Consider the following 104,369-nt stretch of genomic DNA (forward strand, 5'->3'; position numbering starts at 1 on the left):
GCAATACCTCAAATCTCTCGTCATTCAGAAAAACAAAAGTCAGCAGTCTATAGCGTATTATGATAAAGATGGGTGTCTGTAAACATCGAATCGAAACTGAATTGTTACCCACTTTACGCGTCTTTGAAAACGATTTTTTATCCTCTGATCCAGCAGCACAAGTGTTTCGACATATGGAACAAACACAATTAAGTGATGAGAAAGGGTGAAACTGCTGACTACTGCTCGGAACGGGGTAGCGTGGCCGAGCGGTCTAAGGCGCTGGTTTTAGGCACCAGTCTCTTCGGAGGCGTGGGTTCGAATCCCACCGCTGCCATTTGTTTTAACTTCTAAGTGATTTACCTTGAAAGCAGCAGTTTCAATCTAGCTATCCTTTTAAATCTCTCGTCATTTCAATGTTTCGTTTGAAAGGATCAACACTCAGGCGAGATCTCAATCAGAATGTGCTGAAAATTAGAAATGATGAGAATAAAAATCAAACTCATGTATAGCTTTTCAAATCCTACATTGCCACACAGATCTTGATTCCTTCACCATTGCTACACCAGTTGTCAATATTTTTTTCTTAAAGCAAGATGGTTAGTTTTAAAAAGCAACCTCATGTCTTTCTAGGCAAAATACGATCTTGCCTGTATGGCCCTCATGTCTCGTATCTGGGGTCGCATCAGTCGATTATGATAGAGCAGTTTTTAATTGGGCTAAATATCAGCAAAAGGAGTATCGGCCAAAACGAATAAATTTTTCGTTTTTACACCTCTTCTTACGTAACGGTAGCGTGGCCGAGCGGTCTAAGGCGCTGGTTTAAGGCACCAGTCTCCTCGTAGGCGTGGGTTCGAATCCAACCGCTGCCATTTTTTACACCTGTTTTTAAAACTAGTTTTTTTTTAAACATACGCATACATTTCACGACTTGTCATTTCAACTCATGTAAAAGTATACACAATTGTAAATTATCCATAAACTTTGTGAATAGTAGCAGTTAGTCGTGAGCGGGTTGCAGGTGTGGTTGGTAGATTATCGATGACTAAATTTTTTGCAATTGCATTTTATGTTTTGTGATCAAGGATAAAAAAGTCTTTTGTTTCAAAAACATACGAACCAAGTTGAAAAACAAAATGAAAAAGAAATAGAAAAACTAAAGTTTGCCGAAACCCGGGATCGAACCAGGGACCTTTAGATCTTCAGTCTAACGCTCTCCCAACTGAGCTATTTCGGCACATGTGTAAAGAGGAGGCGTCTATGTCGCAACTGTAGGTCCGAAAGCAATACCTCAAATCTCTCGTCATCAGAAAACAAAAGTCAGCAGTCTATAGCGTATTATGATAAAGATGGGTGTCTGTAAACATCGAATCGAAACTGCATTGTTACCCACTTTACGCGTCTTTGAAAACGGATTTTTTATCCTCTGATCCAGCAGCACAAGTGTTTCGACATATGAAACAAACACAATTAAGTGATGAGAAAGGGTCAAACTGCTGACTACTTGCTTGGAACGGGGTAGCGTGGCCGAGCGGTCTAAGGCGCTGGTTTTAGGCACCAGTCTCTTCGGAGGCGTGGGTTTCGAATCCCACCGCTGCCATTTGTTTTAACTTCTAAGTGATTTACCTTGAAAGCAGCATTTCAATCTAGCTATTCTTTTAAATCTCTCGTCATTTCAATGTTTCGTTTGAAAGGATCAACACTCAGGCGAGATCTCAATCAGAATGTGCTGAAAATTAGAAATGATGAAAATAAAAATCAAACTCATGTATAGCTTTTCAAATCCTACATTGCCACACAGATCTTGATTCCTTCACCATTGCTACACCAGTTGTCAATATTTTTTTCTTAAAGCAAGATGGTTAGTTTTAAAAAGCAACCTCATGTCTTTCTAGCAAATACGATCTTGCCTGTATGGCCCTCATGTCTCGTATCTGGGGTCGCATCAGTCGATTATGATAGAGCAGTTTTTAATTGGGCTAAATATCGGCAAAAGGAGTATCGGCCCAAAACGAATAAATTTTTCGTTTTTACACCTCTTCTTACGTAAGGGTAGCGTGGCCGAGCGGTCTAAGGCGCTGGTTTAATGTTTGCCATTTTTTACACCTGTTTTTAAACTAGTTTTTTATTAAACATACGCATACATTTCACGACTTGTCATTTCAACTCATGTAAAAGTATACACAATTGTAAATTATCCATAAACTTTGTGAATCGTAGCAGTTAGTCGTGAGCGGGTTGCAGGTGTGGTTGGTAGATTATCGATGACTAAATTTTTTTGCAATTGCATTTTATGTTTTGTGATCAAGGATAAAAAAGTCTTTTGTTTCAAAAACATACGAACCAAGTTGAAAAAACAAAATGAAAAAGAAATAGAAAAACTAAAGTTTGCCGAAACCCGGGATCGAACCAGGGACCTTTAGATCTTCAGTCTAACGCTCTCCCAACTGAGCTATTTCGGCACATGTGTAAAGAGGAGTCGTCTATGTCGCAACTGTAGGTCCGAAAGCAATACCTCAAATCTCTCGTCATTCAGAAAACAAAAGTCAGCAGTCTATAGCGTATTATGATAAAGATGGGTGTCTGTAAACATCGAATCGAAACTGCATTGTTACCCACTTCACGCGTCTTTGAAAACGGATTTTTTATCCTCTGATCCAGCAGCACAAGTGTTTCGACATATGAAACAAACACAATTAAGTGATGAGAAAGGGTCAAACTGCTGACTACTGCTTGGAACGGGGTAGCGTTGCCGAGCGGTCTAAGGTGCTGGTTTTAGGCACCAGTCTCTTCGGAGGCGTGGGTTCGAATCCCACCGCTGCCATTTGTTTTAACTTCTAAGTGATTTACCTTGAAAGCAGCAGTTCAATCTAGCTATCCTTTTAAATCTCTCGTCATTTCAATGTTTCGTTTGAAAGGATCAACACTCAGGCGAGATCTCAATCAGAATGTGCTGAAAATTAGAAATGATGAAAATAAAAAAATCAAACTCATGTATAGCTTTTCAAATCCTACATTGCCACACAGATCTTGATTCCTTCACCATTGCTACACCAGTTGTCAATATTTTTTTCTTAAAGCAAGATGGTTAGTTTTAAAAAGCAACCTCATGTCTTTCTAGCAAATACGATCTTGCCTGTATGGCCCTCATGTCTCGTATCTGGGGGTCGCATCAGTCGATTATTGATAGAGCAGTTTTTAAATGGGCTAAATATCGGCAAAAGGAGTATCGGCCCAAAACGAATAAATTTTTCGTTTTTACACCTCTTCTTACGTAACGGTAGCGTGGCCGAGCGGTCTAAGGCGCTGGTTTAAAGGCACCAGTCTCCTCGGAGGCGTGGGTTCGAATCCCACCGCTGCCATTTTTTACACCTGTTTTTAAACTAGTTTTTTTTTAAACATACGCATACATTTCACGACTTGTCATTTCAACTCATGTAAAAGTATACACAATTGTAAATTATCCATAAACTTTGTGAATCGTAGCAGTTAGTCGTGAGCGGGTTGCAGGTGTGGTTGGTAGATTATCGATGACTAAATTTTTTGCAATTGCATTTTATGTTTTGTGATCAAGGATAAAAAAGTCTTTTGTTTCAAAAACATACGAACCAAGTTGAAAAACAAAATGAAAAAGAAATAGAAAAAACTAAAGTTTGCCGAAACCCGGGATCGAACCAGGGACCTTTAGATCTTCAGTCTAACGCTCTCCCAACTGAGCTATTTCGGCACATGTGTAAAGAGGAGGCGTGCATGTCGCAACTGTAGGTCCGAAAGCAATACCTCAAATCTCTCGTCATTCAGAAAACAAAAGTCAGCAGTCTATAGCGTATTATGATAAAGATGGGTGTCTGTAAACATCGAATCGAAACTGAATTGTTACCCACTTTACGCGTCTTTGAAAACGGATTTTTTATCCTCTGATCCAGCAGCACAAGTGTTTCGACATATGGAACAAACACAATTAAGTGATGAGAAAGGGTGAAACTGCTGACTACTGCTCGGAACGGGGTAGCGTGGCCGAGCGGTCTAAGGCGCTGGTTTTAGGCACCAGTCTCTTCGGAGGCGTGGGTTCGAATCCCACCGCTGCCATTTGTTTTAACTTCTAAGTGATTTACCTTGAAAGCAGCAGTTCAATCTAGCTATCCTTTTAAATCTCTCGTCATTTCAATGTTTCGTTTGAAAGGATCAACACTCAGGCGAGATCTCAATCAGAATGTGCTGAAAATTAGAAATGATGAGAATAAAAATCAAACTCATGTATAGCTTTTCAAATCCTACATTGCCACACAGATCTTGATTCCTTCACCATTGCTACACCAGTTGTCAATATTTTTTTCTTAAAGCAAGATGGTTAGTTTTAAAAAGCAACCTCATGTCTTTCTAGCAAAATACGATCTTGCCTGTATGGCCCTCATGTCTCGTATCTGGGGTCGCATCAGTCGATTATGATAGAGCAGTTTTTAATTGGGCTAAATATCAGCAAAAGGAGTATCGGCCAAAACGAATAAATTTTTCGTTTTTACACCTCTTCTTACGTAACGGTAGCGTGGCCGAGCGGTCTAAGGCGCTGGTTTAAGGCACCAGTCTCCTCGTAGGCGTGGGTTCGAATCCAACCGCTGCCATTTTTTACACCTGTTTTTAAACTAGTTTTTTTTTAAACATACGCATACATTTCACGACTTGTCATTTCAACTCATGTAAAAGTATACACAATTGTAAATTATCCATAAACTTTGTGAATAGTAGCAGTTAGTCGTGAGCGGGTTGCAGGTGTGGTTGGTAGATTATCGATGACTAAATTTTTTGCAATTGCATTTTATGTTTTGTGATCAAGGATAAAAAAGTCTTTTGTTTCAAAAACATACGAACCAAGTTGAAAAACAAAATGAAAAAGAAATAGAAAAACTAAAGTTTGCCGAAACCCGGGTATCGAACCAGGGACCTTTAGATCTTCAGTCTAACGCTCTCCCAACTGAGCTATTTCGGCACATGTGTAAAGAGGAGGCGTGTATGTCGCAACTGTAGGTCCGAAAGCAATACCTCAAATCTCTCGTCATTCAGAAAACAAAAGTCAGCAGTCTATAGCGTATTATGATCAAGATGGGTGTCTGTAAACATCGAATCGAAACTGCATTGTTACCCACTTTACGCGTCTTTGAAAACGGATTTTTTATCCTCTGATCCAGCAGCACAAGTGTTTCGACATATGAAACAAACACAATTAAGTGATGAGAAACGGTCAAACTGCTGACTTCTGCTTGGAACGGGGGTAGCGTGGCCGAGCGGTCTAAGGCGCTGGTTTTAGGCACCAGTCTCTTCGGAGGCGTGGGTTCGAATCCCACCGCTGCCATTTGTTTTAACTTCTAAGTGATTTACCTTGAAAGCAGCATTTCAATCTAGCTATTCTTTTAAATCTCTCGTCATTTCAATGTTTCGTTTGAAAGGATCAACACTCAGGCGAGATCTCAATCAGAATGTGCTGAAAATTAGAAATGATGAAAATAAAAATCAAACTCATGTATAGCTTTTCAAATCCTACATTGCCACACAGATCTTGATTCCTTCACCATTGCTACACCAGTTGTCAATATTTTTTTCTTAAAGCAAGATGGTTAGTTTTAAAAAGCAACCTCATGTCTTTCTAGCAAAATACGATCTTGCCTGTATGGCCCTCATGTCTCGTATCTGGGGTCGCATCAGTCGATTATGATAGAGCAGTTTTTAAATGGGCTAAATATCAGCAAAAGGAGTATCGGCCAAAACGAATAAATTTTTCGTTTTTACACCTCTTCTTACGTAACGGTAGCGTGGCCGAGCGGTCTAAGGCGCTGGTTTAAGGCACCAGTCTCCTCGGAGGCGTGGGTTCGAATCCCACCGCTGCCATTTTTTACACCTGTTTTTAAACTAGTTTTTTTTTAAACATACGCATACATTTCACGACTTGTCATTTCAACTCATGTAAAAGTATACACAATTGTAAATTATCCATAAACTTTGTGAATAGTAGCAGTTAGTCGTGAGCGGGTTGCAGGTGTGGTTGGTAGATTATCGATGACTAAATTTTTTGCAATTGCATTTTATGTTTTGTGATCAAGGATAAAAAAGTCTTTTGTTTCAAAAACATACGAACCAAGTTGAAAAACAAAATGAAAAAGAAATAGAAAAACTAAAGTTTGCCGAAACCCGGGATCGAACCAGGGACCTTTAGATCTTCAGTCTAACGCTCTCCCAACTGAGCTATTTCGGCACATGTGTAAAGAGGAGGCGTGCATGTCGCAACTGTAGGTCCGAAAGCAATACCTCAAATCTCTCGTCATTCAGAAAACAAAAGTCAGCAGTCTATAGCGTATTATGATAAAGATGGGTGTCTGTAAACATCGAATCGAAACTGAATTGTTACCCACTTTACGCGTCTTTGAAAACGGATTTTTTATCCTCTGATCCAGCAGCACAAGTGTTTCGACATATGAAACAAACACAATTAAGTGATGAGAAAGGGTCAAACTGCTGACTTCTGCTTGGAACGGGGTAGCGTGGCCGAGCGGTCTAAGGCGCTGGTTTTAGGCACCAGTCTCTTCGGAGGCGTGGGTTCGAATCCCACCGCTGCCATTTGTTTTAACTTCTAAGTGATTTACCTTGAAAGCAGCATTTCAATCTAGCTATTCTTTTAAATCTCTCGTCATTTCAATGTTTCGTTTGAAAGGATCAACACTCAGGCGAGATCTCAATCAGAATGTGCTGAAAATTAGAAATGATGAAAATAAAAATCAAACTCATGTATAGCTTTTCAAATCCTACATTGCCACACAGATCTTGATTCCTTCACCATTGCTACACCAGTTGTCAATATTTTTTTCTTAAAGCAAGATGGTTAGTTTTAAAAAGCAACCTCATGTCTTTCTAGCAAATACGATCTTGCCTGTATGGCCCTCATGTCTCGTATCTGGGGTCGCATCAGTCGATTATGATAGAGCAGTTTTTAATTGGGCTAAATATCGGCAAAAGGAGTATCGGCCAAAACGAATAAATTTTTCGTTTTTACACCTCTTCTTACGTAACGGTAGCGTGGCCGAGCGGTCTAAGGCGCTGGTTTAATTTTTGCCATTTTTTACACCTGTTTTTAAACTAGTTTTTTATTAAACATACGCATACATTTCACGACTTGTCATTTCAACTCATGTGAAAGTATACACAATTGTAAATTATCCATAAACTTTGTGAATCGTAGCAGTTAGTCGTGAGCGGGTTGCAGGTGTGGTTGGTAGATTATCGATGACTAAATTTTTTGCAATTGCATTTTATGTTTTGTGATCAAGGATAAAAAAGTCTTTTGTTTCAAAAACATACGAACCAAGTTGAAAAACAAAATGAAAAAGAAATAGAAAAACTAAAGTTTGCCGAAACCCGGGATCGAACCAGGGACCTTTAGATCTTCAGTCTAACGCTCTCCCAACTGAGCTATTTCGGCACATGTGTAAAGAGGAGGCGTCTATGTCGCAACTGTAGGTCCGAAAGCAATACCTCAAATCTCTCGTCATTCAGAAAACAAAAGTCAGCAGTCTATAGCGTATTATGATAAAGATGGGTGTCTGTAAACATCGAATCGAAACTGCATTGTTACCCACTTTACGCGTCTTTGAAAACGGATTTTTTTATCCTCTGATCCAGCAGCACAAGTGTTTCGACATATGAAACAAACACAATTAAGTGATGAGAAAGGGTCAAACTGCTGACTACTGCTTGGAACGGGGTAGCGTGGCCGAGCGGTCTAAGGCGCTGGTTTTAGGCACCAGTCTCTTCGGAGGCGTGGGTTCGAATCCCACCGCTGCCATTTGTTTTAACTTCTAAGTGATTTACCTTGAAAGCAGCATTTCAATCTAGCTATTCTTTTAAATCTCTCGTCATTTCAATGTTTCGTTTGAAAGGATCAACACTCAGGCGAGATCTCAATCAGAATGTGCTGAAAATTAGAAATGATGAAAATAAAAATCAAACTCATGTATAGCTTTTCAAATCCTACATTGCCACACAGATCTTGATTCCTTCACCATTGCTACACCAGTTGTCAATATTTTTTTCTTAAAGCAAGATGGTTAGTTTTAAAAAGCAACCTCATGTCTTTCTAGCAAATACGATCTTGCCTGTATGGCCCTCATGTCTCGTATCTGGGGTCGCATCAGTCGATTATGATAGAGCAGTTTTTAATTGGGCTAAATATCGGCAAAAGGAGTATCGGCCAAAACGAATAAATTTTTCGTTTTTACACCTCTTCTTACGTAAGGGTAGCGTGGCCGAGCGGTCTAAGGCGCTGGTTTAATGTTTGCCATTTTTTACACCTGTTTTTAAACTAGTTTTTTATTAAACATACGCATACATTTCACGACTTGTCATTTCAACTCATGTAAAAGTATACACAATTGTAAATTATCCATAAACTTTGTGAATCGTAGCAGTTAGTCGTGAGCGGGTTGCAGGTGTGGTTGGTAGATTATCGATGACTAAATTTTTTGCAATTGCATTTTATGTTTTGTGATCAAGGATAAAAAAGTCTTTTGTTTCAAAAACATACGAACCAAGTTGAAAAACAAAATGAAAAAGAAATAGAAAAACTAAAGTTTGCCGAAACCCGGGATCGAACCAGGGACCTTTAGATCTTCAGTCTAACGCTCTCCCAACTGAGCTATTTCGGCACATGTGTAAAGAGGAGTCGTCTATGTCGCAACTGTAGGTCCGAAAGCAATACCTCAAATCTCTCGTCATTCAGAAAACAAAAGTCAGCAGTCTATAGCGTATTATGATAAAGATGGGTGTCTGTAAACATCGAATCGAAACTGCATTGTTACCCACTTCACGCGTCTTTGAAAACGGATTTTTTATCCTCTGATCCAGCAGCACAAGTGTTTCGACATATGAAACAAACACAATTAAGTGATGAGAAAGGGTCAAACTGCTGACTACTGCTTGGAACGGGGTAGCGTTGCCGAGCGGTCTAAGGCGCTGGTTTTAGGCACCAGTCTCTTCGGAGGCGTGGGTTCGAATCCCACCGCTGCCATTTGTTTTAACTTCTAAGTGATTTACCTTGAAAGCAGCAGTTCAATCTAGCTATCCTTTTAAATCTCTCGTCATTTCAATGTTTCGTTTGAAAGGATCAACACTCAGGCGAGATCTCAATCAGAATGTGCTGAAAATTAGAAATGATGAAAATAAAAATCAAACTCATGTATAGCTTTTCAAATCCTACATTGCCACACAGATCTTGATTCCTTCACCATTGCTACACCAGTTGTCAATATTTTTTTCTTAAAGCAAGATGGTTAGTTTTAAAAAGCAACCTCATGTCTTTCTAGCAAAATACGATCTTGCCTGTATGGCCCTCATGTCTCGTATCTGGGGTCGCATCAGTCGATTATGATAGAGCAGTTTTTAAATGGGCTAAATATCGGCAAAAGGAGTATCGGCCAAAACGAATAAATTTTTCGTTTTTACACCTCTTCTTACGTAACGGTAGCGTGGCCGAGCGGTCTAAGGCGCTGGTTTAAGGCACCAGTCTCCTCGGAGGCGTGGGTTCGAATCCCACCGCTGCCATTTTTTACACCTGTTTTTAAACTAGTTTTTTTTTAAACATACGCATACATTTCACGACTTGTCATTTCAACTCATGTAAAAGTATACACAATTGTAAATTATCCATAAACTTTGTGAATCGTAGCAGTTAGTCGTGAGCGGGTTGCAGGTGTGGTTGGTAGATTATCGATGACTAAATTTTTTGCAATTGCATTTTATGTTTTGTGATCAAGGATAAAAAAGTCTTTTGTTTCAAAAACATACGAACCAAGTTGAAAAACAAAATGAAAAAGAAATAGAAAAACTAAAGTTTGCCGAAACCCGGGATCGAACCAGGGACCTTTAGATCTTCAGTCTAACGCTCTCCCAACTGAGCTATTTCGGCACATGTGTAAAGAGGAGTCGTCTATGTCGCAACTGTAGGTCCGAAAGCAATACCTCAAATCTCTCGTCATTCAGAAAACAAAAGTCAGCAGTCTATAGCGTATTATGATAAAGATGGGTGTCTGTAAACATCGAATCGAAACTGCATTGTTACCCACTTCACGCGTCTTTGAAAACGGATTTTTTATCCTCTGATCCAGCAGCACAAGTGTTTCGACATATGAAACAAACACAATTAAGTGATGAGAAAGGGTCAAACTGCTGACTACTGCTTGGAACGGGGTAGCGTTGCCGAGCGGTCTAAGGTGCTGGTTTTAGGCACCAGTCTCTTCGGAGGCGTGGGTTCGAATCCCACCGCTGCCATTTGTTTTAACTTCTAAGTGATTTACCTTGAAAGCAGCAGTTCAATCTAGCTATCCTTTTAAATCTCTCGTCATTTCAATGTTTCGTTTGAAAGGATCAACACTCAGGCGAGATCTCAATCAGAATGTGCTGAAAATTAGAAATGATGAAAATAAAAATCAAACTCATGTATAGCTTTTCAAATCCTACATTGCCACACAGATCTTGATTCCTTCACCATTGCTACACCAGTTGTCAATATTTTTTTCTTAAAGCAAGATGGTTAGTTTTAAAAAGCAACCTCATGTCTTTCTAGCAAATACGATCTTGCCTGTATGGCCCTCATGTCTCGTATCTGGGGTCGCATCAGTCGATTATGATAGAGCAGTTTTTAAATGGGCTAAATATCGGCAAAAGGAGTATCGGCCAAAACGAATAAATTTTTCGTTTTTACACCTCTTCTTACGTAACGGTAGCGTGGCCGAGCGGTCTAAGGCGCTGGTTTAAGGCACCAGTCTCCTCGGAGGCGTGGGTTCGAATCCCACCGCTGCCATTTTTTACACCTGTTTTTAAACTAGTTTTTTTTTAAACATACGCATACATTTCACGACTTGTCATTTCAACTCATGTAAAAGTATACACAATTGTAAATTATCCATAAACTTTGTGAATCGTAGCAGTTAGTCGTGAGCGGGTTGCAGGTGTGGTTGGTAGATTATCGATGACTAAATTTTTTGCAATTGCATTTTATGTTTTGTGATCAAGGATAAAAAAGTCTTTTGTTTCAAAAACATACGAACCAAGTTGAAAAACAAAATGAAAAAGAAATAGAAAAACTAAAGTTTGCCGAAACCCGGGATCGAACCAGGGACCTTTAGATCTTCAGTCTAACGCTCTCCCAACTGAGCTATTTCGGCACATGTGTAAAGAGGAGGCGTGCATGTCGCAACTGTAGGTCCGAAAGCAATACCTCAAATCTCTCGTCATTCAGAAAACAAAAGTCAGCAGTCTATAGCGTATTATGATAAAGATGGGTGTCTGTAAACATCGAATCGAAACTGAATTGTTACCCACTTTACGCGTCTTTGAAAACGGATTTTTTATCCTCTGATCCAGCAGCACAAGTGTTTCGACATATGGAACAAACACAATTAAGTGATGAGAAAGGGTGAAACTGCTGACTACTGCTCGGAACGGGGTAGCGTGGCCGAGCGGTCTAAGGCGCTGGTTTTAGGCACCAGTCTCTTCGGAGGCGTGGGTTCGAATCCCACCGCTGCCATTTGTTTTAACTTCTAAGTGATTTACCTTGAAAGCAGCAGTTCAATCTAGCTATCCTTTTAAATCTCTCGTCATTTCAATGTTTCGTTTGAAAGGATCAACACTCAGGCGAGATCTCAATCAGAATGTGCTGAAAATTAGAAATGATGAGAATAAAAATCAAACTCATGTATAGCTTTTCAAATCCTACATTGCCACACAGATCTTGATTCCTTCACCATTGCTACACCAGTTGTCAATATTTTTTTCTTAAAGCAAGATGGTTAGTTTTAAAAAGCAACCTCATGTCTTTCTAGCAAAATACGATCTTGCCTGTATGGCCCTCATGTCTCGTATCTGGGGTCGCATCAGTCGATTATGATAGAGCAGTTTTTAATTGGGCTAAATATCAGCAAAAGGAGTATCGGCCAAAACGAATAAATTTTCCGTTTTTACACCTCTTCTTACGTAACGGTAGCGTGGCCGAGCGGTCTAAGGCGCTGGTTTAAGGCACCAGTCTCCTCGTAGGCGTGGGTTCGAATCCAACCGCTGCCATTTTTTACACCTGTTTTTAAACTAGTTTTTTTTTAAACATACGCATACATTTCACGACTTGTCATTTCAACTCATGTAAAAGTATACACAATTGTAAATTATCCATAAACTTTGTGAATAGTAGCAGTTAGTCGTGAGCGGGTTGCAGGTGTGGTTGGTAGATTATCGATGACTAAATTTTTTGCAATTGCATTTTATGTTTTGTGATCAAGGATAAAAAAGTCTTTTGTTTCAAAAACATACGAACCAAGTTGAAAAACAAAATGAAAAAGAAATAGAAAAACTAAAGTTTGCCGAAACCCGGGATCGAACCAGGGACCTTTAGATCTTCAGTCTAACGCTCTCCCAACTGAGCTATTTCGGCACATGTGTAAAGAGGAGGCGTGTATGTCGCAACTGTAGGTCCGAAAGCAATACCTCAAATCTCTCGTCATTCAGAAAACAAAAGTCAGCAGTCTATAGCGTATTATGATCAAGATGGGTGTCTGTAAACATCGAATCGAAACTGCATTGTTACCCACTTTACGCGTCTTTGAAAACGGATTTTTTATCCTCTGATCCAGCAGCACAAGTGTTTCGACATATGAAACAAACACAATTAAGTGATGAGAAACGGTCAAACTGCTGACTTCTGCTTGGAACGGGGTAGCGTGGCCGAGCGGTCTAAGGCGCTGGTTTTAGGCACCAGTCTCTTCGGAGGCGTGGGTTCGAATCCCACCGCTGCCATTTGTTTTAACTTCTAAGTGATTTACCTTGAAAGCAGCATTTCAATCTAGCTATTCTTTTAAATCTCTCGTCATTTCAATGTTTCGTTTGAAAGGATCAACACTCAGGCGAGATCTCAATCAGAATGTGCTGAAAATTAGAAATGATGAAAATAAAAATCAAACTCATGTATAGCTTTTCAAATCCTACATTGCCACACAGATCTTGATTCCTTCACCATTGCTACACCAGTTGTCAATATTTTTTTCTTAAAGCAAGATGGTTAGTTTTAAAAAGCAACCTCATGTCTTTCTAGCAAAATACGATCTTGCCTGTATGGCCCTCATGTCTCGTATCTGGGGTCGCATCAGTCGATTATGATAGAGCAGTTTTTAAATGGGCTAAATATCAGCAAAAGGAGTATCGGCCAAAACGAATAAATTTTTCGTTTTTACACCTCTTCTTACGTAACGGTAGCGTGGCCGAGCGGTCTAAGGCGCTGGTTTAAGGCACCAGTCTCCTCGGAGGCGTGGGTTCGAATCCCACCGCTGCCATTTTTTACACCTGTTTTTAAACTAGTTTTTTTTTAAACATACGCATACATTTCACGACTTGTCATTTCAACTCATGTAAAAGTATACACAATTGTAAATTATCCATAAACTTTGTGAATAGTAGCAGTTAGTCGTGAGCGGGTTGCAGGTGTGGTTGGTAGATTATCGATGACTAAATTTTTTGCAATTGCATTTTATGTTTTGTGATCAAGGATAAAAAAGTCTTTTGTTTCAAAAACATACGAACCAAGTTGAAAAACAAAATGAAAAAGAAATAGAAAAACTAAAGTTTGCCGAAACCCGGGATCGAACCAGGGACCTTTAGATCTTCAGTCTAACGCTCTCCCAACTGAGCTATTTCGGCACATGTGTAAAGAGGAGGCGTGCATGTCGCAACTGTAGGTCCGAAAGCAATACCTCAAATCTCTCGTCATTCAGAAAACAAAAGTCAGCAGTCTATAGCGTATTATGATAAAGATGGGTGTCTGTAAACATCGAATCGAAACTGAATTGTTACCCACTTTACGCGTCTTTGAAAACGGATTTTTTATCCTCTGATCCAGCAGCACAAGTGTTTCGACATATGGAACAAACACAATTAAGTGATGAGAAAGGGTGAAACTGCTGACTACTGCTCGGAACGGGGTAGCGTGGCCGAGCGGTCTAAGGTGCTGGTTTTAGGCACCAGTCTCTTCGGAGGCGTGGGTTCGAATCCCACCGCTGCCATTTGTTTTAACTTCTAAGTGATTTACCTTGAAAGCAGCAGTTCAATCTAGCTATCCTTTTAAATCTCTCGTCATTTCAATGTTTCGTTTGAAAGGATCAACACTCAGGCGAGATCTCAATCAGAATGTGCTGAAAATTAGAAATGATGAAAATAAAAATCAAACTCATGTATAGCTTTTCAAATCCTACATTGCCACACAGATCTTGATTCCTTCACCATTGCTACAGCAGTTGTCAATATTTTTTTCTTAAAGCAAGATGGTTAGTTTTAAAAAGCAACCTCATGTCTTTCTAGCAAAATACGATCTTGCCTGTATGGCCCTCATGTCTCGTATCTGGGGTCGCATCAGTCGATTATGATAGAGCAGTTTTTAATTGGGCTAAATATCAGCAAAAGGAGTATCGGCCAAAACGAATAAATTTTTCGTTTTTACACCTCTTCTTACGTAACGGTAGCGTGGCCGAGCGGTCTAAGGCGCTGGTTTAAGGCACCAGTCTCCTCGGAGGCGTGGGTTCGAATCCCACCGCTGCCATTTTTTACACCTGTTTTTAAACTAGTTTTTTTTTAAACATACGCATACATTTCACGACTTGTCATTTCAACTCATGTAAAAGTATACACAATTGTAAATTATCCATAAACTTTGTGAATAGTAGCAGTTAGTCGTGAGCGGGTTGCAGGTGTGGTTGGTAGATTATCGATGACTAAATTTTTTGCAATTGCATTTTATGTTTTGTGATCAAGGATAAAAAAGTCTTTTGTTTCAAAAACATACGAACCAAGTTGAAAAACAAAATGAAAAAGAAATAGAAAAACTAAAGTTTGCCGAAACCCTGGATCGAACCAGGGACCTTTAGATCTTCAGTCTAACGCTCTCCCAACTGAGCTATTTCGGCACATGTGTAAAGTGAGGCGTGTATGTCGCAACTGTAGGTCCGAAAGCAATACCTCAAATCTCTCGTCATTCAGAAAACAAAAGTCAGCAGTCTATAGCGTATTATGATAAAGATGGGTGTCTGTAAACATCGAATCGAAACTGCATTGTTACCCACTTTACGCGTCTTTGAAAACGGATTTTTTATCCTCTGATCCAGCAGCACAAGTGTTTCGACATATGAAACAAACACAATTAAGTGATGAGAAAGGGTCAAACTGCTGACTTCTGCTTGGAACGGGGTAGCGTGGCCGAGCGGTCTAAGGCGCTGGTTTTAGGCACCAGTCTCTTCGGAGGCGTGGGTTCGAATCCCACCGCTGCCATTTGTTTTAACTTCTAAGTGATTTACCTTGAAAGCAGCATTTCAATCTAGCTATTCTTTTAAATCTCTCGTCATTTCAATGTTTCGTTTGAAAGGATCAACACTCAGGCGAGATCTCAATCAGAATGTGCTGAAAATTAGAAATGATGAAAATAAAAATCAAACTCATGTATAGCTTTTCAAATCCTACATTGCCACACAGATCTTGATTCCTTCACCATTGCTACAGCAGTTGTCAATATTTTTTTCTTAAAGCAAGATGGTTAGTTTTAAAAAGCAACCTCATGTCTTTCTAGCAAAATACGATCTTGCCTGTATGGCCCTCATGTCTCGTATCTGGGGTCGCATCAGTCGATTATGATAGAGCAGTTTTTAAATGGGCTAAATATCAGCAAAAGGAGTATCGGCCAAAACGAATAAATTTTTCGTTTTTACACCTCTTCTTACGTAACGGTAGCGTGGCCGAGCGGTCTAAGGCGCTGGTTTAAGGCACCAGTCTCCTCGGAGGCGTGGGTTCGAATCCCACCGCTGCCATTTTTTACACCTGTTTTTAAACTAGTTTTTTTTTAAACATACGCATACATTTCACGACTTGTCATTTCAACTCATGTAAAAGTATACACAATTGTAAATTATCCATAAACTTTGTGAATAGTAGCAGTTAGTCGTGAGCGGGTTGCAGGTGTGGTTGGTAGATTATCGATGACTAAATTTTTTGCAATTGCATTTTATGTTTTGTGATCAAGGATAAAAAAGTCTTTTGTTTCAAAAACATACGAACCAAGTTGAAAAACAAAATGAAAAAGAAATAGAAAAACTAAAGTTTGACGAAACCCGGGATCGAACCAGGGACCTTTAGATCTTCAGTCTAACGCTCTCCCAACTGAGCTATTTCGGCACATGTGTAAAGAGGAGGCGTGCATGTCGCAACTGTAGGTCCGAAAGCAATACCTCAAATCTCTCGTCATTCAGAAAACAAAAGTCAGCAGTCTATAGCGTATTATGATAAAGATGGGTGTCTGTAAACATCGAATCGAAACTGAATTGTTACCCACTTTACGCGTCTTTGAAAACGGATTTTTTATCCTCTGATCCAGCAGCACAAGTGTTTCGACATATGGAACAAACACAATTAAGTGATGAGAAAGGGTGAAACTGCTGACTACTGCTCGGAACGGGGTAGCTTTGCCGAGCGGTCTAAGGTGCTGGTTTTAGGCACCAGTCTCTTCGGAGGCGTGGGTTCGAATCCCACCGCTGCCATTTGTTTTAACTTCTAAGTGATTTACCTTGAAAGCAGCAGTTCAATCTAGCTATCCTTTTAAATCTCTCGTCATTTCAAGTTTCGTTTGAAAGGATCAACACTCAGGCGAGATCTCAATCAGAATGTGCTGAAAATTAGAAATGATGAAAATAAAAATCAAACTCATGTATAGCTTTTCAAATCCTACATTGCCACACAGATCTTGATTCCTTCACCATTGCTACACCAGTTGTCAATATTTTTTTCTTAAAGCAAGATGGTTAGTTTTAAAAAGCAACCTCATGTCTTTCTAGCAAAATACGATCTTGCCTGTATGGCCCTCATGTCTCGTATCTGGGGTCGCATCAGTCGATTATGATAGAGCAGTTTTTAAATGGGCTAAATATCAGCAAAAGGAGTATCGGCCAAAACGAATAAATTTTTCGTTTTTACACCTCTTCTTACGTAACGGTAGCGTGGCCGAGCGGTCTAAGGCGCTGGTTTAAGGCACCAGTCTCCTCGGAGGCGTGGGTTCGAATCCCACCGCTGCCATTTTTTACACCTGTTTTTAAACTAGTTTTTTTTTAAACATACGCATACATTTCACGACTTGTCATTTCAACTCATGTAAAAGTATACACAATTGTAAATTATCCATAAACTTTGTGAATAGTAGCAGTTAGTCGTGAGCGGGTTGCAGGTGTGGTTGGTAGATTATCGATGACTAAATTTTTTGCAATTGCATTTTATGTTTTGTGATCAAGGATAAAAAAGTCTTTTGTTTCAAAAACATACGAACCAAGTTGAAAAACAAAATGAAAAAGAAATAGAAAAACTAAAGTTTGCCGAAACCCGGGATCGAACCAGGGACCTTTAGATCTTCAGTCTAACGCTCTCCCAACTGAGCTATTTCGGCACATGTGTAAAGAGGAGGCGTGCATGTCGCAACTGTAGGTCCGAAAGCAATACCTCAAATCTCTCGTCATTCAGAAAACAAAAGTCAGCAGTCTATAGCGTATTATGATAAAGATGGGTGTCTGTAAACATCGAATCGAAACTGAATTGTTACCCACTTTACGCGTCTTTGAAAACGGATTTTTTATCCTCTGATCCAGCAGCACAAGTGTTTCGACATATGGAACAAACACAATTAAGTGATGAGAAAGGGTGAAACTGCTGACTACTGCTCGGAACGGGGTAGCTTTGCCGAGCGGTCTAAGGTGCTGGTTTTAGGCACCAGTCTCTTCGGAGGCGTGGGTTCGAATCCCACCGCTGCCATTTGTTTTAACTTCTAAGTGATTTACCTTGAAAGCAGCAGTTCAATCTAGCTATCCTTTTAAATCTCTCGTCATTTCAATGTTTCGTTTGAAAGGATCAACACTCAGGCGAGATCTCAATCAGAATGTGCTGAAAATTAGAAATGATGAAAATAAAAATCAAACTCATGTATAGCTTTTCAAATCCTACATTGCCACACAGATCTTGATTCCTTCACCATTGCTACAGCAGTTGTCAATATTTTTTTCTTAAAGCAAGATGGTTAGTTTTAAAAAGCAACCTCATGTCTTTCTAGCAAAATACGATCTTGCCTGTATGGCCCTCATGTCTCGTATCTGGGGTCGCATCAGTCGATTATGATAGAGCAGTTTTTAATTGGGCTAAATATCAGCAAAAGGAGTATCGGCCAAAACGAATAAATTTTTCGTTTTTACACCTCTTCTTACGTAACGGTAGCGTGGCCGAGCGGTCTAAGGCGCTGGTTTAAGGCACCAGTCTCCTCGGAGGCGTGGGTTCGAATCCCACCGCTGCCATTTTTTACACCTGTTTTTAAACTAGTTTTTTTTTAAACATACGCATACATTTCACGACTTGTCATTTCAACTCATGTAAAAGTATACACAATTGTAAATTATCCATAAACTTTGTGAATAGTAGCAGTTAGTCGTGAGCGGGTTGCAGGTGTGGTTGGTAGATTATCGATGACTAAATTTTTTGCAATTGCATTTTATGTTTTGTGATCAAGGATAAAAAAGTCTTTTGTTTCAAAAACATACGAACCAAGTTGAAAAACAAAATGAAAAAGAAATAGAAAAACTAAAGTTTGCCGAAACCCTGGATCGAACCAGGGACCTTTAGATCTTCAGTCTAACGCTCTCCCAACTGAGCTATTTCGGCACATGTGTAAAGTGAGGCGTGTATGTCGCAACTGTAGGTCCGAAAGCAATACCTCAAATCTCTCGTCATTCAGAAAACAAAAGTCAGCAGTCTATAGCGTATTATGATAAAGATGGGTGTCTGTAAACATCGAATCGAAACTGCATTGTTACCCACTTTACGCGTCTTTGAAAACGGATTTTTTATCCTCTGATCCAGCAGCACAAGTGTTTCGACATATGAAACAAACACAATTAAGTGATGAGAAAGGGTCAAACTGCTGACTTCTGCTTGGAACGGGGTAGCGTGGCCGAGCGGTCTAAGGCGCTGGTTTTAGGCACCAGTCTCTTCGGAGGCGTGGGTTCGAATCCCACCGCTGCCATTTGTTTTAACTTCTAAGTGATTTACCTTGAAAGCAGCATTTCAATCTAGCTATTCTTTTAAATCTCTCGTCATTTCAATGTTTCGTTTGAAAGGATCAACACTCAGGCGAGATCTCAATCAGAATGTGCTGAAAATTAGAAATGATGAAAATAAAAATCAAACTCATGTATAGCTTTTCAAATCCTACATTGCCACACAGATCTTGATTCCTTCACCATTGCTACAGCAGTTGTCAATATTTTTTTCTTAAAGCAAGATGGTTAGTTTTAAAAAGCAACCTCATGTCTTTCTAGCAAAATACGATCTTGCCTGTATGGCCCTCATGTCTCGTATCTGGGGTCGCATCAGTCGATTATGATAGAGCAGTTTTTAAATGGGCTAAATATCAGCAAAAGGAGTATCGGCCAAAACGAATAAATTTTTCGTTTTTACACCTCTTCTTACGTAACGGTAGCGTGGCCGAGCGGTCTAAGGCGCTGGTTTAAGGCACCAGTCTCCTCGGAGGCGTGGGTTCGAATCCCACCGCTGCCATTTTTTACACCTGTTTTTAAACTAGTTTTTTTTTAAACATACGCATACATTTCACGACTTGTCATTTCAACTCATGTAAAAGTATACACAATTGTAAATTATCCATAAACTTTGTGAATAGTAGCAGTTAGTCGTGAGCGGGTTGCAGGTGTGGTTGGTAGATTATCGATGACTAAATTTTTTGCAATTGCATTTTATGTTTTGTGATCAAGGATAAAAAAGTCTTTTGTTTCAAAAACATACGAACCAAGTTGAAAAACAAAATGAAAAAGAAATAGAAAAACTAAAGTTTGACGAAACCCGGGATCGAACCAGGGACCTTTAGATCTTCAGTCTAACGCTCTCCCAACTGAGCTATTTGGGCACATGTGTAAAGAGGAGGCGTGCATGTCGCAACTGTAGGTCCGAAAGCAATACCTCAAATCTCTCGTCATTCAGAAAACAAAAGTCAGCAGTCTATAGCGTATTATGATAAAGATGGGTGTCTGTAAACATCGAATCGAAACTGAATTGTTACCCACTTTACGCGTCTTTGAAAACGGATTTTTTATCCTCTGATCCAGCAGCACAAGTGTTTCGACATATGGAACAAACACAATTAAGTGATGAGAAAGGGTGAAACTGCTGACTACTGCTCGGAACGGGGTAGCTTTGCCGAGCGGTCTAAGGTGCTGGTTTTAGGCACCAGTCTCTTCGGAGGCGTGGGTTCGAATCCCACCGCTGCCATTTGTTTTAACTTCTAAGTGATTTACCTTGAAAGCAGCAGTTCAATCTAGCTATCCTTTTAAATCTCTCGTCATTTCAATGTTTCGTTTGAAAGGATCAACACTCAGGCGAGATCTCAATCAGAATGTGCTGAAAATTAGAAATGATGAAAATAAAAATCAAACTCATGTATAGCTTTTCAAATCCTACATTGCCACACAGATCTTGATTCCTTCACCATTGCTACACCAGTTGTCAATATTTTTTTCTTAAAGCAAGATGGTTAGTTTTAAAAAGCAACCTCATGTCTTTCTAGCAAAATACGATCTTGCCTGTATGGCCCTCATGTCTCGTATCTGGGGTCGCATCAGTCGATTATGATAGAGCAGTTTTTAAATGGGCTAAATATCAGCAAAAGGAGTATCGGCCAAAACGAATAAATTTTTCGTTTTTACACCTCTTCTTACGTAACGGTAGCGTGGCCGAGCGGTCTAAGGCGCTGGTTTAAGGCACCAGTCTCCTCGGAGGCGTGGGTTCGAATCCCACCGCTGCCATTTTTTACACCTGTTTTTAAACTAGTTTTTTTTTAAACATACGCATACATTTCACGACTTGTCATTTCAACTCATGTAAAAGTATACACAATTGTAAATTATCCATAAACTTTGTGAATAGTAGCAGTTAGTCGTGAGCGGGTTGCAGGTGTGGTTGGTAGATTATCGATGACTAAATTTTTTGCAATTGCATTTTATGTTTTGTGATCAAGGATAAAAAAGTCTTTTGTTTCAAAAACATACGAACCAAGTTGAAAAACAAAATGAAAAAGAAATAGAAAAACTAAAGTTTGCCGAAACCCGGGATCGAACCAGGGACCTTTAGATCTTCAGTCTAACGCTCTCCCAACTGAGCTATTTCGGCACATGTGTAAAGAGGAGGCGTGCATGTCGCAACTGTAGGTCCGAAAGCAATACCTCAAATCTCTCGTCATTCAGAAAACAAAAGTCAGCAGTCTATAGCGTATTATGATAAAGATGGGTGTCTGTAAACATCGAATCGAAACTGAATTGTTACCCACTTTACGCGTCTTTGAAAACGGATTTTTTATCCTCTGATCCAGCAGCACAAGTGTTTCGACATATGGAACAAACACAATTAAGTGATGAGAAAGGGTGAAACTGCTGACTACTGCTCGGAACGGGGTAGCGTGGCCGAGCGGTCTAAGGTGCTGGTTTTAGGCACCAGTCTCTTCGGAGGCGTGGGTTCGAATCCCACCGCTGCCATTTGTTTTAACTTCTAAGTGATTTACCTTGAAAGCAGCAGTTCAATCTAGCTATCCTTTTAAATCTCTCGTCATTTCAATGTTTCGTTTGAAAGGATCAACACTCAGGCGAGATCTCAATCAGAATGTGCTGAAAATTAGAAATGATGAAAATAAAAATCAAACTCATGTATAGCTTTTCAAATCCTACATTGCCACACAGATCTTGATTCCTTCACCATTGCTACAGCAGTTGTCAATATTTTTTTCTTAAAGCAAGATGGTTAGTTTTAAAAAGCAACCTCATGTCTTTCTAGCAAAATACGATCTTGCCTGTATGGCCCTCATGTCACGTATCTGGGGTCGCATCAGTCGATTATGATAGAGCAGTTTTTAAATGGGCTAAATATCAGCAAAAGGAGTATCGGCCAAAACGAATAAATTTTTCGTTTTTACACCTCTTCTTACGTAACGGTAGCGTGGCCGAGCGGTCTAAGGCGCTGGTTTAAGGCACCAGTCTCCTCGGAGGCGTGGGTTCAAATCCCACCGCTGCCATTTTTTACACCTGTTTTTAAACTAGTTTTTTTTTAAACATACGCATACATTTCACGACTTGTCATTTCAACTAATGTAAAAGTATACACAATTGTAAATTATCCATAAACTTTGTGAATAGTAGCAGTTAGTCGTGAGCGGGTTGCAGGTGTGGTTGGTAGATTATCGATGACTAAATTTTTTGCAATTGCATTTTATGTTTTGTGATCAAGGATAAAAAAGTCTTTTGTTTCAAAAACATACGAACCAAGTTGAAAAACAAAATGAAAAAGAAATAGAAAAACTAAAGTTTGCCGAAACCCGGGATCGAACCAGGGACCTTTAGATCTTCAGTCTAACGCTCTCCCAACTGAGCTATTTCGGCACATGTGTAAAGAGGAGGCGTGTATGTCGCAACTGTAGGTCCGAAAGCAATACCTCAAATCTCTCGTCATTCAGAAAACAAAAGTCAGCAGTCTATAGCGTATTATGATAAAGATGGGTGTCTGTAAACATCAAATCGAAACTGAATTGTTACCCACTTTACGCGTCTTTGAAAACGGATTTTTTATCCTCTGATCCAGCAGCACAAGTGTTTCGACATATGGAACAAACACAATTAAGTGATGAGAAAGGGTCAAACTGCTGACTACTGCTTGGAACGGGGTAGCGTGGCCGAGCGGTCTAAGGCGCTGGTTTTAGGCACCAGTCTCTTCGGAGGCGTCGGTTCGAATCCCACCGCTGCCATTTGTTTTAACTTCTAAGTGATTTACCTTGAAAGCAGCAGTTCAATCTAGCTATCTTTTTAAATCTCTCGTCATTTCAATGTTTCGTTTGAAAGGATCAACGCTCAGGCGAGATCTCAATCAGAATGTGCTGAAATTTAGAAATGATGAAAGTAAAAATCAAACTCATGTATAGCTTTTCAAATCCTACATTGCCACACAGATCTTGATTCCTTCACCATTGCTACACCAGTTGTCAATATTTTTTTCTTAAAGCAAGATGGTTAGTTTTAAAAAGCAACCTCATGTCTTTCTAGCAAAATACGATCTTGCCTGTATGGCCCTCATGTCTCGTATCTGGGGTCGCATCAGTCGATTATGATAGAGCAGTTTTTAAATGGGCTAAATATCAGCAAAAGGAGTATCGGCCAAAACGAATAAATTTTTCGTTTTTACACCTCTTCTTACGTAACGGTAGCGTGGCCGAGCGGTCTAAGGCGCTGGTTTAAGGCACCAGTCTCCTCGGAGGCGTGGGTTCGAATCCCACCGCTGCCATTTTTTACACCTGTTTTTAAACTAGTTTTTTTTTAAACATACGCATACATTTCACGAGTTGTCATTTCAACTCATGTAAAAGTATACACAATTGTAAATTATCCATAAACTTTGTGAATAGTAGCAGTTAGTCGTGAGCGGGTTGCAGGTGCGGTTGGTAGATTATCGATGACTAAATTATTTGCAATTGCATTTTATGTTTTGTGATCAAGGATAAAAAAGTCTTTTGTTTCAAAAACATACGAACCAAGTTGAAAAACAAAATGAAAAAGAAATAGAAAAACTAAAGTTTGCCGAAACCCGGGTATCGAACCAGGGACCTTTAGATCTTCAGTCTAACGCTCTCCCAACTGAGCTATTTCGGCACATGTGTAAAGAGGAGGCGTGTATGTCGCAACTGTAGGTCCGAAAGCAATACCTCAAATCTCTCGTCATTCAGAAAACAAAAGTCAGCAGTCTATAGCGTATTATGATAAAGATGGGTGTCTGTAAACATCAAATCGAAACTGCATTGTTACCCACTTTACGCGTCTTTGAAAACGGATTTTTTATCCTCTGATCCAGCAGCACAAGTGTTTCGACATATGAAACAAACACAATTAAGTGATGAGAAAGGGTCAAACTGCTGACTACTGCTTGGAACGGGGTAGCGTGGCCGAGCGGTCTAAGGCGCTGGTTTTAGGCACCAGTCTCTTCGGAGGCGTGGGTTCGAATCCCACTGCTGCCATTTGTTTTAACTTCTAAGTGATTTACCTTGAAAGCAGCAGTTCAATCTAGCTATCCTTTTAAATCTCTCGTCATTTCAATGTTTCGTTTGAAAGGATCAACGCTCAGGCGAGATCTCAATCAGAATGTGCTGAAATTTAGAAATGATGAAAGTAAAAATCAAACTCATGTATAGCTTTTCAAATCCTACATTGCCACACAGATCTTGATTCCTTCACCATTGCTACACCAGTTGTCAATATTTTTTTCTTAAAGCAAGATGGTTAGTTTTAAAAAGCAACCTCATGTCTTTCTAGCAAAATACGATCTTGCCTGTATGGCCCTCATGTCTCGTATCTGGGGTCGCATCAGTCGATTATGATAGAGCAGTTTTTAAATGGGCTAAATATCAGCAAAAGGAGTATCGGCCAAAACGAATAAATTTTTCGTTTTTACACCTCTTCTTACGTAACGGTAGCGTGGCCGAGCGGTCTAAGGCGCTGGTTTAAGGCACCAGTCTCCTCGGAGGCGTGGGTTCGAATCCCACCGCTGCCATTTTTTACACCTGTTTTTAAACTAGTTTTTTTTTAAACATACGCATACATTTCACGACTTGTCATTTCAACTCATGTAAAAGTATACACAATTGTAAATTATCCATAAACTTTGTGAATAGTAGCAGTTAGTCGTGAGCGGGTTGCAGGTGTGGTTGGTAGATTATCGATGACTAAATTTTTTGCAATTGCATTTTATGTTTTGTGATCAAGGATAAAAAAGTCTTTTGTTTCAAAAACATACGAACCAAGTTGAAAAACAAAATGAAAAAGAAATAGAAAAACTAAAGTTTGACGAAACCCGGGATCGAACCAGGGACCTTTAGATCTTCAGTCTAACGCTCTCCCAACTGAGCTATTTCGGCACATGTGTAAAGAGGAGGCGTGCATGTCGCAACTGTAGGTCCGAAAGCAATACCTCAAATCTCTCGTCATTCAGAAAACAAAAGTCAGCAGTCTATAGCGTATTATGATAAAGATGGGTGTCTGTAAACATCGAATCGAAACTGAATTGTTACCCACTTTACGCGTCTTTGAAAACGGATTTTTTATCCTCTGATCCAGCAGCACAAGTGTTTCGACATATGAAACAAACACAATTAAGTGATGAGAAAGGGTCAAACTGCTGACTTCTGCTTGGAACGGGGTAGCGTGGCCGAGCGGTCTAAGGCGCTGGTTTTAGGCACCAGTCTCTTCGGAGGCGTGGGTTCGAATCCCACCGCTGCCATTTGTTTTAACTTCTAAGTGATTTACCTTGAAAGCAGCATTTCAATCTAGCTATTCTTTTAAATCTCTCGTCATTTCAATGTTTCGTTTGAAAGGATCAACACTCAGGCGAGATCTCAATCAGAATGTGCTGAAAATTAGAAATGATGAAAATAAAAATCAAACTCATGTATAGCTTTTCAAATCCTACATTGCCACACAGATCTTGATTCCTTCACCATTGCTACAGCAGTTGTCAATATTTTTTTCTTAAAGCAAGATGGTTAGTTTTAAAAAGCAACCTCATGTCTTTCTAGCAAAATACGATCTTGCCTGTATGGCCCTCATGTCTCGTATCTGGGGTCGCATCAGTCGATTATGATAGAGCAGTTTTTAAATGGGCTAAATATCAGCAAAAGGAGTATCGGCCAAAACGAATAAATTTTTCGTTTTTACACCTCTTCTTACGTAACGGTAGCGTGGCCGAGCGGTCTAAGGCGCTGGTTTAAGGCACCAGTCTCCTCGGAGGCGTGGGTTCGAATCCCACCGCTGCCATTTTTTACACCTGTTTTTAAACTAGTTTTTTTTTAAACATACGCATACATTTCACGACTTGTCATTTCAACTCATGTAAAAGTATACACAATTGTAAATTATCCATAAACTTTGTGAATAGTAGCAGTTAGTCGTGAGCGGGTTGCAGGTGTGGTTGGTAGATTATCGATGACTAAATTTTTTGCAATTGCATTTTATGTTTTGTGATCAAGGATAAAAAAGTCTTTTGTTTCAAAAACATACGAACCAAGTTGAAAAACAAAATGAAAAAGAAATAGAAAAACTAAAGTTTGACGAAACCCGGGATCGAACCAGGGACCTTTAGATCTTCAGTCTAACGCTCTCCCAACTGAGCTATTTCGGCACATGTGTAAAGAGGAGGCGTGCATGTCGCAACTGTAGGTCCGAAAGCAATACCTCAAATCTCTCGTCATTCAGAAAACAAAAGTCAGCAGTCTATAGCGTATTATGATAAAGATGGGTGTCTGTAAACATCGAATCGAAACTGAATTGTTACCCACTTTACGCGTCTTTGAAAACGGATTTTTTATCCTCTGATCCAGCAGCACAAGTGTTTCGACATATGGAACAAACACAATTAAGTGATGAGAAAGGGTGAAACTGCTGACTACTGCTCGGAACGGGGTAGCTTTGCCGAGCGGTCTAAGGTGCTGGTTTTAGGCACCAGTCTCTTCGGAGGCGTGGGTTCGAATCCCACCGCTGCCATTTGTTTTAACTTCTAAGTGATTTACCTTGAAAGCAGCAGTTCAATCTAGCTATCCTTTTAAATCTCTCGTCATTTCAATGTTTCGTTTGAAAGGATCAACACTCAGGCGAGATCTCAATCAGAATGTGCTGAAAATTAGAAATGATGAAAATAAAAATCAAACTCATGTATAGCTTTTCAAATCCTACATTGCCACACAGATCTTGATTCCTTCACCATTGCTACACCAGTTGTCAATATTTTTTTCTTAAAGCAAGATGGTTAGTTTTAAAAAGCAACCTCATGTCTTTCTAGCAAAATACGATCTTGCCTGTATGGCCCTCATGTCTCGTATCTGGGGTCGCATCAGTCGATTATGATAGAGCAGTTTTTAAATGGGCTAAATATCAGCAAAAGGAGTATCGGCCAAAACGAATAAATTTTTCGTTTTTACACCTCTTCTTACGTAACGGTAGCGTGGCCGAGCGGTCTAAGGCGCTGGTTTAAGGCACCAGTCTCCTCGGAGGCGTGGGTTCGAATCCCACCGCTGCCATTTTTTACACCTGTTTTTAAACTAGTTTTTTTTTAAACATACGCATACATTTCACGACTTGTCATTTCAACTCATGTAAAAGTATACACAATTGTAAATTATCCATAAACTTTGTGAATAGTAGCAGTTAGTCGTGAGCGGGTTGCAGGTGTGGTTGGTAGATTATCGATGACTAAATTTTTTGCAATTGCATTTTATGTTTTGTGATCAAGGATAAAAAAGTCTTTTGTTTCAAAAACATACGAACCAAGTTGAAAAACAAAATGAAAAAGAAATAGAAAAACTAAAGTTTGCCGAAACCCGGGATCGAACCAGGGACCTTTAGATCTTCAGTCTAACGCTCTCCCAACTGAGCTATTTCGGCACATGTGTAAAGAGGAGGCGTGCATGTCGCAACTGTAGGTCCGAAAGCAATACCTCAAATCTCTCGTCATTCAGAAAACAAAAGTCAGCAGTCTATAGCGTATTATGATAAAGATGGGTGTCTGTAAACATCGAATCGAAACTGAATTGTTACCCACTTTACGCGTCTTTGAAAACGGATTTTTTATCCTCTGATCCAGCAGCACAAGTGTTTCGACATATGGAACAAACACAATTAAGTGATGAGAAAGGGTGAAACTGCTGACTACTGCTCGGAACGGGGTAGCTTTGCCGAGCGGTCTAAGGTGCTGGTTTTAGGCACCAGTCTCTTCGGAGGCGTGGGTTCGAATCCCACCGCTGCCATTTGTTTTAACTTCTAAGTGATTTACCTTGAAAGCAGCAGTTCAATCTAGCTATCCTTTTAAATCTCTCGTCATTTCAATGTTTCGTTTGAAAGGATCAACACTCAGGCGAGATCTCAATCAGAATGTGCTGAAAATTAGAAATGATGAAAATAAAAATCAAACTCATGTATAGCTTTTCAAATCCTACATTGCCACACAGATCTTGATTCCTTCACCATTGCTACACCAGTTGTCAATATTTTTTTCTTAAAGCAAGATGGTTAGTTTTAAAAAGCAACCTCATGTCTTTCTAGCAAAATACGATCTTGCCTGTATGGCCCTCATGTCTCGTATCTGGGGTCGCATCAGTCGATTATGATAGAGCAGTTTTTAAATGGGCTAAATATCAGCAAAAGGAGTATCGGCCAAAACGAATAAATTTTTCGTTTTTACACCTCTTCTTACGTAACGGTAGCGTGGCCGAGCGGTCTAAGGCGCTGGTTTAAGGCACCAGTCTCCTCGGAGGCGTGGGTTCGAATCCCACCGCTGCCATTTTTTACACCTGTTTTTAAACTAGTTTTTTTTTAAACATACGCATACATTTCACGACTTGTCATTTCAACTCATGTAAAAGTATACACAATTGTAAATTATCCATAAACTTTGTGAATAGTAGCAGTTAGTCGTGAGCGGGTTGCAGGTGTGGTTGGTAGATTATCGATGACTAAATTTTTTGCAATTGCATTTTATGTTTTGTGATCAAGGATAAAAAAGTCTTTTGTTTCAAAAACATACGAACCAAGTTGAAAAACAAAATGAAAAAGAAATAGAAAAACTAAAGTTTGCCGAAACCCGGGATCGAACCAGGGACCTTTAGATCTTCAGTCTAACGCTCTCCCAACTGAGCTATTTCGGCACATGTGTAAAGAGGAGGCGTGCATGTCGCAACTGTAGGTCCGAAAGCAATACCTCAAATCTCTCGTCATTCAGAAAACAAAAGTCAGCAGTCTATAGCGTATTATGATAAAGATGGGTGTCTGTAAACATCGAATCGAAACTGAATTGTTACCCACTTTACGCGTCTTTGAAAACGGATTTTTTATCCTCTGATCCAGCAGCACAAGTGTTTCGACATATGGAACAAACACAATTAAGTGATGAGAAAGGGTGAAACTGCTGACTACTGCTCGGAACGGGGTAGCGTGGCCGAGCGGTCTAAGGTGCTGGTTTTAGGCACCAGTCTCTTCGGAGGCGTGGGTTCGAATCCCACCGCTGCCATTTGTTTTAACTTCTAAGTGATTTACCTTGAAAGCAGCAGTTCAATCTAGCTATCCTTTTAAATCTCTCGTCATTTCAATGTTTCGTTTGAAAGGATCAACACTCAGGCGAGATCTCAATCAGAATGTGCTGAAAATTAGAAATGATGAAAATAAAAATCAAACTCATGTATAGCTTTTCAAATCCTACATTGCCACACAGATCTTGATTCCTTCACCATTGCTACAGCAGTTGTCAATATTTTTTTCTTAAAGCAAGATGGTTAGTTTTAAAAAGCAACCTCATGTCTTTCTAGCAAAATACGATCTTGCCTGTATGGCCCTCATGTCACGTATCTGGGGTCGCATCAGTCGATTATGATAGAGCAGTTTTTAAATGGGCTAAATATCAGCAAAAGGAGTATCGGCCAAAACGAATAAATTTTTCGTTTTTACACCTCTTCTTACGTAACGGTAGCGTGGCCGAGCGGTCTAAGGCGCTGGTTTAAGGCACCAGTCTCCTCGGAGGCGTGGGTTCAAATCCCACCGCTGCCATTTTTTACACCTGTTTTTAAACTAGTTTTTTTTTAAACATACGCATACATTTCACGACTTGTCATTTCAACTAATGTAAAAGTATACACAATTGTAAATTATCCATAAACTTTGTGAATAGTAGCAGTTAGTCGTGAGCGGGTTGCAGGTGTGGTTGGTAGATTATCGATGACTAAATTTTTTGCAATTGCATTTTATGTTTTGTGATCAAGGATAAAAAAGTCTTTTGTTTCAAAAACATACGAACCAAGTTGAAAAACAAAATGAAAAAGAAATAGAAAAACTAAAGTTTGCCGAAACCCGGGATCGAACCAGGGACCTTTAGATCTTCAGTCTAACGCTCTCCCAACTGAGCTATTTCGGCACATGTGTAAAGAGGAGGCGTGTATGTCGCAACTGTAGGTCCGAAAGCAATACCTCAAATCTCTCGTCATTCAGAAAACAAAAGTCAGCAGTCTATAGCGTATTATGATAAAGATGGGTGTCTGTAAACATCAAATCGAAACTGAATTGTTACCCACTTTACGCGTCTTTGAAAACGGATTTTTTATCCTCTGATCCAGCAGCACAAGTGTTTCGACATATGGAACAAACACAATTAAGTGATGAGAAAGGGTGAAACTGCTGACTACTGCTTGGAACGGGGTAGCGTGGCCGAGCGGTCTAAGGCGCTGGTTTTAGGCACCAGTCTCTTCGGAGGCGTCGGTTCGAATCCCACCGCTGCCATTTGTTTTAACTTCTAAGTGATTTACCTTGAAAGCAGCAGTTCAATCTAGCTATCTTTTTAAATCTCTCGTCATTTCAATGTTTCGTTTGAAAGGATCAACGCTCAGGCGAGATCTCAATCAGAATGTGCTGAAATTTAGAAATGATGAAAGTAAAAATCAAACTCATGTATAGCTTTTCAAATCCTACATTGCCACACAGATCTTGATTCCTTCACCATTGCTACACCAGTTGTCAATATTTTTTTCTTAAAGCAAGATGGTTAGTTTTAAAAAGCAACCTCATGTCTTTCTAGCAAAATACGATCTTGCCTGTATGGCCCTCATGTCTCGTATCTGGGGTCGCATCAGTCGATTATGATAGAGCAGTTTTTAAATGGGCTAAATATCAGCAAAAGGAGTATCGGCCAAAACGAATAAATTTTTCGTTTTTACACCTCTTCTTACGTAACGGTAGCGTGGCCGAGCGGTCTAAGGCGCTGGTTTAAGGCACCAGTCTCCTCGGAGGCGTGGGTTCGAATCCCACCGCTGCCATTTTTTACACCTGTTTTTAAACTAGTTTTTTTTTAAACATACGCATACATTTCACGACTTGTCATTTCAACTCATGTAAAAGTATACACAATTGTAAATTATCCATAAACTTTGTGAATAGTAGCAGTTAGTCGTGAGCGGGTTGCAGGTGTGGTTGGTAGATTATCGATGACTAAATTTTTTGCAATTGCATTTTATGTTTTGTGATCAAGGATAAAAAAGTCTTTTGTTTCAAAAACATACGAACCAAGTTGAAAAACAAAATGAAAAAGAAATAGAAAAACTAAAGTTTGCCGAAACCCGGGATCGAACCAGGGACCTTTAGATCTTCAGTCTAACGCTCTCCCAACTGAGCTATTTCGGCACATGTGTAAAGAGGAGGCGTGCATGTCGCAACTGTAGGTCCGAAAGCAATACCTCAAATCTCTCGTCATTCAGAAAACAAAAGTCAGCAGTCTATAGCGTATTATGATAAAGATGGGTGTCTGTAAACATCGAATCGAAACTGAATTGTTACCCACTTTACGCGTCTTTGAAAACGGATTTTTTATCCTCTGATCCAGCAGCACAAGTGTTTCGACATATGGAACAAACACAATTAAGTGATGAGAAAGGGTGAAACTGCTGACTACTGCTCGGAACGGGGTAGCGTGGCCGAGCGGTCTAAGGTGCTGGTTTTAGGCACCAGTCTCTTCGGAGGCGTGGGTTCGAATCCCACCGCTGCCATTTGTTTTAACTTCTAAGTGATTTACCTTGAAAGCAGCAGTTCAATCTAGCTATCCTTTTAAATCTCTCGTCATTTCAATGTTTCGTTTGAAAGGATCAACACTCAGGCGAGATCTCAATCAGAATGTGCTGAAAATTAGAAATGATGAAAATAAAAATCAAACTCATGTATAGCTTTTCAAATCCTACATTGCCACACAGATCTTGATTCCTTCACCATTGCTACAGCAGTTGTCAATATTTTTTTCTTAAAGCAAGATGGTTAGTTTTAAAAAGCAACCTCATGTCTTTCTAGCAAAATACGATCTTGCCTGTATGGCCCTCATGTCACGTATCTGGGGTCGCATCAGTCGATTATGATAGAGCAGTTTTTAAATGGGCTAAATATCAGCAAAAGGAGTATCGGCCAAAACGAATAAATTTTTCGTTTTTACACCTCTTCTTACGTAACGGTAGCGTGGCCGAGCGGTCTAAGGCGCTGGTTTAAGGCACCAGTCTCCTCGGAGGCGTGGGTTCAAATCCCACCGCTGCCATTTTTTACACCTGTTTTTAAACTAGTTTTTTTTTAAACATACGCATACATTTCACGACTTGTCATTTCAACTAATGTAAAAGTATACACAATTGTAAATTATCCATAAACTTTGTGAATAGTAGCAGTTAGTCGTGAGCGGGTTGCAGGTGTGGTTGGTAGATTATCGATGACTAAATTTTTTGCAATTGCATTTTATGTTTTGTGATCAAGGATAAAAAAGTCTTTTGTTTCAAAAACATACGAACCAAGTTGAAAAACAAAATGAAAAAGAAATAGAAAAACTAAAGTTTGCCGAAACCCGGGATCGAACCAGGGACCTTTAGATCTTCAGTCTAACGCTCTCCCAACTGAGCTATTTCGGCACATGTGTAAAGAGGAGGCGTGTATGTCGCAACTGTAGGTCCGAAAGCAATACCTCAAATCTCTCGTCATTCAGAAAACAAAAGTCAGCAGTCTATAGCGTATTATGATAAAGATGGGTGTCTGTAAACATCAAATCGAAACTGAATTGTTACCCACTTTACGCGTCTTTGAAAACGGATTTTTTATCCTCTGATCCAGCAGCACAAGTGTTTCGACATATGGAACAAACACAATTAAGTGATGAGAAAGGGTCAAACTGCTGACTACTGCTTGGAACGGGGTAGCGTGGCCGAGCGGTCTAAGGCGCTGGTTTTAGGCACCAGTCTCTTCGGAGGCGTGGGTTCGAATCCCACCGCTGCCATTTGTTTTAACTTCTAAGTGATTTACCTTGAAAGCAGCAGTTCAATCTAGCTATCCTTTTAAATCTCTCGTCATTTCAATGTTTCGTTTGAAAGGATCAACACTCAGGCGAGATCTCAATCAGAATGTGCTGAAAATTAGAAATGATGAAAATAAAAATCAAACTCATGTATAGCTTTTCAAATCCTACATTGCCACACAGATCTTGATTCCTTCACCATTGCTACACCAGTTGTCAATATTTTTTTATTAAAGCAAGATGGTTAGTTTTAAAAAGCAACCTCATGTCTTTCTAGCAAATACGATCTTGCCTGTATGGCCCTCATGTCTCGTATCTGGGGTCGCATCAGTCGATTACGATAGAGCAGTTTTTAAATGGGCTAAATATCAGCAAAAGGAGTATCGGCCAAAACGAATAAATTTTTCGTTTTTACACCTCTTCTTACGTAACGGTAGCGTGGCCGAGCGGTCTAAGGCGCTGGTTTAAGGCACCAGTCTCCTCGGAGGCGTGGGTTCGAATCCCACCGCTGCCATTTTTTACACCTGTTTTTAAACTAGTTTTTTTTTAAACATACGCATACATTTCACGAGTTGTCATTTCAACTCATGTAAAAGTATACACAATTGTAAATTATCCATAAACTTTGTGAATAGTAGCAGTTAGTCGTGAGCGGGTTGCAGGTGCGGTTGGTAGATTATCGATGACTAAATTATTTGCAATTGCATTTTATGTTTTGTGATCAAGGATAAAAAAGTCTTTTGTTTCAAAAACATACGAACCAAGTTGAAAAACAAAATGAAAAAGAAATAGAAAAACTAAAGTTTGCCGAAACCCGGGTATCGAACCAGGGACCTTTAGATCTTCAGTCTAACGCTCTCCCAACTGAGCTATTTCGGCACATGTGTAAAGAGGAGGCGTGTATGTCGCAACTGTAGGTCCGAAAGCAATACCTCAAATCTCTCGTCATTCAGAAAACAAAAGTCAGCAGTCTATAGCGTATTATGATAAAGATGGGTGTCTGTAAACATCAAATCGAAACTGCATTGTTACCCACTTTACGCGTCTTTGAAAACGGATTTTTTATCCTCTGATCCAGCAGCACAAGTGTTTCGACATATGAAACAAACACAATTAAGTGATGAGAAAGGGTCAAACTGCTGACTACTGCTTGGAACGGGGTAGCGTGGCCGAGCGGTCTAAGGCGCTGGTTTTAGGCACCAGTCTCTTCGGAGGCGTGGGTTCGAATCCCACTGCTGCCATTTGTTTTAACTTCTAAGTGATTTACCTTGAAAGCAGCAGTTCAATCTAGCTATCCTTTTAAATCTCTCGTCATTTCAATGTTTCGTTTGAAAGGATCAACGCTCAGGCGAGATCTCAATCAGAATGTGCTGAAATTTAGAAATGATGAAAGTAAAAATCAAACTCATGTATAGCTTTTCAAATCCTACATTGCCACACAGATCTTGATTCCTTCACCATTGCTACACCAGTTGTCAATATTTTTTTCTTAAAGCAAGATGGTTAGTTTTAAAAAGCAACCTCATGTCTTTCTAGCAAAATACGATCTTGCCTGTATGGCCCTCATGTCTCGTATCTGGGGTCGCATCAGTCGATTATGATAGAGCAGTTTTTAAATGGGCTAAATATCAGCAAAAGGAGTATCGGCCAAAACGAATAAATTTTTCGTTTTTACACCTCTTCTTACGTAACGGTAGCGTGGCCGAGCGGTCTAAGGCGCTGGTTTAAGGCACCAGTCTCCTCGGAGGCGTGGGTTCGAATCCCACCGCTGCCATTTTTTACACCTGTTTTTAAACTAGTTTTTTTTTAAACATACGCATACATTTCACGACTTGTCATTTCAACTCATGTAAAAGTATACACAATTGTAAATTATCCATAAACTTTGTGAATAGTAGCAGTTAGTCGTGAGCGGGTTGCAGGTGTGGTTGGTAGATTATCGATGACTAAATTTTTTGCAATTGCATTTTATGTTTTGTGATCAAGGATAAAAAAGTCTTTTGTTTCAAAAACATACGAACCAAGTTGAAAAACAAAATGAAAAAGAAATAGAAAAACTAAAGTTTGCCGAAACCCGGGATCGAACCAGGGACCTTTAGATCTTCAGTCTAACGCTCTCCCAACTGAGCTATTTCGGCACATGTGTAAAGAGGAGGCGTGCATGTCGCAACTGTAGGTCCGAAAGCAATACCTCAAATCTCTCGTCATTCAGAAAACAAAAGTCAGCAGTCTATAGCGTATTATGATAAAGATGGGTGTCTGTAAACATCGAATCGAAACTGAATTGTTACCCACTTTACGCGTCTTTGAAAACGGATTTTTTATCCTCTGATCCAGCAGCACAAGTGTTTCGACATATGGAACAAACACAATTAAGTGATGAGAAAGGGTGAAACTGCTGACTACTGCTCGGAACGGGGTAGCGTGGCCGAGCGGTCTAAGGTGCTGGTTTTAGGCACCAGTCTCTTCGGAGGCGTGGGTTCGAATCCCACCGCTGCCATTTGTTTTAACTTCTAAGTGATTTACCTTGAAAGCAGCAGTTCAATCTAGCTATCCTTTTAAATCTCTCGTCATTTCAATGTTTCGTTTGAAAGGATCAACACTCAGGCGAGATCTCAATCAGAATGTGCTGAAAATTAGAAATGATGAAAATAAAAATCAAACTCATGTATAGCTTTTCAAATCCTACATTGCCACACAGATCTTGATTCCTTCACCATTGCTACAGCAGTTGTCAATATTTTTTTCTTAAAGCAAGATGGTTAGTTTTAAAAAGCAACCTCATGTCTTTCTAGCAAAATACGATCTTGCCTGTATGGCCCTCATGTCACGTATCTGGGGTCGCATCAGTCGATTATGATAGAGCAGTTTTTAAATGGGCTAAATATCAGCAAAAGGAGTATCGGCCAAAACGAATAAATTTTTCGTTTTTACACCTCTTCTTACGTAACGGTAGCGTGGCCGAGCGGTCTAAGGCGCTGGTTTAAGGCACCAGTCTCCTCGGAGGCGTGGGTTCAAATCCCACCGCTGCCATTTTTTACACCTGTTTTTAAACTAGTTTTTTTTTAAACATACGCATACATTTCACGACTTGTCATTTCAACTAATGTAAAAGTATACACAATTGTAAATTATCCATAAACTTTGTGAATAGTAGCAGTTAGTCGTGAGCGGGTTGCAGGTGTGGTTGGTAGATTATCGATGACTAAATTTTTTGCAATTGCATTTTATGTTTTGTGATCAAGGATAAAAAAGTCTTTTGTTTCAAAAACATACGAACCAAGTTGAAAAACAAAATGAAAAAGAAATAGAAAAACTAAAGTTTGCCGAAACCCGGGATCGAACCAGGGACCTTTAGATCTTCAGTCTAACGCTCTCCCAACTGAGCTATTTCGGCACATGTGTAAAGAGGAGGCGTGTATGTCGCAACTGTAGGTCCGAAAGCAATACCTCAAATCTCTCGTCATTCAGAAAACAAAAGTCAGCAGTCTATAGCGTATTATGATAAAGATGGGTGTCTGTAAACATCAAATCGAAACTGAATTGTTACCCACTTTACGCGTCTTTGAAAACGGATTTTTTATCCTCTGATCCAGCAGCACAAGTGTTTCGACATATGGAACAAACACAATTAAGTGATGAGAAAGGGTCAAACTGCTGACTACTGCTTGGAACGGGGTAGCGTGGCCGAGCGGTCTAAGGCGCTGGTTTTAGGCACCAGTCTCTTCGGAGGCGTCGGTTCGAATCCCACCGCTGCCATTTGTTTTAACTTCTAAGTGATTTACCTTGAAAGCAGCAGTTCAATCTAGCTATCTTTTTAAATCTCTCGTCATTTCAATGTTTCGTTTGAAAGGATCAACGCTCAGGCGAGATCTCAATCAGAATGTGCTGAAATTTAGAAATGATGAAAGTAAAAATCAAACTCATGTATAGCTTTTCAAATCCTACATTGCCACACAGATCTTGATTCCTTCACCATTGCTACACCAGTTGTCAATATTTTTTTCTTAAAGCAAGATGGTTAGTTTTAAAAAGCAACCTCATGTCTTTCTAGCAAAATACGATCTTGCCTGTATGGCCCTCATGTCTCGTATCTGGGGTCGCATCAGTCGATTATGATAGAGCAGTTTTTAAATGGGCTAAATATCAGCAAAAGGAGTATCGGCCAAAACGAATAAATTTTTCGTTTTTACACCTCTTCTTACGTAACGGTAGCGTGGCCGAGCGGTCTAAGGCGCTGGTTTAAGGCACCAGTCTCCTCGGAGGCGTGGGTTCGAATCCCACCGCTGCCATTTTTTACACCTGTTTTTAAACTAGTTTTTTTTTAAACATACGCATACATTTCACGAGTTGTCATTTCAACTCATGTAAAAGTATACACAATTGTAAATTATCCATAAACTTTGTGAATAGTAGCAGTTAGTCGTGAGCGGGTTGCAGGTGCGGTTGGTAGATTATCGATGACTAAATTATTTGCAATTGCATTTTATGTTTTGTGATCAAGGATAAAAAAGTCTTTTGTTTCAAAAACATACGAACCAAGTTGAAAAACAAAATGAAAAAGAAATAGAAAAACTAAAGTTTGCCGAAACCCGGGTATCGAACCAGGGACCTTTAGATCTTCAGTCTAACGCTCTCCCAACTGAGCTATTTCGGCACATGTGTAAAGAGGAGGCGTGTATGTCGCAACTGTAGGTCCGAAAGCAATACCTCAAATCTCTCGTCATTCAGAAAACAAAAGTCAGCAGTCTATAGCGTATTATGATAAAGATGGGTGTCTGTAAACATCAAATCGAAACTGCATTGTTACCCACTTTACGCGTCTTTGAAAACGGATTTTTTATCCTCTGATCCAGCAGCACAAGTGTTTCGACATATGAAACAAACACAATTAAGTGATGAGAAAGGGTCAAACTGCTGACTACTGCTTGGAACGGGGTAGCGTGGCCGAGCGGTCTAAGGCGCTGGTTTTAGGCACCAGTCTCTTCGGAGGCGTGGGTTCGAATCCCACTGCTGCCATTTGTTTTAACTTCTAAGTGATTTACCTTGAAAGCAGCAGTTCAATCTAGCTATCCTTTTAAATCTCTCGTCATTTCAATGTTTCGTTTGAAAGGATCAACGCTCAGGCGAGATCTCAATCAGAATGTGCTGAAATTTAGAAATGATGAAAGTAAAAATCAAACTCATGTATAGCTTTTCAAATCCTACATTGCCACACAGATCTTGATTCCTTCACCATTGCTACACCAGTTGTCAATATTTTTTTCTTAAAGCAAGATGGTTAGTTTTAAAAAGCAACCTCATGTCTTTCTAGCAAAATACGATCTTGCCTGTATGGCCCTCATGTCTCGTATCTGGGGTCGCATCAGTCGATTATGATAGAGCAGTTTTTAAATGGGCTAAATATCAGCAAAAGGAGTATCGGCCAAAACGAATAAATTTTTCGTTTTTACACCTCTTCTTACGTAACGGTAGCGTGGCCGAGCGGTCTAAGGCGCTGGTTTAAGGCACCAGTCTCCTCGGAGGCGTGGGTTCGAATCCCACCGCTGCCATTTTTTGCACCTGTTTTTAAACTAGTTTTTTTTTAAACATACGCATACATTTCACGAGTTGTCATTTCAACTCATGTAAAAGTATACACAATTGTAAATTATCCATAAACTTTGTGAATAGTAGCAGTTAGTCGTGAGCGGGTTGCAGGTGCGGTTGGTAGATTATCGATGACTAAATTATTTGCAATTGCATTTTATGTTTTGTGATCAAGGATAAAAAAGTCTTTTGTTTCAAAAACATACGAACCAAGTTGAAAAACAAAATGAAAAAGAAATAGAAAAACTAAAGTTTGCCGAAACCCGGGATCGAACCAGGGACCTTTAGATCTTCAGTCTAACGCTCTCCCAACTGAGCTATTTCGGCACATGTGTAAAGAGGAGGCGTGCATGTCGCAACTGTAGGTCCGAAAGCAATACCTCAAATCTCTCGTCATTCAGAAAACAAAAGTCAGCAGTCTATAGCGTATTATGATAAAGATGGGTGTCTGTAAACATCGAATCGAAACTGCATTGTTACCCACTTTACGCGTCTTTGAAAACGGATTTTTTATCCTCTGATCCAGCAGCACAAGTGTTTCGACATATGGAACAAACACAATTAAGTGATGAGAAAGGGTCAAACTGCTGACGACTGCTTGAAACGGGGTAGCTTTGCCGAGCGGTCTAAGGCGCTGGTTTTAGGCACCAGTCTCTTCGGAGGCGTGGGTTCGAATCCCACCGCTGCCATTTGTTTTAACTTCTTAGTGATTTACCTTGAAAGCAGCAGTTCAATCTAGCTATCCTTTTAAATCTGTCGTCATTTCAATGTTTCGTTTGAAAGGATCAACACTCAGGCGAGATCTCAATCAGAATGTGCTGAAAATTAGAAATGATGAAAATAAAAATCAAACTCATGTATAGCTTTTCAAATCCTACATTGCCACACAGATCTTGATTCCTTCACCATTGCTACACCAGTTGTCAATATTTTTTTCTTAAAGCAAGATGGTTAGTTTTAAAAAGCAACCTCATGTCTTTCTAGCAAAATACGATCTTGCCTGTATGGCCCTCATGTCTCGTATCTGGGGTCGCATCAGTCGATTATGATAGAGCAGTTTTTAATTGGGCTAAATATCGGCAAAAGGAGTATCGGCCAAAACGAATAATTTTTTTGTTTTTACACCTCTTCTTACGTAACGGTAGCGTGGCCGAGCGGTCTAAGGCGCTGGTTTAATTTTTGCCATTTTTTACACCTGTTTTTAAACTAGTTTTTTTTTTAAACATACGCATACATTTCACGACTTGTCATTTCAACTCATGTAAAAGTATACACAATTGTAAATTATCCATAAACTTTGTGAATAGTAGCAGTTAGTCGTGAGCGGGTTGCAGGTGCGGTTGGTAGATTATCGATGACTAAATTTTTTGCAATTGCATTTTATGTTTTGTGATCAAGGATAAAAAAGTCTTTTGTTTCAAAAACATACGAACCAAGTTGAAAAACAAAATGAAAAAGAAATAGAAAAACTAAAGTTTGCCGAAACCCTGGATCGAACCAGGGACCTTTAGATCTTCAGTCTAACGCTCTCCCAACTGAGCTATTTCGGCACATGTGTAAAGAGGAGGCGTGTATGTCGCAACTGTAGGTCCGAAAGCAATACCTCAAATCTCTCGTCATTCAGAAAACAAAAGTCAGCAGTCTATAGCGTATTATGATAAAGATGGGTGTCTGTAAACATCGAATCGAAACTGCATTGTTACCCACTTTACGCGTCTTTGAAAACGGATTTTTTATCCTCTGATCCAGCAGCACAAGTGTTTCGACATATGAAACAAACACAATTAAGTGATGAGAAAGGGTCAAACTGCTGACTACTGCTCGGAACGGGGTAGCGTGGCCGAGCGGTCTAAGGCGCTGGTTTTAGGCACCAGTCTCTTCGGAGGCGTGGGTTCGAATCCCACCGCTGCCATTTGTTTTAACTTCTAAGTGATTTACCTTGAAAGCAGCAGTTCAATCTAGCTATCCTTTTAAATCTCTCGTCATTTCAATGTTTCGTTTGAAAGGATCAACACTCAGGCGAGATCTCAATCAGAATGTGCTGAAAATTAGAAATGATGAAAATAAAAATCAAACTCATGTATAGCTTTTCAAATCCTACATTGCCACACAGATCTTGATTCCTTCACCATTGCTACACCAGTTGTCAATATTTTTTTATTAAAGCAAGATGGTTAGTTTTAAAAAGCAACCTCATGTCTTTCTAGCAAATACGATCTTGCCTGTATGGCCCTCATGTCTCGTATCTGGGGTCGCATCAGTCGATTACGATAGAGCAGTTTTTAAATGGGCTAAATATCAGCAAAAGGAGTATCGGCCAAAACGAATAAATTTTTCGTTTTTACACCTCTTCTTACGTAACGGTAGCGTGGCCGAGCGGTCTAAGGCGCTGGTTTAAGGCACCAGTCTCCTCGGAGGCGTGGGTTCGAATCCCACCGCTGCCATTTTTTACACCTGTTTTTAAACTAGTTTTTTTTTAAACATACGCATACATTTCACGAGTTGTCATTTCAACTCATGTAAAAGTATACACAATTGTAAATTATCCATAAACTTTGTGAATAGTAGCAGTTAGTCGTGAGCGGGTTGCAGGTGCGGTTGGTAGATTATCGATGACTAAATTATTTGCAATTGCATTTTATGTTTTGTGATCAAGGATAAAAAAGTCTTTTGTTTCAAAAACATACGAACCAAGTTGAAAAACAAAATGAAAAAGAAATAGAAAAACTAAAGTTTGCCGAAACCCGGGTATCGAACCAGGGACCTTTAGATCTTCAGTCTAACGCTCTCCCAACTGAGCTATTTCGGCACATGTGTAAAGAGGAGGCGTGTATGTCGCAACTGTAGGTCCGAAAGCAATACCTCAAATCTCTCGTCATTCAGAAAACAAAAGTCAGCAGTCTATAGCGTATTATGATAAAGATGGGTGTCTGTAAACATCAAATCGAAACTGCATTGTTACCCACTTTACGCGTCTTTGAAAACGGATTTTTTTATCCTCTGATCCAGCAGCACAAGTGTTTCGACATATGGAACAAACACAATTAAGTGATGAGAAAGGGTCAAACTGCTGACTACTGCTTGGAACGGGGTAGCGTGGCCGAGCGGTCTAAGGCGCTGGTTTTAGGCACCAGTCTCTTCGGAGGCGTGGGTTCGAATCCCACCGCTGCCATTTGTTTTAACTTCTAAGTGATTTACCTTGAAAGCAGCAGTTCAATCTAGCTATCCTTTTAAATCTCTCGTCATTTCAATGTTTCGTTTGAAAGGATCAACGCTCAGGCGAGATCTCAATCAGAATGTGCTGAAATTTAGAAATGATGAAAGTAAAAATCAAACTCATGTATAGCTTTTCAAATCCTACATTGCCACACAGATCTTGATTCCTTCACCATTGCTACACCAGTTGTCAATATTTTTTTCTTAAAGCAAGATGGTTAGTTTTAAAAAGCAACCTCATGTCTTTCTAGCAAAATACGATCTTGCCTGTATGGCCCTCATGTCTCGTATCTGGGGTCGCATCAGTCGATTATGATAGAGCAGTTTTTAATTGGGCTAAATATCGGCAAAAGGAGTATCGGCCAAAACGAATAAATTTTTTGTTTTTACACCTCATCTTACGTAACGGTAGCGTGGCCGAGCGGTCTAAGGCGCTGGTTTAATTTTTGCCATTTTTTACACCTGTTTTTAAACTAGTTTTTTTTTAAACATACGCATACATTTCACGACTTGTCATTTCAACTCATGTAAAAGTATACACAATTGTAAATTATCCATAAACTTTGTGAATAGTAGCAGTTAGTCGTGAGCGGGTTGCAGGTGTGGTTGGTAGATTATCGATGACTAAATTTTTTGCAATTGCATTTTATGTTTTGTGATCAAGGATAAAAAAGTCTTTTGTTTCAAAAACATACGAACCAAGTTGAAAAACAAAATGAAAAAGAAATAGAAAAACTAAAGTTTGCCGAAACCCGGGATCGAACCAGGGACCTTTAGATCTTCAGTCTAACGCTCTCCCAACTGAGCTATTTCGGCACATGTGTAAAGAGGAGGCGTGTATGTCGCAACTGTAGGTCCGAAAGCAATACCTCAAATCTCTCGTCATTCAGAAAACAAAAGTCAGCAGTCTATAGCGTATTATGATAAAGATGGGTGTCTGTAAACATCGAATCGAAACTGCATTGTTACCCACTTTACGCGTCTTTGAAAACGGATTTTTTATCCTCTGATCCAGCAGCACAAGTGTTTCGACATATGAAACAAACACAATTAAGTGATGAGAAAGGGTCAAACTGCTGACTACTGCTCGGAACGGGGTAGCGTGGCCGAGCGGTCTAAGGCGCTGGTTTTAGGCACCAGTCTCTTCGGAGGCGTGGGTTCGAATCCCACCGCTGCCATTTGTTTTAACTTCTAAGTGATTTACCTTGAAAGCAGCAGTTCAATCTAGCTATCCTTTTAAATCTCTCGTCATTTCAATGTTTCGTTTGAAAGGATCAACGCTCAGGCGAGATCTCAATCAGAATGTGCTGAAATTTAGAAATGATGAAAGTAAAAATCAAACTCATGTATAGCTTTTCAAATCCTACATTGCCACACAGATCTTGATTCCTTCACCATTGCTACACCAGTTGTCAATATTTTTTTCTTAAAGCAAGATGGTTAGTTTTAAAAAGCAACCTCATGTCTTTCTAGCAAAATACGATCTTGCCTGTATGGCCCTCATGTCTCGTATCTGGGGTCGCATCAGTCGATTATGATAGAGCAGTTTTTAAATGGGCTAAATATCAGCAAAAGGAGTATCGGCCAAAACGAATAAATTTTTCGTTTTTACACCTCTTCTTACGTAACGGTAGCGTGGCCGAGCGGTCTAAGGCGCTGGTTTAAGGCACCAGTCTCCTCGGAGGCGTGGGTTCGAATCCCACCACTGCCATTTTTTACACCTGTTTTTAAACTAGTTTTTTTTTAAACATACGCATACATTTCACGACTTGTCATTTCAACTCATGTAAAAGTATACACAATTGTAAATTATCCATAAACTTTGTGAATAGTAGCAGTTAGTCGTGAGCGGGTTGCAGGTGTGGTTGGTAGATTATCGATGACTAAATTTTTTGCAATTGCATTTTATGTTTTGTGATCAAGGATAAAAAAGTCTTTTGTTTCAAAAACATACGAACCAAGTTGAAAAACAAAATGAAAAAGAAATAGAAAAACTAAAGTTTGCCGAAACCCGGGATCGAACCAGGGACCTTTAGATCTTCAGTCTAACGCTCTCCCAACTGAGCTATTTCGGCACATGTGTAAAGAGGAGGCGTGTATGTCGCAACTGTAGGTCCGAAAGCAATACCTCAAATCTCTCGTCATTCAGAAAACAAAAGTCAGCAGTCTATAGCGTATTATGATAAAGATGGGTGTCTGTAAACATCGAATCGAAACTGCATTGTTACCCACTTTACGCGTCTTTGAAAACGGATTTTTTATCCTCTGATCCAGCAGCACAAGTGTTTCGACATATGAAACAAACACAATTAAGTGATGAGAAAGGGTCAAACTGCTGACTACTGCTCGGAACGGGGTAGCGTGGCCGAGCGGTCTAAGGCGCTGGTTTTAGGCACCAGTCTCTTCGGAGGCGTGGGTTCGAATCCCACCGCTGCCATTTGTTTTAACTTCTAAGTGATTTACCTTGAAAGCAGCAGTTCAATCTAGCTATCCTTTTTAACACGTTTTTATTAACTCAGCTTCGCGTGGATGTGTTTGTTGTTAAAATTGACATCGAAAATTAGCCCACTTCTGATTGCTCTATAGATCTGAAATTTGGCATGCAGGTTACTTTCGCCTAACAATTTCAGATGCAATCATAAAAACTAGCAATTAGAGACCGTAATTAGCTTAATTTAATTACGCCCAAAGGACCATAAAATTGAGGACATGATTTCTAAAGATACCGACAAGACTGGAGGCTTGTTGACACAGTTACTTCGGCCCCAATCGATGTGAGCGCGCTGGCCGTGATCGTATAGTGGTTAGTACTTCGCGTTGTAGCCGCGACAACCCAGGTTCGAATCCTGGTCGCTCAAGATTTTTTTTAGTCCGTGTATTTATAAACACTTAGTCAATTCATACTTAATCAAGTCATTAGATAAAGTAGAAAATAAACTATATAAAAAACTTTTTTAAAAAACACGTTTTTCATGTGTAGCAACGGACTAAAAAGGAGAAAATAAAATGCTTAAAAAAAACTTTTTAAAAAACCACGTTTTTCTTGTGGACTAAAAAGTAGAAAATAACTATTTACATACATTTGATGACAAAAAACGTGGGTCGGGCAGATGGGTCGAGAAATTTGATGGTGAACGTACCCACGTTTTTTGTCATCAAATGTATGTAAATAGTTATTTTCTACTTTTTAGTCCACAAGAAAAACGTGGTTTTTTAAAAAGTTTTTTTTAAGTATTTTATAAATCTCTCGTCATTTCAATGTTTCGTTTGAAAGGATCAACGCTCAGGCGAGATCTCAATCAGAATGTGCTGAAATTTAGAAATGATGAAAGTAAAAATCAAACTCATGTATAGCTTTTCAAATCCTACATTGCCACACAGATCTTGATTCCTTCACCATTGCTACACCAGTTGTCAATATTTTTTTCTTAAAGCAAGATGGTTAGTTTTAAAAAGCAACCTCATGTCTTTCTAGCAAAATACGATCTTGCCTGTATGGCCCTCATGTCTCGTATCTGGGGTCGCATCAGTCGATTATGATAGAGCAGTTTTTAAATGGGCTAAATATCAGCAAAAGGAGTATCGGCCAAAACGAATAAATTTTTCGTTTTTACACCTCTTCTTACGTAACGGTAGCGTGGCCGAGCGGTCTAAGGCGCTGGTTTAAGGCACCAGTCTCCTCGGAGGCGTGGGTTCGAATCCCACCGCTGCCATTTTTTACACCTGTTTTTAAACTAGTTTTTTTTTAAACATACGCATACATTTCACGACTTGTCATTTCAACTCATGTAAAAGTATACACAATTGTAAATTATCCATAAACTTTGTGAATAGTAGCAGTTAGTCGTGAGCGGGTTGCAGGTGTGGTTGGTAGATTATCGATGACTAAATTATTTGCAATTGCATTTTATGTTTTGTGATCAAGGATAAAAAAGTCTTTTGTTTCAAAAACATACGAACCAAGTTGAAAAACAAAATGAAAAAGAAATAAAAAACTAAAGTTTGCCGAAACCCGGGATCGAACCAGGGACCTTTAGATCTTCAGTCTAACGCTCTCCCAACTGAGCTATTTCGGCACATGTGTAAAGAGGAGGCGTGTATGTCGCAACTGTCGGTCCGAAAGCAATACCTCAAATCTCTCGTCATTCAGAAAACAAAAGTCAGCAGTCTATAGCGTATTATGATAAAGATGGGTGTCTGTAAACATCGAATCGAAACTGCATTGTTACCCACTTTACGCGTCTTTGAAAACGGATTTTTTATCCTCTGATCCAGCAGCACAAGTGTTTCGACATATGGAACAAACACAATTAAGTGATGAGAAAGGGTCAAACTGCTGACGACTGCTTGGAACGGGGTAGCTTTGCCGAGCGGTCTAAGGCGCTGGTTTTAGGCACCAGTCTCTTCGGAGGCGTGGGTTCGAATCCCACCGCTGCCATTTGTTTTAACTTCTAAGTGATTTACCTTGAAAGCAGCAGTTCAATCTAGCTATCCTTTTAAATCTCTCGTCATTTCAATGTTTCGTTTGAAAGGATCAACGCTCAGGCGAGATCTCAATCAGAATGTGCTGAAATTTAGAAATGATGAAAGTAAAAATCAAACTCATGTATAGCTTTTCAAATCCTACATTGCCACACAGATCTTGATTCCTTCACCATTGCTACACCAGTTGTCAATATTTTTTTCTTAAAGCAAGATGGTTAGTTTTAAAAAGCAACCTCATGTCTTTCTAGCAAAATACGATCTTGCCTGTATGGCCCTCATGTCTCGTATCTGGGGTCGCATCAGTCGATTATGATAGAGCAGTTTTTAAATGGGCTAAATATCAGCAAAAGGAGTATCGGCCAAAACGAATAAATTTTTCGTTTTTACACCTCTTCTTACGTAACGGTAGCGTGGCCGAGCGGTCTAAGGCGCTGGTTTAAGGCACCAGTCTCCTCGGAGGCGTGGGTTCGAATCCCACCACTGCCATTTTTTACACCTGTTTTTAAACTATTTTTTTTTTAAACATACGCATACATTTCACGACTTGTCATTTCAACTCATGTAAAAGTATACACAATTGTAAATTATCCATAAACTTTGTGAATAGTAGCAGTTAGTCGTGAGCGGGTTGCAGGTGCGGTTGGTAGATTATCGATGACTAAATTATTTGCAATTGCATTTTATGTTTTGTGATCAAGGATAAAAAAGTCTTTTGTTTCAAAACCATACGAACCAAGTTGAAAAACAAAATGAAAAAGAAATAGAAAAACTAAAGTTTGCCGAAACCCGGGATCGAACCAGGGACCTTTAGATCTTCAGTCTAACGCTCTCCCAACTGAGCTATTTCGGCACATGTGTAAAGAGGAGGCGTGCATGTCGCAACTGTAGGTCCGAAAGCAATACCTCAAATCTCTCGTCATTCAGAAAACAAAAGTCAGCAGTCCATAGCGTATTATGATAAAGATGGGTGTCTGTAAACATCGAATCGAAACTGCATTGTTACCCACTTTACGCGTCTTTGAAAACGGATTTTTTATCCTCTGATCCAGCAGCACAAGTGTTTCGACATATGGAACAAACACAATTAAGTGATGAGAAAGGGTCAAACTGCTGACGACTGCTTGAAACGGGGTAGCTTTGCCGAGCGGTCTAAGGCGCTGGTTTTAGGCACCAGTCTCTTCGGAGGCGTGGGTTCGAATCCCACCGCTGCCATTTGTTTTAACTTCTAAGTGATTTACCTTGAAAGCAGCAGTTCAATCTAGCTATCCTTTTTAACACGTTTTTATTAACTCAGCTTCGCGTGGATGTGTTTGTTGTTAAAATTGACATCGAAAATTAGCCCACTTCTGATTGCTCTATAGATCTGAAATTTGGCATGCAGGTTACTTTCGCCTAACAATTTCAGATGCAATCATAAAAACTAGCAATTAGAGACCGTAATTAGCTTAATTTAATTACGCCCAAAGGACCATAAAATTGAGGACATGATTTCTAAAGATACCGACAAGACTGGAGGCTTGTTGACACAGTTACTTCGGCCCCAATCGATGTGAGCGCGCTGGCCGTGATCGTATAGTGGTTAGTACTTCGCGTTGTAGCCGCGACAACCCAGGTTCGAATCCTGGTCGCTCAAGATTTTTTTTAGTCCGTGTATTTATAAACACTTAGTCAATTCATACTTAATCAAGTCATTAGATAAAGTAGAAAATAAACTATATAAAAAACTTTTTTAAAAAACACGTTTTTCATGTGTAGCAACGGACTAAAAAGGAGAAAATAAAATACTTAAAAAAAACTTTTTAAAAAACCATGTTTTTCTTGTGGACTAAAAAGTAGAAAATAACTATTTACATACATTTGATGACAAAAAACGTGGGTCGGGCAGATGGGTCGAGAAATTTGATGGTGAACGTACCCACGTTTTTTGTCATCAAATGTATGTAAATAGTTATTTTCTACTTTTTAGTCCACAAGAAAAACGTGGTTTTTTAAAAAGTTTTTTTTAAGTATTTTATAAATCTCTCGTCATTTCAATGTTTCGTTTGAAAGGATCAACGCTCAGGCGAGATCTCAATCAGAATGTGCTGAAATTTAGAAATGATGAAAGTAAAAATCAAACTCATGTATAGCTTTTCAAATCCTACATTGCCACACAGATCTTGATTCCTTCACCATTGCTACACCAGTTGTCAATATTTTTTTCTTAAAGCAAGATGGTTAGTTTTAAAAAGCAACCTCATGTCTTTCTAGCAAAATACGATCTTGCCTGTATGGCCCTCATGTCTCGTATCTGGGGTCGCATCAGTCGATTATGATAGAGCAGTTTTTAAATGGGCTAAATATCAGCAAAAGGAGTATCGGCCAAAACGAATAAATTTTTCGTTTTTACACCTCTTCTTACGTAACGGTAGCGTGGCCGAGCGGTCTAAGGCGCTGGTTTAAGGCACCAGTCTCCTCGGAGGCGTGGGTTCGAATCCCACCGCTGCCATTTTTTACACCTGTTTTTAAACTAGTTTTTTTTTAAACATACGCATACATTTCACGACTTGTCATTTCAACTCATGTAAAAGTATACACAATTGTAAATTATCCATAAACTTTGTGAATAGTAGCAGTTAGTCGTGAGCGGGTTGCAGGTGTGGTTGGTAGATTATCGATGACTAAATTATTTGCAATTGCATTTTATGTTTTGTGATCAAGGATAAAAAAGTCTTTTGTTTCAAAAACATACGAACCAAGTTGAAAAACAAAATGAAAAAGAAATAAAAAACTAAAGTTTGCCGAAACCCGGGATCGAACCAGGGACCTTTAGATCTTCAGTCTAACGCTCTCCCAACTGAGCTATTTCGGCACATGTGTAAAGAGGAGGCGTGTATGTCGCAACTGTCGGTCCGAAAGCAATACCTCAAATCTCTCGTCATTCAGAAAACAAAAGTCAGCAGTCTATAGCGTATTATGATAAAGATGGGTGTCTGTAAACATCGAATCGAAACTGCATTGTTACCCACTTTACGCGTCTTTGAAAACGGATTTTTTATCCTCTGATCCAGCAGCACAAGTGTTTCGACATATGGAACAAACACAATTAAGTGATGAGAAAGGGTCAAACTGCTGACGACTGCTTGGAACGGGGTAGCTTTGCCGAGCGGTCTAAGGCGCTGGTTTTAGGCACCAGTCTCTTCGGAGGCGTGGGTTCGAATCCCACCGCTGCCATTTGTTTTAACTTCTAAGTGATTTACCTTGAAAGCAGCAGTTCAATCTAGCTATCCTTTTAAATCTCTCGTCATTTCAATGTTTCGTTTGAAAGGATCAACGCTCAGGCGAGATCTCAATCAGAATGTGCTGAAATTTAGAAATGATGAAAGTAAAAATCAAACTCATGTATAGCTTTTCAAATCCTACATTGCCACACAGATCTTGATTCCTTCACCATTGCTACACCAGTTGTCAATATTTTTTTCTTAAAGCAAGATGGTTAGTTTTAAAAAGCAACCTCATGTCTTTCTAGCAAAATACGATCTTGCCTGTATGGCCCTCATGTCTCGTATCTGGGGTCGCATCAGTCGATTATGATAGAGCAGTTTTTAAATGGGCTAAATATCAGCAAAAGGAGTATCGGCCAAAACGAATAAATTTTTCGTTTTTACACCTCTTCTTACGTAACGGTAGCGTGGCCGAGCGGTCTAAGGCGCTGGTTTAAGGCACCAGTCTCCTCGGAGGCGTGGGTTCGAATCCCACCACTGCCATTTTTTACACCTGTTTTTAAACTAGTTTTTTTTTAAACATACGCATACATTTCACGACTTGTCATTTCAACTCATGTAAAAGTATACACAATTGTAAATTATCCATAAACTTTGTGAATAGTAGCAGTTAGTCGTGAGCGGGTTGCAGGTGCGGTTGGTAGATTATCGATGACTAAATTATTTGCAATTGCATTTTATGTTTTGTGATCAAGGATAAAAAAGTCTTTTGTTTCAAAACCATACGAACCAAGTTGAAAAACAAAATGAAAAAGAAATAGAAAAACTAAAGTTTGCCGAAACCCGGGATCGAACCAGGGACCTTTAGATCTTCAGTCTAACGCTCTCCCAACTGAGCTATTTCGGCACATGTGTAAAGAGGAGGCGTGCATGTCGCAACTGTAGGTCCGAAAGCAATACCTCAAATCTCTCGTCATTCAGAAAACAAAAGTCAGCAGTCCATAGCGTATTATGATAAAGATGGGTGTCTGTAAACATCGAATCGAAACTGCATTGTTACCCACTTTACGCGTCTTTGAAAACGGATTTTTTATCCTCTGATCCAGCAGCACAAGTGTTTCGACATATGGAACAAACACAATTAAGTGATGAGAAAGGGTCAAACTGCTGACGACTGCTTGAAACGGGGTAGCTTTGCCGAGCGGTCTAAGGCGCTGGTTTTAGGCACCAGTCTCTTCGGAGGCGTGGGTTCGAATCCCACCGCTGCCATTTGTTTTAACTTCTAAGTGATTTACCTTGAAAGCAGCAGTTCAATCTAGCTATCCTTTTAAATCTCTCGTCATTTCAATGTTTCGTTTGAAAGGATCAACACTCAGGCGAGATCTCAATCAGAATGTGCTGAAAATTAGAAATGATGAAAATAAAAATCAAACTCATGTATAGCTTTTCAAATCCTACATTGCCACACAGATCTTGATTCCTTCACCATTGCTACACCAGTTGTCAATATTTTTTTCTTAAAGCAAGATGGTTAGTTTTAAAAAGCAACCTCATGTCTTTCTAGCAAAATACGATCTTGCCTGTATGGCCCTCATGTCTCGTATCTGGGGTCGCATCAGTCGATTATGATAGAGCAGTTTTTAAATGGGCTAAATATCGGCAAAAGGAGTATCGGCCAAAACGAATAAATTTTTCGTTTTTACACCTCTTCTTACGTAACGGTAGCGTGGCCGAGCGGTCTAAGGCGCTGGTTTAAGGCACCAGTCTCCTCGGAGGCGTGGGTTCGAATCCCACCGCTGCCATTTTTTACACCTGTTTTTAAACTAGTTTTTTTTTAAACATACGCATACATTTCACGACTTGTCATTTCAACTCATGTAAAAGTATACACAATTGTAAATTATCCATAAACTTTGTGAATAGTAGCAGTTAGTCGTGAGCGGGTTGCAGGTGTGGTTGGTAGATTATCGATGACTAAATTATTTGCAATTGCATTTTATGTTTTGTGATCAAGGATAAAAAAGTCTTTTGTTTCAAAAACATACGAACCAAGTTGAAAAACAAAATGAAAAAGAAATAGAAAAACTAAAGTTTGCCGAAACCCGGGATCGAACCAGGGACCTTTAGATCTTCAGTCTAACGCTCTCCCAACTGAGCTATTTCGGCACATGTGTAAAGAGGAGGCGTGCATGTCGCAACTGTAGGTCCGAAAGCAATACCTCAAATCTCTCGTCATTCAGAAAACAAAAGTCAGCAGTCTATAGCGTATTATGATAAAGATGGGTGTCTGTAAACATCGAATCGAAACTGCATTGTTACCCACTTTACGCGTCTTTGAAAACGGATTTTTTATCCTCTGATCCAGCAGCACAAGTGTTTCGACATATGGAACAAACACAATTAAGTGATGAGAAAGGGTCAAACTGCTGACTACTGCTTGGAACGGGGTAGCGTGGCCGAGCGGTCTAAGGCGCTGGTTTTAGGCACCAGTCTCTTCGGAGGCGTGGGTTCGAATCCCACCGCTGCCATTTGTTTTAACTTCTAAGTGATTTACCTTGAAAGCAGCAGTTCAATCTAGCTATCCTTTTAAATCTCTCGTCATTTCAATGTTTCGTTTGAAAGGATCAACGCTCAGGCGAGATCTCAATCAGAATGTGCTGAAATTTAGAAATGATGAAAGTAAAAATCAAACTCATGTATAGCTTTTCAAATCCTACATTGCCACACAGATCTTGATTCCTTCACCATTGCTACACCAGTTGTCAATATTTTTTTCTTAAAGCAAGATGGTTAGTTTTAAAAAGCAACCTCATGTCTTTCTAGCAAAATACGATCTTGCCTGTATGGCCCTCATGTCTCGTATCTGGGGTCGCATCAGTCGATTATGATAGAGCAGTTTTTAATTGGGCTAAATATCGGCAAAAGGAGTATCGGCCAAAACGAATAAATTTTTCGTTTTTACACCTCATCTTACGTAATGGTAGCGTGGCCGAGCGGTCTAAGGCGCTGGTTTAAGGCACCAGTCTCCTCGGAGGCGTGGGTTCGAATCCCACCGCTGCCATTTTTTACACCTGTTTTAAACTAGTTTTTTTTTAAACATACGCATACATTTCACGACTTGTCATTTCAACTCATGTAAAAGTATACACAATTGTAAATTATCCATAAACTTTGTGAATAGTAGCAGTTAGTCGTGAGCGGGTTGCAGGTGCGGTTGGTAGATTATCGATGACTAAATTTTTTGCAATTGCATTTTATGTTTTGTGATCAAGGATAAAAAAGTCTTTTGTTTCAAAAACATACGAACCAAGTTGAAAAACAAAATGAAAAAGAAATAGAAAAACTAAAGTTTGCCGAAACCCGGGATCGAACCAGGGACCTTTAGATCTTCAGTCTAACGCTCTCCCAACTGAGCTATTTCGGCACATGTGTAAAGAGGAGGCGTGTATGTCGCAACTGTCGGTCCGAAAGCAATACCTCAAATCTCTCGTCATTCAGAAAACAAAAGTCAGCAGTCTATAGCGTATTATGATAAAGATGGGTGTCTGTAAACATCGAATCGAAACTGCATTGTTACCCACTTTACGCGTCTTTGAAAACGGATTTTTTATCCTCTGATCCAGCAGCACAAGTGTTTCGTTATATGGAACAAACACAATTAAGTGATGAGAAAGGGTCAAACTGCTGACTACTGCTTGGAACGGGGTAGCGTGGCCGAGCGGTCTAAGGCGCTGGTTTTAGGCACCAGTCTCTTCGGAGGCGTGGGTTCGAATCCACCGCTGCCATTTGTTTTAACTTCTAAGTGATTTACCTTGAAAGCAGCAGTTCAATCTAGCTATCCTTTTAAATCTCTCGTCATTTCAATGTTTCGTTTGAAAGGATCAACACTCAGGCGAGATCTCAATCAGAATGTGCTGAAAATTAGAAATGATGAAAATAAAAATCAAACTCATGTATAGCTTTTCAAATCCTACATTGCCACACAGATCTTGATTCCTTCACCATTGCTACACCAGTTGTCAATATTTTTTTCTTAAAGCAAGATGGTTAGTTTTAAAAAGCAACCTCATGTCTTTCTAGCAAAATACGATCTTGCCTGTATGGCCCTCATGTCTCGTATCTGGGGTCGCATCAGTCGATTATGATAGAGCAGTTTTTAAATGGGCTTAATATCGGCAAAAGGAGTATCGGCCAAAACGAATAAATTTTTCGTTTTTACACCTCTTCTTACGTAACGGTAGCGTGGCCGAGCGGTCTAAGGCGCTGGTTTAAGGCACCAGTCTCCTCGGAGGCGTGGGTTCGAATCCCACCGCTGCCATTTTTTACACCTGTTTTTAAACTAGTTTTTTTTTAAACATACGCATACATTTCACGACTTGTCATTTCAACTCATGTAAAAGTATTCACAATTGTAAATTATCCATAAACTTTGTGAATAGTAGCAGTTAGTCGTGAGCGGGTTGCAGGTGTGGTTGGTAGATTATCGATGACTAAATTTTTTGCAATTGCATTTTATGTTTTGTGATCAAGGATAAAAAAGTCTTTTGTTTCAAAAACATACGAACCAAGTTGAAAAACAAAATGAAAAAGAAATAGAAAAACTAAAGTTTGCCGAAACCCGGGATCGAACCAGGGACCTTTAGATCTTCAGTCTAACGCTCTCCCAACTGAGCTATTTCGGCACATGTGTAAAGAGGAGGCGTGCATGTCGCAACTGTAGGTCCGAAAGCAATACCTCAAATCTCTCGTCATTCAGAAAACAAAAGTCAGCAGTCTATAGCGTATTATGATAAAGATGGGTGTCTGTACACATCGAATCGAAACTGCATTGTTACCCACTTTACGCGTCTTTGAAAACGGATTTTTTATCCTCTGATCCAGCAGCACAAGTGTTTCGACATATGGAACAAACACAATTAAGTGATGAGAAAGGGTCAAACTGCTGACTACTGCTTGGAACGGGGTAGCGTGGCCGAGCGGTCTAAGGCGCTGGTTTTAGGCACCAGTCTCTTCGGAGGCGTGGGTTCGAATCCCACCGCTGCCATTTGTTTTAACTTCTAAGTGATTTACCTTGAAAGCAGCAGTTCAATCTAGCTATCCTTTTAAATCTCTCGTCATTTCAATGTTTCGTTTGAAAGGATCAACACTCAGGCGAGATCTCAATCAGAATGTGCTGAAAATTAGAAATGATGAAAATAAAAATCAAACTCATGTATAGCTTTTCAAATCCTACATTGCCACACAGATCTTGATTCCTTCACCATTGCTACACCAGTTGTCAATATTTTTTTCTTAAAGCAAGATGGTTAGTTTTAAAAATCAACCTCATGTCTTTCTAGCAAAATACGATCTTGCCTGTATGGCCCTCATGTCTCGTATCTGGGGTCGCATCAGTCGATTATGATAGAGCAGTTTTTAATTGGGCTAAATATCAGCAAAAGGAGTATCGGCCAAAACGAATAAATTTTTCGTTTTTACACCTCTTCTTACGTAATGGTAGCGTGGCCGAGCGGTCTAAGGCGCTGGTTTAAGGCACCAGTCTCCTCGGAGGCGTGGGTTCGAATCCCACCGCTGCCATTTTTTACACCTGTTTTTAAACTAGTTTTTTTTAAACATACGCATACATTTCACGACTTGTCATTTCAACTCATGTAAAAGTATACACAATTGTAAATTATCCATAAACTTTGTGAATAGTAGCAGTTAGTCGTGAGCGGGTTGCAGGTGCGGTTGGTAGATTATCGATGACTAAATTTTTTGCAATTGCATTTTATGTTTTGTGATCAAGGATAAAAAAGTCTTTTGTTTCAAAAACATACGAACCAAGTTGAAAAACAAAATGAAAAAGAAATAGAAAAACTAAAGTTTGCCGAAACCCGGGATCGAACCAGGGACCTTTAGATCTTCAGTCTAATGCTCTCCCAACTGAGCTATTTCGGCACATGTGTAAAGAGGAGGCGTGTATGTCGCAACTGTAGGTCCGAAAGCAATACCTCAAATCTCTCGTCATTCAGAAAACAAAAGTCAGCAGTCTAGAGCGTATTATGATAAAGATGGGTGTCTGTAAACATCGAATCGAAACTGCATTGTTACCCACTTTACGCGTCTTTGAAAACGGATTTTTTATCCTCTGATCCAGCAGCACAAGTGTTTCGTTATATGGAACAAACACAATTAAGTGATGAGAAAGGGTCAAACTGCTGACTACTGCTTGGAACGGGGTAGCGTGGCCGAGCGGTCTAAGGCGCTGGTTTTAGGCACCAGTCTCTTCGGAGGCGTGGGTTCGAATCCACCGCTGCCATTTGTTTTAACTTCTAAGTGATTTACCTTGAAAGCAGCAGTTCAATCTAGCTATCCTTTTAAATCTCTCGTCATTTCAATGTTTCGTTTGAAAGGATCAACACTCAGGCGAGATCTCAATCAGAATGTGCTGAAAATTAGAAATGATGAAAATAAAAATCAAACTCATGTATAGCTTTTCAAATCCTACATTGCCACACAGATCTTGATTCCTTCACCATTGCTACACCAGTTGTCAATATTTTTTTCTTAAAGCAAGATGGTTAGTTTTAAAAAGCAACCTCATGTCTTTCTAGCAAAATACGATCTTGCCTGTATGGCCCTCATGTCTCGTATCTGGGGTCGCATCAGTCGATTATGATAGAGCAGTTTTTAAATGGGCTAAATATCGGCAAAAGGAGTATCGGCCAAAACGAATAAATTTTTCGTTTTTACACCTCTTCTTACGTAACGGTAGCGTGGCCGAGCGGTCTAAGGCGCTGGTTTAAGGCACCAGTCTCCTCGGAGGCGTGGGTTCGAATCCCACCGCTGCCATTTTTTACACCTGTTTTTAAACTAGTTTTTTTTTAAACATACGCATACATTTCACGACTTGTCATTTCAACTCATGTAAAAGTATACACAATTGTAAATTATCCATAAACTTTGTGAATAGTAGCAGTTAGTCGTGAGCGGGTTGCAGGTGCGGTTGGTAGATTATCGATGACTAAATTATTTGCAATTGCATTTTATGTTTTGTGATCAAGGATAAAAAAGTCTTTTGTTTCAAAAACATACGAACCAAGTTGAAAAACAAAATGAAAAAGAAATAGAAAAACTAAAGTTTGCCGAAACCCGGGATCGAACCAGGGACCTTTAGATCTTCAGTCTAACGCTCTCCCAACTGAGCTATTTCGGCACATGTGTAAAGAGGAGGCGTGCATGTCGCAACTGTAGGTCCGAAAGCAATACCTCAAATCTCTCGTCATTCAGAAAACAAAAGTCAGCAGTCTATAGCGTATTATGATAAAGATGGGTGTCTGTACACATCGAATCGAAACTGCATTGTTACCCACTTTACGCGTCTTTGAAAACGGATTTTTTATCCTCTGATCCAGCAGCACAAGTGTTTCGACATATGGAACAAACACAATTAAGTGATGAGAAAGGGTCAAACTGCTGACTACTGCTTGGAACGGGGTAGCGTGGCCGAGCGGTCTAAGGCGCTGGTTTTAGGCACCAGTCTCTTCGGAGGCGTGGGTTCGAATCCACCGCTGCCATTTGTTTTAACTTCTAAGTGATTTACCTTGAAAGCAGCAGTTCAATCTAGCTATCCTTTTAAATCTCTCGTCATTTCAATGTTTTGTTTGAAAGGATCAACACTCAGGCGAGATCTCAATCAGAATGTGCTGAAAATTAGAAATGATGAAAATAAAAATCAAACTCATGTATAGCTTTTCAAATCCTACATTGCCACACAGATCTTGATTCCTTCACCATTGCTACACCAGTTGTCAATATTTTTTTCTTAAAGCAAGATGGTTAGTTTTAAAAATCAACCTCATGTCTTTCTAGCAAAATACGATCTTGCCTGTATGGCCCTCATGTCTCGTATCTGGGGTCGCATCAGTCGATTATGATAGAGCAGTTTTTAATTGGGCTAAATATCAGCAAAAGGAGTATCGGCCAAAACGAATAAATTTTTCGTTTTACACCTCATCTTACGTAATGGTAGCGTGGCCGAGCGGTCTAAGGCGCTGGTTTAAGGCACCAGTCTCCTCGGAGGCGTGGGTTCGAATCCCACCGCTGCCATTTTTTACACCTGTTTTAAACTAGTTTTTTTTAAACATACGCATACATTTCACGACTTGTCATTTCAACTCATGTAAAAGTATACACAATTGTAAATTATCCATAAACTTTGTGAATAGTAGCAGTTAGTCGTGAGCGGGTTGCAGGTGCGGTTGGTAGATTATCGATGACTAAATTTTTTGCAATTGCATTTTATGTTTTGTGATCAAGGATAAAAAAGTCTTTTGTTTCAAAAACATACGAACCAAGTTGAAAAACAAAATGAAAAAGAAATAGAAAAACTAAAGTTTGCCGAAACCCGGGATCGAACCAGGGACCTTTAGATCTTCAGTCTAACGCTCTCCCAACTGAGCTATTTCGGCACATGTGTAAAGAGGAGGCGTGTATGTCGCAACTGTCGGTCCGAAAGCAATACCTCAAATCTCTCGTCATTCAGAAAACAAAAGTCAGCAGTCTATAGCGTATTATGATAAAGATGGGTGTCTGTAAACATCGAATCGAAACTGCATTGTTACCCACTTTACGCGTCTTTGAAAACGGATTTTTTATCCTCTGATCCAGCAGCACAAGTGTTTCGTTATATGGAACAAACACAATTAAGTGATGAGAAAGGGTCAAACTGCTGACTACTGCTTGGAACGGGGTAGCGTGGCCGAGCGGTCTAAGGCGCTGGTTTTAGGCACCAGTCTCTTCGGAGGCGTGGGTTCGAATCCACCGCTGCCATTTGTTTTAACTTCTAAGTGATTTACCTTGAAAGCAGCAGTTCAATCTAGCTATCCTTTTAAATCTCTCGTCATTTCAATGTTTCGTTTGAAAGGATCAACACTCAGGCGAGATCTCAATCAGAATGTGCTGAAAATTAGAAATGATGAAAATAAAAATCAAACTCATGTATAGCTTTTCAAATCCTACATTGCCACACAGATCTTGATTCCTTCACCATTGCTACACCAGTTGTCAATATTTTTTTCTTAAAGCAAGATGGTTAGTTTTAAAAATCAACCTCATGTCTTTCTAGCAAAATACGATCTTGCCTGTATGGCCCTCATGTCTCGTATCTGGGGTCGCATCAGTCGATTATGATAGAGCAGTTTTTAATTGGGCTAAATATCAGCAAAAGGAGTATCGGCCAAAACGAATAAATTTTTCGTTTTTACACCTCTTCTTACGTAATGGTAGCGTGGCCGAGCGGTCTAAGGCGCTGGTTTAAGGCACCAGTCTCCTCGGAGGCGTGGGTTCGAATCCCACCGCTGCCATTTTTTACACCTGTTTTTAAACTAGTTTTTTTTTAAACATACGCATACATTTCACGACTTGTCATTTCAACTCATGTAAAAGTATACACAATTGTAAATTATCCATAAACTTTGTGAATAGTAGCAGTTAGTCGTGAGCGGGTTGCAGGTGCGGTTGGTAGATTATCGATGACTAAATTTTTTGCAATTGCATTTTATGTTTTGTGATCAAGGATAAAAAAGTCTTTTGTTTCAAAAACATACGAACCAAGTTGAAAAACAAAATGAAAAAGAAATAGAAAAACTAAAGTTTGCCGAAACCCGGGATCGAACCAGGGACCTTTAGATCTTCAGTCTAACGCTCTCCCAACTGATCTATTTCGGCACATGTGTAAAGAGGAGGCGTGTATGTCGCAACTGTCGGTCCGAAAGCAATACCTCAAATCTCTCGTCATTCAGAAAACAAAAGTCAGCAGTCTATAGCGTATTATGATAAAGATAGGTGTCTGGAGTTTTTTTATAACTAAGTGATTTACAATGTTGCCAACTTTGAAAGAAACAGTTCAATCTAGATTTACTTTTAAATCTCTCGTCTTTTTAATATTTCGTTTGAAAGGATCCTGTACCCCCTCCCTCGACCCGCATTCTTATATACAACGTTATATCTAACATTTAATCTTTGATTGTAACAATCACTTAGTGCATTATGATTTTTTGATTTTGGTTTCCTTCCCCTGCGTCCAACTTGTGCGCATATGAGATGTAGGCTATCGCTTTCAGTGATAACAGTGTGGATTCTTCTGATTGGGTGACCTAATCTAAGGTCAGCCTCATCAGCTAGCCTTGACCCTTAACCCACTGAACCCTCTTCTATGGCCCTCTTCTGTATCACACGCAGAGTAGTTGATCGGTCATCACGTGATAGTCATTGTTTGTTGTGATTTTGACGTTGTGTTTATTGTTGTCAATTGTTGTTGTTTTGATTATTTTGTTTGTATTTTTTTACTGTTACATTGTTGTTGCTTGTACTTTTTTTCTTATTTAATGTATGTTGTATTTTTGTTTAAACTTGTGTTGTGATGTATTAATCAACTTTGTACTTACTTGTTTCCTGATGGATTAAGAAACTATGTCAATAACTTTTTTTTTTTTAAATTAAATACATTACATACTTTTTTTTTAAATTTGTATTTTAAAGCCCAGTGATATCTAGTTTGATTAAATTTAGATTGTAGATAACTGTGCTTTGCCTTGAGTATGCTGAAGTAAAAAGCTTTAAAAATCTTTGTCATAAACATGTCAAACTAGGATAAACAGAATTCATGTCAGACAAACAAGCATTGTAACCTATCGTAGATCTTGCAATATTTTATTTAAATAAAAACTGTGTAAACGGTTTAAGAAATGGTTTTAGCAACTGGGAAGACTTTTTCTTTAGTCATAACTGAGAAAAACAACTAAACAAAACAAAAATAATGGCAGCGGTGGGATTCGAACCCACGCCCCCGAAGAGACTGGTGCCTTAAACCAGCGCCTTAGACCGCTCGGCCACGCTACCTGCTAGATCCAAACAGTCGGTAAACAAGTAATTTACCTGTATTGGTTGGAGCTGAAATGTTACCTGTAATGCAAGAAAATGTCTGTGGATCTAGGCTCCTATCTAGTATACTCAAGTAGTAGATGTCTAGCTAGGGAGATGTTTGTCTGGATGAGTGGTTAATGGCTAGATGAGTGGCTGGTGGGTAGATGGTTAGGTAGGTGGGTGGGTGAATAGAGTGTAGGTAAATGGGTGGAGTGTAGGTAAGTGGGTGGAGTTCAGGAAAGTGGTTGGTGTGTTGATAAATGGGTGGAATTTTGGTGTGAGGGGAGTTTAAATAAGTGGGTGGAGTGTGGATACGTGAGTGGAGTGTCGATAAAATGGGTTTGAGTTTAGGTAAGTGGGTGGAGTGTAGGTGAGTGGTCGGAGCGTGGATAAATGGGTTGAGTTTAGGTAAGTGGGTGGAGTGTTGATAAGTGGGTGGAGTTTAGGTAAATTGGTGGAGTGGGTAAGTGGATGGAGTGTACGTAAATGGGTGGAGTGAAAGATAAGTGGGTGGATTGTAGGTAAATGGGTGGAGTAAAAGGTAAGTGGGTGGAGTTTTGTTAAGTGGGTGGAGTGTAGATAAGTGGGTGGAGTGTAGATAAGTGGCTGGAGTGTTGAAAAGTGGGTGGGGTGTAGATAAGTGGGTGGAGTGTATATAAGTGGGTGGAGTGTAGGTAAGTGGCTGGAGTGTAGGTAAGTGGCTGGAGTGTTGATAATTTAGTGGAGTGTAGATAAGTGGGTGGAGTGTATATAAGTGGGTGGAGTGTAGATAAGTGGGTGGAGTGTATGTAAGTGGGTGGAGTGTATGTGAGTGGGTGGAGTGTATGTAAGTGGGTGGAGTGTATATAAGTGGGTGGAGTGTAGATAAGTGGGTGGAGTGTATGTAAGTGGGTGGAGTGTAGGTAAGTGGGTGGAGTGTTGATAAGTGGGTGGAGTGTAGGTAAGTGGTTGGAGTGTTGATAATTAGGTGGAGTGTAGATAAGTGGGTGGAGTGTATGTGAGTGGGTGGAGTGTATGTGAGTGGGAGGAGTGCAGGTAGGTAGATATGTGTATCGGTATCTGTGTGACCTGTTGAGAGGCTAGGAGAATGAATATCTGTGTAGCTAGTTTATGTGTAAGTAATTGGGTAAGTAAATTTATAATTAGATGAGTAGGTTGTTGTTTAGGTAGGTGGGAGCAGTAGCGTAGCGGGGAGTGGGGGGTAGGGGGGGGCGGTGGGGACTTATGTCCCCGGGCGCCGACCTTATGGGGCGCCAAAATAGGTTGGAAAAATAAATTGAAAGGTTGAGGCGGGTGCAAATCGAAAGTTTGAGGGGGGGGGGGGCTAAATCGAAATCTTGAGGGGGGGGGGGTGCAAATCGAAAAGTTTGTCCCCGGGCGTCGGGAAGGGTCGCTACGCCTCTGGGTGGGAGTGTAGTTAGGTGTACGCGTGAGTGTGCACGTAAGTGTGACAGTAATTGAATGAGCATGCAAGTGTGTAATTTGGTGTGTAGGTATGACTATGGTACGTAAATAGGTGTGTTAATTACTCGCGTTGATATATGCTAGAATATTTGTTAGGCTTGATTACAGTTGTTTATTCAAATTTATTTCACCGTCTCGATGTTATGTTCAACCACATTTTTTCTATCCCATGAACCCCGAGTATCACATTGTTTCATGTCATAGAAACGTGGCTAAATTTAGTTACATTTTTTAATCGTCTGCGCCGTAACATCCTCTTTGGCGTCTACGCAGTCTGATGTTAGAAATTTGTACGACTTTTTTTGTCAATGTTCTCTAGCTTTCATGACATCACCACCTCATATATGTCATTTTGGTATTCTATCTACTATATAACACACTTCCTAATGACATGTACTTTCTATTTATGCCATATGCCCTTTACACTGGCTATGCCACACATACATTCTACCGTACCACGCTCCCTTGTTCTACATAATTATGACAACATAAATTGAGCCAGACACACACGAAGAAAAAAAAACGTGCCAGAAAAAAATAATACATAATTGGCCAAGTTAAATAGATGAAAAACAAAATTTCCTCCAGCCAGCCTTGAGGTGATAAATGATGCATTTCCTGTTTGACCCAATGCAAAACATGTTGATGACATGCCGCAACTGGATGTGTGTGTGTAAGTGTGTTTTTTGTACGTGGGTGTGTAGAACTACGTGTGTATGTTTTTGAACTGTTTTTTTTGGGTACAAGTGTGTAAGTGCGTTTTGTGTGTGCACATGTGTGTACTTGTGGGCGTAATGTATGTGTGCGTGTGTGCTTTTATGCTCTTGGTTCTAGGTCTGTGTCGAATGTGAAATGTGTAATAGACCTTGGGCCGACAGCGGGGTTTAAACAGTCAACCTGTGTGTTGATCCACTGTGTTACATATCAACCAGTGGCATATGGAGGGGGGGGGGCGGGGGGGGGGCGCACTGGTGACACCATTTAGGGGGGTGACACCAAGGCCAAAAATAGCAAAATATATAGAGAAAAATGAAAGTTCCAGTTAATTAAGTGATTAATTCGAGTGTTAAAAAGTCTTTTAAGAGCAAATTTGACAAATCCCGGCAAGGGTGGAGGGGGTGGGGGGAGTGCAAAAAAAAGTTTGAAAGGGGGGGGGGGTTGCAAATCGAAAGTTTGAGTGGGGGGTGCAAATCGAAAATTTAAATTTTGTCCCGGACGCCGGGACGGGTCGCTACGCCTCTGGGGGGGGGGGGGGGTGTCACCAACCTCGCTACGCCACTGGTAACAACTATGGTGGTGTGTCGTTCCTTTACAATAATATAATCATAAGAATTTTATTTTCTTATTAAAATGTAAGTTTATTTAGTAAGGCTTTCACTAGCTTTATCCCCCCCCCCCCCTTTCTTTCTCTTATGGTGGCATAAATCAAGCAAACAGTAGCAGTACAAAGTAGCGAGCAATTCTTGCCCTTATTGCCACCCACTAGACTCCTGTGTTGCCCCCCCCCCACCCACCACCACACACACGGTACCGAACCAATTTATTATGGCTTTAAAAAATTGTGGCCTTAATACTTAGACCACTCCGTCCCAAAATAAAGAGTAGACGTATCCATATGAAAGAAAAGTTTCTCTACACTGTTAGACTGAGCGAAAGCCCACCGTGGATTTTAAAAGCCATGATTAGATACAATAGGTGAAAAACCCATAAATGATTGTGGGTTGAGTCATTAGTTCCTGTAAGGAGTGACCAAAAAGTCTCAGTGAACTGAAATGAAGTGACAAAAAGTCACAGTGAACTGAAATGAAGTGACAAAAAGTCACAGTGAACTGAATGAAGTGACAAAAAGTCACAGTGAACTGAATGAATTGCCCAAAGTCACAGTGAACTGAAATGAAGTAGACCGAAAAGGTGGGGAAAGCCGTAATAAATTCTAGGGACTGCCATATATTGGGCTGTGTGTGGGGGGGGGGGGGGGGGGGGGGGGGAAGCCATGCAAGGTGGGCATGACCGTGCAATGCTTCGAATCACCTGGCTGAGATCAATTAGACCAACAGTATCAAGGTGCAGCACAATTTCGGTTAACAACAATAATCGATACGATTGAACTTAATCAATACATATCGATCGCCTGTTATCTATACAACTATAATCTACGCCCGCCCACCCGTTTGATTACGTCGTCTGCTAATCTCAAGGTCACGTCTGCTGTTTTCATTGATTTGTTTCGCTGCTTACTCCGGGTACCGTTCTTTGAACGATTCGCATGTTTGACGTCTGCACGTCGTGCGGTGTGTGTTCAACTCCTGATGTCAGCAACCGTTTGACCGTCACGTGACTTTGATGTTTCCCGTGGTACAACGGTGATCGGTAAGCCTTGACCTCTTAACCCAGCCAATCGAATCACGAGGCTATTTTTGGACCTGATAGAAGCCCGTTTGATAAAAGTGTAACTTCTGTTTCTGGATCCAAAAAAAAAAAAATTTCTCCACCTTTTCTGATGTAGTGATTGTTTCCTGTTCGCATTACACATTAATTACTTCTAATTATTTTTCTTATAAATTAAATCTAACAGTTGTAAGTGAAATATATAATTAATTATTTTTTTTACGAATTATTAAAATCTTTTAAAAGGCGAACCATAAGATATGTAACAATATAAGCCGGTTACCCAACTTTGTTTCCTGGTTTGGAGTGATCTCCCCTCCACACACAAAAAAAAATCTTGGCGACAATGAAGACATTTTTGTAGCCACATTAAAGCTTTATATAACTTTATTGCTACATTTTCCGTGAAAAAAAAATACCGGTCCAAAGAGGATGGTAAAAGAAACAAGCAGCTTGATATCAGCGGCAGTAACTCTGTCAAGGGGAGATAAGAGAGATGTTAGTGTGAACTCGGAATTTTATTTTTACTTCTGCGTCTATTGTTTACGTGTTTGTATATGAAAGGATTGCAGAAGGTTATATTATGATAGGGGATCGCCATGATGGTGTAGACAGTCGCTAAAGGGGTGTCGGTAAGCGGAGAATAGAAAGTGTCCAGGTAAAATACAAGCAAGGGTTGATGGTCCGGCTATGTCCAATATCTGGCCAACGTAATGTCCTCTTTATTATAACTGACCAGCGTAATGTCCAATTCACTACTTCTGAACAGCGTAATGTCCTACGCACTATATCTGAACATTTTTAACCCCTCACAAAATGTCGAAAACCACGGAATATTTTCTCTCACACACAAACACATAAACCTTAAGAAACACATACATAGCCACATAATATTTTACACCCAAACACACATTTACACACATTTACACACACACACAACAATCGCACACGACTTGAATGGTGCAGGATAGGTTAGATAACCTTGGCGAAAAAGTTTAAAAACTAGATCAACTTTTCACATCCTTGTACACACCGCCGTCCCGTTCAGTTGATAAATTACACGGGGGGGGGGGGGGGAGGGCTTTCTCAGAAAGCCGTTGGTCAGAATCTACGTCATTGGTTCTAGGTATCGGGCAAGACACCGGATTAAAATAGGCAGGTAATCGTCTGCAAGGTGCACTTAGATCCAGGTCAGGCTTATCTGATCTTAGGGGGAAGCACTGGTATATGTGGGGAGGTAACCCCCCCCCCCCCCCTCCTTGTTTAACCAAGGTGTTGAGGTCTTCTTGTATTCCAGATTTTTTAAAATACATGCGTAAAGATTAAAGATATCGTTTATTAACGTAGTTAGGAGACTGATATCTAAGGAGGGGACTCGTATTTGCAGCGCTAAATTGAAGGGAGCGGTATGATTAAATCTTAATAGGGAGCCACTTCACGGTGTTGTCTATTTTGAATGTGTTTTTTGTCATGTGAACTATATACAAACACGTATAGGAAAGTATAAAGGATCACATTACTATAATTCTAGCCACAGGATACCGAAGCTAACCCCAATCAAATCTCAACCTGTTATTGAAATGTTAATAAAAACCTTGAAATGAATACTTTAGCCCCGAAATAAACGCAAACCTTTATTCCTTCTCACAATCCCGCCCCCACAATCTCACTCCCACAATCTAACTTGGAATTTCACAATGTGTAGCTTGCGCATTCATGGTTATAACGCCCACTTTAAGCCAATCCCTTTTCGCTCGCAACTTTCTTTATATTGCTAACAAATCAACCATCACAAAACCTCCAGTCTTCCGCAGCTAATGGTATCAATTCAGAAGCCAATGTTTACCACAGTACCACTATCATTAACACTAACATCAACCTATAATTTAACATCGTACCACCAAAATTAATCACACCCGAATCTTATACTTACAATTAATATCCACCTTAACCATTTTAAAGTATAGCCTTTAAACTACCACAGTACAGCTATCATTAGCTGTCTCTATGGCTAGTGACCCTTAGATGTCAATACCTTGACACATAAAAGACAACCTTGGTGTTCAATGTCTTGACCAGTTAGTTCCTCGCAGTCGTCGCCCCCCCCCCCCCCCCCCCCCCTGGAGAAAAATGTTTCAAAGAAACCCGGATTTTGACGTCACGGCTCTCCGGTTAGGAGACCTTTGTTGACTGGTTCTCGGAATCTTCCCGCGGGCTTTGGTTCTCGTTTGCTCATGTTTGAGACCCCGCTCGGGCAGGTTTTGGCGCGTCGCCGCCGTAACTTAAACAATCTCGGGCAGACGCTAGCCATCTGTTGAGGCAGCCAATGTCAGGTCGAGGTGGCACCACGTGACAAAAACCAGACAGAAAATCACCAACTTTGTAATGATAAGTCGGGCACATTCCTCAGGTTGCTTTTACGCACCAACGTGATTTAAAAGAATAAAATTACTTACGAAATAAAATTATAACTTTCAATGGTTCAGCCATTTAATAAATGGGAGGAAAAATACTAATGAAAAAAAAAAATCAAAATTCCAATGGTAACCAATAAATGGTTAAAGCCATTTAATAAATGGGGGGGGGGGATACTCATGAAAAAAAAAATCAAAATTCCAACGTTAACCAATAAAAATGTTTATTCGTTTACGCGTCATATCGTCTGAGGCGTGATTTTTTTTTCTCGAACAAATAGTTCAACATAGTTTCTTAATGGGGTGTGGCACTACTTGCTCCCGCCACCTCCCACACCCACCCACACCCACCCACACCCACCCGCACACTTGTAGGCGGATAAGGGATCGTCGAGCCGACAATCTAAAATAGAAAGCCATGAAAGGCTAGACTGAAGGTTTTCTTGTTGCGCAAGGTATTGTAATGGTGTTTTTTTTTAATTATAATCCAAGAGAAGTCTACAAAAATAATTGTCTTGTAAAATGTCATTGACACCGGAAGAACTTGATTGAACCATACAGAAAAAAATTCTGGGGAATTCCACGTACAGGCTGAAATAGGGGGAAAAAGAATGAATACTTGAGCCAAAAATAGCAGTGGGTTTTATTTTTCCAATCATTCTTCTGTCTGTGTGAGGAGGACAGTCTAGCAGGGAGATGACCACAATCCCCACACGCTCCGTTTTCTAATACATGGAACGGGTGGGGGGGGGGGGGGTTAATTAAAGGACAGATTAGGGTTTTCCGAAGTTTTCTTTAAATAAGCAAACTTCCCCAATTTATTTTTTTACACACCCTTAGCAAAGTAAGAACGGCACTGGCGAAGTTGGACAGTCTGGTTTAACAAGGCAGAGGGTACTCTTTGTACTCAGAAAACAAACTTTGTTTGATACCCGGATGTTCAAAAAGTACCCGACTACGCATGTCTTGAAATTACTTTTCTTGCCATCTTAATGGTATCTGCCACTCCCCCTCCCCCACCCATTTATTAACCCACTCTCAGTTTATGTTAATCCGAAGATTATCTACATAGTTACGGTAATGATAGAATTAGTTCTAGAACTCCTCACGTACAACTCTAGTGTCGTCGTGTTGTATGGTCGAGCTCAGAGTTTCTTCCAGGCATCACTTCTGGGGGGGGGGGGGGGGGGGGGGGAGGGGGGGGGGAGAAAGTCTACCGGCCCCCAGAACGAAATGGAATTTATATAGAAAATATATCCTTTTAACATTTTAACAGTGTCCACCCCCCCCCCCCCCCCCCCTCGCCCGAAAATTTCAAGTGCCCTCCCCCCCCCCCGGAGAAAAAAGTCTGGAAGAAACACTGGTAGAGCTTACTACTGGGTAAAATCAAATTCTCGAGTTCGGATCCCAGACTCGAGTCTGTAGGATGTCCCTGAGTCCACCCAGCTCTAATGGGTACCTGAATTAGGTTAGGGAAACTAAGGCGGCTGGGCATAGCTCTGATCACACTATTCCTTTGTATGCATAGGTCAGTGAAATAGAGAAATCTCTACTTCATCTGCTCCATGTGTCTAGAGCACGAACGGAAAAATATGATAATGATACGTACTACAAGAAAGTGAATCCGTTCGCTTTTAAAAGAAAATTGTTTTTTTTTAATTAGATGAACTCTACTGCTTCTACCCTATGTCGTCTACTAAAAGTCCACAACAACGGTTTTAAAAATTGTAACTTTAAATGAAAACCCTCTGAATAGATTGTGTAGAAGAAATAACGTAATACAAGGGAAGCCATGCGATTAGTGACATGATGGCCTTGACAAATAAAACTGTAACATTTATCTAGCGGGAAAATCTCCCATGATGCACTTTGTATGCATGTATCTGTATAAATAACTTAGTTTACATCGCTCTTTTGCTGTTGTTTATTAAAGGGACTGTACTCTCCACGTTGTAGGGGAAAAATATACACGTATTTACTTTCATGGCGATTAGAGTTCAGGGTTATCTGAACTTGATCTATTTATAGCATAGGCTTGCATGACTGGGATAGTTTGTTTTTCACGCGCTGTACGGTAACTAGGTCAACCAATTTTTAATATGATGGTGGGAGCAGAGGGATTTTAGATCTAGGTTGACAACCAGACGTACAGGATGTTCATTTAACAACACTGGACGGATATTACTTTGGAGCGAAAGTAATCTCGTCTTGTCATCGAAACGGTGTCACAAAGATGCCAGATAAATTAATGTTTTATTGGCCAATATTTTTATTTTATTTAAGAAAATCCTACACATAAAATTTAAAAAGTAGAAGAAATCAATTACTTTTAAATCAGCGAGGCTATAGCGACTGGTTAAACTATAACTTGGACACTGTTTTGTCGGGTGGTAAAGCGGTACTGCTAACTCCAAAATCACGAGTTCGGATCCAGGAATCGAATCCGCGGGAGGTCATTGGGTCCACCTAGATCTGATGGGTACCTGACTGTATTATAGGCTGTATCCCTTGATTATCCCTTGTCTATGCCGAGGTTACAGAAACAAATGAACTCTACTTCATTTACCCTTAATATGCCTACATAAAAAGTAAAAGGACATGTTTAGCTTATTTTTAAAGCTACTGGTCCTGGATATCTCTGTTATTTACTTACGTTTAACAACTATTTCGGCTGTATAATTATGATCAACCTGCTCACAGCTGACGGTTAGCTTAAAGTACAAACAAATCTTAATCATAAATTATTTTTATCCAAACAACAACCCGCCCCCAAAAACAGCAACGCAAACAGTTGTGCATAAACCACGAATAATCTTCAACATTTTTACAGCTGAATTTTTTAAAAATTAAGATATTTTCTTTTTAAACAGTTAAACCCTAGGGAAAGCAAAGGCTGCTGGGCATAGTGCTGACCACACTATCACTTCATATGCCGAGGTCTCTGAAAAACTCTACTTCCTCTGACCCATGTGTTTTTGGGAAGAACGGTAAAAGATGTTGAAGTGAAAAATTATTTTAAATTACATTACTATTAGGAAAGTCTTATTAAACAAAGGCTTTAGTTACATTAAAATATTGGTAAATGATAAAACAATAAATATAATTGAACGGTTCAATTAAAGTTATTTACGTGAGATCAATGGGGGTAGAATTAAATTAATAGTGTTTAATTTTAACACGTTAGAGGACCAGGGGAAAACAAAAGAGTGCGAGAAGGGCGTTAAAAGTCCACATGTTTTCTCCTAACCTGTACAAGGAAAAACTTTAATGATAATTGATATGCCTCTAAGCCGTGAGTGTAGATTGGGATAAACAAATTAAACGTTTAGCTACAGGACGAGAAATATGATAGTTTAAAACAAAAATCGACAGCAACACATAAACAAACATGGTTGAAAAGTTAACATGCATCACACACTTTTACACACACTCTTTCACAATGTACACACGCACATACAACACACATGTTCGCAAGCAACTAACACTCCTTGAAATATAACCCACACACTCCTTGAAATATAACCCACACACTCCTTGAAATATAACCCACACACTCTTTGAAATATAACCCACACACTCCTTGAAATATAACCCACACACTCTTTGAAATATAACCCACACACTCTTTGAAATATAACCCACACACTCTTTGAAATATAACCCACACACTCCTTGAAATATAACCCACACACTCTTTGAAATATAACCCACACACTCTTTGAAATATAACCCACACACTCCTTGACATATAACCCACACACTCCTTGAAATATAACCCACACACTCCTTGAAATGTATAACCCACACACTCAAATATAACCCACACCCCTGCCCACACGATGCCATACAACCCATCTCAAAACCCATATGTTAACTTGTATCTCACCACTCTACACACACACACCCACACCACCGACGCACGCACACATACGTCATCCACCTATATACATAAAATCACTATTGATGGTCATTTACTCTCTGTATTTAGCCCCCACCACTAAGATCCTCATTCTAACCTTACTCCCACTGCTTTAGATGCCGTACATATTTTTTTTTAAATGGCATTTGATGGTATTGTTAAATTACCAAAACACGCCATTAAAATATTGTAAACATTATACGCTACAAAAGTAAAATTTAAAATATCTTTAAAATTTAATTAGTTAGCATATTTCCAAATGATTCAAATCAGTGTTCTGGTGACCAATCAAGTCGAACGTATTCAGGAAAGTATTGATTGATTGAACGCGGATTCAGCGGTAGCCTCGCTTCAACTCGGTCACGTGGTGCGTGTTTGTTTGGTGTCAGGGTAAACTGCGTAGATTTCTTCCTGTCGGCGACCTTGGGCCTCGTCAAGTATGAGGCCAGGTGTAGACGATAACAGCCACGTCATCGAGCGGGTCACAGGAATGTGACCTTCACTGGGTCACTGACGACGTCAGCCGGCGCTGGAGCACACACGCGGTGCGGTAGACACACACATACATACACATACATACATATACACAGGCACAGAACGGATATCAAGCACACACGCGGTGCGGTAGACACACACACACACACACACACACACATACATACACACAGACATATACACAGACATGTTAAGCAATATTCACATACACTCACACACAGAACGGATATCAAGCACACACCCGGCGCGGTACACACACATACATACACATACATTCTTAACTATATTCTCATACATACACAGCAGAACGGATATCAAGCATTCACACATAAAGACAAATTCGGAACAAATAAACATACAATCACACGCAAGCAACTATATAAATATATTTATTCACACACAAAAGAACTTACATATGATAACATACACATTAATAAATAAACACAAAGACCCACAGAAGACACGATACACACATACACCGTACTTCTTGCTGACATGTCCACACAGAAACATACGCAACTGGCATACACATATACAAATTACATCAACGCTCAGGCGCGAACACACGTAAACAACACACATCACATACAAACTCGCACGCAGCTGTAACAGTGAATACACATAAACAATACACTATATACAAACACAAGGACAGACGTCACTCTGATACACACATACAATCTTCAGGCTTATATAACCTGCACACGTAATACACACACATACACACAAGCAACAACACCCACACATGCAAGCTGACGTTCGATACACACACCCACGTTAACGCCCACTTTGAAGTACGATTGGACTTAGATAAGATGTCGTAATTTTTTTTAAATTTAGTTCAAAGTTTCTTGAAGAATGTAGCTTTTGTTGTAATGAAACCAACGTTTTACCTTTAAATAGAAGTGCAGAAATTAATCTTGTAAGATTTTTATCTTAGCTAAGTATTTAAAAGTTGATCTGTTGTTAGCGTATTTACGTTATTTACACTTCCCATTGTAATGGTCTTTTTCATCGACTAGAGATGTAACACGGACACGATGCATGACACCGACCTTGACCTTACACAACCCTTGACCTGACACAGACCTTGGCCTTACACAACCCTTGACCTAACACAACCCTTGACCTTTCACAACCCTTGAACGTATACATAAAACCTTTACACTAACCCAAAAAAATATACAAAACAGTAGTCAGTGGTCCCATTGAATATTTTTATGGGATTAAAATCAGTTGAAAATTAATAACTAATAGATATTTAGTTTAAACACATAAATATTTTTAATTTTGTTCAATATAATAGCCAATCGGCTATGTTGGAAGTAATGCTGTCATTAGCTGTTAAGGACACACTTAAGATCCACAACCTAGTTTACCTATCCAGGAGCACTAATTCCAATACGATTAACAAAAGGGCCACAATCCAGCTAATATTTCCAAGCTCCAGTTTGTACATCCAGGGCCATAATTTTAGTACACTTGACCAGAGGGCTACGATCAAGTTTACCTTTTCATGGGCCATAATTCAAGAACACTTAACTAGGGGAAACAATCAAGTAGAAGCTAAACATCATGTAAAAGTGTGTTAGGCGGAAGTAGAAATTTTTTTTGAATTTATAATATACTGAGGCTTAATTATATTTACATTTTATTGCATTTTAAACCTTGCAAAAAATCGTGACTTCATTAGTAATGCAGCTTCATTTGATGGATAATTTAAAAGTCTAATAAAGCAAGAATGCGTGTGGTGTTAGCGGGTTTAGGCATTCCAGCGATTTAAGGTAAAAAGTCATTCCAGCGATTTAGGTAAATATTCGAACTTTTGGCCTCTTTCTTTAACAGTAGTAAAAAAAATGTCATTTTAATGGTGGGACCTGTCATTTAGTTGATGTAGCCAGAGTTTCTTCCAGACATTTCTCCGGGCGGTCCAAAGGGAGTCTAACCCCCCCCCCCCCTCCCCAGGAAGTGGAATTTATATAGAAATATATTATATACTCTTATAAATTTCTGTCGCCGAGGTAAATTTAGGCCCCCCCCCCCCGGAGAAAAAAGTCTGAAAGAAACATTGGATGTAGCCTGTAATGAATGTCACATGTCATTTCAAAGATGGGATCTGCTATTGAGTTGATGTGATCTGTCGTTTAATAGAGGTGACTTGTCATCAGAGTTTCTTCCAGGCATCTCTTCGAACGAAATGAAATTTATATAATTTATATAGAAAATATATACTTTTAACATTGTCCGCCCCCCCCCCCCGAAGAAAGTCTACCGCCCCCACCCCCCCCGAAAATTTCAATTGCCCCCCCCCCCCCCCGGAGAAAAAAGTCTGGAAGAAACACTGCTTGGCATTTAGTGGATGAGACTTGTCATTTGGTAGATGTGGCCTATGGTTAAGAAAAACTTGACATGTCTTTCTACAAAGGTATCCTTTGATTAAAAATAGACATAAACTTGTCATTTGTTAGATGTGACTTGTCGTTTGGTAGGTTAACTTGGCATTTAGTCGATGAGACTTGTCATTTGACCCGTCTTTTTTTTACAAAGGTGCCCTGTAATTAAAAGAAGACACAAACCTGTCATTTGTCAGATGTGACATGTCATTTAATAGAGGTGACCCGAAGTTAAGTAGGCGCGACCTGTCATTTAATAGACGTGACCCGTCATTAAACAGGATCAATCACAAGGTCGAAAGAATGCGGGTTATATTAAAATACCCCCCCCCCCCCCAAACAAACACACAAGCCAATCCTTAGAACTATATTTAAACACGTGACCAGTCTTGCATGACGAGCAGGCGACCAACTTTTCAAACGACGTTTTAAAAAAAAAATGTTTATACATCGCCATGATCACATGGGCCTGACAATTATTCTCATTGACGACATTACACAATGTCTGAGTGGAGTCTAAAGGGGTGGGAGTGAGGAGGTTGCCACGAGTTCAACGAATTTTTTAAACAACAACATATTTCTTCGCGGATCACATGCTGTCTATACGACGCAGGATATCGAAATCAAGGTCATACCAGACAAGGTTATATAACAAAACCACGGGGTCGGGGCGGGATCAGGGGGTCGGGGCGGGATCAGGGGGTCGAGGGGATTAAAAACCAGCGATGTATTGTGTTGGGTCTAACAGCGCTTACTAAACTCTATCCGCGGTAGTTCTCAGAAGACGCCTTCTTATTTTTTCTTCATCCCGCCCTAGATACGGGCGAGCCAAACACGCCGGCGGTGATACAACCGGCTGGTGACCTTGACCCCTGGGCCTGCACCGAGCCGACGCTGGCTCAGCCACTGTGACACGTAATGTTGGCCGTGGTTTGGTAAGACTTTTTTTTGGGGGGGGGGGGGGGGGGGGTGGGTTCAACTTTTGCAAATCGCACAGTGGTGGGTTTTTCCCACGCGTTAGTTTATCGTGGGAAGTGGTGGGGGAAAAATACAACTCCCCTCTCAACTTTTATTTCCCCCTCCCCTCCTAACACTACCCCCAGTATATCTTTTTTTGAAACTTGGCCAAAACTGCAGTGAGGTTGCGCCGAGAGTGAGTCGAGTGTGTGGGGGGACGACGCGTGACGCATGCGTAAGTCGAGATAATCCGCCGACAGAATAGAGGGAAAAGGGAGACAATATGCGCCTTGCAAGGGGGAAAAACAAACTGTCTATGTTTTCATTTAATTAAAAATATGTTTGCGGTGAAAAGCTTTCTTCATAATATTTCAGGGCCACACACAGATTATACACACATATACATATATATATATATATATATATATATATATATATATATATATATATATATATATATATATATATATATATATATATATAAAAGTTATTTTTAAATATATAGGCGTATGTATGGCGCATTATACGAAACGTCCATGATAGTATAAGAAGCCACTAATCGCCTACGATAGCACATCTTTAACAATTTTTTTTTCCTTTATCCGAATATTATTTCAACTCTAGTTATAAGCCCATACCCCACCGATTTAAAGGTCCTTCTATTTAATTTTTCAGGTTTAAAAATAACATTGAAGGAAAGCTGCAGTTTAGTATTATGTATAAGTAAACCATTTAATTGGAAGTAGGCCTACGTGTGAGAAAGAAATATTAGGCCCACTGTTGTAAATCTGCAACAGTCCTCACAAGCCGATGATGAAAACTGTAATACTAAAACGAATATGGCAAGCCAAACTGACAATCTAATTTTAAATTACATGTCTGAGGCAATTTAAAAAAAAAAAATAATTTAATGCCATGGTTATTTACATTTAAGAAATCGATCTAATTATCAGTCGGCAGTGCGTTAAGGTCAACACAGTAGTCGATTCTTTTAAGAAACATAGTTCTTATTTTCAATATACGAATTTTTTTCTGAGAGAAAATAAACCAATGTATATTTATAACTTTCGCTGGAGGTGTGTTCTATTTAAAGTGTCTTGACTTATATAACTTGAACTTTGGCTGGCTGTAAATATGTTGAACTTGAAAAACGGGTAGTGTGCTTCAAGGAGAGAAGCCGGCCCATGAGCGCGGTTAAACAGGGACTATATTTCAAAAGTCTATATTTACTTCGTCCACCCTAATCCTACGAATATTAACAGCTCTTTAACTAGCAGTAAAGTCCTTCACATTTTGACATCGCCAGAATAAAATAATTATGATTTAAAAAGTTTTTAAAAAACCCACGTTTTCTGATTGAACTAAAAAGTAGAAAATAAATGCTATACATCACAATAATGCAAGCGATCACTCTACTGTAAGCGATGAAAAACGTGGGACGCCGAAGTAAAAGTTATATTACTATTGATTAGATAATACTATTGACTTTTATTAGGGAGCTTGTAGAGAGTCAACAGTATTAGAAACTGTAAGAAAATCACGGGTTTTTAAAAACTTTTTAAATCATAATTATTTTCTACTTTTTAGTCTTTTGTCTGTTTGTTTACATTAAAATCTTGCTATAGATTTTATCTTTTCGCATTCACTTTTTTTTTTGGGGTAAACGAAGACAACTCGTAAAAAACACGTGCCTTGAACCCGTGTCGAGTGGGTTAGCAATCGTGTGCCCCACCACTCGACCATATCGTCTCCCCCATACTGGCCACCAGTTGTTCCGGTTGTTTGTACACAAACACCATGTGAACACTACTCAGTAAGCAAAAAGAGGGAGAGTACCGAACCTTGTTTTCATCAAATTACAATTACTGGATTATGTCTCTTTTCCCCCACGTTTTTTTGTATGAAAATATAGCGGTCTAAAATGATCAATAAAATGTTTCCATGGATCAATTTAGTAATTTTAACAATTGAATATTCTATTGTCATCGGAAACAAAGCTTCCCTGAAAATTTCAGCGCGCTAGCTAACTGGGAAGTGCCCGAAATTTCGATCACAAGATTTGATTGGAAAGACGCGAAAGCAAGTTAAAGAAAACGTGGTAAAAACAACACAAAGGGGGGAAACAAGGGTGGAGGAGTAGGGGGGGGGTGGTCGCACAAATCCGGTGGTAGGAAGAGGTAATTAGATGAAAATAAAAACAATCGCATTGAGGTGAGTTATAGAGTTTTATAAATGAGTTGTTTATGTGTTTTATAGAAAATGTATTTTTAAAAAAATGTTTTTGTTTAAAAATGTTTGTTTTCCCAAAAATCAAGAACAATGGTTTCCATAGCTACACCCGCGGTATAGAAACAGCCACGTAGATACTAAAATACCACGACTGAAACCTGTAGTGTTGATGTCGAATTCAGGCTAAACCTTATAAAAACACCTCGCGAGCGACGTTTCGGTGTCGTGGGATCGAGACCAACCCAAACTCTCACACGACGTCACACCTCACCCATTAACTCTAAACCTGCGCCCCCTCCCCCCCCCCCCTTTACATACTTCAGGATTAATAACCTCCAAAAATTAACCCAATTTTGAAAACGAAACGGGCGAAGTTGATCCCGAGCACCCAACAACCCCGCAGGTTCAGAGTTCAACATTTAGGGTGTTGACCTACCTCACTGTCAAGTCAAGTCAAGACTAGTCAACTCAAGTAACGTCCAGTTCATGTCATTGGGGAATACATCGTCACATGCAGGAGCCCGCCCTCTATCTATACTCTACCTGTTCGCCATTTTCAACTTACCTGTGATGTGTGCCGTGTCATCCGGTACACCGGTGTTTGCTGGCAGTTTGGTAATTGTTAGTTCTTTTTAGCCGGCAGTTTGGTAGTTGTTAATTACATTAGCCGGCAGTTTGGTAGTTGTTAGTTACATTAGCCGGCAGTTTGGTAGTTGTTCGTTACATTAGCCGGCAGTTTGGTAGTTGTTCGTTACATTAGCCGGCAGTTTGGTAGTTGTTAATTACATTAGCCGGCAGTTTGGTAGTTGTTAGTTTTTATTAACCGGCAGTTTGGTAGTTGTTAGTTACATTAGCCGGCAGTTTGGTAGTTGTTCGTTACATTAGCCGGCAGTTTGGTAGTTGTTCGTTACATTAGCCGGCAGTTTGGTAGGTGTTAGTTACATTAGCCAGCAGTTCGGCAGTTGTTAGTTTTTATTAACCGGCAGTTTGGTAGTTGTTAGTTCTTTTTAGCCGGCAGTTTGGTAGTTGTTAGTTACATTATCCAGCAGTTTTGTGTAGGTGAGATTTTAAATTTGGGGTTTTAAAATGTAACGTGTATGTAGATGGGTTAGAGAGAGGGTAGAATGACGAGGGAGAATAAATGGGCGATAGTTTGGAGTCGATGTTTCAAGGTCATGGAGGGGGGAAATTCCAGACTGGCTGGAATGTAGGACACGGCACTGCTGACGTCAGAGGTTGGGGCGTGTACAAGCAAACAAAAAAGGGGAGAGGGGAGGGGGGTTTAGACAGCGTCGAGTGGATTGATTGTAGGTGTGGGTGTCAGAAGCCACCCAGTCTGGATGTGGCGTCACAGCCCTGAGTGGTGTATGGTGTCTGAACCCAACCCTCTATGTAATGTCACAACCCCCTCTCTGAAGTCACAACCATGTCTGGTGTATCGTGTCAGAACCCAACCCTCTCTCTGATGTCACTACCCTGTCATTGATTTAACAACCCTTTCTGTGGTGTTACAACCCATATTTGACATCACAACCATATCTTTGATATCACAACCCTATTGTATAAGGTCAGAACCCAACCCTATCTACCGTGTGGAGTTGAAACCCAACCCATCCAGCATACAGTTTTTGAACCCCGACCTTAAATCTACATCATCGGCACGGCTAAACACTTGACCTCCAGACTCTCGAGGCTAATGCATTCATCAAATGGGCCCCAGGAGTCAGCCAAGACATGCAGGGAAAGAAAACATGGCAAGTAAATACTCTTAGCAGTGGAGGGTGCTCGACGTATTGAAAGATAGGTGCAGGTGTATAGGTCTCACTTTGCCCTGTAGGTGGTCTCACCTTGTTTGTGGCAGGTGGTCTCACCTTGTCCTGTGGCAGGTGGTCTCAACTTGTTTATGGCAGGTGGCTTCACCTTGTCCTGTGTGTAGTCTCACCTTGTTTGTGGCAGGTGGTCTCACCTTTTGAGGTTACAGGTGGTCTCACCTTGTCCTGTGGCAGGTGGTCTCACCTTGTTTATGGCAGGTGGTCTCACCTGTCATGTGGCAGGTCTCACCTTGTTTGTTGCAGGTGGTCTCACCTTTTGATGTGGCAGGTGGTCTCACCTTGTTTGTGGCAGGTGGTCTCACCTTGTCCTGTGGCAGGTGGTCTCACCATGTTTGTGGCAGGTGGTCTCACCTTGTCCTGTAACAGGTGGTCTCACTTTGTTTATGGCAGGTGGTCTCACCTTGTCCTGTAACAGGTGGTCTCACTTTGTTTATGGCAGGTGGTCTCACCTTGTTTATGGCAGGTGGTCTCACCTTGTTTATGGCAGGTGGTCTCACCTTGTTTATGGCAGGTGGTCTCACTATGTTTGTAGCAGGTGGTCTAACCTTGTTTATGGCAGGTGGTCTCACCTTGTTTATGGCAGGTGGTCTCACCTTGTCCTGTAACAGGTGGTCTCACCTTGTTTATGGCAGGTGGTCTCACCTTTTCCTGTAACAGGTGGTCTCACCTTGTCCTGTGGCAGGTGGTTTCACCTTGTTTGTGACAGGTGGTTTCACCTTATCCTTAATGTGGTCTCACCATGTTTGTGGCAGGTGGTCTCACCTTGTCCTGTGGCAGGTGGTCTCACCTTGTTTGTGGCAGGTGGTCTCACCATGTTTGTGGCAGGTGGTCTCACCTTGTTTGTGGCAGGTGGTCTCACCTTGTTTGTGGCAGGTGGTCTCACCTTGTTTGTGGCAGGTGGTCTCACCATGTTTGTGGCAGGTGGTCTCACCTTGTTTGTGGCAGGTGGTCTCATCTTGTTTGTGGCAGGTGGTCTCACCTTTTGCTGTGGCAGGTGGTCTCACCATGTTTGTGGCAGGTGGTCTCACCTTGTTTGTGGCAGGTGGTCTCACCTTGTCCTGTGGCAGGTGGTCTCACCTTGTCCTGGTTCATTAGGTCGGTAAACTTTATGTTCCTAAAGACATGAGGTCAATAAACTTACGACTCAGCGTCGTTGTTTGAGTGACCAAAACATGTTGTTTACCTCTTGTGATTTCTGGGGAAATTGTTCCGGTGGAATTCGGGTGGAATTCGGGTTCAAGCCACACAGTTGTGGGGTCGATATCAGGAAAAGTTCCGGCATTAAAAATCTCGGACGTCACAGGAGGTGTCGGTAAGGGAGGGGGGGGAGCTCTGATGGCGCTCCCAGCTGTCTCTCTACGTCACAGAAGAGGGTGAGGTCAACACGAAATACACACACGCACCTATACACAGACAGGCTAAAGTATAATTGGATCGACCTCATTGCACCTGCACCCAGAATCAACCACAACGTAACAAATTCAATGCCGCCCTACCTCCAACCACTTCATTACCCCCCCCCCCCCCCCAAAAAAAAACGCGACTCCTGTTGTTTACAGTGGACGTCTGCCAGTGTGAACAGTTCCATACGTACTAAAGTTCATTCAGGGCGTTGTACATGGTATGCTGTACATAATGTGTACATCTATTGTACATATGTTGTACATGTGTTGTACATTGTGAATACCTTTGTCGAACAGGATATCCTTACATACATGACATGCTGTTATTGATGTGTTGTGGGTTAAGTGCTATACAATAAATACGATGTGCTGTACATGACATGTTGAGTATGATGTGATGTTGAACATGATGTCTTCTGCATAATGTATTGAGTATAATGTGTTGTATATGAAAAGTTTTGTATACGATGTGTTGAACATGGTGTACTGTACTGTATATGGTGTGTCCATGGTGTCCTTTACACTCTGTGTACATGTTTCGCTATACATGGTGTTAAAATCAGTGCACATGATGTGCATGGTTGGTACTTAAGTTACTTCACCTGAACTAAACACTGTGTATTTCTGGTGAGCACACAATGTGTAATTTTTGTACTCTTGATTAATGTTGTACATATTGTGTACATGAGGTGTAAATGAGGCCTGGTGTGGACTTAGTTTACATAACGTACTGAATATAGTACTGAACATAGTGTTGTGTATATTATGCTACACATAATATGCACATGGAAATATGTGAACGATGTTGTTTAGATGCATCAATCTACACAGTACTGAACATAGTCATAGTATTGAACATAGTGTTATGTATATTATGATGCACATAATATGTACATGGAAATATGTGAACGATGTTGTGTATATGAATCAATATACAAAGTACTCCGCACTGTACAGACTTCAAAACTAAAATTCTCATTTCTTCAATAAAACTCAAGTTCCCGTCTCTGTATACGTGAGCTCTACAACATCATTAAAAATGGAGCAGCTGTCTTTTGTTGGGATTCCATCACACACAAAATCCGTGTATTCAAAATCTGATTCGCTGAACACACACAAAAAGATGAAACAAAACACTAGAAAATCAGAACGTACAAGTGGTTGAGAAACGCTGCAGTGTTAGCGAAAGCGGTTTCAGACAAGACAACCGGAACTCACGTATGAGGTAGAACTTAATTTTTTACTGCAGAGCTAAAAACTTATTAACCGATTTTTTTTAAAGGTACTCGTTTGATTCTTCATTCTTTTGTTGCTGTTTTTTTTTTCTTTCTTACTCTCTCTCTCTCTCTCTCTCTCTCTCTCTCTCTCTCTTTTGTTTTTTTTTGGGTGGAGAGAGAGGTGTGTTCTCATTCTTTAGAATGTTTTTTCTTTCTCGTCACATAAATAAGAGAAGCCAGATAAGGAGACAGACGACAAACACTTAAGCTGAAGTTGATGTAAATCTCGTCTTCTTACGTGCAGAGTGGGGAGGGAGTGGGGTGCAACCGAGTTCGTTGACCACAAGTTCAGACGGGAACAAATGTCAAGCTGACCCTAGACGAAGCCAAGACTCTTTCACATTAACATAATTTAAATGATACTAAAAGTAAGAAGCTGTTTGCACTTGGAGGAGAAAGTCATAGGGGAAAAACACGAACTGTTTTTTCCACTGCTTGTTTATAGGGCGAGAATGACGTCAATTCTCCTTAGAGTAGTTTAAATTACTGGAAAAGGGAGGCTCGGCACATCCGTGATGTATCAAGTAACGATAACCCTGGACGGAATAACAGTGCCTGGCGATAATCGCTCAGCGTTCTCTTCCCCTTGTTATTGTTTTGAATCGCGTCACTGACACCATTTTTACTTAGCAACCCCCGAAGCTTGCTATCACGTGACTCGAGGCACGTCATCTACGCTATGAGCAATTAACACAGCAGCTCACAGAGGATTAGCCTTAACAGACGATATATCTCTCTTTGTCGAATCTAGCTCTGAAATATTTTTTTTTAATTATTAAAATTGTTAACAATCCATACGTCTGTATCGGTTTAAAAACACTCCGGATATGCTTCCGTTGGAATTTTCTTGATAAAAATATCCATCCAGACAATGAAACATAACCAGGATATTTCTTTCACATCGCATTTTCTTTTATCTGCAACCTGTTGCAAGACAATATAAATATCTCTGCACTTCTCCAGACATTCTAACAGAAATGGCCCATTTAACATCTGATCTCGAAAAATGTTAATAATTAGCCTACTAATTGGGGTCGTCCATAAATTACGTCACACTCGTAGCGGGGAGGGGGAGGGGGAGGTGGTCCGTAATTTTGTGATGGGGTGGGGTGGTTCAGATGGTGTGACGTCACACTTTTGCATTATAAAAAAGCAATGTTAGAAAACGAATTTTTAGCCGTTATTTCGCGTTTTGGATAACTGTTTTAATAAATTGTTATTGGAATTGATTAAAATACTCTATGTTGACAGAGTTCAGACAAGATTGTCGAAAAATATCGGGGGGGGGGGGGGGGCTTTTTGTGACAATGTGTGACGGAGGAGAGGGGGTGGGTGGAGGAAAAATCGTCCAAAAAAGCGTGACGTCATTTATAGATGACCCCTTAGACAGTATAATATTTTCAAAGCATTTTTTCAAACTTGATTTTAGTACTTCTGTCTGTCTTCGTCCGACCACCATGGTTGGAAAACGAAATAACACCAATTACACGAACCGATTTGTTTCGTGTTTCGATCTTGACTCGTAGGTCAAATCCCACGACAAAGCAAGATTCAAATTAAAGTTTTAAGATTAATTCTTAATTTCTGAATATTCGTTTTTATTAGGGAACTAACAATGTAGCACTTGAGCATACATTCAGTGGTGGAAATGTTTGGTTTGTTAAATTATTTTTAATATATTTTTGTACTACGAACTTCATAGTACTCTCTTAAAAAAAAAATTTCTAAACTATCACGCTTTCATTAATGTATTTTAAAAAAAAAGAAAAAATTGATTTTCTTTAAATATAAATATCGTCATTAACTAAAAAGAAAAGCTGTCTCTGGTATTATATACTAATATTATTAATAAAGAAAAATAAAAACATTTAAAATTTGGATAAAACCACTCTTAAAATATATTTTTTTAAATCATAAACACAAATTATATTAGTAATAGTTTAAAATATTTTTTTTTAAATCGATGTAAGGGATACAACTTAGTATTTACCCGATTTCAGAACTATGCAGCAATTATTCCCCCCGTAAAATAAAACCGATGAAAACCTTTATGCTGGACAAATAATTTTTATTAAAGATAAAAAGAAAGATGAAAAATGTTATGAAAATATATATTGACATAACAAAACAATGTTAAAAATATTCCTCGTTATTACATCTATACACAGGTAAAAATAGTAGACCTATAGGCCTAAGTATATTCTTCTAGGCCTATATAATTATGAGGATAACTACGAGTCTACGACACGTACTTCAGTGTACACAGAGAGTCGTGTTTCTGGAGGTAGATCTTTTCTAATAAATGTGCACCAAATGATTTCGCTTCGTATTGCAGCAGCATTTTTTTTATAATTAGATTTTATTATTTTTAAACTTCTGCAAATAAAAAAAGTTTCGTTTCTTTTTGTTGTTTTCTACTTTATCGTAGCACAGCAACATTTTTCTGTTTAAAGATGGCGACTTACATTGAATTTTTAATTTAAAATAGCTAAGCGTCGGTTTGATTGTCATGCCAGGCAAAAAGAAAGGAAAAAAAGGAGGTGGGGGCAAGAAGAAAAGTAAAAAAGGAAGTAAAAAATCTACAAAATCAAGCTCAAAATCGACTATTTCAAGAAATGAAGAGGTTAAGACTGACAGCAGACCACCGCTGTTAAGACCAGGAGAAAAAGTAAACATTAGGCCTAAACATTAAAATTGTTTTTTTTTAAACATAAGTAATAAGTTCACATAAACCTCTTCCATGAATATAATAATGGTTATAATTATTATACTATTTTGAAGCTAGTAAGAAAATAGAAATTGTTAAATCCGACACATTTTACGGCCCACAACTTCGTAAACTTTTTTAAAAAACTGTTACCTTGTATTTAAATGCAATGTACAGTATTATATTTATACTTCTTAAAGTAGCTTCATACTAAAATTATATAATTCGTTCCTTACATGCATAGAAATACAAAGTGAAGTGTAGTTGTAGTAGTGTACAGTAGGCCTATCTGGTCAATATTTCAATATACTATATGTAGTTATATGTAGGCCTACGATTTCAGATTACATGATTTCTTGCTTTAACTTATATTCCATTGCAAAGTATAACTAAACAAATTTAAAAGTCTTAGTAGTATTTAGGTATTGAAATAATTAAGGCAAAATTTAAGTTACAAAAATGTGGCTTGAGTCCAGCAGTTTAACTACACTCATGGCCAATGAAAATCAGGGATACCAGCACATAGTCAATTAAGTTATGTCAGTTTGCTTTTATTATGGCATTTATAGTTTCTTGTATTTATTAAATCTTGATGTTTTTATATTGTAGTTTATTTTTGTATTTAAATTAGTTTCTTTTCAATGTTTGTCACCATGAAAAAATAATTATTAGAAGCTAGTAAGGGAAAAAGTATATCATTCAGCTCAAAGATTAAATGGTAAATAATAAAAATGGTAATTAACAATGAAAGAAATGTTTTTAAATCAATCCCAGTTGTAAATTTATATTTATCTAGGTTAAATTCCCACACACAAAAATGTGCTAGTTCATTATAAACCAAACAATCACATTTTTTGCCATAAAAAGGAAGGTATAAAATATAAATGAAATTAATTACAGTTTGACAGGCTATTGTTTTAAACAAGTCATTTAAGCTTTGGGGCAAAGCCATGGGTTGAACAGTTTGTTTTGAAGAAGCTAAAGCTCTTATCTTGTTTATTTATCTAAACCTTTCAGATTAATTTTTTTTTTTTTAAAACAAATGTTCAAAATTCTTAATAAAGCTTTGATCTAAAAAGTGAAATGGAAAAGAATAATTTTCAGTGACATGATGTATCATTAAGAAGGCTACTTTAATTTATTAAGATATGATTTCAAGTGATATATCACCACTAAGATGTAGGTAGACAGAAAAGAGCCCCAATCAGCTTTATATTTTATTTTATTTTTAAATAAAGTCATATTAATAAATAATCCTGTTTATTTTAAATACTTAGCTGATTGATTTATTGACGAGTCATCCAGTTGAGGAAAAAGAAGTTCATGGAATCAAAGTTTCAACTAGAGTATTGGAGCAACTAACACCTCAGGAAATTCGTGACCTTAAAATTGTTTTTGATATTTTTGACACAAATTCCGATGGGTATGGCTGAATTTTTTATTAAAATATTTAGAAAATGCGCATGTAATACATGTGTGATCAAAAGGTTTTTTCTTTTAATTTGAAGAAGCAAAGCTAATATTCTAACTCAAACGCCTTTTAAAACTCACTTGTTTTACAGGTATATTGGGCCTTTAGATCTAAGAAAAGCCTTGAGAACATTAGGGTTCAAGGTATCTAAACAGGAAGCCATTCAGATTTCTAGTGATGTCAAAGTTAAAGGGAAGAAAACGTGAGTACATTATTTTCATTTTAATAACACTTTATTGGTTGTTGTTTTTTTATATATAGATCTATGTTTTCAATAAATTAATGCAATGTTACTTATACAGTCTATGTAGTTATATCTTTGGCCATCAATTTTATTTTTTTAATTTATTAACATTATAAAGTAGGTTCTGTACTGTGATACTTAATCAAGCTTTACGTACTTTGATAATTCCTGAACTGTGAAACTAAATCAAGCTTATCCTTCCTCAGTGAAATAAATTTCAATGAATTTCTGGAAATAGTTATAGACAGACAAGGAGACACAAGGGATATTTATGATGAAATTCAAAAAGGTTTTGAAATGTTAGATTTCGGTAAGTTATTCAATTATTAATACTAGTTAACCTTTTATTATTAATGCTATAATGCTAGCAAACATCTGCTTATATCCACATTAATGTTAGAGGTGAGATGGTATGGTTAAGTAGAAGAGCAAAGTGTTGCTAACATCTTGAATTCAGCTCGCATGAGACATCGCTGAGTCCACCCAGCTCAAGGGGAGCCTAACTGGAGTGGAGAAAATTAAAAATGACTAGGTATTGTGAAGACCACATTACCCTGAACATACACTGAAGAACATCATGTATGAAAGGAAAGCCCTTTTACTTTCTTGCTCACAGCTAGTATGATTTATATCAAGAATCTTCAAGATCTTAACATTTGGCACCTTTTCTTTTGACAAACACTGCTAACAATATACTAAACTCTGTGAAGGATGTATACTGATTGAGTAAGACACTTAATAAGTTTTAAAACCCAATTTTAAGATATCTTTTTTTTTCAAGTCCCAAGAAATTAAATTAAGCTACATAAAATAAAATGTCTAAATTTTGAATTCATTTCTAGATAATACTGGAACTATTTCAATAGAGAAGTTGAAAAGAGCATGCACTTTGTCTGGGATAAAGTTTACACAGAAAGAACTGGAAGATATGATGGAAGAAGCAGATGTGAATGGGGACGGCAATGTGGACCAATCAGAGTTCATCCAGATCATGTTGCAAACTAACTTGTTTTAACTTGTTAAAATTTTGTCCATTTTTAGTGTGCAGTTGGCTTTAATGTTTGTTGAAATTCATGCACTTTTTCATGTAAAACCAATCTAAAAGTTACAGAATAACAATTTATATAAAAACTTTTTTTAATTAGTTTTTTTTTCATTGTTAAGTTAATTTGGATATGTTAAATATAATATATACATATGCTTATTAGTTATCAGAAAAATTTTAGTATGTAAAATCTGATAGTGTTAAAAAAGGAAAGAGTACCAGCACTGAAAAGTCACTATAATAGGAGATCAATGCTGGCGCCCAAAATAATTTGGATATGTTAAATATAATATATACTTATGCTTATTAGTTATCAGAAAAATTTTAGTAAGTAAAATCTGATAGTATTAAAAAAGGAAAGAGTACCAGCACTGAAAAGTCACCATGTAGGAAGTCAATTATTTTGGGAGCCAGCATTGACCACCAGTGTAAGACAGGTGCTGTTGACAAGGATCAATAAATGAGAGCACATGTATAAATGAATCACAACGATGCTTGTAAAAATGTTAGGTGTCTCATTTTGAAGGGTGTTTCAGGTATGCTTGCCTACAAGTGACTTCTCAATTTACAGCTGACAAAGAAATAAGAAAGATGAGTGAATATAGGATAAATAATGTGCATCACGTTTTGAAGATACATTTGTCACTAGACAAGCATAGAACTAGAAATCCCTAAGAAAGCAAGTTACTGACATATTGTAACACGCAATCAAGATTGACACAGCTCAGGTCAATTAAATCAGAATAAATAAAGGGACCAGCCAGAGGATAAATATGATAGTAAATACCTAAAGCTGATATTAGAATGCTGTTGACATAAAGGCAACAGTTTTCAGCATCCCCCCCCCCCCCCCCCCAAAAAAAAGTGTTAGTTCCAGGTGCCCCCTGGGGGGAAATCTGAGCTTACTATATAAGGCTCAGGTAGAAAAAGAAGAAAATATTACATTCAAGATTTGGTAAATTATAATGCGTGGTTCGCTATAGCAATCTGATTACAGCTGAAGTTTATAATTCTTTTTTTTTTCCCTTTACTGGCAGCTGGAATCTGTTTTAAATTTACTCCCCCTCCCTAGCTAAGCTCATGAAAATCAAGGTGAATAAAATCTGTCTATAACTACAAAAAAGACATGCATGATGTATAAATTTCTTTAACCTACTCAGTAAATGTTAGTAATTTTAAAGAGAAAAAAATCATTTAATCACATCATGAATTTTACATATCGGAGATCATCCTTTTATGACATCCCCACAGATAGGATTGTAGTACTGGGTTTCTTTCTGTCATTTTTTTCCGTGGGGCATAGGAAACTTCCTGTGGCTTAAACTTTCCATGACCTATATCTTTTCTATATCTATATTAATTATATCTATAGGCCTATAGCCTATTTCGTTAACAAAGGCAGTACCCTTCCCGGGGATAAAATTCGATTTGCACCCCCCCCCCCCTCTCAAACTTTCGATTTGCACCCCCCCCCTCCTCAAAATTTCGATTTGCACCTCTTAAAAGACTATTTAATACTCGAATTAATCACTTACTTAAGTGGAATTATTATTTTTCTCTATATATTTTGCTATTTTTTGCCGTGGTGTCACCCCCCTAAATGGTGTAACCCGGTGCGGTCCGCACCCCCTTTCCCCCCCCCCCCCCCCCCCTTCGCTACGCCACTGGAAACAATGGTCTCTGAAGTCTAAAACTAAAGTCACTCACTAATAAAATAAAATAAAATATAGACTAATGTTACTCCACACTCTGATCTAGTATTTTTCTCATTGTTCGTTGTATTCTAAAGCGTTCTAGATCTAGATTCTAGATCTATATCTTTTGGGAGATTAAAAAAAAAAAAAAAACTCTGAAAGCCATATTTTACCTAAAAAAATAAAATCAGACCCCTAGACCAGTTTCTACCCCCCCCCCCCTCGAACGAAACGAAATTTACATAGAAAATACATAATTTTAAGTGTCCGTCCCCCCGAAGAAAGTCTACCGCCCCCCCCCCCCCCCCGAAAATTTCAAGTGCGCCCCCCCCCCCCCCCCCCGGAGAAAAAAGAAACACTGCCCTTGACTCTAGATTTTATTAACCCCTTTGACGGGAAAACCCGTTCTAGTTTTTATCTTCGAGCAGTACGTTGTACGGAAGTCTATAAAAGTTTATGTACACGTAAAATACAAAAATAATAATAATATTATCTTTGGAAACAAGTGGAAAGTATTGAAACAAAATTTGATTAGAAAAACAAATTTAAATTAAATTATATGGAAATAATTAAGCGTGCACAAATAATCGAAATGCCTAATACAAAAAGAAATATTTTACCATGCGCATACTATTAATAATCAATGTATTACTCTTTTAAATTTAATATTTATTATTTATTTCTTACTCCTTTTGAGTTACAAACTTTATCCACACAGAAATCTCCATAGTAACATATATCTAAACGGAACACAATTCATCTAAAAGTCGCTATCGATAAATTTAATGATCTCAACATCATGTATCATTTTATGAAAATCATATCGATCTCTATAGTAATTTTACTCAACTCGTGTCAGCTAACAAGCTCAACATCTCTTGGCGACAACCAGGAAACTTCATTCCTGAAGACAGCTGGTTATGTAAGTTGCGGACTAAATACTAAATAAAATAAAAATAAAATTTAATAAACTTTTAAACATTATTTATTATTTATTTAGACCAGGTAGATTCTATCTATCTATCTATATATATATATATATATAATTCTCTTCTGGGAGCCGTTAGAAAACAAGCTGCAAGCGCCTCCTTGCAGTCCCCTCTCTTTCTCTCTATCACTATCACTACCACCCCCACCCCACCCCCACATTGTCTGGTGAGCTGTGGTCACGCTGTTTACATTTTACAATCATAGAGACGAGTTTGGTGACGGCTGACAGATAATTTAGTTTGAAACGATTTTAAACTTAGAGGAGGTAACTAAGAGGAGGCTGCTTTCACGTGGGGGGGGGGGGGGGGGGAGGGAGGGGGGTTTAGTGTTTTTAAGCAAATATTTTCAGTGGCAGCATTGGTACTGTCGAATTCACAAATTATAAATTATTGAAAAGTAGAAAAAAAAACCAACTAAATAGCGGTGTATGATACGCAGTGGGTCGGCTCGTACTATATAAAGCCCACAGGCCAGGCAGAGGAGGGGTCTGAATTAGTTACCCCCACCCACCCCCACCTATCCTGAATTTTTTTAGCTTTGAAATAGGCCCCTAGATCTAGAATCTAGATCTAGAGTCTACCAGCTTGAAGCAAATAGTTTTATTGGCACCTTCTTTTAAAGTACTTCTATTAGCCTAGTGTAGTAGTGTAAGCTATATGATTTAATCTTTAAAAAAAAAAAATTTAAACTAATCTGTGAAATTTTATAAAAAGATAAATGAATCAGTTTGATAACTAAGAGTTTGTATGAGAAGAAAACTAAAAATGAAACTTGATACAACAGGATGGCAAAACAGATTCTGGTAGGATGAAATGCTCATTTTTGCTGAATAGGGCAAAAGGTAATATGTTTGTAAATTTTATGTCACAAAATAAACTTTTGACAAAGTATGATTCATATATAGATTTTATAGTATTTGTGTAATTTAAAAAACATGATCTTTATATTTAATAGTTTGTTACTTAAATATAGCAGTAGTCACACAGGATCCTGTTTTGTCATATTTTTTTTCTGTATAGAGCTGAGCTTTCACACTGAACACAACCAGATTGGTTTGGGCCTGCTAGCCAAGCTGTGCCATGTTTCCATCAATAAAACTGACAGTGATCTAGGAAATGAAAGTGATAGGTAAAAGTAATTCAGCAATGCTTTTTTCTTTTTGCATTGTAAAATTCTGGTTAATAAGCTTTATGGTAAAAGTAGGCCTTTCTCTTTTATAAACTCCAGAGCCAGAATTTGAAAAGATTTAGCCAAATTAGTACATAAGTTTAGCTTATAGGAATATTAAACATTTTGTACTTTCTGCACCCTATAAAGACAAAGGAACAGAAAACTAGTACTGGGCCAAAATCCTAATACTAATTTTAATACTGGCAGAAAAAACTGTAGAATACTATATTGTCTTGTAACTATTTTGATAAAAACCTATAAAATCGTATCTCTGTTGCTACCTATCTACTTGAAAATCAAAAAGGTCCATAGCTCATAGCAAGTTTGTGCAATGCAATCAACAATACTAAAATGTTTGTTATTAAAAACTTTTTTTTTGGTTTTCTTCTGTAATATACTGACAGTTACTAGCTTTTGAAATTTTTAAGCAATACTATTTTTTCATCACCTCATTTTCTTTTACTTGTTTTACATAACAAATAAATTGTCATGTTGTAGCAAGAAGATTTAAGGGGGAAAACTCTGTCAGAAGGGAGGCAATCGTTGTGATATAAATAACACATTTTTTTAAAAATATAACTTACAAAGAATTAATAAATGGCATAACTGAGACAACTTTATTTTATTTATATGCTACATTTTTGTTTCATATTATAGCCTACTTTTATTACATAAACATACAATGATTAACATGGAAACAGTAATTAGTAGATAGTTTTATTGTCACATTCTAGTCCTATAGCTAGTTGTGTTTGCTTGAAGGTGCCCCTATATATATCCTTATATTTCCCTATATTTTCAATAACTAAATTACTTTTCTTGAATCATAGTTAACTTAATTTAATCATGCTAAGTATTGTGCCTATTTTAAAATCATTATCATCAGCTGTGACCACAACTTTGAAGAATATGAACAAGCAATGGCAGAGCTCAAGCACCTCTGGAATACCAGTCTGCCACCTTGGATTATCAAAGAACCTGTGTTGAATGAGCCTGCCAAAACTGCTATGGAAATAACTCAAGAACTCTCTTTACGCGCAGCCATATATGGTGTGTTGTTCCAGTCTGTTAAGGATAAAGTGAGTCCTTGAAACTAAACTGGCACATTGCTCTAGTAGTTTTTTCTGTGTAAGTTTTAGTACTTAAAATAAAATCTTGACTGTTGTCTTATTTTAGAAGTTCTTCCAGATGATTGTTCTCCTAGACTCAATCCCAAAAATAAATGCATGGCCATCACTGCTAAACTGTGAGTATTGTTAATATGCTTACTTTTTGAATGGTCAATTTTTTTAAACTTAAAAAAAAATTAGCTTGGGATTAGTCCTTAAAAAAACATAGAATTGAGGTAACAGGTTTGAACATAGTTTAGTATTTTGATAATACAGCAAAAAGGGAAATTGTAAAAGTGTAGAATAAATTTATACCCAATATTACAATGTTGCTCCTTGTGTTATTTAGTAGTTGTCAGTGGTTTTAGTTCCTTATCTTACAAAGTAAATTTTTTAAAAGTCACAATATATTTTTTTGGAAAATTTAAGAGGGTATCTATTTGTAAATCTGAGGGATGGAAAGAGCTCCCAGTCCTCCCCCCCCCCCCCTCCCCCACTTGTCCACCCCTTAAATCCTTTTATGGTTGTATATCGATTAAAAGAGCTATACTTTACCTTGTTGCCACAAGGACATTTGTATTATTATTGTAGTGTTGTTTTTTTTTTATGGCCAAAGAGTTAGTTATTGGGGAAAAAAAATGAAATATGGTCTATATGAAATAGAGTTAGGCTACTCATCTGGCCCCAAAATAAATAACATTTATTTTTAATTTGTAATATTTTATTTGTTGTATATATCATTTATAATATTTATATCATCCTACATCATGTCTACAGCTCAATGTCTTCCTCTACCCCTATAAGTTATATTCAATATCCACTTTCTTGTTCTTATACTCATGTCTCTCCCTCTATTTTTTTAAAATAATTAGCTAATTTATGTTTATTTATATATACACATACAGGGATAGATGTTAAAAAAGATGATTCAACAGGATTAGCATATTTGGAGTGGATTGTCAAAGGCTTGATAGCTATCGCCTTTATCAAAGTTTTATTACAAATAATATGTAAGTATAAATAAATTGTGTATTTGTATATATTATGAGTGGGGTTATTGGTGTTGTGGGTGGGTGGGATAGATGAGTGTATGTTTGCATGATTGAGTGCTTATGTGTGTTTGTGTATGTAGTTCTGTGTGAGTTTCTAGGTGTTTGTAGATGGGTATGTAGGTTTTGGTATTTTTTTTTTATCTATATAGGTGTAGCTATTTGGTGTAAGGATATGTGAAGGACTATAAATGTATGTTTGAGTGCATTAAAAGCTTGCATGTTGGCATAATTTTTTAGAAAGCTTTTATTATTTAAAATGTTTTATTCATGTACTGTCTGGCTAAAAAAGTAATACTAAATCTAATTCCTACTTTTCTCTAAGTCGTTTCTTTGCGAGATGATTCAGCAATATATTTATTTAAGTAAAAATTTTTGGTATTTTGGAACTACTGATACTAATAAAACTAATGTAACTTTTATACACTTTGCTATTACTAGGAGGATTATACTATTATATTGTAATAAAATAACTCAATTTATTGATTCCTAAATGTTTAAGGCATTTTGCCCTGAGGTGTTTTGTCCTAGTGTATTTTGTCTTAGATTTGAAATTAGAAAAGATTTTAAATGTTTGAAGGAAGTTATTATAAAATTAGAGCTGACATATTTTTTTTACTTAAAATTATTGTTTCTCTTTATAGGGTTTTGTGTACATAGGTGTAAATGTGCTTAGGAGAATGGGAATAGATATGTATAAGTTTATGTGTAGTTGTGTGTTTGGAGCTAGTTATAGCTGTGTGTAGGTTATGTGGTGTAATTGTAAATGTGTAATTTTGTCTGTGTATATTGTGTGTGTCTAAAGTCATAGTGTGTCAAGTGTGTTTTACATATTTAATGTTTCTTTACTGTATTCATAAATAAAATATTATAATATTATAATCCCCAGTTTCCAGAAATGGTAAGACTGCTAATTCATTTTTTTGTTAAAACTAATGTATATGTGCGCATGCATGTAAGTTTATCTAGGTGTGTGTATAGGTGTGTTGCATTGGTCTAGGATAATACCCCTGTTGATTATATCCCCACTCCACACACACACACCCTGTTAAATACAATCTAGCCATGGTTACTCTTCCATTAGTTTACATAAACACATGCCGTTCAAATTAAAGTATAAAACAATATTAATCCTGGAGGTTAGTATTTTAAATCTTTTTGTTGGGTAGTGATATGTTTGCTTTCATTTGATAGACATATAGCTGTAACCCACCTAAACATGAAAATATCATATCAATGAACTAATTAAAATTGTGGACTTGATTAAAAATTTCTCTGAACCACCCCAATCCACCCAGGGTTTAATGTCCTTTATTGTCAATGCCCCATACTAAGACATTTTAAAGCGGTTAATTTTGTTACAATTTTCTACCTCATTTGGTATACATTTTGTAGTATCTTTACATTTTGCAATGCAAAGTGTTTATTTCTCTAAATATATAAAGCATTTTAGACACATAATTCCTACCATCTTATAGATCTAATGAAGATTATGTTGAAATCTCCCAAATCTAACCTTAATGTCTACTCTTAATACCCTTTAGTATCATGTTTTATGTGCTATAATAATCTTATCTCAAGGAATCATATTTGTTAACCTTTTCTTGTTTTTATTTTATATCACTTTCACTATAAATTAAAGACAATGACAGCTCTTTATAAATATAAATACCATTATTGAAAATAAAACTCAATCTGATTTGCTTAGAATGTAAATTTGACTCTTGACATTTGTTGCAAATGTTGTCTTACACTCATATATAAATAGACCTATATGTTTTGTATGTTTTCTAAACTTTTATACTTTGTCTCCTAAGCTGGTTTTCAGGTATCTTTTAGCACTACCATTGGTGCAGATTCATCTGAAGACTCAAGCGACGAATCTGATGATAGCTCGTCTGATGAGGAAGTTGATGAGGACAAATTTATGGAATATATGAAAGGACTGAAGAAAAGGTTGTACAATTGGTATTGACATTGATGTGTATGTGTGTGTTTGTACAGAATATATGGATGTTCTAAAGTAAATTTAATGTTAAACAGTTATTGGCCTTCGTGTGTCTGACATGGGTAATGCTTGTGTGTCTGCTGTGGCTTAGGGGTGTAGTATTGCTTGTGTGTATGTCACGGGTGTAGTATTGCTTGTGTATGTCAGGGGTGTTGCATTGCTTGTGTGTATGTCAGGGGTGTAGTATTGCTTGTGTCTGTCATGGGTTAGGGGTGTAGTATTGCTTGTGTATGTCAGGGGTGTAGTATTGCTTGTGTATGTCAGGGGTGTAGTATTGCTTGTGTATGTCAGGGGTGTAGTATTGCTTGTGTATGTCAGGGGTGTAGTACTGCTTGTGTATGTCAGGGGTGTAGTATTGCTTGTGTGTCTGTAATGGGTTAGGGGTGTAGTATTGCTTGTGGTTATGTCAGGGGTGTAGTATTGCTTGTGTGTATGTCAGGGGTTAGGGGTGTAGTATTGCTTGTGGTTATGTCATGGGTGTAGTATTGCTTGTGTGTATGTAATGGGTTAGGGGTGTAGTATTGCTTGTGTGTATATCAGGGGTGTAGTATTGCTTGTGTCTGTCATGGGTTAGGGGTGTAGTATTGCTTGTGTGTATGTCAGGGTTTTAGCATTGCTTGTATGTATGTCAGGGTTTTAGCATTGTTAATGTGTCCATGTGTGATTAGAGAATGCAAGCTACCCATTGAGGAGGGTGAGGATGTTGTGGTAGAGATTGCCCTCCTCTGATCAGTGTAGCGTAGGTTGAAAAATTGAGACAGTCACTTTATCACAGATTGTTATCAAATTAATTAAGCCAAGATGCAACTGTATCAAAATGAGATTGACTCATGAATTTATATCACAATTGTTAAAACTATTCATATTTGGCCTGTGTAAAGATTGTGTGTTCCAACTTTTTGATATTTTCTTATAAATGTTTACAATATATAGATATTTGACTTGTGAAAAATGATGTATTCAATTTTGGATATTTTCTTATTAATTTTAAAATTCTCTACATTTTATTTTACAGCTCAAGGCAATGTTCAGAATCTTTGTCTGGAATTGAAAATGCATTACAGCGTTTGGATGTAGCGAAGTATCTTCCAGACATGTTAGTGTTAAAATAATTGTTTCTCTTGAGCTGTGATACACCTGCTTTGGTTTAACTAGCTGAGACTTTGCATGAGGGAGTTGCATTGACCCACTACACTTATGCTGCACAAATCTAGTTACCTAGTGAAAAAAACTTGTGTTTTATGTGGGTGTCCTTACAAAAGTGACTCTAGTCTGATAGCCTGGTGAAATGTTTGTATTGCAAAAAATTATTGTCTGATAGGTCTGGTGAAATATCTTTCGCACAGACAAGTTATTGTCTGCTAGTCTGATGGAAATGTCTGTGTTACAGAAAAGTGAACTTCTTATAGTCTGATAAAAATGTCTGTATTACAGAAAAGTGAATGTCTGATAACCTGTAGAAATGTTTGTATTACAGAAAAGTGATTGTCTGATAATCTGGTGAAATGTCTGTATTACAGAAAAGTGATTGTCTGATAGTCTAATGGAAATGTCTGTATTACAGAAAAGTAATTGTCTGATAGTCTGGTGAAATGTCTGTATTACAGAAAAGTGATTGTCTGATAGTCTGGTGAAATGTCTGTATTACAGAAAAGTGATTGTCTGATAGTCTGGTGAAATGTCTGTATTACAGAAAAGTGATCTTATAGTCTGATGGAAATGTCTGTATTACAGAAAAGGGATTGTCTGCGTGTCTGATGGAAATGTCTGTATTACAGAAAAGTGATTGTCTGATAATCTGGTGAAATGTCTGTATTACAGAAAAGTGGTTGTCTGATAGTCTGGTGAAATGTCTGTATTACAGAAAAGTGAATGTCTGATAGCCTGTAGAAATGTCTGTATTACAGAAAAGTGAATGTCTGATAGCCTGTAGAAATGTCTGTATTACAGAAAAGTGAATGTCTGATAGCCTGTAGAAATGTCTGTATTACAGAAAAGTGATTGTCTGCTATCTGATGGAAATATCTGTATTACAGAAAAGTGATTGTCTGATAACCTTATGAAATTTCTGTATTACAGAAAAGAGGCTCTGTGTGACAGCCTGCTCAAATGTCTGCGGAGCAAAGACTTTTTTGTGCCGGATCAAGCAGCTGGCTGTCTTTGCTTAGTTGCTGTCCAGCTGCGGTCAAAGTGTTCAGGTCTGTGTGACAAGATTTACAGCGTGCTCCTCCCCCTGATGCAAGATGACACCACACACTACCGTACTCGTGGGGCGTGCGCCATAACACTGGCCACCTGGTGTTTCCTGTGTTCAGATGACCTGGAGGTAGTTCATTCTTCTGTTTACATAGATGTAACTCTTTTTTTTTTAGAAACTGATTTTTTCCCATTTAAAAAATTAACAATTTTCTGTTGTCTAATTTTTTTTATCTTTGTTTTTTTGTTTCCTATCATTTGATTTTTTAATAGATTATTAATTAATAAACGTTGATAATATTATGTAAATTTTAAATTATTTTTGGAAATTTAGCTTTACACGAGATTTATAACTTCAAAAATGTGTCCTACTTTTTTTTTAATGTCAATTATGATATTGTTGTACTTTATTACTGATTATTCAATACAATACACATCTTTAGTATTGAAGTTTTAGGAAAATGTTATATTTTACAATGATAAGTTATTTTGTCCAGAATCAACAAATGTTTTATAACTGTGTTAATAAAAGTTCAAAGTGTATCTACCATTTTTATTATATATCTGTCTGTCTGCCTGCCTGCCTGTCTGTCTGTCTGCCTGCCTGCCTGCCTGCCTACCTGCCTGCCTGCCTGCCTGCCTGCCTGTCTGTCTGTCTGTCTGTCTGTCTGTCTATCTATCTGATCTACTTTTTAAATATATCTGGTCTATCATGTTGATAATTTTTCTTTCACTACCAGAAAGTTAAAACATTGAGTAAAGCCTTGGAGGAAATCATCTGCTTCGGCTATAGGAAAGGGGAGGATCGTCCCAGCCTAACAATCACTCAGAGAATTCTGATTACCAAAGCCCTGAATGCTTGGTGCCTTATGTTGACAATCTCCCCAAAGCCAATGATCCAGGCTCATATGACCAAGTAGGTTCATGATATTGTTGGGTATTCAAAGGATATTATTATTATGTAGGTTCACCATATTGTTGGGTATTCAAAGGATATTATTATTATGTAGGTTCATTATATTGTTGGGTATTCAAAGGATATTTTTATTATGTAGGTTCACCATATTGTTGGGTATTCAAAGGATATTTTTATTATGTAGGTTCACCATATTGTTGGGTATTCAAAGGATATTTTTATTATGTAGGTTCACCATATTGTTGGGTATTCAAAGGATATTATTATTATGTAGGTTCTCCATATTGTTGGGTATTCAAAGGATATTTTTATTATGTAGGTTCACCATATTGTTGGGTATTCAAAGGATATTTTTATTATGTAGGTTCTCCATATTGTTGGGTATTCAAAGGATATTTTTATTATGTAGGTTCACCATATTGTTGGGTATTCAAAGGATATTTTTATTATGTAGGTTCTCCATATTGTTGGGTATTTAAAGAATATTTTTAAAATGTAGGTTCCCCATATTTTTGGGTATTCAAAGGATATTTTTAAAATGTAGGTTCCCCATATTTTTGGGTATTCAAAGGATATTTTTATTATGTAGGTTCTCCATATTGTTGGGTATTCAAAGGATATTTTTAAAATGTAGGTTCCCCATATTTTTGGGTATTCAAAGAATATTTTTAAAATGTAGGTTCCCCATATTTTTGGGTATTCAAAGGATATTTTTAAAATGTAGGTTCCCCATATTGTTGGGTATTTAAAGGATATTTTTAAAATGTAGGTTCCCTATATTTTTGGGTATTCAAAGAATATTTTTATTATGTAGGTTCCCCATATTGTTGGGTATTCAAAGAATATTTTTAAAATGTAGGTTTACCATATTATTGGGTTCTCAGATGATATTTTTATAATGTAAGTTACCATACTGTTGGAGATTCAAAAGATATTTAATAATGTAGTTTATTATATAGTGTGGGCCCCTACTGTCTTCTAAAATAGAACTTGCAAATTTCTCAATAAAATTAGTGTACTAAGATTATCAGATGTTAATGGAAAATGTTTTTAAACAAAGAGTTGAATCAGGAATTAACAAAAATTTTAAAAGAGAGACAAATAGTAACTTCATCATTAAGACTTTTAGTAACATATGTCATAGTGTAGATTTGTATGGTTCTGGACTAATGGTAGAGTATGGACATTTTAGTGTTAGTTTGTATTGATGGTAGGCGCTATGTGCAAGTCTGAGTGAAAGAATAATGTGGTGAATCAGAGCTCCATAGACTGTACAAGGCTAGCAAACTTTCTGTCAGCTAGAGATATTTGTTTAGCTTCATGTGTGTTTAGAAACTGTTTTGTCACAGCTACATTTGCACACATGCTTTAACCATTGGTGTTGTTTTTAAACTTGCAGCCACTTGGATTCTCTAAAGGAATTGTGGAAGTATTCAGATGACGATCTGCGCATCACTGCTGGCGAGGCGATCATCCTGTTGTATGACCTAACTGGAGGTTTGGAAAATGTAGGTTTTATTCTGTCAATAACTGGGAGGTAAAGAAGGTTTTATTCTATCAATAACTGGGAGATAAAGAAGGTTTTATTCTATCAATAACTGGGAGATAAAGAAGGTTTTATTCTATCAATAACTGGGAGGTAAAGAAGGTTTTATTCTATCAATAACTGGGAGGTAAAGAAGGTTTTATTCTGTCAATAATTGGGAGGTAAAGTAGGTTTTATTCTGTCAATAACTGGGAGGTAAAGAAGGTTTTATTCTATCAATAACTGGGAGGTAAAGAAGGTTTTATTCTATCAATAACTGGGAGGTAAAGAAGGTTTTATTCTATCAATAACTGGGAGGTAAAGAAGGTTTTATTCTGTCAATAACTGGGAGGTAAAGAAGGTTTTATTCTGTCAATAATTGGGAGGTAAAAAAAGTTTTTTGTCTGTCAATAACTGGGAGGTAAAGGTTTTATTCTATCAATAACTGGGAGGTAAAGAAGGTTTTATTCTATCAATAACTGGGAGGTAAAGAAGGTTTTATTCTGTCAATAACTGGGAGGTAAAGAAGGTTTTATTCTGTCAATAATTGGGAGGTAAAAAAAGTTTTTTGTCTGTCAATAACTGGGAGGTAAAGAAGGTTTTATTCTATCAATAACTGGGAGGTAAAGAAGGTTTTATTTTTTTATTTTCTGCTTTACACATTTATTTTTATTGAAGGATGTGAAACATGAAGATGAAGCAACACTGGGGGAAATGTTGCATAAGATGGCATCTGATGCAGTGAAACGTAGGGCAAAGAGAGAATTCTTGGATGGGGCACTCTTTTGGGCAATTGAGCGCAATGCTGTAGTAAGTCATTTTATCCATTTCCCTAATTACTGTTTCTAAGGCACTTTATCCATTCCTTTATATACTTTGTTGTGATCCTGTCACATTATCCATTCACCTCACTGCTGGATTATAGTATGTCACTTTATCAATTTCCCTAATGATTGTGTGATTGGTTTAGTACATTTCTGGGAGGTGTGTTGTAATGATTAGCATTCACATCTTCTAGTCCATGATCATCTATGCTGTGTGATTGGGTAAGTACATTTCTGGGAGGTATGTTTAATGATTTGCATTCACATCTTCTAGTCCATGATCATCTATGCTGCCGCCTTCAAAGCCAGGACCAAAGCTCGTGCCATTAAGGACAGCGCCAACCAGCCAGCCCAGAGTTTGCCAGAAGCAGTCATTAGTTAGACTTTAAGTCTGATTTCAAACATCATTTAGACAATTGCTTCAACTTGTTCTGGCATTTGTACTACAGCTTCTTCTTGGATCTCTCCCGTAAATCTCTAACCCAGTTGAGCACTAACATGGTCATTTTTTCTACTCTGTTGATCTATATTGTAGAGATCTCTTTTTCACAACTAATGTAACTGTCAGATATGGTTTATAACATCAAAAAAATCATGCAATAAAAAATAGTTGAAAATGTTTATGCATTTTAAATTTAATTTAGTTTTACTTTATATTGTTCAATTTTTAAGATAAGATTGCAATTTTTCATGTTTTTAAGTTTAAAAATTTATCTGTTAAGTTTTATATTAGTATTATTAGACACGCTTGATCCAAAGTTTGATGAACGGTGTCGAAACGCATCAGACTTTAATTTTTTATTATAAGCTTATAAGATTAATCCAGTAAAGTGAAGTAATGACATAGAAAGAAGCTGATCGATAGACCTTCTGTAGAAGTAAGCCAACTACAGATGGCAAAAAATTAACGATTTCCCATGCCCCCCGCCCCCACTGTTAACATTATGAGCCGCACGCCACTGTCGGCCGCCCAGTAAAACACTCTCTACAAGGTCTCACCCACAGGCCTTGTTTGACGAAGACATTATCAAGAATTGAACAATACAACTTTCATGATGAGTGCGAACCTACAAGGTAACAAGTACAAGAACAGTTGAAGATCTAATTTTTATTTTTTTAAATTTCCCGTTGATTTTCTCGTTCGACTTCCAATGAGTAGATCTAGATCTACTAATCTACTAGCTTAATATAAGTTATAACCGTGCTCCGCTACGGTAAAGAAATGGCGCATCGCTCTCACTGATGTCTGCCCTTTGTTTAAGCGCCGCATTGGTGTGGATATGCATATTCCCTCAGCGCATGGTAAAAAATTAAATGAGTCAATGCTCTCACTGACGTTCGCCCAGGTTTCCCAATGTGGAATACAACTGTATTATCAAGAAAACTAGCTTAGGTTCTTTAGCTCAAACTAGATGTCTGTTATTTAATGGATTAGAGACTAAAGGTAACAGACAATAACGACTGCTAACCCTTAAGTGAAGTCCTAAGTTTGTATCCCAGGCAAGATTATGAGAACACCAAACCAAAAGTTAGGTGGTGTAAGTAGTTTTTTAAAGTCACATGATCAATTAAATAATTTCAACTAGGATTACTTCTATCACTTGAAACCACTAGACCCTGGACCATTACAGTCACCCAAAGCTACTAAACCAAACAACACACGACCATTAATAATATCCAATAACTATCAAGAAAATTTAATATCCAATAACTATCAAGAAAAAAAACGACTGAAACAACTAGCCCAGGAAATAGTTGCCTCTTGGCTCCCAAGTCCTTGCAGGCCAACTACTGTTTGATGAGGGTCTAGGCATATTGGTGTGAACTTTCCAGTACTGCCTATAACACTGTTTTGATTAGGGCATCCATTACTATAACAATTTAATGGGGGGGGGGGGGTAAAATCTTAATTTTTTTATGTCTGAAAAAAAAATTCAAAACAAGAAACTAGCAACCACAATGTAGATACCGATATGGTTAAGATATTAGAGGAAAAAAAAAACACATCAGAAATGAATCCTCACAACAACAAAAAATTGTGAAAAAGAACTGGCATTGCAATATATATTTATTTTGTCCACAAGTTACCTCTCTTGTTTGAATTCATTATGATTGACAACTTTTGAAGCCATGGAAAATATGTATGTTAATAAACATGTTATGTATATATATATATAGCAAGGAATCAAAGGCAGCAGCCATCAATCACATGTATGATTTAACACAAGATATATTAACATGACATTTTAAAATAAATTATTCTAATAAAGAATTTCACTAATAAATATAATCATGTTTTTATATTAAAAGAAACCAAAAAAAAACAAGGGTAACTTTGACAGCAAAAAGTGAATGAAACAAAACAACTGTACAATACTGAGACAGTGTCAGCCTGTAAACAAGAGGTAGAGATTCCGTTACCATGACAACAGAGGAAGAGCACCACAGATACAAATAGTTAACTTTAAGCCCAGAACATGGCTGTATGGAGATTTGAGCAAGTGGGCCTAAAAATAGTTGTTGTGCAAGTAAGTAGCAATATATTTATATCAGGAACTTAAATAAAATTTAAAAAAATTATTTTTATCAATTGATGTATTAGTTTTTCATTTAATTTACAATTTGCATTTAATGAGAAAAAAAAGCCAGTCTAACACTTGGAGAGGTGACCTGAAGGATGACAAAAGGATGGAACCATGATGGATAAGCCTTTCAGTGGCTTTCCAGTTTGGTGGTTCACCTATGTAATGTCATTGTAATCCTGTGTACCATCCATCCAAGCAATAGTCACTTAACAAAGCAAGAATAAAACTATTTTTTAACTTCACTAAGAATACTAATCTGCTGCTTGTATATTTATCTTTCTAACATTCCTGTTACCTATTATTATTAAAGATATATAACTGATACACGACCAAACATCTTTGAATTCAAACAGAGAAAATAATGCTGTGACTACATAGGCTATCACCTGAAAGATAGTTTTCACAAAATAGCAGATTAGGAAATTGTTTAAAATAAAACATTTATTTTTAAGTATTCAAAACAAGTACATAATATAAATAAATAACATTATGCAAACCAAAAAAACAGTGTTATTAAAGTAATAAATTCTGTGTATAATCAATAAGCTACATTTTCGAAAGGTGATGTGTAGTCGTATATACATTACAAAATTAAATTATGACACACTTTATGGTTTACCTTGTACATAAAAACACTGTGCAAAATCAATCAACCTTCAGCATTTTATCAACAAATGATGAATAAAATGTGTATTACAATTTTGGAATGTCTAGATTTTATTTCCACATTTATTGAATGAATGGGAAGTGAATGATACAAATATACACAGGTGCTTGTCTAGAAATATCTTTTTTTTTTAAAATAAATCCATACTCTTGAGCAGGGGTCTCCAAACTTTTCAGTCCGAGGGCCGCATTAACTATCAAATTTCAGTTCGGGGGCCAGTTTCTTCCAGGCATGTCTTTGATTTTTCTGGGCAAACTTCCTCAGCCATCACCAACAAACGATTTTTCCTTGGACAAAAAGATCTCCGCGGGCCGGATGAGAGGACTTCGCGGGCCGCATCCGGCCCGCGGGCCGTAGTTTGGAGACCCCTGCTCTTGAGGAAAGAACCATGATCTTCAAGAAACAAGCGGGATGTTCACACAATGTTAAACATAGACAAGAATTTTGTGCACATCATCAACTGAAAGGATTTTAGTTACATTTGTAACAGAAGGTTGAGACAAACATTTGGTAACACATCACACATTGAAATGTCTTAAGTTACAATTACAGTATAGCAGCTTTATCAATGCTAACCAAAGTTAATTAACACATCACTGGTAAAATCTTTAAAATAATAAATGTATTCACACACTCAGTAATCCGGCCAATTATTCGCTCTATTTTCACTATGTTTTTGATGGTGTATAATATAGGTATACGCTGTTTCTCTAGCCATGGCATATGGTGGATTGAAGCCTCCATAGCTCTCCACTATTTTTATCTTGACATTTCATATGGATAATGATCAGACACCACCATTCTACTGACCTACTAGTTGTACTCAGTACATTGGGATACCTAACATATTGATCAACCACGCAATCCCCACAACAAGCAACAGCATTCATTTAGTCCACAAACTTCAGTGTTTACATAATAACAGCGCAATGTGAATTTCAAACAACGTAAGCAGAAAGACATGAACTCCACGAAGATAATTTATAATAAATTCAACAAGCCAACTGGATAAAATTAACATTTAAGTGCC

At 38.5% G+C, this 104,369-nt stretch overlaps 2 protein-coding genes and 113 non-coding genes across 115 annotated transcripts; 79 read left to right on the plus strand and 36 right to left on the minus strand.

The window, feature by feature from the left end:
* The first annotated feature begins 234 nt into the window (after positions 1-234).
* Positions 235-316, plus strand: Trnal-uag (transfer RNA leucine (anticodon UAG)). The gene has a single exon. It is a non-coding gene; the product is annotated as a tRNA-Leu (tRNA).
* Positions 317-769: 453 nt separating this feature from the next.
* Trnal-aag (transfer RNA leucine (anticodon AAG)) lies at positions 770-851 on the plus strand. Its single transcript has one exon. It is a non-coding gene; the product is annotated as a tRNA-Leu (tRNA).
* A 292-nt stretch (positions 852-1,143) lies between these two features.
* Trnaf-gaa (transfer RNA phenylalanine (anticodon GAA)) lies at positions 1,144-1,216 on the minus strand. The gene has a single exon. It is a non-coding gene; the product is annotated as a tRNA-Phe (tRNA).
* Positions 1,217-1,496: 280 nt separating this feature from the next.
* Trnal-uag (transfer RNA leucine (anticodon UAG)) lies at positions 1,497-1,579 on the plus strand. Its single transcript has one exon. It is a non-coding gene; the product is annotated as a tRNA-Leu (tRNA).
* A 789-nt stretch (positions 1,580-2,368) lies between these two features.
* On the minus strand, positions 2,369-2,441 carry Trnaf-gaa (transfer RNA phenylalanine (anticodon GAA)). Its single transcript has one exon. It is a non-coding gene; the product is annotated as a tRNA-Phe (tRNA).
* Positions 2,442-2,721: 280 nt separating this feature from the next.
* Trnal-uag (transfer RNA leucine (anticodon UAG)) lies at positions 2,722-2,803 on the plus strand. Its single transcript has one exon. It is a non-coding gene; the product is annotated as a tRNA-Leu (tRNA).
* A 455-nt stretch (positions 2,804-3,258) lies between these two features.
* Trnaf-aaa (transfer RNA phenylalanine (anticodon AAA)) lies at positions 3,259-3,341 on the plus strand. The gene has a single exon. It is a non-coding gene; the product is annotated as a tRNA-Phe (tRNA).
* A 292-nt stretch (positions 3,342-3,633) lies between these two features.
* On the minus strand, positions 3,634-3,706 carry Trnaf-gaa (transfer RNA phenylalanine (anticodon GAA)). The gene has a single exon. It is a non-coding gene; the product is annotated as a tRNA-Phe (tRNA).
* A 280-nt stretch (positions 3,707-3,986) lies between these two features.
* On the plus strand, positions 3,987-4,068 carry Trnal-uag (transfer RNA leucine (anticodon UAG)). The gene has a single exon. It is a non-coding gene; the product is annotated as a tRNA-Leu (tRNA).
* Positions 4,069-4,519: 451 nt separating this feature from the next.
* Positions 4,520-4,601, plus strand: Trnal-aag (transfer RNA leucine (anticodon AAG)). The gene has a single exon. It is a non-coding gene; the product is annotated as a tRNA-Leu (tRNA).
* Positions 4,602-4,892: 291 nt separating this feature from the next.
* Positions 4,893-4,966, minus strand: Trnaf-gaa (transfer RNA phenylalanine (anticodon GAA)). Its single transcript has one exon. It is a non-coding gene; the product is annotated as a tRNA-Phe (tRNA).
* Positions 4,967-5,247: 281 nt separating this feature from the next.
* Positions 5,248-5,329, plus strand: Trnal-uag (transfer RNA leucine (anticodon UAG)). The gene has a single exon. It is a non-coding gene; the product is annotated as a tRNA-Leu (tRNA).
* Positions 5,330-5,780: 451 nt separating this feature from the next.
* Positions 5,781-5,862, plus strand: Trnal-aag (transfer RNA leucine (anticodon AAG)). Its single transcript has one exon. It is a non-coding gene; the product is annotated as a tRNA-Leu (tRNA).
* Positions 5,863-6,153: 291 nt separating this feature from the next.
* Positions 6,154-6,226, minus strand: Trnaf-gaa (transfer RNA phenylalanine (anticodon GAA)). The gene has a single exon. It is a non-coding gene; the product is annotated as a tRNA-Phe (tRNA).
* Positions 6,227-6,506: 280 nt separating this feature from the next.
* Trnal-uag (transfer RNA leucine (anticodon UAG)) lies at positions 6,507-6,588 on the plus strand. The gene has a single exon. It is a non-coding gene; the product is annotated as a tRNA-Leu (tRNA).
* Positions 6,589-7,374: 786 nt separating this feature from the next.
* On the minus strand, positions 7,375-7,447 carry Trnaf-gaa (transfer RNA phenylalanine (anticodon GAA)). Its single transcript has one exon. It is a non-coding gene; the product is annotated as a tRNA-Phe (tRNA).
* A 281-nt stretch (positions 7,448-7,728) lies between these two features.
* Trnal-uag (transfer RNA leucine (anticodon UAG)) lies at positions 7,729-7,810 on the plus strand. Its single transcript has one exon. It is a non-coding gene; the product is annotated as a tRNA-Leu (tRNA).
* A 786-nt stretch (positions 7,811-8,596) lies between these two features.
* On the minus strand, positions 8,597-8,669 carry Trnaf-gaa (transfer RNA phenylalanine (anticodon GAA)). Its single transcript has one exon. It is a non-coding gene; the product is annotated as a tRNA-Phe (tRNA).
* A 280-nt stretch (positions 8,670-8,949) lies between these two features.
* Positions 8,950-9,031, plus strand: Trnal-uag (transfer RNA leucine (anticodon UAG)). Its single transcript has one exon. It is a non-coding gene; the product is annotated as a tRNA-Leu (tRNA).
* A 451-nt stretch (positions 9,032-9,482) lies between these two features.
* On the plus strand, positions 9,483-9,564 carry Trnal-aag (transfer RNA leucine (anticodon AAG)). The gene has a single exon. It is a non-coding gene; the product is annotated as a tRNA-Leu (tRNA).
* Positions 9,565-9,855: 291 nt separating this feature from the next.
* On the minus strand, positions 9,856-9,928 carry Trnaf-gaa (transfer RNA phenylalanine (anticodon GAA)). Its single transcript has one exon. It is a non-coding gene; the product is annotated as a tRNA-Phe (tRNA).
* Positions 9,929-10,208: 280 nt separating this feature from the next.
* Trnal-uag (transfer RNA leucine (anticodon UAG)) lies at positions 10,209-10,290 on the plus strand. The gene has a single exon. It is a non-coding gene; the product is annotated as a tRNA-Leu (tRNA).
* Positions 10,291-10,740: 450 nt separating this feature from the next.
* Trnal-aag (transfer RNA leucine (anticodon AAG)) lies at positions 10,741-10,822 on the plus strand. The gene has a single exon. It is a non-coding gene; the product is annotated as a tRNA-Leu (tRNA).
* Positions 10,823-11,113: 291 nt separating this feature from the next.
* On the minus strand, positions 11,114-11,186 carry Trnaf-gaa (transfer RNA phenylalanine (anticodon GAA)). Its single transcript has one exon. It is a non-coding gene; the product is annotated as a tRNA-Phe (tRNA).
* Positions 11,187-11,466: 280 nt separating this feature from the next.
* On the plus strand, positions 11,467-11,548 carry Trnal-uag (transfer RNA leucine (anticodon UAG)). Its single transcript has one exon. It is a non-coding gene; the product is annotated as a tRNA-Leu (tRNA).
* A 451-nt stretch (positions 11,549-11,999) lies between these two features.
* Trnal-aag (transfer RNA leucine (anticodon AAG)) lies at positions 12,000-12,081 on the plus strand. Its single transcript has one exon. It is a non-coding gene; the product is annotated as a tRNA-Leu (tRNA).
* Positions 12,082-12,372: 291 nt separating this feature from the next.
* Trnaf-gaa (transfer RNA phenylalanine (anticodon GAA)) lies at positions 12,373-12,445 on the minus strand. Its single transcript has one exon. It is a non-coding gene; the product is annotated as a tRNA-Phe (tRNA).
* A 280-nt stretch (positions 12,446-12,725) lies between these two features.
* On the plus strand, positions 12,726-12,807 carry Trnal-uag (transfer RNA leucine (anticodon UAG)). Its single transcript has one exon. It is a non-coding gene; the product is annotated as a tRNA-Leu (tRNA).
* Positions 12,808-13,258: 451 nt separating this feature from the next.
* Positions 13,259-13,340, plus strand: Trnal-aag (transfer RNA leucine (anticodon AAG)). Its single transcript has one exon. It is a non-coding gene; the product is annotated as a tRNA-Leu (tRNA).
* A 291-nt stretch (positions 13,341-13,631) lies between these two features.
* Positions 13,632-13,704, minus strand: Trnaf-gaa (transfer RNA phenylalanine (anticodon GAA)). The gene has a single exon. It is a non-coding gene; the product is annotated as a tRNA-Phe (tRNA).
* Positions 13,705-13,984: 280 nt separating this feature from the next.
* Positions 13,985-14,066, plus strand: Trnal-uag (transfer RNA leucine (anticodon UAG)). Its single transcript has one exon. It is a non-coding gene; the product is annotated as a tRNA-Leu (tRNA).
* A 451-nt stretch (positions 14,067-14,517) lies between these two features.
* Positions 14,518-14,599, plus strand: Trnal-aag (transfer RNA leucine (anticodon AAG)). The gene has a single exon. It is a non-coding gene; the product is annotated as a tRNA-Leu (tRNA).
* Positions 14,600-15,242: 643 nt separating this feature from the next.
* Trnal-uag (transfer RNA leucine (anticodon UAG)) lies at positions 15,243-15,324 on the plus strand. The gene has a single exon. It is a non-coding gene; the product is annotated as a tRNA-Leu (tRNA).
* Positions 15,325-15,775: 451 nt separating this feature from the next.
* On the plus strand, positions 15,776-15,857 carry Trnal-aag (transfer RNA leucine (anticodon AAG)). The gene has a single exon. It is a non-coding gene; the product is annotated as a tRNA-Leu (tRNA).
* Positions 15,858-17,033: 1,176 nt separating this feature from the next.
* On the plus strand, positions 17,034-17,115 carry Trnal-aag (transfer RNA leucine (anticodon AAG)). The gene has a single exon. It is a non-coding gene; the product is annotated as a tRNA-Leu (tRNA).
* A 291-nt stretch (positions 17,116-17,406) lies between these two features.
* On the minus strand, positions 17,407-17,479 carry Trnaf-gaa (transfer RNA phenylalanine (anticodon GAA)). The gene has a single exon. It is a non-coding gene; the product is annotated as a tRNA-Phe (tRNA).
* Positions 17,480-18,292: 813 nt separating this feature from the next.
* On the plus strand, positions 18,293-18,374 carry Trnal-aag (transfer RNA leucine (anticodon AAG)). Its single transcript has one exon. It is a non-coding gene; the product is annotated as a tRNA-Leu (tRNA).
* Positions 18,375-19,017: 643 nt separating this feature from the next.
* Trnal-uag (transfer RNA leucine (anticodon UAG)) lies at positions 19,018-19,099 on the plus strand. The gene has a single exon. It is a non-coding gene; the product is annotated as a tRNA-Leu (tRNA).
* A 451-nt stretch (positions 19,100-19,550) lies between these two features.
* Trnal-aag (transfer RNA leucine (anticodon AAG)) lies at positions 19,551-19,632 on the plus strand. Its single transcript has one exon. It is a non-coding gene; the product is annotated as a tRNA-Leu (tRNA).
* Positions 19,633-20,809: 1,177 nt separating this feature from the next.
* Trnal-aag (transfer RNA leucine (anticodon AAG)) lies at positions 20,810-20,891 on the plus strand. Its single transcript has one exon. It is a non-coding gene; the product is annotated as a tRNA-Leu (tRNA).
* A 291-nt stretch (positions 20,892-21,182) lies between these two features.
* Positions 21,183-21,255, minus strand: Trnaf-gaa (transfer RNA phenylalanine (anticodon GAA)). The gene has a single exon. It is a non-coding gene; the product is annotated as a tRNA-Phe (tRNA).
* A 280-nt stretch (positions 21,256-21,535) lies between these two features.
* On the plus strand, positions 21,536-21,617 carry Trnal-uag (transfer RNA leucine (anticodon UAG)). The gene has a single exon. It is a non-coding gene; the product is annotated as a tRNA-Leu (tRNA).
* A 451-nt stretch (positions 21,618-22,068) lies between these two features.
* Positions 22,069-22,150, plus strand: Trnal-aag (transfer RNA leucine (anticodon AAG)). The gene has a single exon. It is a non-coding gene; the product is annotated as a tRNA-Leu (tRNA).
* Positions 22,151-22,441: 291 nt separating this feature from the next.
* On the minus strand, positions 22,442-22,514 carry Trnaf-gaa (transfer RNA phenylalanine (anticodon GAA)). The gene has a single exon. It is a non-coding gene; the product is annotated as a tRNA-Phe (tRNA).
* A 280-nt stretch (positions 22,515-22,794) lies between these two features.
* Trnal-uag (transfer RNA leucine (anticodon UAG)) lies at positions 22,795-22,876 on the plus strand. The gene has a single exon. It is a non-coding gene; the product is annotated as a tRNA-Leu (tRNA).
* A 451-nt stretch (positions 22,877-23,327) lies between these two features.
* On the plus strand, positions 23,328-23,409 carry Trnal-aag (transfer RNA leucine (anticodon AAG)). The gene has a single exon. It is a non-coding gene; the product is annotated as a tRNA-Leu (tRNA).
* A 291-nt stretch (positions 23,410-23,700) lies between these two features.
* Positions 23,701-23,774, minus strand: Trnaf-gaa (transfer RNA phenylalanine (anticodon GAA)). The gene has a single exon. It is a non-coding gene; the product is annotated as a tRNA-Phe (tRNA).
* Positions 23,775-24,054: 280 nt separating this feature from the next.
* Trnal-uag (transfer RNA leucine (anticodon UAG)) lies at positions 24,055-24,136 on the plus strand. Its single transcript has one exon. It is a non-coding gene; the product is annotated as a tRNA-Leu (tRNA).
* Positions 24,137-24,587: 451 nt separating this feature from the next.
* Positions 24,588-24,669, plus strand: Trnal-aag (transfer RNA leucine (anticodon AAG)). Its single transcript has one exon. It is a non-coding gene; the product is annotated as a tRNA-Leu (tRNA).
* A 644-nt stretch (positions 24,670-25,313) lies between these two features.
* Trnal-uag (transfer RNA leucine (anticodon UAG)) lies at positions 25,314-25,395 on the plus strand. The gene has a single exon. It is a non-coding gene; the product is annotated as a tRNA-Leu (tRNA).
* Positions 25,396-25,846: 451 nt separating this feature from the next.
* Positions 25,847-25,928, plus strand: Trnal-aag (transfer RNA leucine (anticodon AAG)). Its single transcript has one exon. It is a non-coding gene; the product is annotated as a tRNA-Leu (tRNA).
* A 1,177-nt stretch (positions 25,929-27,105) lies between these two features.
* On the plus strand, positions 27,106-27,187 carry Trnal-aag (transfer RNA leucine (anticodon AAG)). The gene has a single exon. It is a non-coding gene; the product is annotated as a tRNA-Leu (tRNA).
* Positions 27,188-27,478: 291 nt separating this feature from the next.
* On the minus strand, positions 27,479-27,551 carry Trnaf-gaa (transfer RNA phenylalanine (anticodon GAA)). Its single transcript has one exon. It is a non-coding gene; the product is annotated as a tRNA-Phe (tRNA).
* An 813-nt stretch (positions 27,552-28,364) lies between these two features.
* Trnal-aag (transfer RNA leucine (anticodon AAG)) lies at positions 28,365-28,446 on the plus strand. The gene has a single exon. It is a non-coding gene; the product is annotated as a tRNA-Leu (tRNA).
* Positions 28,447-28,737: 291 nt separating this feature from the next.
* Trnaf-gaa (transfer RNA phenylalanine (anticodon GAA)) lies at positions 28,738-28,810 on the minus strand. The gene has a single exon. It is a non-coding gene; the product is annotated as a tRNA-Phe (tRNA).
* A 280-nt stretch (positions 28,811-29,090) lies between these two features.
* Positions 29,091-29,172, plus strand: Trnal-uag (transfer RNA leucine (anticodon UAG)). The gene has a single exon. It is a non-coding gene; the product is annotated as a tRNA-Leu (tRNA).
* A 451-nt stretch (positions 29,173-29,623) lies between these two features.
* On the plus strand, positions 29,624-29,705 carry Trnal-aag (transfer RNA leucine (anticodon AAG)). Its single transcript has one exon. It is a non-coding gene; the product is annotated as a tRNA-Leu (tRNA).
* Positions 29,706-29,996: 291 nt separating this feature from the next.
* Trnaf-gaa (transfer RNA phenylalanine (anticodon GAA)) lies at positions 29,997-30,069 on the minus strand. Its single transcript has one exon. It is a non-coding gene; the product is annotated as a tRNA-Phe (tRNA).
* Positions 30,070-30,349: 280 nt separating this feature from the next.
* Positions 30,350-30,431, plus strand: Trnal-uag (transfer RNA leucine (anticodon UAG)). Its single transcript has one exon. It is a non-coding gene; the product is annotated as a tRNA-Leu (tRNA).
* Positions 30,432-30,882: 451 nt separating this feature from the next.
* Positions 30,883-30,964, plus strand: Trnal-aag (transfer RNA leucine (anticodon AAG)). The gene has a single exon. It is a non-coding gene; the product is annotated as a tRNA-Leu (tRNA).
* Positions 30,965-31,255: 291 nt separating this feature from the next.
* Trnaf-gaa (transfer RNA phenylalanine (anticodon GAA)) lies at positions 31,256-31,328 on the minus strand. The gene has a single exon. It is a non-coding gene; the product is annotated as a tRNA-Phe (tRNA).
* A 280-nt stretch (positions 31,329-31,608) lies between these two features.
* On the plus strand, positions 31,609-31,690 carry Trnal-uag (transfer RNA leucine (anticodon UAG)). The gene has a single exon. It is a non-coding gene; the product is annotated as a tRNA-Leu (tRNA).
* Positions 31,691-32,141: 451 nt separating this feature from the next.
* Trnal-aag (transfer RNA leucine (anticodon AAG)) lies at positions 32,142-32,223 on the plus strand. The gene has a single exon. It is a non-coding gene; the product is annotated as a tRNA-Leu (tRNA).
* A 291-nt stretch (positions 32,224-32,514) lies between these two features.
* Trnaf-gaa (transfer RNA phenylalanine (anticodon GAA)) lies at positions 32,515-32,587 on the minus strand. Its single transcript has one exon. It is a non-coding gene; the product is annotated as a tRNA-Phe (tRNA).
* Positions 32,588-32,867: 280 nt separating this feature from the next.
* On the plus strand, positions 32,868-32,949 carry Trnal-uag (transfer RNA leucine (anticodon UAG)). The gene has a single exon. It is a non-coding gene; the product is annotated as a tRNA-Leu (tRNA).
* A 450-nt stretch (positions 32,950-33,399) lies between these two features.
* Positions 33,400-33,481, plus strand: Trnal-aag (transfer RNA leucine (anticodon AAG)). The gene has a single exon. It is a non-coding gene; the product is annotated as a tRNA-Leu (tRNA).
* A 645-nt stretch (positions 33,482-34,126) lies between these two features.
* Trnal-uag (transfer RNA leucine (anticodon UAG)) lies at positions 34,127-34,208 on the plus strand. Its single transcript has one exon. It is a non-coding gene; the product is annotated as a tRNA-Leu (tRNA).
* Positions 34,209-34,659: 451 nt separating this feature from the next.
* On the plus strand, positions 34,660-34,741 carry Trnal-aag (transfer RNA leucine (anticodon AAG)). The gene has a single exon. It is a non-coding gene; the product is annotated as a tRNA-Leu (tRNA).
* Positions 34,742-35,032: 291 nt separating this feature from the next.
* Positions 35,033-35,105, minus strand: Trnaf-gaa (transfer RNA phenylalanine (anticodon GAA)). The gene has a single exon. It is a non-coding gene; the product is annotated as a tRNA-Phe (tRNA).
* A 280-nt stretch (positions 35,106-35,385) lies between these two features.
* Trnal-uag (transfer RNA leucine (anticodon UAG)) lies at positions 35,386-35,467 on the plus strand. The gene has a single exon. It is a non-coding gene; the product is annotated as a tRNA-Leu (tRNA).
* A 451-nt stretch (positions 35,468-35,918) lies between these two features.
* On the plus strand, positions 35,919-36,000 carry Trnal-aag (transfer RNA leucine (anticodon AAG)). Its single transcript has one exon. It is a non-coding gene; the product is annotated as a tRNA-Leu (tRNA).
* Positions 36,001-36,291: 291 nt separating this feature from the next.
* Trnaf-gaa (transfer RNA phenylalanine (anticodon GAA)) lies at positions 36,292-36,364 on the minus strand. The gene has a single exon. It is a non-coding gene; the product is annotated as a tRNA-Phe (tRNA).
* A 280-nt stretch (positions 36,365-36,644) lies between these two features.
* Positions 36,645-36,726, plus strand: Trnal-uag (transfer RNA leucine (anticodon UAG)). Its single transcript has one exon. It is a non-coding gene; the product is annotated as a tRNA-Leu (tRNA).
* A 451-nt stretch (positions 36,727-37,177) lies between these two features.
* On the plus strand, positions 37,178-37,259 carry Trnal-aag (transfer RNA leucine (anticodon AAG)). The gene has a single exon. It is a non-coding gene; the product is annotated as a tRNA-Leu (tRNA).
* A 645-nt stretch (positions 37,260-37,904) lies between these two features.
* Trnal-uag (transfer RNA leucine (anticodon UAG)) lies at positions 37,905-37,986 on the plus strand. Its single transcript has one exon. It is a non-coding gene; the product is annotated as a tRNA-Leu (tRNA).
* A 451-nt stretch (positions 37,987-38,437) lies between these two features.
* On the plus strand, positions 38,438-38,519 carry Trnal-aag (transfer RNA leucine (anticodon AAG)). Its single transcript has one exon. It is a non-coding gene; the product is annotated as a tRNA-Leu (tRNA).
* Positions 38,520-38,810: 291 nt separating this feature from the next.
* Trnaf-gaa (transfer RNA phenylalanine (anticodon GAA)) lies at positions 38,811-38,883 on the minus strand. The gene has a single exon. It is a non-coding gene; the product is annotated as a tRNA-Phe (tRNA).
* A 1,503-nt stretch (positions 38,884-40,386) lies between these two features.
* Trnal-uag (transfer RNA leucine (anticodon UAG)) lies at positions 40,387-40,468 on the plus strand. Its single transcript has one exon. It is a non-coding gene; the product is annotated as a tRNA-Leu (tRNA).
* Positions 40,469-40,918: 450 nt separating this feature from the next.
* On the plus strand, positions 40,919-41,000 carry Trnal-aag (transfer RNA leucine (anticodon AAG)). The gene has a single exon. It is a non-coding gene; the product is annotated as a tRNA-Leu (tRNA).
* A 646-nt stretch (positions 41,001-41,646) lies between these two features.
* On the plus strand, positions 41,647-41,728 carry Trnal-uag (transfer RNA leucine (anticodon UAG)). Its single transcript has one exon. It is a non-coding gene; the product is annotated as a tRNA-Leu (tRNA).
* A 787-nt stretch (positions 41,729-42,515) lies between these two features.
* On the minus strand, positions 42,516-42,588 carry Trnaf-gaa (transfer RNA phenylalanine (anticodon GAA)). Its single transcript has one exon. It is a non-coding gene; the product is annotated as a tRNA-Phe (tRNA).
* Positions 42,589-42,868: 280 nt separating this feature from the next.
* Trnal-uag (transfer RNA leucine (anticodon UAG)) lies at positions 42,869-42,950 on the plus strand. The gene has a single exon. It is a non-coding gene; the product is annotated as a tRNA-Leu (tRNA).
* Positions 42,951-43,401: 451 nt separating this feature from the next.
* Trnal-aag (transfer RNA leucine (anticodon AAG)) lies at positions 43,402-43,483 on the plus strand. Its single transcript has one exon. It is a non-coding gene; the product is annotated as a tRNA-Leu (tRNA).
* A 291-nt stretch (positions 43,484-43,774) lies between these two features.
* On the minus strand, positions 43,775-43,847 carry Trnaf-gaa (transfer RNA phenylalanine (anticodon GAA)). The gene has a single exon. It is a non-coding gene; the product is annotated as a tRNA-Phe (tRNA).
* A 280-nt stretch (positions 43,848-44,127) lies between these two features.
* Positions 44,128-44,209, plus strand: Trnal-uag (transfer RNA leucine (anticodon UAG)). Its single transcript has one exon. It is a non-coding gene; the product is annotated as a tRNA-Leu (tRNA).
* A 1,194-nt stretch (positions 44,210-45,403) lies between these two features.
* Positions 45,404-45,485, plus strand: Trnal-aag (transfer RNA leucine (anticodon AAG)). The gene has a single exon. It is a non-coding gene; the product is annotated as a tRNA-Leu (tRNA).
* A 290-nt stretch (positions 45,486-45,775) lies between these two features.
* Trnaf-gaa (transfer RNA phenylalanine (anticodon GAA)) lies at positions 45,776-45,848 on the minus strand. Its single transcript has one exon. It is a non-coding gene; the product is annotated as a tRNA-Phe (tRNA).
* Positions 45,849-46,661: 813 nt separating this feature from the next.
* Trnal-aag (transfer RNA leucine (anticodon AAG)) lies at positions 46,662-46,743 on the plus strand. Its single transcript has one exon. It is a non-coding gene; the product is annotated as a tRNA-Leu (tRNA).
* Positions 46,744-47,034: 291 nt separating this feature from the next.
* Trnaf-gaa (transfer RNA phenylalanine (anticodon GAA)) lies at positions 47,035-47,107 on the minus strand. The gene has a single exon. It is a non-coding gene; the product is annotated as a tRNA-Phe (tRNA).
* Positions 47,108-48,663: 1,556 nt separating this feature from the next.
* On the plus strand, positions 48,664-48,745 carry Trnal-aag (transfer RNA leucine (anticodon AAG)). The gene has a single exon. It is a non-coding gene; the product is annotated as a tRNA-Leu (tRNA).
* Positions 48,746-49,035: 290 nt separating this feature from the next.
* Trnaf-gaa (transfer RNA phenylalanine (anticodon GAA)) lies at positions 49,036-49,108 on the minus strand. The gene has a single exon. It is a non-coding gene; the product is annotated as a tRNA-Phe (tRNA).
* An 813-nt stretch (positions 49,109-49,921) lies between these two features.
* Positions 49,922-50,003, plus strand: Trnal-aag (transfer RNA leucine (anticodon AAG)). The gene has a single exon. It is a non-coding gene; the product is annotated as a tRNA-Leu (tRNA).
* A 291-nt stretch (positions 50,004-50,294) lies between these two features.
* On the minus strand, positions 50,295-50,367 carry Trnaf-gaa (transfer RNA phenylalanine (anticodon GAA)). Its single transcript has one exon. It is a non-coding gene; the product is annotated as a tRNA-Phe (tRNA).
* An 813-nt stretch (positions 50,368-51,180) lies between these two features.
* Trnal-aag (transfer RNA leucine (anticodon AAG)) lies at positions 51,181-51,262 on the plus strand. Its single transcript has one exon. It is a non-coding gene; the product is annotated as a tRNA-Leu (tRNA).
* A 291-nt stretch (positions 51,263-51,553) lies between these two features.
* Positions 51,554-51,626, minus strand: Trnaf-gaa (transfer RNA phenylalanine (anticodon GAA)). The gene has a single exon. It is a non-coding gene; the product is annotated as a tRNA-Phe (tRNA).
* A 280-nt stretch (positions 51,627-51,906) lies between these two features.
* On the plus strand, positions 51,907-51,988 carry Trnal-uag (transfer RNA leucine (anticodon UAG)). The gene has a single exon. It is a non-coding gene; the product is annotated as a tRNA-Leu (tRNA).
* A 451-nt stretch (positions 51,989-52,439) lies between these two features.
* On the plus strand, positions 52,440-52,521 carry Trnal-aag (transfer RNA leucine (anticodon AAG)). The gene has a single exon. It is a non-coding gene; the product is annotated as a tRNA-Leu (tRNA).
* A 290-nt stretch (positions 52,522-52,811) lies between these two features.
* Trnaf-gaa (transfer RNA phenylalanine (anticodon GAA)) lies at positions 52,812-52,884 on the minus strand. Its single transcript has one exon. It is a non-coding gene; the product is annotated as a tRNA-Phe (tRNA).
* A 280-nt stretch (positions 52,885-53,164) lies between these two features.
* On the plus strand, positions 53,165-53,245 carry Trnal-uag (transfer RNA leucine (anticodon UAG)). The gene has a single exon. It is a non-coding gene; the product is annotated as a tRNA-Leu (tRNA).
* Positions 53,246-53,696: 451 nt separating this feature from the next.
* On the plus strand, positions 53,697-53,778 carry Trnal-aag (transfer RNA leucine (anticodon AAG)). The gene has a single exon. It is a non-coding gene; the product is annotated as a tRNA-Leu (tRNA).
* A 291-nt stretch (positions 53,779-54,069) lies between these two features.
* Positions 54,070-54,142, minus strand: Trnaf-gaa (transfer RNA phenylalanine (anticodon GAA)). Its single transcript has one exon. It is a non-coding gene; the product is annotated as a tRNA-Phe (tRNA).
* A 280-nt stretch (positions 54,143-54,422) lies between these two features.
* Positions 54,423-54,504, plus strand: Trnal-uag (transfer RNA leucine (anticodon UAG)). The gene has a single exon. It is a non-coding gene; the product is annotated as a tRNA-Leu (tRNA).
* Positions 54,505-54,955: 451 nt separating this feature from the next.
* On the plus strand, positions 54,956-55,037 carry Trnal-aag (transfer RNA leucine (anticodon AAG)). The gene has a single exon. It is a non-coding gene; the product is annotated as a tRNA-Leu (tRNA).
* A 290-nt stretch (positions 55,038-55,327) lies between these two features.
* Trnaf-gaa (transfer RNA phenylalanine (anticodon GAA)) lies at positions 55,328-55,400 on the minus strand. The gene has a single exon. It is a non-coding gene; the product is annotated as a tRNA-Phe (tRNA).
* Positions 55,401-55,680: 280 nt separating this feature from the next.
* Positions 55,681-55,761, plus strand: Trnal-uag (transfer RNA leucine (anticodon UAG)). Its single transcript has one exon. It is a non-coding gene; the product is annotated as a tRNA-Leu (tRNA).
* A 451-nt stretch (positions 55,762-56,212) lies between these two features.
* Positions 56,213-56,294, plus strand: Trnal-aag (transfer RNA leucine (anticodon AAG)). Its single transcript has one exon. It is a non-coding gene; the product is annotated as a tRNA-Leu (tRNA).
* A 291-nt stretch (positions 56,295-56,585) lies between these two features.
* Positions 56,586-56,658, minus strand: Trnaf-gaa (transfer RNA phenylalanine (anticodon GAA)). The gene has a single exon. It is a non-coding gene; the product is annotated as a tRNA-Phe (tRNA).
* Positions 56,659-56,938: 280 nt separating this feature from the next.
* On the plus strand, positions 56,939-57,019 carry Trnal-uag (transfer RNA leucine (anticodon UAG)). The gene has a single exon. It is a non-coding gene; the product is annotated as a tRNA-Leu (tRNA).
* Positions 57,020-57,469: 450 nt separating this feature from the next.
* Positions 57,470-57,551, plus strand: Trnal-aag (transfer RNA leucine (anticodon AAG)). Its single transcript has one exon. It is a non-coding gene; the product is annotated as a tRNA-Leu (tRNA).
* A 289-nt stretch (positions 57,552-57,840) lies between these two features.
* On the minus strand, positions 57,841-57,913 carry Trnaf-gaa (transfer RNA phenylalanine (anticodon GAA)). Its single transcript has one exon. It is a non-coding gene; the product is annotated as a tRNA-Phe (tRNA).
* A 280-nt stretch (positions 57,914-58,193) lies between these two features.
* On the plus strand, positions 58,194-58,274 carry Trnal-uag (transfer RNA leucine (anticodon UAG)). Its single transcript has one exon. It is a non-coding gene; the product is annotated as a tRNA-Leu (tRNA).
* Positions 58,275-58,725: 451 nt separating this feature from the next.
* On the plus strand, positions 58,726-58,807 carry Trnal-aag (transfer RNA leucine (anticodon AAG)). Its single transcript has one exon. It is a non-coding gene; the product is annotated as a tRNA-Leu (tRNA).
* Positions 58,808-60,262: 1,455 nt separating this feature from the next.
* On the minus strand, positions 60,263-60,344 carry Trnal-aag (transfer RNA leucine (anticodon AAG)). The gene has a single exon. It is a non-coding gene; the product is annotated as a tRNA-Leu (tRNA).
* Positions 60,345-83,552: 23,208 nt separating this feature from the next.
* On the plus strand, positions 83,553-86,697 carry LOC131957481 (uncharacterized). The gene is made up of 5 exons (XM_059322321.1): positions 83,553-83,807; positions 85,124-85,269; positions 85,409-85,519; positions 85,768-85,871; positions 86,404-86,697. The coding sequence occupies exons 1-5, from the start codon at positions 83,649-83,651 to the stop codon at positions 86,574-86,576; spliced, it is 693 nt and encodes a 230-aa protein (XP_059178304.1). The 5' UTR covers positions 83,553-83,648; the 3' UTR covers positions 86,577-86,697.
* A 2,324-nt stretch (positions 86,698-89,021) lies between these two features.
* On the plus strand, positions 89,022-100,701 carry LOC131957465 (uncharacterized). Its single transcript, XM_059322297.1, has 14 exons — positions 89,022-89,222; positions 90,074-90,131; positions 90,310-90,418; positions 91,347-91,539; positions 91,637-91,706; positions 92,475-92,579; positions 93,508-93,519; positions 94,436-94,574; positions 95,642-95,722; positions 96,706-96,952; positions 97,563-97,738; positions 99,138-99,246; positions 99,942-100,073; positions 100,362-100,701. The coding sequence occupies exons 1-14, from the start codon at positions 89,100-89,102 to the stop codon at positions 100,467-100,469; spliced, it is 1,662 nt and encodes a 553-aa protein (XP_059178280.1). The 5' UTR covers positions 89,022-89,099; the 3' UTR covers positions 100,470-100,701.
* The last annotated feature ends 3,668 nt before the right edge of the window (positions 100,702-104,369 follow it).

Source organism: Physella acuta, unplaced genomic scaffold, assembly GCF_028476545.2.
Source record: "Physella acuta isolate Inbredline_101_S28 unplaced genomic scaffold, ASM2847654v3 ptg001249l, whole genome shotgun sequence".
Lineage (NCBI taxonomy): Eukaryota > Metazoa > Mollusca > Gastropoda > Physidae > Physella > Physella acuta.

What these genes read in the sequence shown, in the direction of transcription:
- LOC131957481 (XM_059322321.1), top strand. Translation starts at nt 83,649, where the DNA reads ATGCCAGGCAAAAAGAAAGGAAAAAAAGGAGGTGGGGGCAAGAAGAAA. An exon ending in TTTGACACAAATTCCGATGG is followed by an intron (nt 85,270 to 85,408) that starts GTATGGCTGAAT and finishes CTTGTTTTACAG; the next exon opens with GTATATTGGGCCTTTAGATC. An exon ending in TTTTGAAATGTTAGATTTCG is followed by an intron (nt 85,872 to 86,403) that starts GTAAGTTATTCA and finishes ATTCATTTCTAG; the next exon opens with ATAATACTGGAACTATTTCA.
- LOC131957465 (XM_059322297.1), top strand. Translation starts at nt 89,100, where the DNA reads ATGTATCATTTTATGAAAATCATATCGATCTCTATAGTAATTTTACTC. An exon ending in TTTGCTGAATAGGGCAAAAG is followed by an intron (nt 90,132 to 90,309) that starts GTAATATGTTTG and finishes TTTTCTGTATAG; the next exon opens with AGCTGAGCTTTCACACTGAA. An exon ending in ATCCAGGCTCATATGACCAA is followed by an intron (nt 97,739 to 99,137) that starts GTAGGTTCATGA and finishes TTAAACTTGCAG; the next exon opens with CCACTTGGATTCTCTAAAGG.